Consider the following 144,179-nt stretch of genomic DNA (forward strand, 5'->3'; position numbering starts at 1 on the left):
AAATTAAGAGAATTATATTTCCTCTGCACATCTTAGTTACAGCATGCATTGAACATGCATGTAGAAGTTATCATATTAAGTTTACAGTGAAAATTGCAGTGGATTATATCCAGGAAAAGAATGTATACTGAGAGGAGGTGACTCCTCAAGCCATGAGCAACATCAATATTAATCTCTTTAAAAAGAGTGACCAGAATGAGACTAGAATAGGAGAGAGAGGATAGAGGTGATCCAAATTTAAAAATCCTCTTCAAGTTATGGTGGGAGAAAGTTTCAAAAAGAATTCCAAAAATGTTTAACTAACTTGTCCAAGGGTACATCAAGTTAATGCACTGAAATTATTAGTTTGACTTCATTTCTTGACTTTGCATCAAATTATGGCCATCCTTTAAAGGAGGGGACTGAGTACGATACTTGCAGTACTTAGGCAGGCTTCATAGGAAAGAATTCCCCAGTTTTCTTCTGGACGCACTGATCTACGTAAACGGAAAGAGAGCCCTGTAGAATGTTGTTTAGGAATCAGAGTCATTAACCTTCTTCACAAAAATGCCACCAAAACTGCAAATATAATTTATTTATTTTTTATTTTTAAATTTTTTTTAATTTCAGCATATGATGGGGGTACAAATTTAAGGTTGCATATATTGCCTTTGCTCCCCCACCTCGAGTCAGAACTTCAAGCATGTCCATCCCCCAGATGGTGCGCATCACATTGATTATGTATATATATACCCAGCCCCACCTACCTCCCCACCTGTCCTGCCTGAGTGTATTAATAAAATGTAGTATATATATATACCATCAAGTACTATTCAGCTATAAGAAACAACGGGAATATAGCACCTCTTGTATTTTCCTGGATAGAGCTGGAACCCATTCTACTAAGTGAAGTATCCCAAAAATAGAAACATAAGCACCACATGTACTCACCAGCAAATTGGTTTCACTGATCAACACCTAAGTGGACATATAGGAATAACACAATTTATTTTAAAAATCTGGATATATAGCATGCTTTTAAAAACCCAATCAATTTTATTTTTTATTTGCCAAAACTCAAAAAGGTTTTATGTATTAGTTTTGGGATCATATTTGCCATTATTCTCCTTTGCAAAACAAGTTTGGTTTTGTCAGTTTGTTGCTTCTGGGATATAATATTTTCAAATTGAATTCTTTGGATTAAATGCAAATGAATTAGAATATGCCTGGAGGTGGGAGAATGAAGACTTTTTTTTTCTTTTTTATTTCAGCATATTATGGGGGTTCAAATGTCAAGATTCTTTTTAAAATATGTGAAATTGCTGGAAGCTACTAGACCAACTAATATGTAATCATATATGGTTATGACTAAATCATTTTCACATTGCCAAAGAGTTGTATTGGAAGCCTGAGAACAGTAAAGCTACTATGGCAATCAGGAAAATGCTTTTTCTGATTTTATGAGAGATTGATCTGAAAATAATAAGTATAATAATAGAAAAAAGTAATTGCTATGTTTCAGACACTATTCTAAGCATTTTTCTTTCTTATTTACTTAATCTTGATGGCATCCCTATTAGGTGGATACTATTATCAGTATACTTGTATTAGAGTTGAAGAAACTGATGCACAGAGTACTTGAGTAATTTGCCAAAGACTTCCAAGTGGGTCTTAGAGGCTGAATTGTGCCCCCATAAAATTTATATATTGAAGCCCTATCCCCCAGTACCTCAGAATGTGACTGTGTTTGGCAGAAAGCCTTTAAAGACATCATTAACCTAAAATAAAGCCCTTTTTGTCTGTCACAAGTGACCTTATGAGAAGCGGAAATTTGAATACATAAAGAGACACCAAGGGTGGGTGGACGCAGGGGAAAGACCATGTGAGGAAACAGTGAGAACGTGGCCATCTGCAAAGCCAGGAGAGATCCTCAGGAGAAAGCAAACCAGCAGCACCTTGACTGTGGGCTTCTAACCCCCGGGACCGTGAGAAAATGAGTTTCTATCATTGAAATCAACCAGTCTGTGATATAGTTGACCCTTGAACAAGTGAATAACACAGGCGCGAGGGCCAGCCAACCCTCCTCCCGCCAGTGGAAAATACACTTTGACTCCCCCCAGATCTCAACTACGTATAGCCTAGCGACGACCGGGAAGCCTTACTGATAAGCAGTCAGTTGACACATACTTGTATGTCAGATGTGTTATTTACTGTATTCTTACAATCAAATGAGCTAGAGTAAAGAAAATGTTACTAAGAAAACCGTAAGGAAGAGAACATATGTTTATTCTCTATTAAGTGGAAGTAGATATTGTAAAGATCCTCATGTTTATTGTCTTGAGAAGGAATTTGTCTTGCTATCTTAGGGTGGCAGAGGCAAAAGAAAATCCACGTGTAAGTGAACCCGTGTTATTCAAAGGTCAGCTGTGTTTTGTTATGGAGCCCCAGCATAGAAATGTAGTGGGGAAGCCACGATTCAACCTAAGCAGTCTGACTTCAGAATCCTGTGATCTTTCCCAACAAGCTCTCACAGGTCAGAGAAAGGAGTCACTGTGTTTGTGCATGCACATTTGTGGGTAAGAAAAAGAACATATCATAATAGCAAAACATTACTCAGGATCTTCACAATTAGAAGGTAATGAGCCCAATTTGAATATTTTATAGCATTCAAGGCTGCCCTCAGCCTAGGATTTGACAGGGGAAAGCATTATAAGACACTCTTCTCTGCTGCAGAACTTCTCTGGCCATCCATGAGTGTGAAAAGGAAGAAACCCCAAACAGTAGTCATGAGTAATCCAGCCACCCTCAGAAAATCAAAACACAAATAGATGCAGCCCTCACAGTCTACACACAGGCCCTCACAGACTGTGCCCCAGATCAAAATGCTAAGGGGAAGGAAAATATTTCCCAGGGTGTTTTCAGAGATAAATATTTATTTGAAATGCATACAGTAATAAAATGATTGTATTTTTTTCTCTGATAGAAGTATGATCATTAAATCTCTTTGAAAGGGTTATAACTCAATGCATCACTATAGATACACCTTCTATTGAGGAAGCAGGTTGCAAAAACCTATACTGGGCACTTTAAGAGGTAGGAAAGTGCCATAAGAACTTGTCTATTTATTAGGAGGAGGTCAGATAACGAGAGGTTGCAAATAGCTAAAACAGAAATAGACTAAAGAGGCGTTAGTTAGCAGGAATTCAGGTCCTTTCATTTTGTCCTGAAAAATATTTCCAGGAACCGAAAATAATGTTGAAACTTCCAAAAGTCTCAACTGAAAGCCAAAAGTTCATAAAAATGGTTGGAACATTTCAGCTGTTACAGATTTTGCAACTATGCTGTCAGCTATCCAGGGATGTTCCTTCAATCATTCTGAGCAAAAAGTTGTAGGAGTGGGTACAAAAAGGAGCAAGTTTGTGAAAGAATTTAAGATTTTCCTCCTTACTTCTAAAATGAGCATTCATTCAACCACCCTAATGTAAAGAAATACTCTTATTTGAAAATATGAAGAATCTTCTCATTAATGCTTGCATTTGAAATTTTGACTTTGACTGGAGGTATACCCCTAAAAAAGGAGTTACTTCTAAAAGATTCTAATAAGAATCTGAAGAGATTCCTGACTATGAATTGAAGTGAGTATTGGAGTTATAAGTAAATAAAAAAAAAAAAAAGAGCTCAAATTTTTGCTCTCAGGGGTAGGACAGAAAGGTAAATAACATATACTAAGTGCCTACATTATGATAGAAGAGTTTTACCTTATGTCTAACTTAAGTAATTTTCATTTAAAGTAATTCATACCTACATACAAATTAGAATTTATAGTCTAGTTTAGGGATGACAAAAATAAAATGCAATGAGGACCGTATCAGATTCAATATTCACTAAAAATCAGATTGTCCATTTAAACCTACCTCAGCCTTGCAGAAGAAAACAAACAAATCCTGCCTTTTCAACTAATCTTTGCTTCCTGATATAACCAAACCAACATTTTTTTAAATAAATTCTTCAAATACACAATGAAAGGAAAAGTGAGATAGCAAAGAAAAATTGAAGACTTTTTTTCAATTTAATTGAAAGCTCCCTTGCCCTTTTTTATAAGGACACAAATCCCAGTTACTAGCCCCCCCCCAACGCCATGTGACCTAATCTCCCCACAAAATGTCTCATTTCTTAATACCATCACCTTGAGAGTTAGAATTAAACATATAAATTGTGGGGGGACACAAATATTCAGATCAGAGCAGATAGGTAAAGGAAATTATAAGAAAACCTAAAGAGAAGCATCTCTAGGAAAAGAAATAGGGGCAACTGTGAAAAGGCAGTGATGAACAACAAAGGGTAAGAAGGAACTGTGAGACAGGCATCCCAGTAGTGAGTGGACAGAAATCTAGAATACTTCAATGAAAATAATTAACACCTGGGATAAAATAAACTGACCTTCTTATTAAAGATATTAGGAGGAGAAATAAACACAAGGCAGCATATTTGGGGATAAAGACCTTCATTTAATTGATGAATGAGGAAGAAAATTTAGATAATGAACTTATATGGAAGCTGCAATGTTCAATATTTAGGCTTTTTATATTTTGTCATACATAAAATATTTGTGAAAAACATTTAAGAATATATATTTTAATCCAAATAAATTGATTTGGGTTATGTCATAATTTGTGTTTTACATTAAACATTTAACAAAATACTGAGATGTGAAGCATGAATTATGGTGGGTATTTTTGCTGTCTATAAGCATAAATAGTGTGGTGTTTCTGCAAATATTGTGGGTATGGAGCTTGTCAGAGTGATTGATGTGGCTTCACTTTCATTCAGTGATCTATTACTCTCTATGAGAAGTCAACTCAGTAGCCAGGCACAGTGGCTCATGCCTGCACTTTGAAAGACCAAGGCTGAAGGACCACTTGAGGCTGAGAATTTGAGACCAGCCTGGGTGAGATCCTGTCTCTACAAAAAATTTTTTAAAAATTCACAGCTGGGTATGATGGTATGAGGCTGTAGTCCTAGCTACTCGGGAGCCTGGGGCAGGAGGATTGCTTGAGCCTACGAGTTCAAGGCTGTGATGAACTATGATTGTGCCACCACACTCTAGCCTGGGTGACAGAGTGAGACCCTGTTGAAAGAAAGAAAAGAGAAAGGAAAGAAAGGAAAGAAAGGAAAGAAAGGAAAGAAAGGAAAGAAAGGAAAGAAAGGAAAGAAAGGAAAGGAAGGAAAGGAAGAAAGGAAGAAAGGAAGAAAGGAAGAAAGGAAGAAAGGAAGAAAGGAAGAAAGAAAGAAAGGAAGAAAGGAAGAAAGAAAGAAAGAAAGAAAGAAAGAAAGAAAGAAAGAAAGAAAGAAAGAAAGAAAGAAAGAAAGAAAGAAAGAAAGAAAGAAAGAATCAAGTGACACTAACTACAAGCAAATCCTACGGAATCTTTATTAACAATACATAATAACTCCAGCTTGAAAAGTGAACTACTATACAACTGGGACCTCATATCAGCGTCAAAACCCAAACTGTACCAGAGCTAGAGATGTAGATAAAACTGGTTTTCTGGATTATTATTGGGCATGCATGACTGCCAGCACCCAGCCTGCTGATGACCCAAAACCGGGGAGATTACCAAGCAAGGAATCTCGGAATGTACCAAGACTTAACACAGTCACAGGTACCCTCATTCAAGACCAGAAAACCATTGAATCTGCTTTCATCAACTATACTCAAAGTCCAGTACTTCTCTATTCAGGCTACCAACTGTAAACTTAGAATCTGTCCCATCTTTGACCAATCCTTGTCATACAACTACCTGAAATATCCAATAACACGTGAAGTGGTTTAGTGTAGTGGTCATGGGTTTATCCCCTGAATCCAAACCGTCTGCTTTTGAATCTCAATTCTTTCACTCATTAGCTATGTGTGAGCTTGAACATGTGACTTCACATCACTATACCTCCGTTTTTCTCTGAAAAACCAAGATAATAGCATCACATACCTCTTATGATTACTGTGAGAATTAGAAGAGTTAATGTATATAAAGCCCTCACAAGGGTGCTGATATAAGTAAGCAATCAATAAAAGAACATAAATATTGTTATCCACAGTTTCCTGTGTCCCTTGCTTCTAGGAATCAGTGAAGGGCTAATTAGTGGTATCAACATATTTATATAAATATTGATAGCTCTCACATTAATAACTACTCTGAATTTTGTTTTCATAGTCATGAAGCTTATTGTCACTTAACATACTTCTGTGATGCTCTTGGACAGCCATCAACATTACCAACTTACTCCCTACTCAACTTCCCCAGTGGAGAAAGTCAGACCCTACTTAGCCCCTAATGGTGTAAATTGTTTGATACAGAAGTAGATATGTACCCTGTCCCCCAAGGGTGTACATGAGGCCAATGGAATATTTTCTACTTGCAAACTTTTTTTTTTTAATTTTTTTCACATTTGGAATCCCATATTCCTTCAGCCTACATTTCTTATAGACACTTCTTTTTACTTTCAAAGTTGCAAGGGTTATACTAATTTCTCATTCTTGCTCTGAGAATTGAATTTATTATACCCTCTTGTTGGAAAGGGGCTTTGTCCTTAAATGAAAGCCAAACTTGAATACTACTCAGTCATGATAAGTGATGAAACTTAAGCCCACATAATTTTTATCTTTAAACATATTTTTACCATGACATCTTGAAAATATTATGCAATTACCTCCACAAGTATTTTTAAACTGTTTTTCCATTACAAATATAACCTTAAATTATTGCCATTATCATCATTCCAGGAACTCCTACTTTGTAAGTTGCTCTAAGATTTACTGTATTATATGTACTTAAAATTGTACAAAGGTTCTTGGATACAGAAAGGTTAAGAGTCTATTTGGGAAAATTTCACAAGCACAGAGAGATTATAGTCCCAGGCAAGATTTACCTACCATGTGGCTTATAAATGCAGCAGGTACTAAATGTTATTTATAGAGTAGAAAAGGCTTCAAAAGGTCTTCAAAGATACGTAACATTGAGACAAAGGAATTGAGTATGTCACAGCACCCTCAACAGGAGGTGTGGAGTGAGTGTGGAGTCAAGAAATGTGACGCATCTGAGAAACACTAGCAGGCAGGTTAGGCCTGTGAGCCTAACAGTGAGAACGTTTTACGTGAAATCATTTTTCTAACTAGTTAAAAACTACAAAGAGTTCATAGGGAAAGAAAAGAACCTCAAACATCAACAAAATCACAATATGAATGATGGCTGTTAGGTAAATATTCTTGTGGTAAACAAATATTTTTTTACGTCTTTTCTTCTTTCCTCTTCCTTTTTAATGGGGACCTAATGTTCCAAGAATCCATTTGACTTTGGCAAGCTATGTGAGACATGAAGCAAAAGTATCTTTAATTTGTTTATATGTAACAGAGAAATTTAAAATAAAAATAAATATACAAAACCCAGATGATTGTCACATGAAGAAACCCAAAATCAAGAAAAGTCTGAGTGATGTATGTAATTTGAAATGGATGCCTGTATCTGCAGAAGGCACCTGCCTCTACTATATGGGCAAGCTTTGTTGTGTTTCATAAAATGTTCAAGCTCTATGCTGCATTGGACAGTTTGTTCTTTTCTCCCTCTCTTCAAAGGTTAAAACAAGCAGGAGAGATTGGGTGATGATCATAACAGGAAGAATGTGGGCGTGGGAGGTGTGAGAAATCAGTGCCTGGGGCCTGAGCTGGTTCTTCTCTGAAATGATTGAAAATCACAATGTGGCTTGATGACCAAAAAGGACAACAAAGATTTTGAGTAGAATCTGCAATCTGGGCCCATGGGAACAGTGTTCTGCAACGATGAATCCAGACATCACTTATCCACATTTACCAAAACATCCAGCCATAAGAAGGACGTTCTCACCCCAACCCCCAGGCCCTACTTGTAGCTTGGATGTTGTATTGCCTGTTGCTAATGAACCGTTAGGACTGCCTCAAACACACCCTGACAGCTGCAGAGTTTTTGGTAACAGCCTTAATTCCACTTTCCCTTCCATCTGTCTACAGATGGTTTAAATTTGACCCCTTTGAAAAAAAAGTATCTTATCAAGAGGCAATTACTGTGCTTGTAGATTTCCCATAAAAATGACAGGATTGTGATTTGCAGAAGAGTCTGGTAATTGTGGATTATATTGAGAGTTTGGCACTCATTCTGGACTAGTAGGCTTTGACACTATTTAGGACTGGATTGCCGAGATTTTATTCAGGTTTATTCAAATTGACAATCATTATGACCTAGATAATAGTGGGAAATGTCAACTGTAAACACCAAAAAAAGTCAGTTCTTTCAAAACTATTAGCTCTGCTTTTATATTTCTTTTTCAAAATACCTTTCAGCTACAACAGGATGATACAAGAGAATGTTTCTGTTTATTATTTGCCTTCTAGTTTGCCTTTATTAATTATATAATTCTTCCTTCAGAACTTTCTTCTGAGAATTGCAAAGTAGTTAAAGATATTACTTCAATGTTCATTATATTTTAGAGATTATCTCAATATGAATACCAGGACCAAGCTAATTTAGGAAAAATGAAAATGATAGATTCTGAAAATATTTCAAAGGATTACAAGTCTTAGACTCTGTGGCTTTAAAGTTCACTGGTCCAAGTTCCTCCTTTGCTAGGTATAGAGAGGACTGACATGCCCCAGTCATTCATTTTGCTGGCCACTGAGCCAGAGGAAATGCCAGGTTTCCTGATGTCTAATTCAGTACTAGATATTTTTGACACCTAAGTCACACAAAAATCATTCTTCTTAAATAAGTGGATTTTTGTAATGATTTTATATCCCTCTAACTAAATAAAAATCTCTGAAATAGAAGTATTTTCATTTTTGACTTATCAAAGCAATACTTTAGAGCACTTGTTTTTTGCACTGCATTTTAGAGTGCACAAAGACAAGATACAGTCCTTTATCTCAAGAAGGATATCATTCTCTGGAAATATTATTTTGAATAATCAAGGCCCTCACTTGTAAAAAAATAATTACATTGTAAGGTTGTCCATGATGGAAGGTGAATGGCATAGTAGATATGTGAGAGAATAGGTCTTCTCCTTGGCTTTCAGCAGGTGCTCTGTAAATACATGCTGAGTAACACTGAGATGCATTCCCTTGGAGAGCAGCTTCTCTCTGGGGAGAACAGTGAGTTAAATCAACAATGTTACCTGCTAATTATTAGTGAGAAATCTATAGCTTAGGCTAAATTATGGATGTTCACTTATATAAATTTAAATGTAAAGTGAGAGTAGAAAGACATTTGGGTGTTAATGCATTTATTATAAAAGACTTTATGTTAAAAGGAAAGATTATATTAGTATGTGGGGGAAATATTCTTTCTTTAAATAATTTTCTAAATATTTTACACGTACTTTTCCAATCCATGATGGTTAATTCTACCTGTCAACTTGGCGAGGCCACAGTGCTCAGATATTTGGTCAAACAGTAGTCTAGATTCTATAGTGAGATATTTCTTTAGATGAGATTAACATTTAAATCAGTAGCCTTTGAGTAAAGCAGATTACTCTTACAATGTGATTGGACCTCATCCAATCAGATGAAGGCCTTAAGAGAAAAAAACTGACATCCCTTAAGGAAGAGGAAATTCTGTTCCCAGTATGCTTGCCGACTCTAGCTGCAACTCTTGCCTCGGTCTCCAGCTTGTCTGCTTACCCTGCAGATTTTGGACTTATCAACCTCTACAATCACATGAGCCAATTTCTGAAAATAATCTCTCTTTCTGTGAATGTGTGTGTATTTACATATGTAATATGTACTAATACCATATATACAGAAGATCCTCAAACAACATCCTTTTGTTCAACATCATTTCATTATAGCATTGATGAGAGAAAAAAAAAAAAAACTGACTTCCTCCAGGGCTACTGTGTGTGTGGAGTCTGCATGTTCTCCCATGTTTGTGTGGGTTTTCTCCAGGTACTCCAGTTTGTTTCCATATTCCAAAGCTGTACACATTAGGTTACTTGGTTTGTCCCAGTGTGAGTGTGTGTGTGTGTGTGTGTGTGTGTGTGTGTGTGTGTGTGTATGTGTGTGTGTGTGTGTGTGTGTGTGAGAGAGAGAGAGAGAGAGTATGCCCTGTCATGGGATGGCTTCCTGTCCAAGGTTTATTCCTGCCTTTAGCCCTTAGTTGCTAGGATAGGCTCTGCCCACCTGTGACCCTAAACTGAAATAATTGGGAAAATATATATATATTTTTTGAGACAGAGTGTCACTCTGTCACCAGGGATAGAGTGCTGTGGTGTCAGGTGTCAGCCTGGCTCAAAGCAACCTCAAAAGATTACAGGAGTGAACCATCATACCCGGCTGGTAAATAATTATCTTACTTAGATTTATTGATCTTTCATAAATGTATGTGTGGGTCACATTTATTTCGATCTGTAGTATTAGAAGTATTTTAGTCCTTATTTAGAAGTTTGATGACGTTTTTGTGACCAAAAAATATGCCATAGGAACTTAACCCTTGTTTGTATCAATTTGCCAATGGTAAAATTGGTTTCATTACATGTTGTTTCACTTACCATTGCACTTTCCAAGAACCTATTGATGACATAAAGTGAGAACTTACTGTATGTATATATACACATACACATCCTTTCTCTCTGTCTCTCTCTTTCTCTCTCTCTCTCTATATATATGATATTTGGTATTATAGTATATTTTATATATATGGTATTATATATGTATATGGTATTTGGCATTACGATATATTTTATGTATATGGTATTATGGGCTATTGCCTTAAAAATGTGAAATTATGTAAGGGAAAAAATAACAATTTAATTTATTTTCAAATCTTGTCCTGCCCATGATACAAGATGACAAGTTGGTATAAGAAAAAGTTGGTAGGGGAATCTGACCCAGAAAAAGAAATAATCAAAGTATGTTTGCCTAGAGGAGAAGTCTGAATTTTTTTTTAAATATCAAGTTATAATCAGAAAAAATTACATGGGCTAAATTAAAATTATGACACAGTATTAGAAAAAGGGTCTGCATAGCTAATTTGGTGTCAAGAAAATAAAGAGCAAAAGTGATTTTTGTACCCTTATACAGTTCATTCAAGGAGATTTTAATAAAAGTATTAAGATAATGAGAGCTTCTCTTATATGGTATAAAGTACATTCAGCTGCTTTAGGGTCTATGCTGAAATGACAACATTGACTTCAAAACAAGCCTGAAAGATAAGAGTAGCTTAAAATTGAATATACTTTCCTCTTTTATATATTCCGGGCTCTTATGTGATGAACCTATGTTTGAAACTTTTTTCTCTCTCGAGAACTTATCTCAAGGACCGCCACATAGCAGGAGTAGTGGTCACACCACACACTCTGCACATTCTGTGCACCAGTGGTAAGTACTGCGTCTTTGGTGCTGGAGCTATTTTGTTTAACTATTTCATTTAACTCATAACTATGACTTCATAGGGTCAGGTTCATTGACTACTGGGTCAATAAAACTTACATTTCTGAATGGTCTGAGCTCTTGGGGCCCTGCCTTTATTGATTATTTATTGTCTTCCATTAATCTTTACCATGAAATATGGAAGTAATAAGATGTAGCCCCCAAATCGACTAGATTCCATATGTATTTCTTCTTACCTTCATTAACAGCAATTATTTTCCCATTGGTTTTGTATCCTCCCTCCATCCCTAACGGTTTGGTGGTATAAGGAGCTCAAAATATCTAGATGTTAGCCTTCACTCTCGACTTAATGAAATAACTGTTGTATCCCCTGGTGAAACCATCTCTTCCTTAGGAACTAAGACATCTCACAAAGCAGTACCCAATTTTGCAGAAAGGTGAAACGTAAACTTGTAAAGTGGGCTGTTCATTGCAAGGGAGACACAAACACACACCATCACATCATGAGCAACACTCATGCTCATGATGTATATATAGAGTTTATTGGAGAAACATACATACATAGAGTTTATTTGTGAGAATTTTAAACTAGAGGGGTAGCACATAACCAGCTGTCTCCTAAGCTTTTTATTATATTTCACAGCCTAGGCACAATATAGATGGTCTGAATGCACCCTGGCCTTGCTCTCACCAGAGAAGCCCTGTCAAGACCAGAAGGCTGCAAGAGAGATTGAGAGCAACAGGAAATAAGCCCAGATTTCACACTTGCACTATATTATTTATAAGTTATCCTAAGAGGGGCTAGGAAACATCTAGTTAGTTTCACCAAGAAACAAGAAATATATTATGATATCTCTGAGGCCAGGTAGGATGCTCCAGAGGATGCATAAAAACATGCCTGGAAAACTTTGCATGCTAGGAGTGCAGACATCAGTCAAAGATCTTCTTGTCTCTCTGTAGGCCCTTAGACCAACTGAGCCAGCACTCTGTGGAGCTACCCAACAGCAGGGAGAAAATGAGCCTCCAGAGCTCTGTTGTATTTTCTTTGGCTTTCACTGGGTTTGTAAACATAATAGTGAGAAGAGCCACTCCCACTTTTCCTGACTCAGTTCCCAGAGCATTGTAGTCTGACTATGGAAAAAATAGAACCACATATTAGTCACTGTTTCAAAGCAAGTTCTGCATCCTGTGTAACAGAAAGTCCAATTTTAGAGGATGTTGTCTTCTAGGCAGTCCTCAGACTAAATCTTCAGCCATTCCACTATCCTACTACATCATCTGATACATAGACACAGATTCATTGTCATTCTTTAGGGTTTCTATTAATTTAGAAGCAATGTGGTATGGGATACCATGACTGAGAGTGAGGCACTCTAACTGCATGGATGGTAGCGCTCAAAGAAGCAAGGTGCATAGATAAGGCAAATCCACTTTTGAAGATGTATCTATTTCTATGAAAAAGAAAATTTGCTTACCAAGACTTGTTTCTCCTCCTGTGACGTATATTGTGCAAATTGCAGCAACTTGTCCTTCGCTTTAGAGACAATATCCCGATAAGCTCTTAGAAACCTCACTGATATAGCAGAAGCCTGAAATTTCTTTTGGTTTATCTCCAATTCACTACATACAAATGACTTCCTAATCATTTAGGCTATTCTTGCTACTCCTTCCTCAACATGTTCAATCAACATCAATGTCATGGATCAATGGCATAGTCTGTGGACCAGTGGAAAGGTCCTCATTGAGGTACTAAGGACTTTATTATGACTGAAAATAGGAAAGTTAAAACAGCCCTAAGTTATGACAGTGTCCATATCTTATTATTATACTTATACATAAAATTCTCTGATGTCCCTGACAAGGGAAAGTGAGGTGTTTCTCTTCATCCATGCAAAGTATTATTGCTGGGCGTGGTGGCTCACGCCTGTAATCCTAGCACTTTGGGAGGCCGAGGCGGGCGGATTGCTCAAGGTCAGGAGTTCGAAACCAGCCTGAGCGAGACCCCGTCTCTACCAAAAATAGAAATAAATTAATTGACCAACTAAAAATATATATACAAAAAATTAGCCGGGCATGGTGGCGCATGCCTGTAGTCCCAGCTACTCAGGAGGCTGAGGCAGTAGGATCGCTGAGCCCCGGAGATTGAGGTTGCTGTGAGCCAAGCTGACGCCACGGCACTCACTCTAGCCTGGGCAACAAAGTGAGACTCTAACTCAAAAAAAAAAAAGTATTATGGAGAAGAAAAAAAGTATTGTTTTTTTTTCCTAGCCAGATAAATAGTGTACTAAATTCTAAAGGCTATCTTTATCATATTCAGGATATATACCTGAAGTCATAGTTACAATTGAAGTCACCATCTGATTAGGTTTGAAGGAGTCCACATTCATTCTATATGGCCCCCTCTGCTTTTTTGCAGGTTATCTAGTTGTGGAGGTCCTAGGAATTGCCATTCCTGCATCCTTTAATCTTTTGAAGGGAAAATTGATATATATAGGTCTTCTAGGTTTGAGGTTTTGCTTCTGGTTTACTATTTAGGTAAAGAGGACACTTACAGGAGCTAACATTTGGCCCTTCTTATAATGGCCAATTCAGGAACTCTGTCAGTTTCCTAAGCTATTTTAACCAACTATTCAATCAGGGACAGAAAAAATAACCAAAGGAGAATCCTGGACCCAGTAGGCCCATTTTGAGAAAGACTTGGCTCAATACTTTGTTCATGACCCAACTTCCATAAGCCCCTGAGGACTCTACTGGCATTTCAGGTCCTCAGGGATGAATTTAAACTCAGAGCTAGTGTCTAGGATTTTCTCTTTCTCCAGTGCGGGGACATAGGCAAAATGGCCACATACCACTTCGAGCTATGCTTGGAGGAATACTAATAGACTGTACACATGACGATTTTGCAGGGCCTTCTTAAAGAGGGCCTGATCTCCCCTTCAATCAGGGAGTTCACGTTTATGGACCCACTTGGGTAAAGAGATTGGGTGAGAGGCCATGACTTCTGTGGCAGGTACTCAAATAAGACTTCTGCTCCCCATACCCAATGTATTTCTTGTAATATAAATCAAATAACATTTCATGCCTATTTATTTTGTTTCTAAGTCCCTGTAATCAATTATCCATGCCCCAGATCCCTAAAGGTTAAAGCATTCTGAATGGCAGTCCATCCCTATAGCAGGTTACGGTAATTGAGCCACCCTTGTCTCTGATGGTTAAGTGCCACCACTTGGCCTCTGTCACTCCGGGATCCCAGTTTCCATTAAAATCATTAGACTGCTTCACGGTGGCAACTCTAACCATCATCCCCAATCTACTGTTGACAGCCAGAACCAAGTTTTCAAGGATGCTGCCATTTCCTTCAGAAAGCATTTCTCAATGCCCCAGAGATGGGAGTGTTTTCCGTAACTTCCAGGCAACAGTGTCAGAGGGATAGAAAAAGCAAATTTTACATAATAATGTTAGTCTAACATGACCAAGTTTGTAAGTCTCTTGGATTCCTACTCTAAATAATTACAGGAAAGTTCTGGCATCCTGACCTCATTAAACATACCCCTTTGTGGAATCCATGCTTTAGTTAACAAAGCAAACTGCTAGAGCCATTTCCAGCTGATCAAGTTAATACATTAAAGCCTATATCCAACAGATACAGCCAATCTAACTTTATATTCCATTTGCTTAGTCTAACATGCTTAGGATCCATTCATGTATATGCTTCTTAAATTTCAAATTATAAATTGTGGGTCTGTAGGCAAGGGAGTAATATGTACCTGGATTATGAAAGAAGGCTAGTTTCCTCAGAAAGTAAAAGTGGGTTGTTTAATTTGGGAAATAAATTTTGAAATTCAATTATGGGACTCATTTCATTGTGGAAGTCCAGGGCATCCAGCTTTATCTGAGAACACTCACATCTTCCTGCCCACATCTAAGGGAATCATTGCTTTCTCAGTAATCCCCTAACATTAACAGAAGAAATTTGGCAATGTTATCTGAACAATTCACTCCAAAATTCTCCAAACTCTACCATAAGACTTCAGTCCTGATCTTCAGCCATGCTGTCCTGTGTCTATAATGTATAAAAAAAAAAAAATTATTGAAAGCTGTCATGAAGTTCTCTGGTTTTCTACCTGTATTTTGAGTTGAGCTAAAATCCTTGAGTTGACTTTTTTAATTTTTTGGAAGCTGTTTAGTGCATAGTGGCAGGGTGCAGCAGATTACTCAGTTTCTTAGAGCCTTAATAATACAGGTGATTGTGATACCACTGCATACCAAGGATTGCTAAAATTCCCCTTTCTGCCTGCAAGCGGGTCATGTCCACTTTCATGCTCTAACATGTGAACAAATCTATCCTCCCATACTTTCTTGAGGATTTGTTTCCTGGGATCACTCCTTATAGGCAAAATTGAATCTGCCACATTCCAACCAGGTAAATAGAAACCACTCTGAGTCCTTAAAATAGAAAATTTGATGCAAGAAATTGGTTACACAGTGATAGAGCTAAGGGGATAGTCAAGCAAACTAGCTATTAGCAACATTGGGAAGACACTAGGAGCAAAACCAAGAAGCTGTATCAAGAGATTTCATACACAAGGGTATGCAGCAGGAGATGGGAATGTGGCAGGAGCTGAGGCCTCAGAGGGAGCATAGTCACTGCAGGAGACACAGTTGCTGCCATAGCAGCTATCCAAAGCAGAGTGGGAGGGGAGAAATATCCTGGCTTCTTCTTGCCTCTTGATCTCACCTTCTAATCCCCTGCCAGTGACAGGGATCAGTCCTCCTCTGATGCTGTGTGGAATACTGGAAGGTCGGGTAAGGGATCAGTGCTGAGCAAACAGTACCTGGACCTGCAGGGGAAAAAAAAAAAGAGAAAAAGGAAAGAAGAAAGAAAGAAAGAAAGAAAGAAAGAAAGAAAGAAAGAAAGAAAGAAAGAAAGAAAGAAAGAAAGAAAGAAAGAAAGAAAGAAGAGAGAGAGAGGGAGGGAGAGGAGAGGAGAGGAGAGGAGAAGAGAGGAGAGGAGAGGAGAGGAGAGGGGAGGGGAGGGGAGGGGAGGGGAGGGGAGGGGAGGGGAGGGGAGAGAGAGAGAGAGAGAGAGAGAAAGAAAGAAAGAAAGAAAGAAAGAAAGAAAGGAAGGAAGGAAGGAAGGAAGGAAGGAAGGAAGGAAGGAAGGAAGGAAGGAAGGAAGGAAGGAAGGAAGGAAGGAAGGAAGGAAGGAAGGAAGGAAGGGGGAGGGAGGGAGGGAGGGAGGAAAACCAACTGTGGTTGCCTTTTCCAGAACAGAGTGGTTTACACAGAAATAAAAACTACTTTTTCCTCCACCTAAGAGTGGACTGTTCTGACCACACTGAGCAACCACCACTGTCCAGTAGGGAGAACATCAGCCTCTGTGTGATCAATCTATCTAAAATAAAGCAGTTAGGAGAGTGAAAATGGTCTCAGTATGTGTTAGGACATTTGCTGAGGAAGAAGTACTTGAGGAGAAATGGACATAATTATAATAAATGAAGGAAATCAAATATGACTAACATGGAAAAATTATTCATAAAAGAGAATGTGCAGAGATCCAAACACACGAAACAACCAAGCCAGCCCAAGGAGGTTGAGGGTGTTTATGGGGCACAGGGACTGTATCCGTTTAACATACTTTGTCTGGCATGCCATATGGCATCAGGAGCAGGTGGTAAATGCCTTCAGATTATCATGATAAATTGTCCTTCTTGATGAAAGTGTAAATGACTATAGGTAATAACATGAAATTTGGACACAAGGAAATTAAGTAGTTAGCAAATGAAGGAAAACGATATTGAAATTTACCCAATTATTAGTTTCACAGTAGAAGCTATAGAAGCGAAATTGGGTTGTTAAAATTAAACTGAACACATCACAAGGATCTCGTTTTTTTAAAAGGAGTCAGTGTTAAGTGAGTAGAGGGTGGGGCTGGATAACCTGTCACGTCTTTAATGATATATGTCTGTAACTTTGTCTACTGTGCTGCACATAATTAGTAATAGGAATGCTCTAAATGTGTTTTTTTTAATTCTACATTTCTATTTTCCACCACTGAGTAATTCAAACCAGCACATGGAACACATGGGATGAGCAAAAAGTCTAAATTATACACAGGTTTGAATATTGGCTCCTTGAAAGGTAAACTGTGTTAAAAGTACAAATTCCAGGATGTCAAATCCCTGGGGGAATCATGTCTCTTTTGCTTTTTTTTTTTTTTTCACTTCAGATTACATAAATACCAAAAGCATTTGTTGCAAAGAGATTGTTTGGAATTTTTCTTTGTTCCACTCTGCAAAACATTGTCATTATTGAATTTTTATAGCTAGAACTTCCATTAACATCTGAAGAAGTTGTCAAATAATCTTTTCCAATTAGATTATTCTTTCAAAACTATTTTAGTTCCAGAAAAACATTAATTCTGATGCCTAAATAGGGTATGGTTCTATATTTAAAGAAAATACACATACAATCACAGAACTTGTAGACCTAGAAGAAGCCTTGGAGATTGTCTAGTTTCATCATTCCTATTTTATAGATGAGAAAACACACCAAGGAAATTCAGTAATTTTTTCCAGTAGCACTAGGGTTGTTAGTGACAGAACTAGGTCAGGCATACATTTTTTCAGATAATCTAAGAAAGCATTCTTTCAGTAATGCTTCATTATTCAGTAAGACTTTATTACTTTAAATATGTGAGGTAGTTCTAGCTCCTGGTGACACATAGTTGCAAACACCGTATAGTTTTATTCTTAAGAAAAACATGACTTCTTTATCCAGGGGGTAACTCATTCCTCATTGTTGTCCATATCGGGCTATTTGTACATAAATTCTTCAGTTCAGAGTCATCTTACAAACTACTTTTTCTTGTTTGTCTATGTAAAATTCCTCCCAAAACTTTTTAGCTATCCTTCTGTCTCCTTCTCTCAACCTGAAATCTTTTCTAATCTTATCTATTCAATGTGCAACTCTTTTATAATCTTTGAATTTTCAGTTTAATGTGTTACAACAGATAGGAACCAGAAATTAAAACTGCAAAGCCACAACCAATGCCCTTCTAAATAGAACTTTTTTCTTTTTTTTTTTTTCCATCACAGAGGACATGTTTATGTGGCATGTGCACAGGGACATTTGCCATGAAGCTAATGAGGCTAAAGTTTCAGTGTCTCTTATCTGCAAAAGCCCTTTCTAGGGACTTAGGAAGGATCCTGGAGCTCCTGTCGACATATCCTTTTGTAAATTTTTCAAAATAAGCTGTTTTAACCATTCTTGTTTAAGAATACATCCCATTCACTCAAGATGTCCCTCCCTCACCTGTTCCCCTTGCAGAGTGGTAGAGATAAAGTTAAGGGAGATTAAGGGAGTCGGTACATACATATAGTTGAGATTTAGTGGACATATTTATGCCATTCTCAAACACTTCCATGTATAATTAAGTAATCACACCCTAGTGCATGAATGACACTGTAGAAAGACTAAATGAAGAGAAAAAAATGTTTTTTATATATTTTGTATTTCTATGCATATATACACATGCACACACACAAACACAAGTTGTTGGGGCAGGGAGATTTCTCCTGCTCTATTTTGATGGGATTTAGAGGAAGACTAAAGTGGGGCTTATAGTTTATAATTTGACTTCTGATGTAGGAATTGGATTAGATTTTCCAATTACCCATGATGATTATTTTTCTAATCAGGTCAACCTCAAATCTCATTATAATCTTAGAATGATTTGACCAGAAATTTAGTTCAGAGAGTATAACTAATTTGTGGTATGAGCAGTTTAGAAGCCAGGCTTTCAACTACTCAGAGTAGAATCTTTAGACTTTGCTTTATTTACATATTATACATGAATGTGAGCAAACAGCAAGCACTCTATATTATTGTTTAGTAGATTGATATGTAGCTTAATATAATGGAAAGGACATGAGCTTTGAAATTAGACAGTCTGAGCATTCAATCCCGATTCTGCTTTGGGCAAGTTATTTTAAAATCTCTGAAACTCAGTTTTCTCATCTCTAATGTGGGAATCAGGAAGCTCATCTTTGAAAATTGTGCTGAAGATTCAATGAGGTGACTTTTGTAAAGTTTCTGACTATAGATGCCTAATAAATTGGGGACAGTATTAATTGATACATGAAATCCTAAGCTTACTGGGAAGTCTAGTATTCAACAGACACATTATCCTACTAAATCTACATATCTACCCTATAATGTAGGTATTTCCATGTCTTTTTTATAAATGACGAAAAGTACTTTTTCCCACATCAAACAACTGGTAAGAGAGGTTAAAATTAAAATCAAATCTTGTTTTAACCACTTTCTGACAGAGAGGCTACAAATTGAGATAATTCCGTGTATTTAACTGATTTATTCCATCACCTTTAGTCCTGCCCCAACACATACTCAGGGTGTAAGAAATGAGAATACTTGACAAATATTACCTTCATTATTAAAAAAAAAAAAAACAGGAATAAACTGTAATTTTGAATGGTTTAGCAAACAATAGAACTCATCACATAAAGGGATTAGGGAGTTGACAGTTTGGGATGAAAAACAAGATGTCAACAGAAAATGTTATAATTCTTCCAACCCATTATTCACTATTTTAATGAAATTTGAGGTTGACCTGAGTAGAAAACTAACCACAATCCTTAGACCAGAAGACTATGTTGAATTAATTGATTCTGTATCTTCAGGTAGCAAATCATGTTCCACAATTCCAGTTTATCATAACTCTGGCTCATGAAAGCCACATTATTCTTTCTCACTCTTCCAAAGTACCCTACTGTCCCTTTTAGCCCAGTTGGCTAAGAGATTGTTAAAATCTGCTCACAGCAAATATATTCAGATGTGACAATGGGAAAAACATTGGAGGTAGTGTGGTGGTCTGAGATTTTTGTTTGGTTAAATCTGGGTTTGAATCCTGGCTCTGTCACTTGCAACTGAGTACCCAGGCTTAACTGATGATTTCCTCAATTACTAAAAAATAAGATTAATTAAAAGAGTAGCAAAAGCATTTAGTGATAATTAAAATATCATACTTTAGTGTTCATAACAACTCTAGGAGATAGTTACCTTTAATATCCTCATTTTACAGATGATCACACTGAGATTTAAAGAGGTTAAAGGAATTGTCTAAGAACATACATCTTTAAAGTAGCATCACTAAAACTTAACCCCCCCATTTTTTTATATTGCTAATAACTTCCCAAATAATGCTGTCTACATATTGCTATTTGTAAGAATTACTTGAGCTAAATTTACATAATGCTTGTGGAATATTGGAATATAGAGGACTTTAAAAAATATTAGTTTATTAATAGTATATGTATAGTGTCCTTGTATCTCTGTAGTATTTTGGGGTTTCCCAAAGCAGTTTAGATTTCTTATTTCATTTCATCTTCATCTGATAAAGAAACTGAAGAAATGCAGGAGTAAGTGATATCAACAAATATTAATACAAGTGGAAATGGTCCTATGACTCAGGCTTTCTTTCTTCATATTTGCCACCTTTCCTCGTTTAAACCTTCAACCTGTCAAAATCCTGGAAGAAGACTTTAATATGTAACTTCTCTTTGGCACCCCCACTGCCCTTTTTTTTTTTTTTGGCTCTGAGGAGAAAGACATATGCTTATTTTGATAAATGGATGAGTGCCTTGATGTTATAGACCCTGATAACACACGCGTAAAATGATCATTCTGTGATCTCTGGGATCATCGTAGCTGGAAGGCTTCTCACAACAGGACTTTTCCTCTTCTTGCAATGACAAGCCTTAATGGAATTTGGCCTGCAGAGTGTCTGGGCTGTGTGTTAGGATAGTATCAGATCAAGTCCAAGCAAGTTCCCTGAAGCTCAGCCTTTACAACATCGTGTAACTCAGAAAAATTCCTTCGAGGCACCACCCACCATTTCCAGTGGGAATCTACTGAAAGGATTCTCTTGGAAGCAGCATGGAAGTAGGGAGGGAGGTATTAAATTTGTGCTTTCGGAGGAGATTGTGGATGGGTGAGTGGGTGGAGACGATGGGGGTGGGGAGGAATTAAAAGCAAAGATGGAAAAAATAACAACCACTGCCACTAAAATATTCTGCTTAAGCACGAGGGAGTACACCCTACAGCTGTTAGCACTGTTCAGCATATTTTGCATATTTATATATACCAAGTATTTCCAAACAGCCTTGTGTTTGTTTTAAAATCCCACACGGAGATGTCTGGTAAAGCTGTCACTGTAGAAGGCTATTTTCCTGGTGAAGTTTGCAAAACTGTTTTCAAAATTCTGTATATACACCATAAGTGGAGCAGAAGAACCATTCTCATTAACCATTTCATAGAGAAATCTTAACTATTCCACCTATCCATCACACAGCACTCAGAACAAAGCACCCATGTTCTAAGACAAAAACAGCATTCCATTGATAGAGGCCAATTTTTCTTTTTAAAAAAATTTGGTTTTAAAAAAGTGAACAAGGAACATCACCCAGTAATCCTTGGGGAGTCCTGAAGCTACCAAAGTATGATTTTCATAATTGTTGTTGACTCCAATCCTCAACTTTCAGAGGTATTTTTCCAAGTTTATTGAGATATAATTGACAAATAAAAATTGTATACATTCAAGGTATACAACGTGATGATTTGATATATATATACACACATTGTGTAATGATTACCAAAATCAAATTAATGAATACATCCATCACCAGAGATGTTTTTGTAAGAAAAATGATAATATTGAGCAGATGTCTCATGTACCCAATTTTTTTTTGGGGGGGGGACATAAAACACCACAAAACCATACATAGCTTAGTTGAAAAAGTTTAGTGAAATTTCACAGGAGGCATGGGGTAGTTTAAAGCTATATTTTCCTTTTAGTAAGATCCACAAGAAAAGGATAGAGTGTCATGCTTAAAGGGGAACAGATTTTGTATTTTTTGGCAAGATATTAAATCCTCTGTTGCTATATTTGGCTCTCTGCAAATAGTCTCTTGTACAAGTGCAAAGCAAAGATCAATGCTGGTGTTCTTCATTCAGCCACAGCCAAACTTGGTATGGAAAGTAAAACAGTTGTTCTTGAGTGTTTTTTCTAACAAAGTCTTGCAGCTCATTTATTGATCAGCAGCATTCCAGAGCATGGATACCCACTTTTACACATTAAATCTATCAAAACATGTTTGCTTTTCCATAACAGTGTTTCCATTGCTTAACTGATAGCAGATGGAATGATTCAATCTGGACAGAAGTGTTAAAGTTTCACCACGTCAATGTGGTCATATTTAGCTATTTAGTCAAATGTGTATAGGCAGGTCAAATGAGATGCTTGGAGACTTAGGACATCACAGGGGATGGGCATATGTTCCCAAAAAAGGAAACAAAACAATTAAATAGTAGTTGGTTGTCCCCAGAGAAAACACACTTCAGCTAGGAAGAATCTGCACTAGATGACCTTCTCTCCACCCCCAGAGAGTGCTCATCTTACACAAATACCACATAACTCTCTGGATTCTGAGGCACCATAATAACTGCATGCAACATTTGAAATAGTGACTGGAATTTCCTTCATATGCAGTTATTTAAGTGAATGAAGATGAACCTCCACACAAATACCCATGGGAACATTATGTATTTCTATTAATATTTTCAGTGAAATATTAAATTCTCCCCTCCACGAGGCTGATATAAAAATGATTGAAGTCCAATGCTAATTATGGAATGTAGAATAATGGCTCCATGTCCTAATCTCTAAAACCTGTGAATATGTTATCTTACATGGAACAAAGGACTTTACAGATGTAATTAAGGTAAAGGACCTTGAGATGGAAAGAGTATCTTGGACTATACAGGTGGAGCCAATATAATCACAAGGGTCCTTAAAGATGTAAAGGAAAGGAAGAAAAGAAGGTCAGAGTGATACCACTTGAGAAGGTCTTGACCAGCAGTTGCTGGATTTGAAGATGGAAGGAGGCCATAAAACAGCAAGGAAACAGTTTCACTCTTGAAGCATCTAGAAGGAATGCAGCCTACATCTTGTAGCCCACCAAGACAAGACCTTTGCCAAATATTTGACCCACAAAATTAGAAGATAATAAATCTGTCTTCTTCTAAGCCATATGGTTGTGGTAATATTTTACAGCAGCCACAAAATACTCATACACTAGTGTATCATAAATACCGCAAACAATTAATGAGGTTTTGCCAATTATTTCACTTGTAGTGCTGAGGGTCTACTCATTTAAATAATGATTTCCATACTTTTGTCCTTTCACATTAAAGATTCACTTAATAAGAAAGTAAATTAAAATTATTTATATAATAATAAAATAATGTACATCTCTAATAGCATAAAGAGATACTGTTAGAAAAGTTCACATTTTAACCGTATACCATTCCCCCCCAAAAAAAAACACTAAGAAATTTTGTATTTTAAAAGAATTATATTATTATATTGAGGTCAAAATTTAGTACTTCAGAAAATGTTATAAAGGAAATTAATAGATAATGATCTGCTCTTTTCTAGAGAGTCCAAGTAGAGAAACTCTAGCTTCCTTCAAAATACCAGCTCTTGGAATACTCTTTTCAAGGGACCACTTTTTAAATGTCAATGAATTGTAGGAAACTTTCTGTTTGTTTGTTTTTTTGTTTTTTCATACTACTTATAGCAAGTTCACTATCAACAAACGTAAAAACAAAGCAATAAAATGTATCTTTCCCAAAGGGTCAACCTTAGAAGCATTATATTAAAAAATTCTCAAGATTCCTGAAGTTACATAATTAATATACCCCATTTTAGTTTCTCTTCCATTATAAACATTAATTTTATAATCCACTCCTTAGTGTAACATATAAGTTCCTTGGCTCTAGAAATTAACCACATAATTTAATAAACCTAAGATGTTGTAATTTCCAAAGATATGTACGAGTTGCTTAATTGAATAAGGAGGAAACAAAAAGAGCTTTAGTTAATTGTCAAGAAATGCAGACCGGAGGGAATCAAGATGGTGGACGAGAAAACACTGCCAGACAGAGTATCTTTGCAGAAAAGACAGATTCTAGCAGAAGTTAGAAGAAAGAATACGAGCCTACATTGGACGAGGGTTGGAAGGAGGAGTACCTGAGACCAGGGGAGACTCCACAGGAGGTGGTCGAGGAGGATAATGGAGCATCCCAGAGACCAGCGGGAAGGGTAGGTGGCTGAGCCGTTTCCCACCCCCCCCCCCCGCATCATGGACTGCTGGTGGACTCCCCACCGGGTGGAGAGACCATCCCAGTAACGGCCACTGCCAGTGAGCAGTAAGCCAGTAGTGGACGCAGCACCAGGCTCCCAACTCCCTCAGGGCACCTCTATGTGCACAGACCCAAGCCAAGCGGCAGGAACCATATTGCCTCATTCTCCCCTCTGTCGACCCTACCCTCGATGCCCAGAGAGACAATATAGCCACCAGCTGGAGGGACCTACATGGAATGGGACCTTCCCTTTTGGGGCCCTACAGCTGACAAAGGGGAACTCAGACTGTGAACTCTCTACCCGCCAGCTCTCCCAGGTGCTGCTGGCACGGTGATCCCAGTAGAACGGGGCAGACCCTGAGGCTGAGAGACATAGACTCAGCTTGGGCTCCCTATGGGTGAATTGGGACTCGCACTCCTCTCCCTGGTGGGGATATAGTTTGAACTCTGGGACCTAGAGGTCAGACCTGCAGACCACATCCCGTACACCCAGGTCTCACATTGCCCTGGGCACAGAAGGGATATACGTGAACAGCCTACTGAGGTGTGTGTGCCTTCAGGGGCAGATCAGCGTCCTAGAGGGCAACCCTCCCCCCAAAGGGAGGCCGTGCACCCAGCCCAGGTGGTGTTTCTGCACAGGGAACATCCCCGCCGGCATCACAGGCAGGGGAGGCCTGGAGGCGTGTGGTCTGGCCTGCTGGCAGAGGCCCAGAAGTAGCCTTGGAGTTGTGGACAGTGGAAAGAAGCGAGGCCCGATCCAGACTGTGGGTCTCAGACAGCCCCAGCCCCACACCCAGACTTTCTGGCTGAGCGGGGCCATTCCAGCGCTCCCTAACAGCTTTTCCTAGAAGCAGAGAACAGAACTTTTACCCCTGCTAACGGCATTGGTGGTGCCTGAGGGCAGGCTTACCCAACCCAGCTCCACCCAGACTCTCTCCTAGACCAGCCCTCACTGAGGGGGAGAAAAGGACACACCTGGAAGTCCCAGGGCAACACTGACCACCTGAGGCACTAGAGTGCCTCCATACAGAACAAGAGCTGATAACAAGACACAAAAACAACAGCATAGCCTGTTCTTCCAAGCAAGCGCAACCTACTGACAGGGAGGGCATTCTGCACAGCCTTTTCACTGCACCTACTGACTCATTATACAGGGAGTGGTATAATCTCACCTGCTGACACCACCTACCGGCTCAGAAACTAAACAAGACGTGTGAATACCCAAACAAAAACCTAAAGGAAAGAAACAACAACTGATTGACATGGGAAGAAATAAGTGAAGGAACTCCAGAAATATGAAGAACCAAATGGAAAACACACCCCCAAAGAGGAGCACCAGCCAACTAGAAATGGACACCAACCAAAATCAGGCAACCAAAATGACAGAAGACGATGTGGATCATAAGAAAACTCACCAACCTGCAAGAACAACTCAATAAAAAACACAAAGAAACCACAAAAAGCCTCTAGGACCTAGAACAAAAGTTCACTAAAGAAATAGACACAATGAAGAAAAGTTTAACCAAACTCCTAGAAATGAAGAATCAATTCAGGGAACTACAAAATACAGTGGAAAGTCTCAAGAACAGGGTAGATCAAACAGAAGAAAGAATCTCAGAGATTGAAGATAACACCCTCCAACTAAATAAAACCGTCACAGAGATAGAGCAGAGAAACAAGAGAAAAGAACAAAGCCTACAAGAGATGTGGGATTATGTGAAGAAACCTAATGATAGGGTCATAGGCTTACCAGAAGGGGAAGAAGACAACACTCACCGGTTGGACAAGCTATTTAAAGATATAATAGAGGAAAATTTCCCAGGCCTTGCTCAAAATCTCGATATACAAGTTCAAGAAGCTCAGAGGACCCCTGGGAGATTCAATGCAAACAGGAAGACGTCACAACATGCAGGCATCAGACTGACCAAAGTATCAACTAAAGAGGCCCTTCTAAGAGCTTTGTAAGAGGAAAGAAGCAAGTAGCATACCAGGGAAAGCCAATTCGAATAACATCAGACTTCTATAATGAGACTTCATAAGCAAGGAGAGACTGGGGCCCCATTCTCACTCTACTGAAACAAAACCACAATGAGATATCACTTAACTCCAGTGAGAATGGCCTTTATCAAAAAGTCTCCAAATAACAAATGTTGGCATGGATGTGGAGAGAGAGGAACACTCCTACACTGTTGGTGGGACTGCAAACTAGTTCAACCTCTGTGGAAAGCAATATGGAGATACCTTAAAGCGATACAAGTGAATCTACCATTTGATCCAGCAATTCCATTACTGGGCATCTACCCAAAAGATCCAATGACACTCTACAAAAAAGACACCTGCACTTGAATGTTTATAGCAGCACAATTCATAATTGCAATGCTGTGGAAATAGCCCAAGTGCCCATCAATCCAGAATGGATTAATAAAATGTGGTATATGTATACCATGGACTAAACAACGGTGATATAGCACATCTTATATTTTCCTGGTTTGAGCTGGAACCTATACTACTAAGTGAAGTATCCCAAGAATGGAAAAACAAGCACCACATATACTCACCAGCAAACTGGTATTAACTGAGCAGCACCTAAGTGGACACATAGGTACTATAGTAATAGTTTATTGGGTAGGGGGGAGGGGGGCGGGTATATACATACATAATGAGTGAGATGTGCACTATCTGGGGGATGGTCATGCTGGAAACTCAGACTTGTTGGGGGAGGGGGAAAGGTCATTTATTGAAACCTTAAAATCTGTACCCCCATAATATGCTGAAAAACAAACAAAAGAAAGAAATGCAGACCAAACCCAAATGCTACATTAAAATAAAAACATTCAGTTCACATTAAATTATTTATTGAACAAATTGAAGATAATGACATTTGTTTTTATTACAAAGCCTTCCATCATCTTATATCATCAACACATAGTTATGAGACCTGCATTTGAAAAGTGAATAGAAAGAAGAAAATGTCTCTTTCCAACCCCACAAAAAGAAAATGGAAAACATATAATCTTATAATTATCTTATAAAGCCAAAAGTTTTCTGAATTATATATATTTTGTTAATTAAAATGACAGCATAACCAAGATTAGTTAATTTCTTTTTCTGGAAATGTAAAATTAGGGTAGTATAATTGCTCATAGAACTAACAAATCTGGAATTTTCTTGCATTTCAATGTGGAAAGATAATATTTCTATTATTAGTTTGCAGTCTACCTAATCAAGTGACAAATCTAAAGTTCACCATCCTGTGTATTTTTTTCACAAAAGCATTTCACCTTACCTAGATTTATATGATGGAGACAAATTGAATCCATATTTTCCCTTTAAATATATGCACTTTAAAGTGATATAAAGAATTCACATGAAAATCTTTCCCTATATTTTATATCCTGGAAAACATGGAATAGTATTTTTAAATCAAATATAATATCCAAGATTTTACATATCCTAAGAAATTAAATCAAGTGTGTAAATAATCATTATTACCTTTTGCTCTAGTCACAGCATAGGAAAAATGTACATCTCTAACAGTATAAAGAGATATCATTAGAAAAGTTCACATCTTAAGCATATACCAAAAAAAAAAAAAAATACAATTAGGAATCTTGCATTTTAAAAGAATTATTCTTAAGTCAAAATTTAATAGTCCAGAAATTGTTAAAAAGTAAATTAATTGAAGCTGACTTGCCCTTTTCTAGAGGATGTCTTTTTTTACTTATACAATGGAATTGGTAAATTAAACTTAATTTATTAGAATTTCTTGGAACTTAAACAGGAGATTCAGATAAATTTATTAGATTAAATTAAGTTGACCACAATTTTAAGAGAATACCAGTTTGATCAATTATTTAAAGCTATAAAAATATTTTTCAAACCAAAAAAGAGCACAATGAGTAATAAAAAAAAATAAGAAAATTAAGATATTTTAACAGGAATGACTATCTCTATAGGTTGGAAAAGTGTATAGGATGAAATTCCCAGAGAGCACTAAAAGAAGAAAAAAAACCTACTGAAAAATTCTAAAAGACTGTTCTGTGACTAATCTCCTAGTTACCAAGGAAATTAACATTTTGAAGCTATTGAGAATGAGATTTTCGTGCAGATTTTCCACTCATATCCCACTCACCAGAGCCATCCACTTTTTTATAGTTTACATATTTGTCTTCAACATACATTTTTGGATGAAAATTTTAGCTAATTTTTCTAAACCATTTTAATAATATTTGCAATAGATTTAAAATGCTCTCTCAAATGTTTTCAGAGAATAAATTGTAATTTCTCTAACAGGCCTTACTTTTTCTGGAAGATGTTCTTTTATGCTGGAGAAAAGAAAAATAATGAGTTTTTAGGGTCCTGTACATTAAAGTTGGCAGGCTGATCTCATTTTGGATCTTACACAGTTTCTGCTGTCCTGTCCGTTTTGAAGGTGATCAATCACAGGAATTTGAACTGCCATCAATACCCTTTGTAACTGGAATGGTTCGTGTGAACTCTTTCCATCTTCAATAACTGACACAGTGTCAACATCTGCTTCCAATAAAGTTGTTTCTTTTTTTCTCAAGTAGAGTAAATCTGCTGACTGAGATCGATCGTAAAGGTTCTGTTTCCCCCCCTTTTCATGCAGAAGATTTTTTTCACCATATTTTGCAACTTTTCCTCCAAGACAAGTAAAAAAAAAAAGGATTGAATAACTTCAAAAGAAACATTCTTATTCCAGGTGACAAGGAAACCCAAAATATAACTGAAAAATGTAAACATTGGTGGATTAATGACACTATCCTCATAATTTTGGAGACCCTGGATAAATAAAATTTTGCAATGTGTAAGACAACTCAGAGTTGGACCTACACACCACTAAGAGGTTAATTTATTTTGTTTTAGAAATGGCACATTAAAAAGTCAGAGTGAATAAAGAAATTAACATTTTATCTCCCACACCTAGTAGGAGGAAAATATTCTCTTTGCAATAATTTCTTACAGAAAAGCAATCATATATCTACTTGGATGCTGCAGAAATGGATATGAAAAGTGAATAGAAGGAATGTTTGGGAGCTCAACTTAATGATCTACTTACTCAACTGATAGACATTTGTGGCGGCTGTTATTTATGGAACATCTAATATGAACCAGATAATTGATTATATATATGTAATCAATATATTTATAATTTTCCAACTTCAACAGCTGACTGGTTAAGGTATTATTCCACTTTACTCATGAGATAAATAAATGAAACCCAAAAATTACACATTAAGTGTTGCAGCTAAACCAGAATTTAGACAATGGCTTAATATCCAACCTTTTTTCAACTAATTCATTCTGCTTCTCTATTAATCCCCTAATCAAATCTCTAACATACTTACTTTCCTTTTTCTGTCACTTAATTCCACTGCCCCTATTGGCTTAATTCAGCAAATACTGCTTAACAAAGGATATTCAGTAAGGGATAGAATGCAGTTTCTTGAAATATAGTTTCTGATTACCACATTAAGTTACAAATACAACATTAAACCAGATCATAAACTCAAAAGCTAGATTCTGCCACATATTCTGCAAGTCTTAGAAGAGGAATGGGCAAATACTATTTGATTAAGAATAACAAGCTCCTCAAGGGCATTTTTATGCAGTGCCTGGAATTTTTTTTAAGTGTTATGAAATTAAAAAATTAATTTCTCAATTACTTGCAATCTACTAGTTCTTATTTTCTGAATTTTAGAGCAGTCTTGGCCATTTTTGCTTAACATAAACATATGTATAATCTTAAGAGGAAGAGAAAGAAGAAAAGTTAGAGGAGGAGATAAGAGAAGATGGTTAACCTTAGGAATACTCGCTTGTTTCTCAAAAGATAGAGGCTTTTTTCAAAATAACAGTGAAGGACCAAATAGCCTGTTTGGATCCTAACTTGTCAACATCATGTTATTCCTTAGCTTCTGAATGTTCAATGGTAGAAGCATAGTTTAGATTTAGAGGAAATGAGATGATTTTCTAGGGTCTACTTCACAGATCTTTAGAAAACTAAATGAAGTTTAACTCGTAAAATAGTCAAAGATAGAGTGGTTTTGAATAAAACTGGGGAGGCAGGTGGTAGCCCCCAATAAAACAGTTTGGAATCCTTTAAATACAACAATATCATTTTGATATGAGAAAACCAGATTTGGGGAGTGATAGCATTTTAGACTTTGAATTCAGAATACGATGCTAAATTACAACCTAGTCTATTTTATAACTTCTGGTAGTAATAGTAATGTGGGAATATGGTCATAGCAAGAGGATGCCAGACAATTACAGAGATGTGCTCATTCTCCTTTTGCTTATATTTTGCTATACTCTTTTGGTGTGGCACCTGTGCCAACAATACTTGTGTCATGTTTTCAAAGGGAGAGCTCATTTACAAATCTTTTCCATGTACATCAGAATGCAGGTTCCCAACCTTTCTTGGGTTCCCAGAGCCAAAAAAATGTTTTATCTATTAGCAGGAGGGTCACAGAGCAAAGCCTAAATTCAGGGTGAAGCCATCTAATTATCTGCTCTCTGTCTTCAATTTAATTCAGTGGAGAATAAAGAAAGGAACAAGAAGTAAATACTTTATTTCTCTTCTTAATTGGGAAAGCCCAATTGAATGACCTGAATGAGTTCGAGTATGAAACTGTTCTGAAATAAACCACAAAGGAAGTTAATAGGTTCCAAGGGAAGATGAGGCAAATAAATAAACCTCGGTGAGTCATTGTATAGGAACTGCTGAATACTTGTAGTTGAAAACTCAGGACTACACAAGGCAAAGCACATCTTATAGAATCATTAAACTCTGTGCTCCACATATTTGGGCAAATTACAAGTAAAACAATTGTTTCAAATCAAATTGAAGACAATTTAACCAGGCCAATCCCTAGAAATTTAAGTTTATATTATTAGTGAGTGGAAGATTCCTTAATTTCAGACCCCACATTAGTAAAAATGTGCACACTGTATTAAAGAGAGTCTAGTTAAGAAGCAAAATACAGAGTAATAAGAATACAAAGAAGTGTATAGATTTATAATTCACATGATGCACCAGGAAAGAAAATTCATGCATAAAATATAGCCAAGGGAAATATTTGAAAATTATCTGTGAAAACTCTGCTTAGCTAAGCATGTTGTGGTATTCATGTCTAAAATGTTCACAAACATAATATACACAATTAGAAATGGAAAGTGGCATTTCACTGAACATACTGTTTCATGTGGGTGGGGAGGAAAATGGGAGAATGTGAGAAACTCTTTATCTAAGAAAACTTCTATATTACATGAACATTTTACATGACTTATCTCTGGATGCAGTTGAAGGAAGTAATGGACCATGCCTTTAAAATCCTTAAATTATCAATAACTGCTATTTTCATAATCCTAATATTTTCCTAGCAGTGGCTTCATGATAATTCCAACTTCACTTTACTTAGATCCTGAGGGCCATGTCAAGTTGAATCCTCAAATTTTCAATTTTTAGCCCCATTTCAAAAATTATGGCATACATTTAAATCCAAATATAAATTTCATTTTGCCCTAAAAATTTTTCTTAAAAAGAGTTATAGTAGGTAAGACCAGATTTAAACCAAAAATAATAAAGACTTGCAAAATCCTATGGTTAGAATATTACATATAGAATATATTATTTTTCAGTTTATAATGATGGGTGACATTATCAGAAACAACCAGAACTTTATGTTGGGTCTAGTACCTTCCTCCAAACTCTCTCAAGGAAAAAAAATCCACTTACAATATGACTTTTTAAATTGCCATGAATGAATAATTAGAAACAAGAAAAATAAGTCACTGGCACTCATAGGTAGTGTGGTTAAATTTAACCACAGTAGTTGTATATAACCTCTGGTTTCATTAGTTACAGTTGGACAGATGAGGAAGAAAATTATTATATTCTAGGCAAACTCTCCATCTGACTGAAAATTTATGCAAATTTCTTCTTAGTCAATTTCCACCTTTTTGGGAAAAATCAAAGTAATAAAATAGCCTTTGTTTAGTGTGGCCATTAAAAAACTTTTCAAGCTATACATATAACACAAAATTAATTGAGCTACCATGGAGTTAAATCTTTACTGAGATTCAATGTGAAAACAATACTGCATTGGTTTGGCTGTGGTATGTATCTACTTTTGTATAAAGAAGAAAATATCAAACACTTGAGGTAACCTAGAAAGCACAGACAGACCATATCACAGACATCTTAAAGGTAAGCATTTTAAACATTTTTGCCAGTGCTTCTCTGAGAGCAAGTTCTTTAAACAGAACTCAACAATTTTTACAATATTAAAAAAAATACATCCCTCAAATATAACCCATCAATGCTAAACCAAACATTCTGTATTTCTATAAAAATAGATGCACATAGAACTACAAAACTGTCTTCCTGAAGGAAAGAGCATTTTAATCTGTAGTTCATCTTTTCCTGACAAGGTGGTTGGTTTAAAAAACAATCAAAATGAAACAGAAACCACGTATTGATAAAAGCAAGAAAACAGAATGAGTTGCACAGCTGGCAAAGGCTCAGATGAGAGAAAAACCAAACAAAAATGCTTTTCTTCAATGTCCAGAATGCACTTTGCTTTCTCAAGAAAAGGCTCAAAACCAAAGTTTACTGCCTGACACTTCCTCATCTCCTTCCATATCTGTCATGTCCCATGTCCCATTGCAGAGTGGAAAATCCTGACAGCATCTTTTCCCAGTGGGCCCTTGGACTCATGTGGCAACCTGATTCGCTAATACTGGGCATGTCAGTACCATGGTGATTCCTTGCTCTTGTCTTGATGCTGTAGACCTAGAAAAGATTACAAAGGGTAAAATAAAAAATATTAGTAACTTTAGCACTCAAAAATGAGCATAACCTGCAATGCATTGGATAGAAACCAAAAAGACAGACAAACAGACAACTGTAAGGTCTGACCTGAGGACAACCTGGTCTCTAGGCAAATTCTTTACTGGAACTCACAATTTTCAAAAAGCCAACCAACATAGTATGTGACAAAAATGCTAGCTAAACTAGAACAGGACTATTTATGCAATATAAATTCTTTGCTTTGGTTTTTATTTTCTTGGAGTATTAGTGACTGATAAATAAAATACAATAAAATAAAGGAAACTTTTTATTTTCAAAAGGAGCTGACATTGGGGAAAAAATACATAACCAATCTTTGGTGCATTTAAGCAGTGTTGCAATTAATACTTTCCGCAACAATCAAAATGACTCTTCTAGACTTAAGTGATGAATAAATTCTGTTATTTTGAAATGTATTCCACAGTGGGATTGCTCTAAATTGTGGTGAACAATTAGACATGGTTAAAATGGAGTCTACTATTGTCAGTAAAATAAATATAGTTTGTTTATAGCTAATAACACAAACCTATATTCTATTTATTAATTTACTTATTTTTATTTCATCTTCCTCCAGAAAGTGCTTAATGTGGCTTAAAAAAATCTATATTACCTAGCAAAAAATTAAAATTTAGAAGAAAGTTTAAAAAATAATGGCAAAAGGAAATTATGTGAACATAGATTAATTCTAACTCAAAGTTAACATCAAATTAAAAGTAAAATTATGACCGGGCGTGGTGGCTCATGCATGTAATCCTAGCACTCTGAGAGGCCAAGGTGGGAGGATCATTTGAGCCCAAGAGTTTGAGGTTGCTGTGAGCTAGGCTGATGCCACAGCACTCTAGCCTGGGCAACAGAGTGAGAATCTGTCTCAAAAAAGAAAAAGAAAAAAAAAGAAAAAAAGTAAAATCAGGAAGAAGTTTATCAAAGAGAAACCATAAAAATGGTTCTCAAACAGTTAATTGACTAATTTCTGATATGGACAATTCATATGGCACCTTTAGTTTATATCCAGTTGGTTTTGTTTTGCTTTTCTATCCATTTTTATTGAGGTATAATTGACAAATTTATTTTTACTTAAGGTGTGTAACAAGATGCTTTAATGTACTTATATATTATGAAATGATTGCCACAATCTAGTTAGTTAACACATCCATCATTTCCTTCAGTTCCCTTTATTTTTGTGCCTGTTGTATAATTGTTTGGATGAGTAAAAATGCAGAATAAATAAGTTAAGTTGCTCTTAAGTGGTTCAGAACCATATACCAAAAGGTACAGCGAAGCCTTTTAAACCAGCGGGTAGAAATGCAGCATGATTGCTATTGTGTGGGCGCAAGGATCGCAGGCTGTCTTCTTGACCCTTGATCTAAACTGTTGTAAGTTTGGGCTGGATGTCACAAACTGAATACTTAAATGAGCCAGTATGGTTTAAATTTTTATTGTTACTAAAAGAACATTTCCTGTCCCTCAACTTGGCAAAGAATTTTATACAATAATGGGTGTCAGTACAAAATCAGACACAATTAGTTGTTGAATGGAAACGTTAAGACAACCTACAAAGCAAATTACATAAAGGGAGAGAAAACAAACAGGACATATAGAAGAACCTCATAAAATTACAAGTAACAAGCTGTGTACTATACAGCATTTGTGTACTGGGATAAGGCAACACTTCCTAAATGCCAAAAGATTGGTTACATCTTTGTTTTTCTCAAGTGTACTGATATAAAGACTTGATACACAGTCAATATTTTTTTCTTTCCCATTTCAAAATAAGAGGCGAAGGCAGATGAAAGAGGAGAAAGAGGTGGAGGAAAAAGAAATAAAAGGATCTGGGGTATATCAACTCACTTTAAGTCCACTTAATTCATTTTCAAATGACTTTCTGGTTAGAATAATTTGCAACCTGACCTAGTCTCTATTGGGTAACTCTTATAATTTAAACCACCTTTACTGACAATCTGCTGACTATATAAATATTTTTTTCATTATTAAAACATCTCATCTTCTGTATGACTCAGTATTTCCACACTTGAAGACTGCATCAATCTACAGAATGTCAGCACTGCAAGTCATGAATACTGTTGTAATCATCGAGTGGTCTGAGTATTTCTTTTTTCCTTTGAACTAATGGCAGTTTCTAGTTTGCATTGCAAAGACATATGACTCCTTCAAAATCACATGAGCCTTTTTCTATGGACAAGTATTATGTTACTTGAGATAGCCCCAAATTTTCCAACCAGAATAACAGAAGTCATTATTTCTTCAATTTTTGTTGTGTCTATGTCTTTGCATCACTGCAATGCAAACCTTAAAATGTCAATTCATCTATAGCCTAAAAATATGTGAAATATCTAATGGAACCTTGTGATTTAGCTTCTTATTGGTGGTAGGACAAAAATCAAACCTTTGCTTTAATTACCAGGCACTCACTTCTGTAAATCTCAAAATAGGCATACGTAAAGCACAAGAAAATGAGGAAGCATAAACAAAGAACCTTCCAATGAGTTGCAACAGAGAAGCAGGGCTATATATATATATATTTTTTTTTAGTTAAGACAATTGGTGAAGGTACATCAGGATACTTCAGAGTCAACCAGTACATTTAGTTTTCCCAGAGAAGGCAGATGGGGGCAAAATTGTTAACCTATGATCCTTATGTTGTCTACATGTATTTGGGATTTCCTGTGAATTTTGTGGCCAGAACAGAAGCCACTTTGCCACAAGTTTTGCTCCCATTCAGGCTTTTTTGGCTCCTCGCTTCCCCAACTCAAACTTATCTGAAATTAGTTGATAACACATCCTGAGATTTATCCACTGGCTGTCTGAAATCACTCATGGCTACTTTCTTTATATTAGTAATTTAATTTTGCTTTTATTGTTTAGTCTGTGAGATTTTCAGTAGGAAAAAATCATAAAGATGATGTTACCTAGTATTTTCTTAGGGCCTAAATAAATATACCAGGCACTGCGCTAAGTGCTTTACATAAGATGTCACATTTGATGTTCCCAACTATGCTACAGTCATATCCATTTTACAAATAAGCAAATTGACACCGAGAGAAGTGATGCAACTATTAAGTAGAGCTGAGATTTTAAAAAGGCAGTCTGATGTCAAAGTCAATGATCTTAACCACAACATATGTGCTCACCTTATATGGGATATATTGGCTGTGGTTTGTGGCACTGGCCTATATTTCCCCAATACTCCAAGTCAAAATTCTCTCACAAAGTCTATTCAAGAAAAAATCAATAGATTTTTTTTTATTTTCTTTTTTGCACTATTGAGAATACCCCAATTTAACAGAATTGATATCAAGATTAACAAAATAGCTCTTTTAGTGATTTTTTAAAAACTACACATATATCATGTTTTCCTAAGACGTAAATGATTGTGTAGCAGTTTGTTACACTTCAGATGAAGACTACTTCAATGGTATAATAAGGATATGTCATGATAACTGCTGTGTTTTCTATATGTATCTTTGATTTAACCACTCCACTCTTGACAGACTTGCACAGTGTGAACTTTTAAGACATAGAGTAGACATTTGATTCATAAAAAGGTTGTCAGAAATGGATCAGGGAACGAAGACATCAAACTGTTGGCTTCAGAGTTTGAGAGTCTAAGATTCAGTGAGAAGAAATGCCCAAAAGAAAATGAAATCCCATAGACCCCTTTCTTCACTTCAATTCCAACACTACTACCACCTGACCACAAAAAGAAAGGGAATAAAAAATTAGACCCAGGAAGAGAGCAAAGGAAGTATGAACGTAGAAAAGAAACTTGGGATAACCAGGGGCAAGTGAGAAGTCATAGTCAATGAAGAGGATCACAATATGATTTTCCTTTAAAATTTGAAGCATATGACAGTCTTAGTCCATTCTGGCTGATATATCAAAATACTATAAACTGGGTAGCTTATAAACAACAAAAATGTATGTATCACAGTTCTGGAGGCTAGGGAATCTAAGATAAATTTCCAGCAGATTTGTTGTCTGGGGAACATGTGCTATATGGTTCATAGAGGGCACCTTGTCATTGTGTCCTCCCATGGCAGAGGGAGCTAGGGACCTCTCTCAGGCATCTTTTATAACAACACTCATCCCATTCTTTAAGGCTCTGTCCCCATGACTTAATCCCCCTGCAAAGACCCCACTTGCTAATATCAGCATCTGAAAGGTTAGGTTTTCAACATAGGAATGAGGGGGTCCATAACAATTCAGATCACAGCTCTGACTACATATAACAATGCATCATGATTCAGTTTCTAGCTAAGATTTCAGAGAATCACCTCTTGCAAAAGGCTATGGAAATAAAGAACTAGAAATGGCAACAGGTTGTGTCTGAGCATGAAAGGCCTGGAAACTCCCCGACCTCCCTAGCTTCCCTCAACTCCTGGGTGTTTTGTCAAAAGATCTCAAAGTTCCCATGGGTCCCCCAAGAAAGGTGTAGAAGTTAACTCTGAGAAAATTCTGGTGGGCCTGTCCTATTTCCCACAGTTATGATGTGGATTTGCCACAGCAGAAGAGATGGCATAAGCCAACCTGCTCCTCATGTGAGCATCTTAGAGGGAGCACAAACACGAGAAAGCTAAACTTTAATAGGAGAAATTTAACAGGCCATTATTGGGGAGAACACTGTACAGAGAAAAAGAGTGGAGGAAGAAGGCATATTTTGAAGCAATGAGCCAGGATAAGAATGAAATGACAGAACCAACAAGCAGACAACTCATTAACTCACAATTCAATTTTTGCAGTGTGAATCTCTCTCTATGAATACAGAGGCACCCCTAAGGAGAGGCTGAAGGCAGAATCTGAAAAGAGGTTTCAACTCTAAATGGGATTTTCTTTTAAACTGAGAGCAATGAGGATATCCTTGGATTGAACTAAGATTAACCAGAATTGATGAGGTTAAGTTTTCTACCATTAGGCAGAAATAATAAATAAAAATTGGGCAACTGAAAAAGTTACACTCCTGCATAGCTGAGTTTTAGGGACTGTTTGATTGTCAGAGTCATATCCCACTAAGAAAACATGTCTCACCTCTAAAGAAGCATGATCATTTGACAATACCACTGACCACAGCTCAATGTGTAAGTAAGCTGAATATGCTTCCAGTTAATTTTATTGCTGAAGATAAAAGAGGTAACCATATAATGGGAAACATGCTGTTGATAAAAAGAGAGGGAAATAGGAACAGAAAGCATAGCAGTGTGGGAAAAATATTTATGACCTAAAAGTAAAGAGTGCACTTAAATGAATAAAAATAAACTTTTCATTTCATAGATACTAAGCGTCAAAAAAACAGTTGTATCACAGTGGTTGCTATTAGATCATAAGAAGCTAATAGCTTATTTCTATAATAAAAGAATGAATCCCCTGCTTCACTCATGTTCTAATAAAGATAAGTCATTCTTATTACAAAGTTAAATATACACTACACTGAGTCAGATGTTATAACAAAATATCCAACCTTTGCCAACAGCTTGACAGCTAATACTGACACATTGACAAATGATCAGAAACAAAAAGATACAAGAGACAGTCATATTATTTTCTATTACTCTATGAAATTACGATTGTTAATGATCATACAACTGCATTTGTTTGTCTAAGTCCTGTGGCAATCAGTTTAAATACTGGTTAAGAATTTCTAAATAAGATCTATGTGGGGATAGTAACTTAACCCTAACAGGAAAAAAATAAGAGTGGGAGCTATCCAATTTGGGAACTATGATTTCATTTCAGGAGAATATCAAGATAAAGCATACATAACCACCATGGAGAACTGCTTTTATTGTTTTTAAACATTTTTGAATCTTTCAACATCATAGAATTATTGCTTAAAAATCAAGCTAAATAGTATTTAAAAGTAAAAATTACACAAAATATCCTGTCATCAGACAACTTGCTGAGTATATTTAGCATCTATTTATATACTCACACCAGTACTGCTCATTTCACCATCAGTATTATCTTAGAAAACCATTCCATGTCAATATGTGTAGGTATCCTTTTAAAGGGCTGCACAATATTTGTCTGTATACTGTTACCAAATTCTCTATAGATGTACATCATCTGGATATGCACACACACAAATTGACTTTTTACTTGTGTGAATATTTTAGGAGTTAAAGATAAATTCCTGAAAATATGTCTGTATAACTGCTGAATCCAAGCATATGCACATTTACATATTTAATTGTGGTACCTAAATGCACTCAAGAATTTTGTATTAAAATTCATATTTTTCCACTAAAGATTATTATTATAGATGAAAAGGTATCTGATTGCTTCATTTTGCATTTCTGTCACTATTAGTGAAGCTGAACATTGTGGGATAAGACATTTCTTCCTCTGTGTTTTAACTTTGGCCGAATTCTTATGCTTTTTAAAAAATAATTTACTCATTGATTTCTAAGTGTTTCTTGTATATTCATCATGTTAGCAATTTTCTCCATGTATTACAAATCTTTTTGCCAGTTTGATGGCTTATTATGCTTCCATATTTAGTATGTAAATGTTGGACAATAATTCTTTTTTAAGTCATCACAAATAAGATGTATTTTTGTTAAACCAGACCAAAGATTACATTTATTATGATGCTTTAATTACAATATTCTCTTATGGTTACAATTCTTGCACACTAAAATTATTATAAAAGATACTAGCTACGGCAGCATAATAATTTTCTTGCAGAGGAAGATTTTTCTGTGTATAGAAATGTTTTCTCTAGGCACATTTAGAATTCACTTAAAATCTCGACCTAGGAGCACTGTCAGACACAATGAGGTTAAAAACTGCCTAAACTTGTCAAAATGTCTTTAAGCTCATGTTCAAAAAAGAAGTAGAAATGTAAAACCCACTGAACCTTATGTTACTAGAAGACCATAATTCATTGTTATTGTAAGAAATACAGCACCTGCACACCTGAGGCAAAAGTTGCAGGTGACAAGCAGTTCAGTGCCCAGGTGTTTCTTCTTGTTTGTGTTTTCCCAGGCCCAGACAGCAAGCTACTTAATTCTGTCTAGCCTCTCAGAACCTTTCTCCCTCCAAAACAACAAACTCTCCTGTGTACAGAATCTCTAGTCTTTGTCTTTAGTGACATCCACTTCCTCAGAATTGTGTACATTATAATGCCCAGCTAGAAGGTAAATTGGCAAGTGCTTCAAGCATAAGGATATGAAGTCACAAATATGAGCCAATCATAAACACTGACCTTATGAACAAATATAAAATATAAATTGCAGGCTGGGCGCTGTGGCTCACACCTGTAATCCTAGCTCTTGGGAGGCCGAGGCGGGCGGATTGCTCAAGGTCAGGAGTTCAAAACCAGCCTGAGCAAGAGCGAGACCCCGTCTCTACTATAAATAGAAAGAAATTAATTGGCCAACTGATATATATATAAAAAAAAATTAGCCGGGCATGGTGGCGCATGCCTGTAGTCCCAGCTACTCGGGAGGCTGAGGCAGAAGGATCACTCGAGCCCAGGAGTTTGAGGTTGCTGTGAGCTAGGCTGACGCCACGGCACTCACTCTAGCCTGGACAACAAAGCGAGACTCTGTCTCAAAAAAAAAAAAATATATATATATATATATATATAAATTGCAAAGCTTGGGGTTTTTTATCCTAGTGGCAATTTACCAGACTCAAAATTTGAATATCAATGTGATAGATAACCTCGTGGGTAATAGACCTGGAGATCACAGGTGCAATATGGAATTTAGACACTGCTTACCAATTCAGTGACCTCAATTTCCAAAGCAGATATAGTAAAAAAAAAAAAAAAAAAAAAAACTTCGAAGACAGAGACAAAGAATAAAGGAAGAAGGGAGTGAGGAAAAGCGAAATGGAATACTCTCTGTAATTTTTCTACAGACTTCTCCCAGAACTGGAGAGGAATAAGACCAAAAAAATGCTTGGATCACTTATTGTAACTGAAACCACAAGTTATAATACTCTCAAGAGATTCTAACTATCCAGACATCTGTTGGATAACAAATGCAGCCAAACATGCATCTTTAAAGAGGTTTCTAGGTTATACAGTGACAGCTTTACAATCCAGAAAATAGATGATTCCACCAGAGGAAGAGCTAATCTGGATTCATTGCTTATTCGCAGAAACCTAATTAAGGATACATCATCACCACAGGAAACATGGTACCTGGGAGCATGAGTTATTTAAAGACTTCCAAATTTTAAGATACTACTTCAGACTTCTCAAACACAAGTATGTTTTATATACCTATTTGGTTTAAGTAGTCGATCTCTCCATTAAAGCAAAATACATTTGAAAAACATTCAGTCAGAATGAAATATATTGTATCTATATCAATTCCTGCATTGAAATTAGAAACTTTTCATGTCCCTTCTATGGGATGGGAACACAAGCTTGCTCTCTGACATGTTCCAGAATAATCTGTCTAATCCAAGCAAACATAAATAGGGCTCCATGATTATGAAGATACTAAGCATCACCTGATACTGCTCAAGTAAAGCAGGCATGAAAATTCCATCAGAACACATGCTTGTGGTCAAAAAAATCATGAAGTTAAATACCTATTATAGCAGGCTGTATCCAAAAAAAGGGAAAAGAAAAGAAAAGAAAAGAAAAGAAAAGAAAAGAAAAGAAAAGAAAAGAAAAGGAAAGAAAGAAAGAAAGAAAGAAAGAAAGAAAGAAAGAAAGAAAGAAAGAAAGAAAGAAAGAAAGAAAGAAAGAAAGAAAAGAAAAACCTACATATTTTGCCACTCATCGGTCCTTTAACAAGATTTTCTGGTCATCTTTTTGCCAAGGAATTCAGAACATGTTGGCCTTTCAGTGTTTTGATTAGTTCTCCATTGAGAGTCACACCAGAATTACTCAGGAGTTTTTTCAACCTCTATGGCTTCCTTCCTCAATTAGTAAATCAGTGTCTTTTGGAAAGACATGCTATGGCATTGCCTAATCTTATTTGCAGTTTTTAAGAAAACATTTAAGAAAGCAAAAGATGCTATCCAATTTAGATAGCAATTTACATAGTAATCAAATTTTAAAACTCATTTACAAAATAATACTAAAATGAAAAATGGATCAGTTTTGATTCACAACTTTTAAAGATAAGCATGTATTGACATTTTGGTGAGTCTAATTCATAGTCTAACTTTCTTTTGCTGTACATAAAATTTCATTTTGATTTATATGAGTGACAAAGATGAATAATATTTGAACAGTACATAAGCATAATGGGATATGTTTTTTTTTAGTACCATCTCATTCCAAATGGCAAAGTATTCTGATAGAGAAAACTATGTTTAAAATTTTCTTGAAGATGTACATCCTGCTATCCCCTCACATCCTTATTTTTATTCTTTACCCCACCTCTCTCATTATCTGCCCAACTAATACAAAAGCACCCGGTTTTCACTGTATCACAAATACCAGCAAACATCACTCTCAGAAATTTAACTCCAACAAATATCACCATTAACCTTTAAGAACAGAAACGAATTAACTTAGACATAGACAAAAAGTGGCAGAGGCATTCAAAGCTTGCATCAATTTTTCATGATGCCTCATATCTCCAATGTGAATTTCTTTTTGTGTTTGCAATGCACCATATTTATTCAGAATCATGAGAGCTTTCATTCTGTATCATATCACCATCTAGAAAACACAAACACATGCATTAGATCATTGGGATCTCCCAGCGATGTCAAGGCAGCAAGTATTCTCTCCATTTTGCATCTTAAGGAAGAGAAGTAAATGAGAGGTTATGGGCTTGCTCAACATTACGCAGCCAATAAGTGGTGATATCCATTCACTTGTTAGCTATATAAGGTTGAGAATCTGTTTTTCAGTCCTGTTTTCCCCATACATATCTCTGGACACACATTTCTATATCTCTGCAAAGATTAAAGATCCCTACATTGACCATCATTTTTATGAGCCCCTAAGTGATTTGGGGAAAGGGAGTAAATTACTAATAAAATTAATGTCTCTTTCTTCTCTCTTTCTCCTTGTCTGCCTCTTTTTTTCTCTTTCCCTCTCTCTCTCAAGACACACACACAGATACGCACATGCATAAATATGTATATTGTTTATTCTTCTAAAGTCCTTTTCCCTCTCTTCACCTCAAACTCATATTAGTGACCCCAATAACTGCAGCTCCAGAAGAAAACACAATTAGACACACTAGTTTTCTTTGTTTTCATTGAATCATATGTGCCTGCAGAAACACATATAGAATTTTTGTCATCTTTTTGTTCTCAATAAGGGCATATGTGTGCTTTACTGCATCTTGATTTTTTCAATCAGCAATACTACATGGAACACAATTCACTCATGGAGCCCCCTCTTGATGACAGTCACTCAATTCTAGCTTTTTTCTTACTATGAACATTGTTAGCGTAAATATATTTGTATTTAACACATACATCCTTATAAGCTGTTGCTTGTATTGTATAGTATCTATGTAGAGTGGACTCACAGGTATAAGAATATTGGACCAAAGTTTATAAGTATTTGTAATGTTATTATATCTTTTATTTCTTTAAAAAGCTACAACTCTTTAATTTTCTTGGCATTTTCTCTTACCAAGATGTCGTCTACAAGGATTCAATTTACACATGCACAATTATTTGTATTATTATGCAAGCACATCCTAAAATATTCATCATTCTCTCAAAAGTCTCCTGCACATGCTCTATCAAGTGGGAGGCGAATTCACATGCTTTGGGTATTGTGACAATATGCCACCCTTCTATGGAGGAAGACCCCTAGAATATCATGGACATGATATCTACATGGCTCCTGGAAAGCAGAGGAAATTTCATGTGGTCTTGTAGAATGCAGCCATGGATATTTGAAACTGACAGCAGTGCTCTGGAATGAATTTCTTCACTCTGATTCATCATCCAGTTACTTTTCATGCAGATCTTGCTATCTGGCTAGGATCTCTTGGCATTTTGCATGTATCTCAAAGATGGTTTCCATTACCCTTCTGGTCACGAAATTGTCATTCTGTACACATGCCCTATACAACTAACACCATTCAAGAGTTTGTAAATATTTTAACATAACTTTGATAGTTTTTTCCTTAGTGGAAAATAGTCTCATGACATATGCCAAAGAAAAAGAAAACAGTTTTGTAGAAAGTGTGAAGCAATCAGTTGTTGATTAGTAGAATTTTTATTATTACCAAATCATAATAAACTCAATAACAACAAAATCATTTAGAGAAAATATTTCCATTAGTTCATAAACATTCTGCCTAGTATTTTTTTAATCTGTAACTTTTGCTTTGTGATTTTTTAACAAAATATTCTAATTGAGATATCCTAATTGAGATAATGTCTTAAAAGTAGTACCCCAAAATCTATAAATCAATCAATAAAATTCATTGAATAGCACTATTGCCACTGAAATATTGTATAATCCTAGGGCTGGCTTCTATATTAACATGTTAATCTCTCTATCTGCTGAGATCAAATATTTATAAGTAATCTTCTATACCTGTTATATTTTTAATACCATTAAAGAAAACTTCATAATCTCCTAATCATGTACATAAATTACTAATATTGTCAAGAAAGGCTTCAGTGAATCCCAAACTCCACAAACTTCCAAATTTAGATGGCTAGTGTATGTTCCATGAGAAGAGGTGAAGTGGAAAGGAGGTGAACTGCTTTTAGTTGAGCATCTACATTATATGTTACTTTGATGCCCTAGGATGAAAATGCCACAATGCTTTAATATTTTAAGATAAATCATACTATCATGTTAATTATCTTTGTGGCTCTTCAATGACTCCTCTCCAAATTTACTACATCTTTTTTCATTGTAAATCCTGGAATTGGAGCATTATGATATCAGGTAATTCATGGGTCTTGGGTTGGTAACTTTTGGTTTTCTTCAGTTCTTGTTTGTAAATGTAAATAGTCCGAAAGAGAAATTAATTCTAAGAGGTTATTGGATACTAAGCTCCTTAGCTTTAATACCATTAATATCCCAATGAAATTAACAAATTAGTAACATATTTAAAAGGGATCTTAAAATAGCTTTGCAAAGTTATTCAGAGAACTTTCATGCAATAAGTCTTTTCTGTTCAGATGAGTTAGCACCAGACTACCTACAAGAAAGCATGGGTCTTGGAATGTGAACCGGTTGGGGCAAATCTACAGGTCAGATGGAAAACCAAGTGGTAACTTGATATCCATCTCTCTTTCATGGAGAGAAACTGCCTCCACATGCTGCTCTAATATATTAGCTATTTTTCACTATGGTTTATTTTCTGTATTTAATAAAGCAAAGATTGTATGTTTCTACTGATGGATTTCACTATAAAGCATTGTTATCTTAACCATTAAGTAGTGTAATTAGCTCATTTCAAAGTGAATACTATATAAGAATTTTGAGCAATAATAATTACAACTTAAATACCATTAAAATACAGTTTTTGTCACTTGTGAACAAGGGTGCTGTCACAGAATATCCAGATTAGAAGATTCAGATTAAATCAGAATTTTTCATGTAAGCATAGCTTACTGGCCTTACACCATAAACAATTCAGAAAACCATTTAATGTGATTCTACTTGTATGTTACCAAACACAAGGTGGCCATGAAAAGAAAAGAATAGATAAAAAGATCTTTATATACTCTTAGCTTTCCCCATAGCACTCAGTGTTAACTATCTAATATCGAAATTTAAGCCATCAAAGAATTTTCCCAGGTTTCTTAGAGTAATTCTATTCACAGGTTAGAGAATCAGGCCTATTGCTATGAAAGCCTCTTCAGAAATAATATAGTTTATGCTTCAACATCTGAGAAAATACTGAAAACACAGCTCCTTATATTTATGAAAATTTTTGCAGCCTGCATTTTGCAATAATTTGTGGATCTAGTAGCTATTGTAATTTTGTTTTCTCTGTTTGGCAAAAACCAATGTTCCATTCTGTGATACACAATCTTGATTGAGCTTGATATTGGAAGATGTCTTGGTTAGTGAGAGACGAACCAGATAGTGTTCAATATCTGGCTATAATCATAGTTTGGGGCAGTTTCATACAATGATTCACTCATTGAATCCACTCATTGAATTAGGTGGCTACTTATGCAAATTTGTGACTAATAATCATAAGATGAATTTTTTGAGAAGCCAGAAGGTACATCAGCAGTATGTTTATTCCTTTTAAGCTCCAGATTTAATGGACCTGTGATATAGTACAGAATGTTGTTTTGTTTCATTTAATTTCAGGTTGCTAAATATATCTTAGCAAAAAGTGTATGTGTACCTCAATTCTAAGCTGTTTATGTATATTTTATATTTCATTATTGTGACATTCCTCAAAGCAAAAAAAAAAAAGAAATTTGTAACAAAATGTTAGCTAAAATAACATGAGGGATCCTAAGAAAAATAAATCTGTGGATCTACAGATGAAAACAATCTCATGCCATGAGCAGCTTGTGTTTATAAAGAAGGAGTCACACCACAAAGCATGACTCGTTTTACTTTTGGTAAATTTAAATACAGTGGATGAAGTGGAAATTATAAATAAAGGCAACTTTGTATTTCAGTAAAAATGCCTCATTAGCAAATCTTGAAAAATTGACTCAAACTGGCTAAAATGTGCAAGATTGTATGTCTTACATTACATAAATTATTGGCAATAACAGGAAATAAGAATGACATTTCAGTAAAATGCAATGTATGTTTATAACCACTGCAAGGTACCTACTAGATCAGAATTTACTTAATGCCTTAGTAAAAAGTCTGAGAATGATAAGGAATAGCATTTTCTTGCATTCACATGTGCATCTGATAATATGCTGTACACAATCACAAACACTTCCACATTTAATTCTTCTTCCTGACACACAAAGGGATCCAAGACAATAAGGTTGCTGAAGTTCGTCCTCTGTATCCTGTGACCCACCTTTCTTCATCTTACCATTCTAGGTATTATCTCTGATCCCACCTACCCTTCTTAACCTATACCTTTTCTCAGCAGCTTAATGCAAGGTAAGAGTTACTCATAAAAGTTGAAAACTATGGCTTTTATAGTAGGGAAAAAAGTAAGCTAAATAGCATTTCCCAAAGAGCATTCCATGAAAATTTAATAAATATGCTGTAAACAAAATGTGCCCATAAGAACATCAAAGTAGAAAAATCTCTTCGGAAACACAATGTAACATGTTTCTTTACTGAAGAATGTGTAAAAGCTTTTTAGATGCTATAGTGAATTGTGATCTCTAAGAGAGGTATATAGGCAATACTGACAAATTGATTAGACTATAGACCTTTTCTTTTTTTCATTCAGCCTGTATCATCATTATTATTTTTCTCATGGAAGCCATAGAACTCAGTTTTGAGACTGCTGAAGGAAAAGGAACAAGTCTATTTTGAGATTTGTGGTCATAGCCTCTTGATAAAGATGGGCACTTTACATGTGGAGGGCAGATACAGGTGACTTACAATCACAACACACCAATAAATCCAAGGTATTTGTATTTAATCCCTATTCAACAGTGAGAGTGAACCAGGCATGATAGAAAGTAGAGTCAGACAACGGTGAGGGGTGTAAGGAGCCCTGGGTGCAAAATCTGGGGAGGTATGCACTTGTACAGGCCTGGCAATGCGATGCCTTCCAGTTTTGTCATTCTCCTCATCACAGCTAGCCCTTCAGAAAAGACAGACCATTTCATTTCATTCTTATGGAAAAGTTTTGCCTACCAAACCTCAGAATTCTATTGTGATACGCTATAATTAATTTTAAAGTGCTAAAAATTTTTTAAATTTAAATTTAAAAAAATTTAAAAAGTAATTGAAGATACAATAAATGCTCTTTGAAATGTTCCAAAAATTCAAAAATATATAAAATTAAAATTTAGTTTATCTCTACCCTACATTTCTACTCCTAGATATACATCTAAGAGAAGGGAAATAAGTTCACACAAAAACTTGCATACAAGTGTTCATAGAAGTATTATTTATATTAGCCAAAAAAGTAGAAACAAACCACATAACCATCAAATAATGAACGGATAAACAAAATATGGTACTATGTATCCCATGGAATAGTATTCACCCCTAAAAAGTAATCAAGTTATGATATATGCTACAACATGGAAGAATTTTGAAAACATCATGCTAAATGAAAAAAGACACAAAAGGCCACATATAGCATGATTCTATTTATATGAAATGTCTAAAACAGGAAAATCTACAGAAGCAGAAAGGAGATTCATGGTAGCCAGGCATAGGGGTTAGCGGGAATTGGAAGTGACTCCTAAAAGTCCTAGGAACTCTTACTGAGGTGATGAAATGTTCCAAAATTAGATAGTGGAGATGGTTGCACGATACTGTGAATACACTAGAAAACTACTGACTTGTATTTGTTAAAATGGGGAAGTATGTGATACTGTGAACTATAGCTAAATAATAATTTTTTCAAAGTTAAAAAAAGTGAAAGTCTGTCCACATTCCCTTGTATAGCTAAAATTTGCAGAGTACATGTTTTGTGCCAGGTACATTTGTAACTAATTTTGTAACTGCATTAACTAATTTAATTCTTGAAACAATCCTATTAGGCATCTCTTACAGACAAGGAAGTTGAGGTACAATGAAGTTTAAATCCTTTGCCCAAAGTATGTTTTTCTTCTTTTCTTTCTTTTTTTTTTTTGTAAGTGTATAAGCCCACAGCTGGGTTTATACAGTCAGGCAGTCTGGCTGCAAAGCTCAGAAACTCACTAATTTATCAGGAGTAACTACCATTAAAAGTTAGGGGTATACACTTCCAGATTATTTTCATTGAGGGAGCACATGTGCCCACATGTTTGAATTTTTGTGGAGAAAATCAACATTTTACACAGATACTATTCTAGGGCTCAGCAACTATCCACAGGCCAAATCTGGTCAACCCCCTGTTTATGCATAGCCCATGAGCTAAGAATGGAAAAATGGATTTTCCATTTTTAAATGCTTGAAAAAGAAGAATACAAAAAAGAAGAGAAGCATTTCATGATTCATGGAAAGTATACAAAATTAAAATTTCAGCGTCCATCAATAAAGTTTTATTGGAACACAATCATCCTCATTTAAGTTTTGTCTATGGCTATTTCTGCACTACCAGAACAGACCTAGGTAGTGGTGACATGGAAAAATATAAAAGATTTCTATCTGTTTCTTCACCGAAAAATTAATCCCTGAATTATATATATTATTATACATGATACTATAAAACTTTCTTTTGTTGTTAAAGATTATATCATGTTCAATCTTCAAGATTTCAAGATTTTCTTAATTTCTTTAAATGACTACAAAATAAAAACGCATATAAAATTATTAAACCATTTGCAATGGACTGAACATTTATCCCCTGTCAAAATTCAGATATTGAACTCCTAACCCCAAGGTGATGGTATTAGGAAGTGGGGCTTTAGGAAGTAATTAGGTTATGAGAGCAGAGCCTTTATGAATAGAATTAGTGCCCTTATAAAAGAGACCCCTAGAGATCATTAGCCTCATTCACCATATGAGGTTGCAGTGAAAAAGATAACCATCTAGGAAGCAAGCCCTCACCAGACAGACACCAGAACTACCAATGCCTTGATCTTGGATTTCCTAGCCTCCAGAACTGTAAAATTTTGGTTGTTTATAAATCACCCAGTCTATGGTATTTCATTATAGGATCTTGAAAAGACTAAGGCATCATTTCTCTTCTGAAGAAAAGATCATGTCCTTTACCAAATTATTCTCGAAATAGCTGGGATAAGGTATTTACCTTCTAATGGATATGAAAATGACCTACATTTTAGCGGTCCAGGTACCTGAACCTTGAAGCATTTTATGACTGTCTCTTCCCTGGGTGGCTCAGTAGCCACCCAGCATTGATTCTGAGTCACTTAGTTAGATGCTGCATTAATGCTGAGGGACCCATCTCTCACTCTTTGTAACTGCCCTACCCCTTCCTCACTTAGGCTTATTATACAGCAACTTCTGTTCTTTTACAAATAGTTGGAAAAGTGGTCAAGTCACTACTACCCTTTTGTTTTCCCCTATAATGGACACTGTAGTGTGCAACCGGATCCACTCCTCTTCAAGACTGAGGCTGTTGGCACCTTCTGACTTTCAGTTGTTTCTCTCTTTGGGAATTGCCTTCAGCCGAGCAAAGCCACCTCGTCCAATGTTGCATCCCCTTCTCAGAGGCAGATTACAACCAATAATTGGTCACTGCAGGAATGTCAAAGGCCAACCCTCTTGACTCAGGGAAGGACAGTTGTGAAGGACCCACTCAAATTATTGTCTTTGTTGAACTTCATCAGTGAGACTACTCCTTCTGTCCAAATCTTTCATCCCACAAAAATATTGTTCGATTACATTACCGCCTCAATTGTCTACAAGCCATCTGAGACTTAGAGTCTGTTTCCAGGAGAAATTGACCTCCCACACCCATCTCTAACTCCTCCCAAAGGAAGAGAGATGCAGTATTTAATATTGTGTCTGAATTTAGGAGGAGAAAATTACCACATATGGCTCCATCCCTTCCAATCTTTTTTTTTTTTTGGAGGGGGGAGGGCAGGACCCATGCACAGAGTTACATGGTCCTCTTGCTACTACTTTTTGTAGTGTAAATACACAAGGGCCATGTCAGATTATATTTTTCAGAGGAAAATCTGAGCAATCATCAATATCTTTTAACACTAATGGTGCTCCAAACTGTGTGATAAGGGAAATGTCTCTCTAAAGTTCATATTTTCCCAGAGATTGGATCTCCCAGAATCTAAATTTAGCTCAAAGTACTAAGAAGTCCAATTATAGCATTAAGCCCAATCTAGGATCTCCAATTCCACCTGATCAATGAGTATGCTAATAATTTTATTCTTATCTTCTTGATGCTTTTGTTTTCTCACTTGGGTCAAAACTTGTAAGATAGGGATGAATTGTGATCATTGTCCTAAGTCCACACTGACAAAGAGTACATGTACAATGTACAATGTACTACGTACATTCAATAGGGAAACCTACATTCACTATTAACCATCTTAACAGTTTAATTTACCTACTCTTACCTAATTTACCTATTATTTACACAGAAAGGTGTTACCCCAGTAATCCCTTAGAGGGGAACAGGTCTTAGTTCAAACCTCAGCCTGGACACATAACAATGCAATTTAAGCAAGTTTGTTTACTGAGCCACAGTTTCCTTATTTTTAAATGAATCTAATAAGATTCATCTCAGATTTAGTTTAAGAATTAAAAGCAATTATGAATACGTGTGTATATATACACATACATACACATAGATATACAAAGTTACCTTGAGTAATGCTTTATATTTATATTGTGAAGAATAAATATTCATTCATAGTTCAGTAAGTTTCAAGAACTATCACATAATATATGTAAATAGGCCATCTCAAGATTTTTCACAGAGAACAAAAATCTTTTCTTGTCTACTTCTTAAAAAGAGGATGATGACTTTTCATCATGATGAGACTATTTTAAGCCAAAATTCTGAATGAGTCAGTGAATCAAGCTCACACCAAAGTTGACAAGTACAAAAGTAGGCAAAAATGACAGAACAACAAGCAATCACATCCACTTCCCCCTTTATTGACAGAATTCATAAATGGGCAACCACTCCTCTTGTCTACTAAGAGCAGTATTACTCTGGTTACACAGGTATCTCATGAAATAGAAAAGAACCTCCAGGGTTGCCCATGAAATCAACTCAAAAACAGGGACTCTAAGATCTGGCTTCAGGTATCAAACAACTCAAAGTTGCCTTTATTCTGCTAGTATCCAGCAAAGGAAGAAGGGGACTCTGTGCTGGCTAGGCCCATCAGACACTTTCTTCCTGGACAGGGAGAAACAAATCCTCTAATATTCTATCTAGGAAAACAGCTTCAGCCCAGAGTCTCAACAGGAAGCTGACATGGGTGGGGCAGGGCAATGATCAAGGTTGGAAAGCTCCATGGAGAATCGTTAAATAAGATAAGAATATCCCACTTATGTCAGGACAAATGCAACATGATGTTAACCACCTATTACTCTGGAGATTTTTCTGTTGTGAACCAGCACTGGATTAAAGATCCTCCACACTACAGAAAAACTAAAGAAGAAAAGAGTTTCTTTAAACTTCTAGAAAGAATGTTCCAGTATGTTACAAAGTGTTCTGGCGAAAGAACCTGGGATTGGAGGTGGAGGTGGGTGACTTTGGAATGTAGACTCTGGGGATGTAATCATTGATTTGTTTTGTCTTTTTAGCTTCTGATGCCTGTGATTTCATGAACTCAGAACTATTAATACTATTAATATGACTAGTCTGGTCCAAAATTAAGCTCAGACATTTAACAACATGACCTTCAGAACTAGTGAATTCCAGAGAGGAGATGAATGCTCTGTGAACAAATATTTTCCTTACTACTTTTTTCTAAATCTGTTCAATATAAATTTTATAGTCGTCTTTTAAGTCTTGTGTTATTTAAATCAGAGAGAGAGAGAGAAGAAGGAGGAGGAGGAGGAGGAAGAGAAAGAGGAGGACAATAAGGAGGAGAAGGAAAAGCAAGAGGAGAAGGAGCAGGAGGAAGGGAAAAGAAGTGAAGGCCAGAGAAGGAAGGAAAGGGAAAGAAAGAAAAGAAATGAAAATCCATTCTTTTAGAATATATTTCCTAATTCTTTTTCAAAAGGCTAGACAATAAACTATATTCCAGAAAGCATTTTGTTTTACCTTTCATAAATAAGGCTTAACAAAAAAGGAGAGACAAAAAATTTACTGAACCATACTATTTCTGAATTCTATTAATATTAGGCATTGCACATGGTATAGAGTACAGACATCGGAGATTTAGAGTATGTGTTCAATTCTCTCTAAACATAAGGTACAAGAGATTCCAGTTCAAAGGAGCAGATTACTAGCCTAAGAGATGGGAGAAAAGTTCTGAGACCTTTCTCATACTGGTTTCATGAGCTAGTCATACCAGTTTCTGCAGGAATGCAGGAATTACTGCAAAATGGTTAGGTTCTATAAACATATTTGCAAAGCCTAACTTTACAGATAAGAGAAAAATATTTCAGAAAATAAACCGCCATTTTAAAAACTAACTTTTTCTTCTTTTTATGGAAAGGAGGAAATCTACTAGCTCACCTGTATCAAACCCCACACTTGGCACTATGTCCACTGTTCCATGAAAGGCTCCGGCCCATGCTGAGGTAGCAGTGGTGACTGTAGTCGGGTCTGTCTTTGTGATGTCACACTGGGGAGCAGGAATCCTGGCCGTACACACTGATGGCATCAGCAGGGACCCATAGGACGGATCCAGGGCAGAACCAGCAGGAGGGTGGTGGTGGTGGTGGTGGTGGCGATGGTGCATGTGGGCATGGGGGTGGTGGTGTCGCATGTACACATCATGCATGTGGCTGTAGGATGGGCTCACCTGAGATGCCAACGGATAGCGCCAGGACTCCGATGAGGGAGGGGGAGGGGCAGGGCCAGTCTGATGCAGGCCATGTCCTGGCCAGGGGCTGGGGTCAGCTGCAGAAAAGGTGCCAGGGGGTGCAGTGACCTGAAAGTCAGGATGAACTCCCCCCAAACAGGGTGCAGGTGGGGGCTGGTAAGAGCTGGTCCAAAAGGAAGTTGGGAAACTACTCCGCTGGCTTGAGAGAGCTGAGCTGTCTGGGAAGACAGAAAAAAAAATGTACATAAGATTCAGTTCTAGGATAGACTTGCCTTTACTTGTCCGATAATACTTTGTAAGCAGACGCAATAGCATGCACTTTTAATCTCCTCACACAGGGGTGAATTGATACCAGGTTAGCCTGTGCGCTCTTACGCCAAGCCCATCAGCCGATGCATAGTGCGGAATGAGCGCCCCCCCTCCCCAACCCCCACTCCATTTGCTTTGCTTAGCTTATTCTGTTACAGTCTGCGCTGAGGTTTATAACTTTAGGATTGAAAAGCCTCATTTCCTCCTGGGTGTCTTGCAGCCATCAGGTCTAAGCGGAGATCATAGCTGCCCACTTCCCTGGTAAAGAAAGCTATGCCACAGATGAGGTTTATGCAGTTTAGAAATTGTAGTTTTTACCAAACTTCTTCTAAATGGAAATACAGTTTTCATTCAAACTAAACATTTTAATGCCAAAAGTAACAAATGGAAGTAAGATCACACTTAATTGTGCTCATTTTCCAACACTCATTTTCCATTAAGAAATTAATGGAAATTAGAATTAGTGAATTCTGATTTTTTTTTTTTTCCGTAGAGATCTGGAAGTGACCAGACTGAGAATAACAATGGTTAACATTTAATGCCAGTGATCAAATGCCCAACACTAGGCCAAGAGCTTTTCCTGGATGATCTCATAGGATTCTCTCTCCAGTCCTATGAGGTAGTTATTGTTATTAGCCCTAATTTGGAGATGAGGAAATCAAGGCAGAAGAGAAGCCTGAGACTCAGACTGGCAACACTGGGCTTTGATGCCAGGTAACCTGTCTACTGGCCCATGACTGACATACTTCATAATGTGCCACAAGAGGGCACAATTGCAACTATAACCTGAACTTCTAGACTTTGGTGAAGATTCTATGGTAATCATAGGTGGAGGAGATTCAAGTAGAGGCAGTGGGTTTGAGGAAGTGTTTGGGTGAGAGAAAAATATCAAAGAATGATATTTAGGGATAAATAAGGAAAAAAAGGGAGAATCATCCCCGAACTCTGCATCAATTCCAGTTCTCTACTCAGTAATCATAACTTATTTATAGATAACCTACTAGGTACCAAACAGAGGTGTCAGGGATGACCAGACAGACACCATTTTTCGTCACAATCTGCAGAAAGACCCAGAAGTAAATAGACCTGTGCAATGTGACAAAAGGTACTATCACAATAGGAAACATAGAGTGAGAGCACGGAACCAGCCTAAAATAGTGATAACTACATTGAAGCTGAAAGGTTGAGCAGGAGCTAGCCTTGTGAAGATGTGTAGAAGAGAGTTTTAGGAAAATAGACCAGCGTGTGAAAAAAGTCAACATATCTCTCTCTCTCTCTCTCTCTCTCTCTCTCTCTCTCTCTCTCACACACACACACACACACACACACACACACACACACACACCACCAGCAGCATCATTTGAGAGACAGAGTTCAGTAGGCAGAAGGTGGCAAAAAAAAAAAAAAAAAAAAAAAAAACAGGAAAGAAAGAAAAGAAAAGAAAAGAAAAGAAAAGAAAAGAAAAGAGAGAAAAGAAAATGAGGCTATAAAAATGAAAAGGGCCCAAGTAGATAGGTGTGGACTTGCTGGCCATGGTACTGACTGTATGTTCTATCCTGAGGAGGTCCCAAAGGGCTTTGAAGGGTTTAAAACTTGGAAGTGACATAGTCAGATCTGTGTGTAGAAAGCTCAATCCCTCTACCTGTATGTAGCCTGTTGCCTACAATGCTGTGTACTTGAACAAGCCCTGGCCTGGGAGACTGAGGTCAGTTTGGTTCAAGCTCTTATCCTATCTCATTTTATTACCCTGAATGGGCCCACTGATCTTTCTGGCTAACTTTCACCCCAAAAGGAGGCATTTTAATTCATTTGATTCAAATCATCTTCTGATTTAATACTTCTAGGATGGAATCTCTGAAGTGTCCTATGGATTGTTTCTATTGATATATAAAGATACGGTTGCTGCAGACATTAGTCATGCAGGTACGAGATAGTATTTTCATACTGTGTTCCACATAATAGGACCTTGCTAGATCTTTCCGTTGAATGAAGGATATCTTAAGAGGTACTCTGAATTAGAAGTATAAAAAGTCTGACATATTTATGTTCTCACTTCATAAATTTCCAGGACATAGTTTTCTGGCCTTGGGGAAAGCTTAAAGAACTTGAATTGACTACCACATATATCATCTGGATAACAAAATTAGGTAATCACTGAGGTGTTCAGATATTTTTTCTCTTTCCCTCTTTAAAGGCTGTGGCACTAGCATTGCCAGCTCTTCTATTCTCTCCCATTTAGTCCTGCCCCAGAGCTATCATCATTCACCCCATTCAGACTATAGACAAGCAGCTATTTACTGTCTCACAGTCAAGCCTTTCCCTCAAGATATCTCCATGGATCTCAAAAACTTTGAGGAAATCTAGGAAATGGTGTTCTTAAAGAGGCAAAAGATGGAAATGCACATTCTTCAATTCTTCACGCAGTCCCAGAAAACTTTTAATTGAATGACTTTGTTTTGTCACAATCACAATCTATCAAAGAAAAAAAGAACACTTTAAATCAAACCTACTGGCATTGGGGTAAATATTTTTTAGTTAACAATTGTCACTTTTTTACTTCAAATATGTTGCTCATGACAAGAAGGAAAACTGTATAAGTTGTGAGAAGAAAATTCAATTTGCCTTAGGTGAGGGCAGGCCACTTGTAGAATATTCCTGTCACACCCACAATGAAAGCCATCAATGAATGCTTAAAACTTGAAACCCACACAAGGAGTTTATAGAGGCTCCTTATATTACTCAGTTCAGCTTTGCCACCGTCAATCTGCTACTTTGCTTTCACAACTCCCATAGTTGGGACAAAACCCTTCATTCTGCTCTTGACTTCTATCTCCTGAAGGGGCCAGAATCATATCATGAAAATCGTTGAACTCCAACCCACAAGTATGTGCCAGAGAGAGAGTTCCACTTATTAAAATTCTCCATTAAAATGTCAAAATAGAGGGAGTACATAGCATCTCTCCTTTTATTTCTTCTCATTTTTATGTACATGGAACCAAACTTATTTTATTGAAGCTTATGCATTTTGGATATGCATGCACAAATGTGAATAATTAACAAATTCCATACCAAAAGTATTATTGGTTTATCTATAAATATTGTACTGTGATTAGTGAACACATCATTATTGAAAGTGGAAATCTATTTTTGAAAATGCATTCTATAAAGATTGAACAAAATTTTAAAATACTCCAGGGTAAAATAAAATTAGAAGCAACTTAATATGTTCTCAGTTGGTATGTCTCCTGAGATTAATATAAATTCTGCAGAGATCTATGCAGGCCTTTTTCAGAAAAACTGTTGCATTTCACAAGTAAGTGAAACAATATTGAATTCAACATATGTTTATGAAGAAGTTTATATTTCAGAATCACTATTTGGTATCTTGCTTGTTAAAAGAAAAAAAAAAAACTTGATACAAAGAAACAGATGATATACTTTGTCTCATGCCTGAGAATCAATGTGCTTATTTCATATGTATGTAAATTTTTTCATTACATGACTCTTTGCTTATGAGTACTTAATCACAGCCACATTTGTTGGATGAAAAAGCATATGAGAAACTGCATGAGCTATTTCTATGCAATATTACTTTTTAGATTAGTGGAGGCAATAGAGGACTGATGATATTAGCACTTCATGGTGAGTTTGGATTTAATATTACTTGGTATTTGGGTGATGTTAACCAATATTTGGATGATGTTAACACTGATAGGCTAAGGTGTATGAAAAGTCTAAATGTAATTTGGCTAAGTTTACATTTGGAATTAAAAATATTACATATATACATTTATTTCTAAACAACAAAGTGAAACATTGCCCAATACAATCCACTCAAAGCATACACAGTAATCTCACTATCTCATTTAGATCAGAAATATATCTTAGAGGCATGAAAGAGTTTAACATGGCACACCAAGTATTTCTTTCAATTTCATAGTAGCTAGGAGACTTTTTACATTGACCTTTAATGTCTCTAGAAAAACAAAACAGCAACAACCACAATGGCAAACAATTTTAAAAAGAGAAAATTCAAAACTTAATTAATACTGCCGGGCGCGGTGGCTCACGCCTGTAATCCTAGCACTCTGGGAGGCCGAGGCGGGCGGATTGCTCGAGGTTGGGAGTTCGAAACCATCCTGAGCGAGACCCCGTCTCTACTAAAAATAGAAAGAAATTAATTGACCAACTAAAAATATATACACAAAAAACTAGCCGGGCATGGTGGCACATGCCTGTAGTCCCAGCTACTTGGGAGGCTGAGGCAGGAGGATCGTTTGAGCCCAGGAGTTTGAGGTTGCTGTGAGCTAGGCTGACGCCACGGCACTCACTCTAGCCTGGGCAACAAAAGTGAGACTCTGTCTCAAAAAAAAAAAAAAAAAAAAAAAAAAAAAACTTAATTAATACTTAAACAGTTTATATTTAATTTTAAAAATAATGAAAAATGATCTTAAAAGGAAAAATGGGAGAAGGAATTATTGTAGAACCTTGATCTTAAGCTATCTTAAAAATCTCTAGAAAACACATTCTTTGAGTAAATATTGATTACAAACATCAATGTTAAAAGATAACACTTTTTCCTTTTTATTAACTTGAATAAAAAAAAATTTACTCAATTCTTAACCTTAAGTTTTCTTGCTGTAATTTAATTCCCATTCTCTTGTTGTTCTTCCCATGAAAATGAATTGTTGGGTGACAGGTTAAATGACGTGTTCCAATGTTTTCTGTAATTCAGTAATTATGCATTACCATCATGTCCAAAGATTGTCCTCTAGTTATCATACTTTCTTCTAGGGTTGCTCAAAATGGGCTTGTGACTGTGCACTGAGAGTTTCAAGGAGTGATATCAGATGCCAATGCTCCTTTCAGGCAGTGGGATAAGATAAGTCAGCCTCACTTTCTTTCCATGTGTTTGTCTTAAATTTTCCCAAAACTGATAACTTCAGTGCTTCTCGAGATTCTACTCAACTCTCTAACTCCTTCATTCCCAGTCTCAACCAGTTTATGAAACAGGCCCTTGTTTACCTGCTTCGGTTTTACTATTTTAAGTTTGGTACTGATCTTGAGAGCCCTTTCCTATGAAAAACAGTTGCCCCAAGCAGACTTTATGGAGATCAATGTACTAACAGATAATTTGCTTTTCAGTTACAAGAAAAAAGAAACAATCAGTAAGAAAGATTGCCATTCCACATGGTTTTAAGTCAATGATCTACTTTACTATGGCTTAACTATTCCCCTTTTCTACACACACCACACACAGACACACAGACACACAGACACACACACATTCTGTAAAGATCAATACATAGACATACCTGAAGCTGATGTTTTTATTTGTATGGGGATAAGGGAATAATCAGATTCATTTAGGTCTGCTTAACTTAAAGGCTCTATTCAATCCCTGTTAAAATCTCTAGCAGGATTAGACTGCTGAGATGTTTTACCAAAAAAGGACAAATTTTCCTTTCAATAATTGTTTTCCTAATAGCTGTACAACACCAAGAAAGAACTTTTTAAAAAAATCTTCATCAAGAATATATACACTCAAGGTATGATCATTATTCCATTATTAGCTGACACATACTATCCTCTATCTAAAGATTTGTTGTGGAAATATATTCTTCTATCAAACGTTGTAAATTCATTTGTAGCACTGTAGCACTTCTATAGCATTGTAATAACTTCATGATATAAACTAGAACTCCTACTTTAATACAACTGGTCAGTCAGTAGCTCCTCTATAAAGTATCATTACCATTGCCCTGAACATTATTAGTACTTACTATATCCAAAACATTCTGTTTCATACCAGAAATAAAAACTTCCAGAAAGCAATGTTTCTGAATAAAGAGTCCAGGTTTGTTTTCTATGTGCCAAATGAGGGGGAAAAGAGAAAACGCATCTGTCTTTCATTTAGCACCTTGAGTCAAGCTCTGTGCTAAGTTATGTACATTATCAAAAAATTCTTTACAATAACTCTAGGAGATGGGTATAAATAAACACACGTTACAGTTGAGGAGGCTGATCCCAGAGAAATTTAAGGTTATTAATCCAAGATCACAATGTACCTAGAAAGTAAGTAATAAGGCCAGGACTTGAATCCAAAGCAAACAGCCTCCATAAACTGCAATTTCCAATCCTGTGTAGCTTTGCCAATTAATACTAAATTCTCACTATATCTCTTCACTAGACATGTAAATCTTATTGTATTGTACCTCTTCTTTAAGATATTTTCTATATCTTTGATTACATTTGTGGCTTTCCTATGAATCCTATTGAAGTTGTGTATATATATTTGTCTAAAACTGACTAATTCACAACTACAGACAACTATGACAGAGCTCTGTTCACAAATGAAAAGTAAATAATACATTTGAAATCACAGAACTTTACAGAAGAAAAGATTTCAACAATTACTTAATTTAACCCCCTGATGTTAAAAATAGGAAAACTTTACCCAAAGGCTTCATACAACTAATTACCAAAAAATTCTCTATAAAAGACTTTTTTGTTTTCTAATTCTGGGTATATGGTATGAACTTGGTTCATTTAATTCAATCACTTAAACATTTAATTTATATTTATTTCGGATTTTCTACATAGAAATGCATTATTCTGAACATCATGGAAAATGATGTGTGATAAGTAGATATGAGATTTGTAGCCTTATTGGGAGAAGAAGAGATGAGAATTGAAGAGCATGCTGTATTCTCCTGAGATACATTGGTAAACTACCATAAAAAGTTCTAAAACATCTGTTCTCCACCTATTACTTTTCATTTCACTCCACTCACACAGCATTTTGGTTTCACATTGAACATTCTAAGCTCAATCCATCCTTAGGGCCTTTGCACTGGCCGTTCCCTCTGTGAAGAATTATTAATACTTTTCCTTAGATAGCCACATGATGAGGGTTCTTATTTCCCTCAGATCTCTGGTCAAAGGTAACTGTCTTAGAAAGGGCTTTTGTTATTAACTTAAGTAAAAAACACCTTGCATGTCATTTTTTGTTTGTTTGTTTATTCCTGTCTCTATCAGTAAAACTTCAGCTTCATGAGTATAGAACCTTGGGCTGTCACATTCACTGATACAATCCCAGTACGTAGAACATTGCCTAGCACATAGTAGGAGCTTATTAAATACTTCCTGTATAAATGAACAAATGAAACAGGAGACAGATTTAAAAACCAAATTTAAGATAATGTCATGAAAATTCTAACAATAATTACTAAAACATCACCATTATTCATCCTTTCTATACTAAAATGTGACATCTGTTTAATGGTCTTCTCTAAAATGTCATATAATTTAGAGGGAAAATGCTGAATTGTTGTAGGGTTTTTGCACATACATAATATCCCGCTTAAAATTATTCTAACTATGATACTATGATACTATAGATAAGCACTCTCATATCAAGATATAATTTGGGGCCCTAGTTCTTATTTTCCAGGTTAAATGACAACTAGGTTGTATATATCAATATGTGAAAAGAAGTTAACGTATTTATTACTTTTCTGAGACTGATTATCCTGATAAAATTTATTATTGACATATCAAATTAATTTTTAAAGCCATCTAATTGGCTTTTTTCTTTTTTCTTGTTTCTAATTTTCTTTTTTCTTCTCCATAAATTCTTAAATTTATTCACCATGTGCTAGCAAATGGGACACTAGTTGATTACATAAACATCTTAGGCTTCCAAGTCTCAGTTCCTGTAGGAAGTCCATAATATTTACTAATCAAATAAATAGTATTTTTGCTAATTCACTTATGCCAAGGCCTCGGACATTCGATTTGTATTCCACCTTTGCTTTTATGGTCACTGTTTAGTATTGTTCATATTTACTAAAAAGAAAAGGAAGGAATGAAAGAAGGGAAGGAGAGAAGAAGGGAAAGGAAGAAAAGCACTGTATCTACAGATCATACCCAGCAATCCAATATGGCCAGGAGGAACTCCTACAATGGAGCAGAATCATTCCTCCGCTCCTTAGAGTAAACGACTAGCCACGGTTCGTATGCCCCTACCACAAGTGGCCAGCTTTTCCTCACCATAGGAATCACCCAGGGCACTTGTTAAAGTGTGATTCCTTGTTCCTTCATCTGGAGATTTCGGTTCAATATATTTGAAGAGGGGAGGTGGAGCAAGATGGCGGACGAATAACACCGCCAGACAAAGTGTCTCTGCAGAAAAGACAGATTCTAGCAGAAATTAGAGGAAAGAAGCAAGAAGATGAGCATACAGTGGACAAGGGCCGGAAGGAGGGGTACCTGAGACCCCGGGAGACTCCACGGGAGGAGGCTGCGGAGGAGAACTGGAGGCTGAGACCACTGGAGCAGCCCAGAGACCAGCGGCAAGGGTAGGTGGATTTGCTGTTTCCCCTCCCCTGCATTTGGGATTGCTGGTGGGCTCCCCAGCGGGTGGAGAGACCTGCGGACACCAGCCCAGAGACCGCCGCCAGCAGCCAGCGGTAAGCCTGCAGCAGACGTGGCACCAGGTTCCCAACTTCCTCCGGGCAACTCCGTGTGCATAGACCCGAGCCGCGTGGCAGGCGCCATATTGCCTCCTCCTCCCCTCCGCCGACCCCACCCGCGGCTGCCCAGAGAGACAATACAGCCACCAGCCGGAGGCACGTCCAGGGAATGGGACCTTCCCGTTTGGGACCCTACACCTGACTCAGGGGAACTCAGACTGTGAGCTCCCTACCGCCCGCCCTCCCAGGTGCTGCTGGCACTGTGTTCCCAGGAGAACGGTGCCGACTCAGAGGCTGAGAGACATAGACCCAGCTTGGGCTCCCTGTGGGTGAATTGGGACCGGAAATCCTCTCCCTGGTGGGGATACAGTTTGAACTCTGGGACGCAGAGGTCAGACCTGCAGACCAGATCCCCTGCACCGAGGGCTAGCATTGCCCGGGGCAGAGAAGGGTTATACATGAACAGCCTACTGAGGTGTGTGTGCCTCCAGGGGCGGATCGGCGTCCTAGAGGGCAACCCTCCTCCCAGGAGGAGGCCGTGTGCGCAACCCAGGTGGCGTTCCTGTGCAGGGAACCTCCCCGCCGACATCACAGTCCCGGGAGGCCTGGTGGCTTGTGGTCTGGCCTGCTGGCAGAGGCCCAGGAGTAGCTGCGGACTTGGGGAGGGTGGAAAGAAGCAGGGCCCGCTCCAGACTGCGGGTCTCAGACAGCCCCACCCCCACACACAGACTTTCTGGCTGAGCGGGACCATTCCAGCCCCACCCTGACAGCTTTCCCTGGAAGCAGAGAACAGAACTTTGACCACTGCTAACGGCCTGAGGGCAGGCTTACCCAACCCAGCTCCGCCCAGAACAAGAGCTGATAACAGGACACAAAATCAACAGCATAGCCTGTTCCTCCAAGCAAACGCCACCTACTGACAGGGATGGCATCTTGCACAGCCTTTCCACGGCACCCACTGACTCAATATACAGGGAGTGGTCCAATCTCACCCACAGACACCACCTAACACCTCAGAAACTAAACAAGGTGTGTGAATACCCAAACAATAACTTAAGGAAAGAAACAACAACTGATCGACATGGGAAGAAATCAGCGGAAGAACTCAGGAAATATGAAGAACCAAACGGAAAACAAACCCTCAAAGAGGAGTACCAGCCCCCTAGAATCGGACACCGACCAAAATCAGGCAACCAATATGACAGAAGAGGAATTTTGCATGTGGATCATAAGAATACTCACCAAGCTGAAACAACAACTCAATAACCAACATAAAGAAACCAAAAAAAGCCTCCAGGATATGGAAAAAGAAATAGACACAATGAAGAAAAGTGTAACCGAATTCCTGGAAATGAAGAATCAATTCAAGGAACTACAAAATACAGTGGAAAGTATCAAGAACAGGGTAAATCAAACAGAAGAAAGAATCTCAGAGCTTGAAGATAACACCCTCCAATTAAATAAATCAGTCACAGAAATAGAGCAGAGAAACAAGAGAAAAGAGCAAAGCCTACAAGAGCTGTGGGATTATGTGAAGAAAGCTAATGTGAGGGTCATAGGCTTACCAGAAGGGGAAGAAGACAACACTCAAGGGTTGGACAAGCTGTTTGAAGATATAATAGACGAAAATTTCCCAGGCCTTGCTCAAAATCTTGATATACAAGTTCAAGAAGCTCAGAGGACCCCTGGGAGATTCAATGCAAACAGGAAGACATCACGACATGCAGTCATCAGACTAACCAAAGTGTCAACTAAAGAGGCCCTTCTAAGAGCTGTAAGACAAAAGAAGAAAGTAACATACAAGGGAAAGCCAATTCAAATAACATCAGAATTCTCTAATGAGACTTTACAAGCAAGGAGAGACTGGGGCCCCATTCTCACTCTACTGAAACAAAACAATGCCCAGCCTAGAACATTATTTCCGGCAAAACTAAGCTTCGTATATGAAGGAGAAATAAAAACATTCTCAGACAAGCAAAGGCTCAGAGAATTCACCAAGACAAGACCAGCCCTACAAGAAGTACTTAAAACAGTGTTACGCACGGAACATCATAATAATAACCCACGAATATAAAAACAACCAAAACCCAAATATATTAAAGGCCAGATATTACAATGGCTCAAGACAGAAATCATAGCAACAACATTCAACCCAACAGAATGATCAGTAATCTACCTTACCTATCAGTTCTCTCAATAAATGTGAATGGCTTAAACTCTCCACTCAAGAGACATAGGCTGGCTGAATGGATAAGAAAATACAGGCCAAGTATATGCTGTCTTCAGGAAACATATCTAACCTGCAAGGATGCATATAGACTAAAAATAAAAGGGTGGAGATCAATATTCCAAGCAAATAGAAACCAAAAGAAGGCTGGCGTGGCAGTTCTAATTTCAGACGATTTAGTTTTTAAACCAACAAAAGTAGTAACAGACAAAGAGGGTCATTATATAATGGTGAAGGGCACAGTCCAACAAGAAGAGATAACAATTTTAAATATATATGCACCCAAATTAGGTGCACCCAGATTCATAAAGCAAACCTTACTGGAGCTAAGCAAATGGATTAATAGCAACTCCATAATCGCCGGAGATTTCAACACCCCACTGACGGCACGAGACAGATCCTCCAAACAGAAAATTAATAAAGAAATAATGGACTTAAACAAAACTCTAGAAGAATTGGGTCTGACTGACATTTACAGAACATTCTACCCAAAATCCACTGAATATATGTTCTTCTCATCAGCTCATGGGACATTCTCTAAGATTGACCATATCCTAGGACACAAAGAAAATCTTAAGAAATTTAAAAAAATAGAAATCATACCATATACCTTCTCAGATCACAGTGGAATAAAAGTAGAAATCAACCCTAACAGAAACTCACATTTATACACAAAAACGTGGAAATTAAACAACTTCCTACTAAATGATTACTTCATAAATGAAGAAATCCAGATGGAAATAAAAAAATTCTATGAAGAAAACGACAATGGAGAGACAAGTTATCAACTCCTCTGGGACACAGCTAAAGCAATTCTGAGAGGAAAGTTTATCTCCATAAATGCCTATAACCAAAAGACAATAAGATCACAAATAGACAATCTAATGAAACGACTCAAAGAGCTAGAAAAAGAAGAACAGACCAACCCCAAACCCAGCAGAAGAAGTGAAATCAACAAGATCAAATCAGAACTAAACGAAATTGAAAACAGGGAAGTTATTCAGGAGATTCATAAAACAAAAAGTTGGTTCTTTGAAAAAATAAACAAAATTGACACACCATTGGCTAAGCTAATGAAAAGCAGAAAAGAGAAATCTCTAATAAGCTCCATCAGGAATAAAAAAGGAGATATCACAACTGATCCCAAGAGATACAAGATACAATTTACGAATACTACAAAAATCTTTATGCACACAAACTGGAAAATGTGGAGGAAATGGACAAATATCTAGAAACACACAGCCTCCCTAGGCTCAACCAGGAATAAATAGATTCCCTGAACAGACCAATCTCAACAGCTGAAATAGAAACAGCAATTAAAAGTCTCCCTAAAAAGAAAAGTCCCAGTCCAGATGGTTTCACACCAGAATTGTACCACACTTACAAAGAAGAACTAGTACCTATCTTGCAGAAACTATTCCACAACATTGAGAAGAACGGAAACCTCCCAACACCTTTTATGAAGCGAATATTACTCTGATACCAAAACCAGGAAAGGATGCAACAAAAAAAGAAAACTACAGACCAATATCCCTAATGAATATAGATGCAAAAATTTTCAACAAAATCTTAGCTAACTGAATCGAGACACTTATCAAAAAAATAATCCACCACGACCAAGTGGGCTTCATCCTAGGGATGCAGGGATGGTTCAACATACGTAAATCTATAAATGCAATTCACTACATAAACAGAAGCAAAACAAAGACCACATGATTCTTTCAATAGATGCAGAAAAAGCTTTTGACAAATTTCAACACCCTTTCATGATACGAACACTTAAGAAAATAGGCATAGAAGGGACATACCTAAAAATGATACAAGCCATATATGACAGACCCATAGCCAACATCATACTGAATGGGGAAAAATTGAAATCATTCCCACTTAGAACTGGAACCAGACAAGGCTGCCCACTATCTCCACTTCTGTTCAACATAGTGCTGGAAGTCTTGGCTACAGCAATCAGACAGGAAAATAGAATCAAAGGTATCCAAATAGGGGCAGAAGAGATCAAACTTTCACTGTTTGCTGATGATATGATATTGTATCTAGAAAACCCCACAGATTCAACCAAGAAACTCCTGGAACTGATCAATGAATTTAGTAAAGTCTCAGGATACAAAATCAATACACAGAAATCAGAGGCATTCATATACGCCAACAACAATCTAATTGAGAACCAAATCAAAGACTCAATTCCCTTCACAATAGCAACAAAGAAATTAAAGTACCTAGGAATATACTTAACCAAGGACGTAAAAGACCTCTACAGGGAGAACTATGAAACTCTGAGGAAGGAAATAGCAGAGGATGTAAACAGATGGAAATCCATACCATGCTCATGGATCAGCTGACTCACTATCATCAAAATGTCTATACTACCCAAACTGATCTACAGATTCAATGCAATACCTATTAAAATCCCAGCAGCATTCTTCCACAGATATAGAAAAAATAATTTTATGCTTCGTATGGAACCAAAGAAGACCCCGAATATCAAGAGCAATTCTAGGCAACAAAAACAAAATGGGAGGCATTAATATGCCAGATATCAAACTATACTACAAAGCTGTAGTAATTAAATCAATCTGGTATTGGCACAAAAATAGGAATATGGACCAGTGGAACAGATGTGAGAATCCTGATATAAAACCATCCTCATATAGCCATCTAATCTTTGACAAAGCAGACAAAAACATACGCTGGGGAAAAGAATCCCTTTTCAATAAATGGTGCTGGGAAAACTGGATAGCCACCTGTAGAAGGCTAAAACAGGACCCACACCTTTCACCTCTCACAAAAACCAACTCACGCTGGATAACAGACTTAAACCTAAGGTATGAAACTATTAGAACTCTAGAAGAAAATGTTGGAAACACTCTCCTAAACATCGGCCTGGGCAAAGAGGTTATGAAGAAGTCCCCAAAGGCAATCACAGCAGCAACAAAAATAAATAAATGGGACATGATCAAACTACAAAGCTTCTGCACAGCCAAAGAAATAGTCATGAAAGTAAACAGACAACCTACAGAATGGGAGAAAATTTTTGCATCCTATGCATCTGATAAGGGACTGATAACTAGAATATTCTTAGAACTCACGAAAATCAGGAAGAAAAAATCAAATAACCCCATTAAAAGTGGGCAAAGGACTTGAACAGAAACTTTTCTAAAGAAGACAGAAGAATGGCCAACAAACATATGAAGAAATGCTCAACATCTCTAATCATCAGGGAAATGCAAATCAAAACCACAATGAGATATCACTTAACCCCAGTGAGAATGGCCTTTATCAAAAAATCTCCAAACAATAAATGCTGGCGTGGTTGGTTGCGGAGAGAGAGGAACTCTCCTACACTGCTGGTGGGACTGCAAACTAGTTCAACCTTTGTGGAAAGCAATATGGAGATACCTTAAAGCGATACAAGTGAATCTACCATTTGATCCAGCAATCCCATTGCTCGGCATCTACCCAAATGATCCAGTGACGCTCTACAAAAAAGACACCTGCACTCGAATGTTTATAGCAGCACAATTCATAATTGCAAGGCTATGGAAATAGCCCAAGTGCCCATCAATCCAAGAATGGATTAATAAAATGTGGTATATGTATACCATGGAGTTTTATTCAGCTCTAAGAAACAATGGTGATATAGCACATCTTATATTTTCCTGGTTAGAGCTGGAACCCATACTACTAAGTGAAGTATCCCAAAAATGGAAAAATAAGCACCAGATATATTCTCCAGCAAACTGGTATTAACTGAGTGGCACCTAAGTGGACACATAGGTACTACAGTAATAGGGTATTGGGCAGGTGGGAGGGGGGAGGGGGGGCGGGTATATACATACATAATGAATGAGATGTGCACCATCTGGGGGATGGTCATGATGGAGACTCAGACTTTTGGGGGGAGGGGGGGAAATGGGCATTTATTGAAACCTTAAAATTTGTACCCCCATAATATTCCGAAAAAAAAAAAAATATATATATATATATATATATATATTTGAGGTAAGAGGGGCCTGCAAACTGTCTTTAATAGCACTAGATCAATGATTAACAAACTTAAGCCTGCATCTGAGTCACTACGAGGGCTAATTAAGACACAGATTACCCCACACTCAAGTTTCTGATATAGTAGGTCTGAAGTGGGGCTCCCAGATTAGCACTTTTACCAAGCTCCCATGTGATACTGATGTTCCTGGTCAGCAAAACCACACTTTGAGAACCATTTTACTAGATAATTCTTAGAACCAGGTGAGTTTGGAGGAAATAATTGCAACATATTTCTCTGAACCTATCATTGGAATGATGTATTTTTTCCTCTAACCTTGTAATTGCCATGATTAATACATCACTCAGTGATTTTCTGCAGCTAGAAATCAGATTCAAACATATCTGTGACCTCCATATAAAAGGAAATAAAGAAGAGACGGCCAATGTACTGCTTTTTCTTTACCGAGGTAAAAACACTAGTTTAAATGATGTAGATGCAGCTAACAATGCCTAGATTGTACACCACAAAGAGTTAATACTGCAACAAGTCATGATAAAGACTATCAAGAGAACACAGAAGGCTTCCAAAGTCTATATTCCTAGGTCAGACTAGGATCTCTGCTATGTCACCACGTAGCACTTATTGGAATGAGCAAGAGCTAATTTTTTAAAAGCTGATTTAGGCATGCCTATTATTTAGAGATCCAAATTGGGCCAGCAGGGCTTTAGGAATGGTGCTTCACAGCTCAATCTGGCCACTATAAACTCAAGCCGGTTGTATCACTACTTTCCAAGAGGAATTTAAGGGGTGTGACTGCATCCTTTCCAACCCTGCATTCCACATGTGACAAAACTGATCCAGCTGTTTGTCTGAAAGAAATTCCTTGCTGTCCTTAAAAATTAAAAGGCAAGTGGATATCCGTCCTCCAGGGGCAAGTCTCCAGCTGGAACCTGGTACAGGCAGTTGCGAAACAGAGACAGTGCCCTGGAGAGCATCTGCTTTTGAATTCTTACCTCGCCAGAGGGGGGTTAGCCCCATCTTGCTTTTTGAAATGGTAGATTCTGGATGGAGGGTGCTGACTTGGCCCAAAGCTCTTGAGAAGTGTTCATCCACTACTGACCCAATGTCTCCCTGGAAATAAGTGAAAAGGACACAGCGAGAGTTAAGGTACTCCATCTCGGCAGGCTGGTCTTTCTCCTCCTCCTCCTCCTCATCCTCCTCCTCCTCCTCCTCCTCTTGTTTGCTGGGAAGGGTGACTTCCAGAGAGTCCTGCATCTTGCTGTATACGGCTAACTTCTTCTGGGATGAAATAAACAAAACACAGTATCAAAGACAGTTTGTAAGAAAGCATTAACTAGTTAAGTTTTCACTTTAAGAAAAAAGAATCTAAATATTAACATATGTTTGCAAACTGAGTCGTCTTCATCTGTTTTACTCCCATCTTTTTCCTCCCAAAACCAGTTGCCTCCTTCCCACACACACACATAAAAAAGTCTGTGATTCCAAATTTGGCAACCAAACAGAAAACTTCATTATGAAATGGTATATTTCAAAGCAAGATTATTTTTAAATCAAGCTATACCAAAAGGAGAATGACTTTAAAAAATAGTGACAGATTGATTCCTTCTAGTTTCTCTTCTTATTTTTTGATTTATTTTTAAAGATTTAATGTACAGCAACATTATAGTTTAGAACAAAGAGGAACAGGGTAGGTGACTTAACTGGTGGTGGGTGGAGAAGACAAGAGGTTTTCATAAATAAACTAAAATAAAAACAGGAACGTAGCATCTTATAAAAGGATTTGGCAGATGTGCTGAACTCATTTCTCAAAAATCAAACTAAAATGACAAAATAAGTCTGTGTGAAGATCCATTTTGCATGGAACATATTTTTCAGATGTTCCATTTACCACCATTATCATAGAGGGAAAAAAACTTTTATTATGGCTTACTGAAAATAATACAAAATTCTTACAATATCTAACCTTTCAAACAAAAAATGATAAAACTTGATAATTTATTTACATTTTTAAAACATATGATCATAACTGTAATAATAATTAATATATATAATGTCAGGAACTCTTCTACAACTTTACATTTATTATCTCGCTTAATTTTTACAATTTAATAGAATGGTTATTATTACTATCAGTGTGTTAAAGACAAAAAAACTAAGGCACAGAAAAGTTAAGCAACTTGCCAAATGTCACAGAGCACAGCAGAATGTGAGCCAGGATGCATAATAAAAACATGCAGGTATAGATATGCATGTGTATGTATGTATTGGGGGAAGGCAGGGAAAGGTATGTAGGGTGGAAAAGAAATCTTCAAAATGTCATACTGTTTTCTGAGTAGTAATTTTGAAGTTAATTGTTATTTTCTTATTCCTAGCTTTGAATATTTCCAAATATTTGTCACTAAACACATATTACTTTTATTATCAACAACCTCAATGTGAATTACATATAAGAAGATGATGCTAAAGATAATGAAACACATTATTCTAGTGACCAAATGAACTTTCTGTATCATCTGTATATCTGTAAAACCTGATCCTTAGTCATACCATTTTTCTTATTTCTGAAAAAAAAATGCATGCTGGAAAATGAATGTGAGTAGAAATAAAGAAATCATTCCAGAATACTCAGTAGTTTTGCAAATGTTGGCAAAATACATAGCCCAGACTCTATGTTTCTAATGTAATTACTAGGTTCAAAATCTATAGCCTCAAATTAAAAATGTACTATTCAATAAATTGAACCCTTTCTTTAGCAATGAATATGTTGTTCTTGTACAAAGTGGTTCCTGAAATGTTCAGGAATATTATTATCACTTTAGGAATGTTATTTATTAATACATGTGTTGCTTTTCACTTAAAATTTTGGTCAATGTGGTTGCCACTTGCTGATGAATAGATATAATTCCCTGTGAGTGACTATGACTTCCTGATGTGAATAGATGATTGTAATGACTAGGTGGTTTTATTTTTTATAATTTACTTTTGCACAGATTTGAACATGTTTATATTTAACTTTAATAGTAAAAACACCATTGTATCATAGATTATATATAAAATGGGGGGATTGAGCTACATAGCCCCTAAGGTTAATCCTAGTTTTGAATTCTATTATAAAATTAAACAAATATTATGATTTGTTCGTCAAGTCACAGTGCTGTTTCTCTGTGTATATGCATATTTACCCAAAGAATATACTGTTTTAATCATATGCATCCATTTTCTGGCAAATATTCTGGCACATTAGAAAGAAGCACTGTGTTTATATGGAAAAGAAATTAAAACTGATCTATAGAGTAGCATCACTGTCCATAAGTGTTCATTATTATCTAGGAAACTGATTGTTTTTCCAATTAATGTCTAGTTCAGCAGCAGTTTGTAAGAGTTGGGTTTTGCATATAATTGTTTCATTTGTTTAATTTTAACATTTATTCTTTAAATAAAAGAGCCCTGCTGTGTTAGTTATTCAAATGAAAACAATGTTTTATCTCTAATTAAGCTATTAATTCTTAGATGAAATAAAATTAAAGTTATATATGCAAGATATTTAAAGGAGGAAAATCCTGATACAAATGTAAATGTAAAGTAGTATTATGATCAATAATAGTAATCATAAAATATCTTAATTTTTAAATAATAGAGTTGAATTTAAGTTATAGAGTTTCAATAAATTTAAGATTACACAATTCTAAATACTACACAATTTTGTGTTTTTCTCCTACCAATTGTTGAATAATTGTATACAAATAAATTAACCTAATAATTAGGTTAATTAAAAAATTAAGTTAAATATTAGGTAATTTTCAATATGCTATGGATGAAAAAGTAGGTAAAATCTGCCATTTTATGAAAATATCTATCAATAATATATTTAAAAAATTCTTGTCAATATCTGCATTAATTCTCTATATTCTTTATATTTCATTTGGATGTAATATATCTATATATGCAATATCTATGTTGACTCCTCTATTTAAATACAATTTGTTTGGAATGATTATAAAATGTATATTTTTTTCTTTCTTTCTTCCAGCACTTTGAGGCAGTTCTTTTATTAATTAAATAAATTTACATGGAGACTATCAAACAAATAAAACAGAAAGGGGAGCTTATGATATGCCTCCTAATAGGCAGGACATAAGAACATCTGCCACTCCCACTTGCACTTTTCTTCTAATAAAGTTAGGTTAATTTTCACAAATTATAGTGAAGTAATTTAAATATTTACATTTACAACACCATGAGCATCACAATCAACATCACTGGTAAAAGTAAGAATTCAAAGTATTCAATAGGCCTGATAATTACCTAAAGTGCCAAATTTGAATTTGCATACTTTTTTAAGTGTAAACCTGCAGAAAATAGAAATATAGAATTTAAACAATAATTGATTCATATACTGACATTCACACCATCCTAATTTTCTTCTTCATAGACTCTTGAGCCTCAACTACTTTCTGATGTCTGTGCTTTGATCACTGTAAATCAGTTCTTTGCTTTTTATAAAACTAAGTATTTTACTCATGTGTGCTTCTGCCATATACTGTATTCACTCGGTGGTTGCTCCTTGGAATGAAAGTTTCCTAGTGTTACATTCTTTCTTAAGAATAATATATTAAATTCAAAACATTAAGATTAAATATCAAATCATCGGAACCTAGATTTTATGAATCAAGCTCAAAATGTAATCTCATTCATATTTTTTCTCAAAATGCACAATCTCTTCCTAAAAATATCCAAATCTCTCAGAAATATTCATGTTTTTCTTACAAGACCCTGGAGAAATGTTGACAAAAATAAAGAAGTCATCGAAAAGGACTTCAAAGACTACAAGTTGATTGATTAATGCACATTTATGTCTCATCACCACTGCATAAGACAACTTTTACCCAGGTAAAATGATTCTGGAGTTAGGTGAGACAATGAACGGGTTAATTAGCCACAAAGTTAAAGCTAACTCACAAAGAGGTGAAAGCGTGTGGAGCAGAGTCTGCTCAGGCGGTGCAGACCATACTCAACCACCTCAAAGCCTGCCATTCCGCACAACAGCAACAAACTTTAGCAGGAATGTGCAGGGGAAAGGATTTGTCTGACAAGAGAAAGACTTCCATGTCAGGAGCCAAATACCACTAACTCCCCAAGGCTTAAGCCTACAAAACGCCAAATGATTACTGTGCATATGTGGAAACTTTTTTCCTAAGGAAACAAAACTATTTTAATGAATCATTCAAATCACTGGATCTTTAGAAACAGCTTTTTAAAAATTTCCACTGGCTATCTTCTTTAAATACAATGATTCTTTCATGTTCAAAAACATGATTGGAGCCTCTAAGAAGGAACCACTAGCCCAAGGTAAATGTTTGAAAATCATAGAGTCTATAAAAGCAGCACATTGCTCTTTGACCACATATTTTTAACTTACTTCGATAACAGAATTTTAAAAAAACATCTCAGAGAAACAAAGTTTTGATGTTTAGCCTAATGAAGGAGGATGGATCAGTTTATGAGAAGTTGGGTCAAATTAAGGAAGATATGTCACAGACCTTTTCTATATCTTATTTCATATAACTGTACTCTAACATGCAAATATTTTGTCAGGATAAGTATTCCAATTAACATATGCAAAAACTAATTTACTTGGCCAGCATCACCTAATTAATAAGTGGCAGAGATAGGATTAGAACCTATTTCTCTCTGTCTACAAAGCATGTGCCAAGAAAACAGACTATAAAAAATGAGTGTCTGTATGATATCTTAACTGAATAAACAAGCCCATAGTCAGCATGGCAACATACACTAAGATAGCCTAAAGTTATTCATAACATTAAAAAATTAGAAATATAAAGATAAATCAGTGGTATGGATATCAAGTAATGCTATGCTTTCAAAAATATATGTAATTCAAGATTAAACTGAACTTCTATTCCTAAAAATATATATTGTCTCTTTGGCGAATCAGATACATAATACAACTGCTTATAATTTTTCTGGAAAGCATGTTTTGGAAATGTGAGCAGAGCCAAATTGTGAGATATAGTCACACATTAAGATTTTTTTAAAAAAATTTTCTTAATAGTAGATCTCCCTACAAACCAAAAATAATATCACTTAACACAATGAACTACATTGGCCGATTGTGGCCATTATCAAATATCAAACCTACCACTTCCAAGGATGAAAAATTTTTAGCTTTGATGATGTTCAAAAAAATGCGCCACAGGCTTAGAGGCAATTGCGAATTTGCATTCTCAAAATGTTTTAAGCAATGATCACATCATGAGTCTATGTCTTCTCTTTCAAACCAACTATTAAATAGTTTGAATGAAACAACAGTTTCCAATGTATAAATTTCCAGTTTGTTTGTATAACCCTCTTACTTGATTTAGGATATGATATCATCCTTTTAGAAATTTATCTATTATTCATTCATTCACCTAATTTTCAATTCATTCCCACTTTGTGTCAGGAATTGTGCAAAGACTTGCAACCACAAAGATGAAAGTCATAGCCTGCTCTTGAAATCAAACTTCTCATAGTTAGTTGGAAGAGTATGGTAAATGCAATGGTAAATAAAGAGAGCCTCATGATTTATCCATATGGCTAATTGTGTTATTTTCCTAAGTAGCCAATATTCTAAAATTTTAAAATAAGAAAACGAAGAAGGTAACATTAGGTAAATTACTGATAGTTTTCTTATTTCTAAAAAAGCCCAGATAGAAAGGGTACACAATAGAAAGAGAACTGAAATGAGAAAAAGGATTTGACCAAAACTAGTTCCATGTGTCTGAGAAAGTCACAGAACCTTTTGGCTGTTAGCTTCCTCTTCTGAAAATAAGGAATTTTGACTTGATTATCTCAGAGCTCTCGTCCAAGTTTGTATCCTAATAAGCAACATGCTGGAGCTCTATAAAAACTCACACTTAATTTTGTTTCTTATGTTGGCCACTTCTTCTGATATTGCAGGATTCTAGCCAAAAAAACCTCTACAGACCACTGAAGACTAATTCATTTCCAGACATGGGTCATCTAGCCCAATTCCTAGTAATTAGTTATGGTGCTTCCTTTATCTATCTTCATATTAACAAGAAAGGATACATCCTTAGAGTGCCACTACTTTATCCTCCAAGAACAAGTGTCTGGGCATACTAAAACGATATAGTTTTAAGGGGAAAAGTCACCTGTTGCGTTTAGGTCATTCTTTTTGTTGTCTACTAAAGAAGGAGACATGTGAAAAATGTTTCAGTTACCCCAGTTCTGGCCACACTTGTAAATTACTGTCATAAATCTGGTATCCACTTAAATATCAGTAAATATGGCATTCGTGAGTTGTTCTAGCAGCAGCTGTTTGGATCCAATGATTCAACACACTCTTAGGGTCTTCCTAAATGAGTAGTCAAAGCAGAAAACCAGCTCCTTAAAGAGGTGTGTTTTGAGAGCCTCAGAGTAGAGCCTTGCCCCAAATTTTTGCCTTAGTGTGTCTGCCACAGAGTAAAATTCAACTATTAGGAAGTCTTTGTTTCGTGAATGAAAATTTATTTTGGCGGGTAATAACTTAAATCATTATCTATTACTGGATGTATTCGTTTGGGGATTTCTTTTACTAAGCTGGAAAAAGAGCCTAAGTGAATGAGATGCAAGTTAAGCACTCAGATTTTAGAATAATAGTCACCTAACTCACAAATCTGCTTTAAGATCTGCCCTAGGCATCATGGGCAGATAGAGCATAGAGCAGTTTTATTCTCATTGAAAATTCCCTTTGCATAGACAGATACAAGACCACACACACACACACACACACACACACACACACACACACACCGCCCAACACGGTCAGCTTAGCCCCTCTTCTGTAGTAGTCTGCACAGGAGAACACTGTTCTCCCCTCTGAACACCCTCATTTCCCATCTTATGTGTTATGTCTGTGCCATCTCCAACTTTGTAAAAGGTAAGATATTTACTAAGTGCTAGGCAAAGTAGGACTTCCTTGCATTTAGCCAAAATACCCTTCACTTACATTTCTAGAGTGTCACCTTGTCCTGGCATTTGATTTCTTGGTGAACACATCCTATGTGTATGATTTTTATGGATCTCAGTCCTGCCCTTACCATCATTATTGTATTCTCCATTCTGGTTGACTGCCAGAGACAACAGTTAAGTTATTTTAATGATTAATTTTTTCTTTGGCTTTGAATTTTCTGGCTGGAAAGGTATTGGGAGCATGAAGCTGTGGGGCACTTTAAGCTTCTAAGTCTCTGCAGTCAAGTTAATTTGTGTATTGTAGAATTATAGAGGCTGTTCTTTCTCAAAGAAGTCCTGTATGAGTTCTTATAAATCCACTTAAGTCCTTACAAACAGTTTTAAGAAAAGTAGATCCTCTGCCTTAAACAAGTTGACTGTGAATTGAAACTATTTAGGTTATAATTGTATTCTTTCCTCTCGATGAATCTAAACTTATGTTTAGGCATTGCAATGATATATGAGGCACTTAAAACTGACTGTTAATACCACTTCCTATATTTTATTTTAGAAGAGTAAATGTTCATTTGCTAAGTGGATATTCTGCCTCATCAACAAAAGATGCAACATGGATAGCATAAGTCATTAGCATAATACTAATGCTTGCGAAAAGCCTTTGGAATGCCTAACTTAAAAAAAATATGCTACCAAGGACTTGGAAAGCATCTCAAACTCCAAGGCCAAAGAATCTACTGCATATTAATCTTCTTTATCAAAAAAGTTGATTGGGGACCTGAAGACAAAAATAAACCTATTATGCCAGGGCAAAAAAATAAGCAAACAAACAAACAAAAAACTTGTGAAACTGCATGGCATGGTGAAAAGATGCTATACTGGGAGAGGGAGATCTGGGAGTCCTAATTTTTTCACCTGCCAGCTTTGAAATTTTTAGCCAGGCATTTCAGTCTTATGAATATCCATTTTTTCATTTGTAAAAGGAAGGGTTTAAGTCATGCTTTTCCAGGATTTGTCTCTGAGAAGCAGAATTTCAGAGCAAGTCCAGAAAGAGTCTGAAAAAACACCTTACAAAATTTATAACTGGAGTTTTGCCTTTCAAGGCCACCTAATTCTTTTAAATGAAAGCATTCATGCAGATTCACTCAAATATTATTCTTGAAAAGGAGAGAGTAAATATACTCTGCCAAAGTGTGACTGTTAAAACCCCCAGGTACAATTTAGAAAACTAGTGATTGTTTTCTGTCTCATTTATAAACGTGAAGTTTTGCTTTAAGTATCTTCCTAATGGGGAGGAGGGTGATTTAGACACAGACTGTCTTCATTTAAGATGAGAAGTTCACTGAGTATGAAGGAAATCTATGATTTTATGTTATTACCTTCAATTTTTCCTGACACATATTTCGAAATTTTCTGATGGTTCTGACCTACCGTCACTGCTAGAATACAAGCAAGTGCATTCCTTTCTACACACGTTCTGCAGTGTCATCAGCTTTCAAAGCATGTGTCCAGAGACTGAGTCAAGAGTTCTCCTGAGGAGATGTTAAGGACTGCTATATTAAAGCTACAGAGAGATGGTGGGCACAGGGAACAGGTTGCTCAGCATCCTTCAGTAATTCATGGCTCTACAGAACACACATAAAATTTATGTATAGCCATGCAATTTCTAGGAATCGATGTCAGGGGCCATAAATTTTACTCTTCAGATATATTTACAGATTACATTGACTCATTTTGCCTACTGTATGCCTAAGGAACACATTGCAATGCAGCCTGATGTATCTGTAGTTAACAATGTTTTTAAGACATTCACCTGTTGTCCACCTACAACATATACATATGTTCAATAAAAACCTAAACTTAAAATTTCAAATGTACATATGTGCTTTTAGGGGAAAAGTGAGAGTACACATGTCTGAAGAATGAAGTTCTGTTATCTCAAAAATAATTTTCAAAGTTATATCATCATATATTAGAGGGAAAACATGTTTAAAATCCATCATAATGAACCATACACTAACTTATAAAGTCTTCAGAGCTAAACAGATTTGAGGGGAAAATCAATTACATCTTATAATAAAGATACATTACTACAATTGAATATAGAAGTAATACAAAACTTAATGCTCTCTTTTCTAGCATTTTATAAATTACTCTTGAACTTTCTTGATAACTCTCTTACTTTTTTTGCTCCTTTTCTTTTCTTCCCCCCCTCAACAAATTACTTTTTCAAATGCACTGGTAGCTGTGCCCTTATTTTTGTCTCCCAGGCAAGTTACTACTAGGGGTCACTTCCCATGTACGGAGAAAACAATCTTCGTGGATAATAATGATAAAACTTTATGGAATGCAAAAACAACCAAAATATGTATTCTCGGATGACAGCATTAGGGCCAAATCAATATTAGTCCCACTTCACCCACGCACCGCATAGTCTAAAAATGCTGTCAGCCTGATAAGAATTTCCTGATTTACTCTTTTTTCCAATAGAAAATGTAGGTCATCAAAATAAACTCCTGACAGTAAAAGAACAGTAGTTACACTGTCAAGTCTCTTTTTATTTTGCTGGCTGGTTATGGTCAAATAGTTTTGTTACTTGACAGAAAAAGAAATCTTAAGCCATTTTAGTAAAAGCAACATGAAAATTTCCAAGCATACCTCTCAACTAAATTCTATGATCAAGTAAGCCTAATATCTACTTAAACGGTGTCTACAAAATTCCAAAATATTATAGATGTTGATCATTGTACAACTCATCAACATAGACAAATCAGGTTTAGAAAAAAAGAAAAAGGACATTCTTCAGTGTTTTGATGGATTTAGCAAAAGAATGGAATTTGGGGACTGAATATTAAGGCTGTTGCAAAAGTTAGATAAAATATTTAGAGCAATTTCTTACGGAAAACTAACTTTTATGATTGGTAATTTGTAATTTTTTTGATACTGAATTTTATTTTCTAGTTCAAAACAGGTCTTACAATACTAACTCCCACCGTAGATTCATATTTCAATGGAATTAATTTGACAGCTCTAAAATATAAAATTTTATTTGAAACTTCTATACTAGTTTCTAATTTTTTAAGAGGGAAAGTATCTTTCCAAATATTTAGTAATGCTGAGTCTGTTGCTTGTCCACATTCCAACTGATAACTGAAGGCCCCTAGTCTCAGAGATCAAGGAAAGAGTGCTTCATCTGGGGCTGAGTGTTTATAAAATGCAAAAACTAGGGTCTCTTTCCGTCACTTGCCTGATTTTACCTTCACCGTTTTCTCCATTGCTTATATATATATAGTTTATATTTAAAGCTAAAGAAAAACAAACAGCATAATCAAAATGTTTTCATCTGTCACCCTTGACCACAAATTGCAAAATGCTTCCCCATTCCCCTCCGGAAAAGCCATTTTGCTTTGAAATGCTAAAGTTGCAGAATATTTAAAAAAAAAAAAAAAAAAGATAGCAAGAAAGTGAGGCTAATTTCACTTTGCCCTGACTGGTCCCACTTAAGCTGGTACTGTTTAGCAGATGAATCTGGGGCATGTACCCTCCAGAATCAGCTGAATTTCACAGTCCCTAAATGCTAAACAGAAAGTTATGATTTCTTTCCAAAGAGTAGCAGTATAATTCTAGCAAAGAGACAGAAGTAGAGGAAATATAGAAATTAAAAGGCCAGATTAATTGAAGGACCTAATCCTTACAGCCACAACAAAACATGGTTCTCAAAAAACTGAAAAATAAATAAATCAACAAATTCTATGGATAATAATTTTCTAACCACATCTAGTCGCATTTTTTCAGCTTTGCCAGATCAACTCACCCTAATTCCCATAATCTGAGGAAGTCCCTATACTGTATGGCCCCTTGCCACATACATACATTTTTTTTTTTTTTATGTAGCGCTTGCTAAACCTTGGCACACTCTTTGTTGTGTCCAGAGAGTAATGTCCAAAGGCACCTGGTTCCAAATTCCCCGGAACTCTGTCTACCCTGCTTTCTAAAGTAACTATATCATTGCCCCAGTTCTCGGCCCCTTTTTAAGGGATATTTTCAGTTACTCTTGGCACCACTGAGACCCAGCACCCAGAGATCCAAAGTTACCTCTAAGCTCGGGGACGTGCTGTCAACAGACTGAACACTTACTACAACAAGCTCTGTGCTTGCTGGGATTGGAAAATGAATGAATAACATTGCAATCCATCTCTGTCCTGTAAGCCACAGTCTTAGGGAGAAAGACTCTATGGAGAAGTTGAAGCAACGTCTAACAGACGTTACACTAGACCATTGTTTCACCATAAGTCTCAGATCACTTCATAAACTCACTGTCCAGGTAGCCTCCGTACCTCGGTGACACACTTCATTCTCCTAATCAAGAAAAGCCTGAAACACTCTACTTTTCCAAAGGAAACAAAATCGTATGTTTAAAGAAGTTTACTCACATAGTCCTAAGACAGATGCCCTTGGTGAGCTTCAGAGAACTGAGTCCTAAGAGCTAGGGTGGCTATGAGGAGCTGTCTCTGAGCTCGGGTGACAACAGCTCAATGAAGCCCCCAGCCAGGTAATGCCTCGCCCACCAGTGCACCCCGCTGTTCTTCCCTTCCCAAAGCCTCTCCTCCTCCTCCTCCTCTCTTCGCATGGCTTTTTGCTCACGGGCGCTCCCGCAGGTCCCAGAGCATCCTCCGCGCAACCGGTCGCCAGAGCCTCAGACCGATACTCTCTCGGTGCCCCTCGCCCCCGCCCCCGGCAGGCTGCCCAGTCGGTGACTCACCTGCTGGCCAGGTTGGGGCGCCGGATGGTAGCAGGCTGTGGGGCAGGTTGCAGCTGCCACAGGGTTGGGCAGATACTGGGACGCTCCATACGGCTGCGGGTGATACATCACCGCCGCACAACTCATGGCAGCCGGGGCAGCGGCGGCCCCCGAGCTGCCGCCGCCTCTCTACGCGCTGGCGAGAGCGGCCCCGCCGCCGCCGCCGCAGCTGCCGCCTCTGTTGCTGCTCCAGCTGCTACTGCGGCGAAGGCGGGTCCTCGGCGGCCGCGGGCTCCGCGCGGGGCGCGGGCTCGGGAGGGGTTGGCAATCAGCGGGGGCCCATGCGCGGGCACCTTCATCTTCAGCCCCTCCGGGTGCCCCCTTGCCCGCGCTTATGTAGCGGCTCAAGGACGCAGCCGCCTGCTGCGCGGCTGGGGCATGACAGTGCCCGGCTCCGGCAAGGGCAGCGGCGCCCACGACAGCGCCAGTCACAGCCGCAGCCGGGCCGGGGTCAGGCAGCCACGGAGAGCCGGGCCTCTGGTTTGCATATACACAATGCACGCCCGGGGCTCGTCCTATCACCAGCGCTCCCGGCTGGGCGAGGACCGGGAGGTGGGGGCAGAGGGAGGGGAGCGCTGGGGAGGAGCAGGAGCACTTCGCCTCCCCAGGCTCCGAGGCCGAGATTTTGCAAAGTTCCTCCAACTCAGTCCGCCGCGGGCGGGTCACCCAGCAGGGGGACCCCGGGGAGGGCCGGCTGCGGATTGGAGAGAAGTTTGCAGCCCTCTCCGCCTCCCAGCATGGGATGGTGGTGGGAGGGGAATGGTATGCAAAAGCTCCGCGCCCTCAGAGCTCAGCTGGTTCTCACCCAGTTTCTGTCACCTGGCCGCCAGGGCGAGGGCTTGCCAACACCAAGGAGCTTTTATAGGGAACACCAGCCCAGAGGCTAGGGACAAATGAAGGCCAGGCATACAAAGAGGTAAAGCAGAGCAGACGCAAAGTACACAGGAATTAGCTCCCACATTGAAAATAACCATAAGTGAAAGTTAACATTGCAAGTGCGCACATGCCAAGAATGCAACACAAGTAATATCCGCTTTAAGTTTATACCTTTACGGTATGACATTCTTGTGAAACGTCCACCTTTTCTGGCTTTTACAGCCTGATTTCCATAGAGCAATAGAAAATAATTGATCAAATCCATTAAACTACTATTTAAATGTTCATTTATTTGCAAGTGGCTTATAAGATTCTCCAAAATAAAAAAGAAATCTGTAGGAATATAATCGAACTCCAATATAATCAGTAGAAATGAATTATACTCACTTAATAAATGAGCGAACTATAGCTCTGACCTTTAACACACACACACACACACGCACACACACACACACACACACACACATATCCTCATATAAAGGTATCCTCTTTTATGACTCAGAACAATCTCTTACTTTCACAGTCTGTCCTTTCTTGGAGATGTCAGTCAGTTTGGATGTCAAATGTACTGATGTTGTCATGGACTGAATTGTCTCTCCCTGAAAGTTCATATACTGAAGCCCTAACCCCCAAAGTGACTATATTGGGAAACAGGGTATTTAAGGAAGCAATTAGGATTAAATGAGTCATAATAGTGAGACCTTATTCTGAAATGGCTGATGTCCTTACAAGAACACAACATACCAGAGATATCTCTCTCTCTTTCTCTGCAAGGGCACAGAGCAAATGCCATCTAATAAGCAAGTGAAAAGGCAGCGGTCTACAAGCCAGGAAGAGAGGTCTCACCTAAAATCAACACTGACCACACCTGGATTTTGGAATTCTAGACTCCAGAACTGTGAAAAAAAAAGTCTGTTTTTTAGGCCACCCAGTTTGTGGTATTTTGTTGTGGCAGCCCTAGCAGACTAATACAGACGTACAGTTCTAATATTGTTAATGTTTACATAATTGTGTATGTGTGTATGCATAATTACACAATGCACACGTGCATACAAGTACACTCACACACTCAAACATACAAACAATAATCATTGGATAAGAACTGAATATTAAAAACATATTTATTAAGGGCTTGCACAGTTTGGACTTTAAATTGTGTTCTTTGTAGTGAGCTAATATTCCTATCAATAAGATATATAAGAATTTACCTTAAATGTTTCATTGCCTTTCCAAGTTGACATCTCCTGGTCAGATCCCTTTCCTGTGTTCCAGACTCATCTATTCAGCTTCTCTCTAGAAGATCCCAACGTTTACATTTCTACTGACTCTTTCCCCTCATCTCCTTATCTCTGTTGCTATAATCCTTAGTTCACTCAGCATCTCTAACCCAGACTCCTGCAAGAGGTTCCTATCGGATTTCCAGGCCCCGTGTTGAGCTTTCTCCACAATTTATATTCCTACTCTTCAATAATCCAGCCACTGAAGATTCGACAGATGATGCATCCCTCTTTTAAAAAATTTCGCAGTAGCTCCCCACAGTCTATAGTCTCAACTTTATAACTTTCAAACTGTAGCCAATGTGTATGACATTATCTCCTGAAACTGTTCAACAGCCATCTGAATTGAAATCTTCCTTTCTAGGAAGGAGCTATAGTATCTCCTACCATCATGTCATTTTACAAGTGTGCAGAACATCTGCACCAACACATCCCCTCTCTTTCTTCACTTGCTAGCTTATTCTTGTTCTTCAAGTAATTGTCTTGTAAAACATCCAGTAGAGACCAGCTTTAATGCCTCTATTCTTGGCAACTCCAGAACTCTATCAGTATTGCTGTCATCATAATAATATTCAGCTACTTGATTTGAAATTCCTTATTTGTGCATCTCCCCAACATGACCATGGCTGCTTGAGAGCAGGGACTGTGACTTTTATCTCTGAATTTCAATCATATTATGCCTAGCTTAACAAACATTCATTGAATAAATAAAGTATAATAAGGGAAGAAAAAAACTATTTGAAGAGCTTACAAACTCACAGGGTTGAAATTAGTCAAGGTTAGAACATGGGACATGTTACAAACTCTGTTTCAAGCCTTCTGTTGTATGTTAGAATGAGAAGGTCCTTGTTATGTGAAAAATAAATTAGGACCTAGAGTGTAAAGTGACTGAATGAGGCCACAGAGTTAGTTGTGAGGACAGATCTTTCTCAGAATCAAACCTCCTGTTCAAACACTTAACTCCTCCAAATGTTTTCAAATAACTTAAGATATCTGTAGTTAATTATTTTTGTATGATTATGACTTCAATATCTGTCTCCTCTACTAGACTATTGCAGAGGTCATTTATAGCTCATTCATCCTCATATCTAACATTTAGAAGATATTTAGTATACATTTTTCAAATGAGAAAATAAAGCCAGAACTAGATTCAACATGACCAAACCCTCAACTACTACATTTTTCATGTGCCCCATATAGCTTCTAGTGTTGTCAATACTTATTATAAGACAAAGATTAGTTCTTAGATACTAATAAGTCAAACTAAAAGTTTGAAGATGTTTAGCAAAATCTTCCTACAATGCAACATGCTTTTATGAATGCCTCTTTTTATTTCTATATTTTACTGATGGAAGAAAATGCTGGCCAGAAGTAGAACATAGAAGAATGGGTAGAATAGGAAAAGAAAATAGCTTATCAAAGGCTACAGTCTTAGTGGGGTCATTAATTAAAATAAGGATAATTCCTACAAACGTAAGCTAAGTTGGAGTTCTAGTGGGAAAGCAGATATACCTGACTTCTCTCAGGTAGATAGTTAGGGTTTTAGAATGGAAAAACAATCAAAAGGATCATCAGTTTAAAACATCCTATTTCAAAGATAAGCAAACATGGTCTGATTAAAGTCTCCTAGAGAACTGGTGGCAGAACTAAAACCAAAGTTCTATGTCTCTTAGTCTTGGTTCAGTTCTTTCCTTCATCCTAAAATAATGACATATAAACAAACACATATTTGTATTTACATGCATACACACATTACACATACAAGCATAAGTATACATGTTCATACATATTTACTTATGCATATACATGCACATGTGCAAAAGAAGTTTTTGATCAGATCATCCTTTGATCAACTTGGAGATGCAGAAAAGAAGTCATGGTAGGGTGGATGTAGGCTAGTTGCATTTATCGAGAATGATTCACTCAGATCAGAAAATGTGATCTGACCACTGGTGTACTCACTATCATCTCTACTATGTGCAGGTGTCACAATTACTTGGAAAACATAGCAATGGTATAGGATTTGATTATATGCACTTCTGAGCTAAAATTTTTCAGAATTTACCCTTTTATCTTTTCTTCTTCTTTCACACTACTCTACCTTTCAACTGGTTCAGTTCTGATGTGGAACCTGATCCTAAATGACCTTAAACGCTACTAACTCCAGAATCATGGGTTCACAGTCACTATACTTTTGGGCCCCATTCACCAGATTTCCCAGAATATTCCCAAATTTTCCAACTGGTATGTAGTGAGGTGGACCCCCAAAACTAGTTTTATCTGGAGGAGTATCTTGAAATGGATTTTCCCAATATATTTGCAATAAAATAGGAAACCAAAGGGGAGAGCTCATTTTTGAATGCTGACAGTTAGGCCTGCATTTAATTTGGGGTCTCAGTGTAAGAGAACATCTGGTTCCTATATTACATGTATAGGGACATCTAAACCTATGTATGCAAATCCCTTCAGCCACCACAGAGCTGACACTTGACCAGGCCTTTAGCCTAAACTGAGACCAATGATAATGCAGACTGCTCTAGGAATCATGGCTCTAAAGAGACGGGCCTGTACCATCTGTGCAGGATATTTGCAGGTCTTGAGTATAGAAATACGGTTGTTCTAAGCAGAAAAGTGCCCCCCCCCAAAGATGGCCACAGTCTAATCCCTGGAACCTATGAATATATTATCTTAACTTAGAAAAAGGGAGTTAAGATTACAGATGGAATTAAGGCTTCCAATCAGTGGATTTTAAGATAGGAAGATAATCTTGGTTGGGGGGAGGGGACGGCAATACAATCACAAGGGTTCTCATAGTGAGGCAGACAAGAGATAGAGGAGTCAGTTTCATAATGACACAAAATAAGAAAAAATACTCCACGGACTACTACTGACTTTGAAGATGGAAAATTGTGAGCCAAGAAATGCAGGCTGCCTCTGGAAGCTGAAAAAGGCAAGAACATGGACTCCTCAGAAGGAATACAGCCCTGCTGACAGCGGTGAAACCCACTGTGGACTTCTGACCTCCAGAACCATAAGATAAATTTGCATTGTTTCAAGCCACTAGGTTTGTGATAATTGGTTATAGTAACAATGGGAAACTAATATAATAGTTTAATGGAGCAGAGGAAGAGAAGGCTTTTGCTGAGCAAGTCTCCTTTCCCCTACAGTTTCCTCTGAGGAGAGGCACCATAGGAAGAAGGACCATGAGAGGTCTTCTAAAGCTCAGGACCAGGGAGAAACTGGTTGCCTGGACCTAAGAGTGCTTCCATTGGTGCCAATGGGATAGAAGTAAAACCTGTAGGTCAAAACTCACAGGTACAGAAGTAAGATCACTTTATTGCGTTGTTCTTCAGGATCATTTGCATTAAACAGTCCCTCCTCAATGTGTCGTAACTTTACTATGTTTCTCTAACCTGCTTATCCATGTCCTCTTGCAACTATTGCATCCTATCTTCTCCACCATGCTCAAATCCCTTAATTCACATTTCTCCACTTTTCCGTTTCCCTTCAACCCCATCACCCTATCAAAACGTATTAAGGTCATCAGTAACGGACATGTTGCCAAATTGAAAGTTCATTACTTAAACCTCATTTTAATTGATGCGGTTTACTCCTCCAGATAAAATTAGTTTGGGGGGGAGGGTTCAACTCACTAAAGTCCAGCTGGAAAGTTTGGGAATATTCTAGGAAATCTGGTGTGTGGGGCCCAAAATTATGGTGAATTAACCCTGCCTTAAAAGTTTCTCTTCACTTGATATACTTCCATGATATCTTCCTGTTTTAATCTATCTCTATACACTTTGGCTATTCTTTCTCAGTTTCCTTTGTTAACACATCCTCTACCTAAACTTTAAATATTGAATGTCTTAGTACTTGCTTCTGGGCCCTTTTCTGATCCTTAGACAGTGCTTCTTGCAGAGATTTTATTTGTACTATGATTCAAAGTGGTAGTTTTTCTGATGATTTTACAACAAGTGGTAAAGTGGTCCTTTCTCTTATTAATTCTTCTCATAATGTTGTTAGATTAGAATGGATGGTGCTAGCTACAAGTGGAAGATCTTATCTAAAGACTCTGAGACTGGGGTTCCATCTGTAACAATTAATGATGAGGTTACTTTTACTCTTCATAGTTTGTTTTATTTAATGAAAAGTGAGACTTTAAATATTTTTGGTTATTCAGCAGAGACACATAGCAAATGACAGCCAGTACCTGCTTCACAGTTTCTCACTCACATGGAGCCCAGCCAGAATTTCCCACAACACTCTCTTAATATCTCTATTTACCACTAGAGCATATTCCTGAAATAGTCAGCACACTCTCTTGAGTGGGGGATTTCATTCTTTCATAATTTTATAATAAAATTTTTTCATAATTTTAGCTAGAGTTACAGGATTTCTTAGCCTACAGACATAATATATATATATATATATATACACATAATAAAATGCATGTTTTATATGTACATACATATTATTCCCAGAGATATTCTCTATATATTTATATGCAATATATTATATATTCTCTATATATTTATGTATAATATATTATGCATATATTATATATAAACTATATTATATACTAGTATATTTATATTTAATAATAGAGGACTCCAAGTTTGGAAATATTGAGGTGAGCTGAAAAGATGTCAAGATGCTCCAAATCGCGCAACCAGAAGGATATGGTTTATATTTATCTCTCATTTTCAATACATTAGTTTTATAATTTGATTTAAATATTCTAAAATAATAAAGAAAAATAAAAAGAAAAAATATTTTAGAATGAATGAAGCCAAAGGCCCAGCTTGCTGTCGTTCAGAAGCAAGCAAGCAGAGAGGAAAAGCTGCCCCACACTGATTCTAGCAATCACTAGGAGCAAAGTGGGACTATGGGCTGCAATCACACTTTGCAAAGAGGTGTCAGCTGAGAACATTGAGAGAAAAATCACAATTCTTATAAGCGATTTATGTTAATAAGCACAAAAAAGTCTTTGTATTTGAGGAAACCTTTTTTTTTTGAGCCACCTTGAAGACCAATAACTTATGAAAAAAATGTACTCCTCTGTTGTTGCTATTTTCAGATTTTCTTTCATGTTTTGCATTTGATCCAAAAATGAGATGTGCATACATCTTCAAATCCTAAAAGTAACTTAGTTGCATCTCAGCTGCCTACTTCATTTTCATTGTATTAATAGGTCGCTGGAGAGGATGTTTTAACATTATTGTCCCAGAGGAGTTAGATTCCTAGAATATATTCAAAACCTCACCTATTTCTAAGGCCCATTATAAGTAGCACCTCCTTTAGGAAGTAAATCTCAACATTTAAAAATTGACTTACTTTACATCATTGTAATTTGTATTGCCTATACCTTATATTAATATTTGGAGACTTGATTGCATGCAATTATTAATATTGCTCTTTATTTGGCTCTGATGATTTTAATTATCATAATTGTCTCCTTAATGAAAAGATAAGTTCCATGAAGAAAATGCCAAGTTAGATACTTCTTTGGTGACTCACGCACCACAGAAGGTAGGTACAGAACATAAACCTGCTGAACTTAATTTGAATTTAACAACTCTTTCTGTGATATTTGAATGTTGTGGGCTATTTAATCTATAAATGTTCTTGCTTTGGTCTCTTTAAATATAAAATAAGAAGAACACAGATGCTAAGGGTTTTTAATGTGAACTTTACATGAGAAATATACCTTACATTATTTTTTAGATTAATTGCCTAATTAACTTATTTGTTAAGTATATTATATATCTTCAAATAGATGTCTTTTTTGTTATCTGCAAAATAATATCAAAATGTTGAATGTGATGGGTAATACTTTTGAAATTTTTTTTTCATTTTCTAAGGATTTTAACGACAGCAGTTTCTATAATTTAGTATAATTGTAGTATAATTGAAAAACGTAAAATCTATTAAGATTTCAGAAGATATATATCATCTGAAGTAACTATAAATGATAGCAGCTGATCCTTCATATGTTAGTATCTTGAGGGCTTGAAAAATCAAGTGCATCCAGGCAGTAGAGCAAGGGGCAGACTTTCTGAAACTAACCATAACAAAAATGTATTCAGGAAAAGGGAATAAAGTAATAGTAATAATAGTGAAAATAATAATAGTTAATCTCTAGAGTGCTTGCAATATTCTAGGCAAGTCTTAAGTACTTTACACACATTAATTTGTGTAATCCTCACAACAGCTTCATTATGTGAGAACAATAATTGTCTTATACAGATTAGGAAATTGAGGCACCAAGTGATTAAGTCATTTGCTCAACATTATCCACTGAGACAATGTTTTTCCACAGTCCTCTTAACCAGTATGTGTACTTTGTCTTAAAGGTAGGGGGCAGGGGGTTAGGGAAAGTTGGTGTGTGATTTTGGCAGTTCTAGATCATTTTACTCATTCTCTTATAAGAAACAAGCCACAATCTCTTGTCTGTAACTTCTTCATAGCAGCTGAAGAGACAATGTCATCTCTAAAGTCTAAGATGATGTTTTATTCTCTAGGTGGCAATGGTCTTCACTAGAAGGACAGAACCAAGGGTGATAATAACCTGCCGCCTACATACAGCACCTTCTCGAAATCTCAAGGAGACAGGGATAGAGAAACCAAACAAACTAACTAAAATAAAATAGAACTTCTACTGCCTTAATATTTGCCGAGTTTTCTTACTTGTAGTATCCAAATATAAATTTTGTTCTTTCTTAAAAGTGAATAACTGAAATAATGTCATGTCTGCTGCCAATTTTGTGATATTAAATCTCATAAATTCTCAAAGACTGAACTGCTTGTTTATATTTTTTCTGGAAGCACACCATGTTCTGTAAGGATAATAACAAATATTAAAAAAATAAAGTAATTTCAGAGCATTTGATAATCAGGTCATGACATCATCAACTTCAGATATGCTGAGAATATGAGATGCTTGATGTGAACAGATGGTAGATATAAAGAAATGTGGGATCTATTCTTGCACAGTGTGAGATATGATATTGAATATTAATTGTTATATCAAGCTCAGGAAATGTGTTAAAAGTAGTCATTAACCAGAGCGTTTCTACTTGAAATGTAGTCTATAGTCTAGCAGGATTGTAGTCATCTAGGTTAGACGTGGATAATCTCCGGCCCCAGCCCAAACCTGCTAAATTTAAACCTGGATTTTGATAAGATACTCCAGTTCATTCATCTGCAGATCAAAATTGGAGATTCACTGAACAAGAGTGTCCCTGTACACCGAATATCAAAATGTAATATCACATCACTTTACATTTCCTTTTAGCCTAATTTTTAGATCATAGCCATATGATAAAAATAGACTAATGGCGATATAATATACTTATGGTAATTTCAATATTACAGACCCTTTCCAGGAACTTATCGCATGTCATAACCTCATATCTTTATTCTGCCTCTGAGAAATTCAGATATGTACCTGTTTTTCATGGTCAACTGTTACTGAGAGGGAAACAATCACAGGGCCAAATACATGGTGGTGGTAATTTAAACCTTGATTTTCTAAATCCAAATTCAGTACCTTTTCTATCCATGAGCAAATCATCTGTAGTTGTCAGAACATTTTCAAGCTGTGTTGTGGAAATGCTAAAGAGTTGACAGCCTATTTTCCTAAGATACAATTTGTCCCCTATTACAGCATCCAGTCTTCCTGAAAGCAGGAAAGTTAATTTTAGTCAAGCATAAATGAAGTCATTAGTTTCAGGATTTTCTCAACATTTTCTGGGTAAACTTAATGATGTGAGGTTAAGCTAGACATTTCAGATTTTTCCCTTCTCCTCCCACCTGAAATGGCATTAGGCTGTTTGGTGGAGTGGGGGGAAAGCTGTGGTTGCTTCAGGTTCTTAGTCCTGACATCCCACGTTGCCATCTCTACACTTTTCCTGTTCTGTGGTGACATTCTTGGGAGGCTGTTGTCTTTCAGCATGCCAGAAAGAGGAGAAAGGCACAGGCATTCTATCTTTTAGAATCCCATTTATGACAGATTTCTACTGCTCCTTCTTTCTTTTCAAACACCAACACCAAGGGTGAAGGTAGGAGAGGAATGGACAGGACAGGAGTGTCACCTCTCACATATGAAACTCTCCAATTTCCTGTCCAACTCTTCCCTATTTCTTCTAGCCCAGAGAGTTCTTATCTCTTCAAAGGCAAGAAAAACTTGATCTTCAGGTATTCTTGTGTGACTATTTTTCTAAAGCTTAAAAGTCAGGAATTTGCTAGTTTTGTCCTCGAGTTTCCATAGTTGCTACTCCCTCCTGAGACAACACCTGGTCCGATGGCCTAAATGGAGGCGAGGTGGCAAGGTAAAATCGAATGAAATATAGCAAACCTCAGTTAATATTTAAAAATATTGTTCTTCCTGGTGTCCTTAAATTCTCATGACATACTAGAGGCATTGGATTCTCTAGAGTTTAAATCATGGGAAATTAAGATCACTCTAATCTGTTTATCTCATGATATCTGAGGTACTAAATTTAGTTCTTAGTACCACTCCTTAAATGTCATTGACAACCTAAGGGATGCTCACAAGGAAAAGAATCAAAATGGTAAGGTGTCTGGGAATAATTTCATATGAGGCCTGATTATGCAAATTATGATTATTTAGCCTACAAAAAATAGAGACTAAGGAAAATAAATATTTTAACATATGATATTATGTGGAAAAGCGAATAAACTTTTGTTGTTGCTGTTGTTGCTTGCTTGCTCCAAGGCCAGAAGGAGAATCAGTGGATTGAGTTTAAGAAATTAAGCTTTAGTTCAAATTAAGTATGCCAAAGATAACATTGCCACTTTCATTTTACTCCTGGATAGAGCAACATTATAGAAGAGCCCCGATTCCTGAAATATGATTTGAAAGAAAAAGTCACTAGGAAAGCAAGACTTCTGAAACATATAAAATGATGATATAAGGGAGAAAAAAATTGTTATTGTGTAATGACATTTACTAATATTTTGTGATTTGTATGTTATCACAGCATATCTTCTCCTTCCTTGAATAATACAGTAAGGAAGAATTTCCTAAGACAGATGTTTAGCAATGGACTAGAATTTTCATGCAGAACTATTTGTCCTATTATGGAAATTGCCAAGCAGTAAAGAAGATACATTTACTTAATAAATGTATTCGTAAATTTGTTTTTATACTTATTAAGAATACATATATATTTTTTCATTGAGTACATACCTTCTACCAGTTATTCTAGTATGCAATGAAGTAAAACTTGTTGGCAAGACAATGTGGGCTCTCCACATTGCCTGGTAGTTTTGATTAGGCAATTCTTATGTGTGTTTCTCATTCTAAGATTTTTAGGGCTAATTAAATAAACTAATAGAATATTAATACTCCTATATCCTACTGTAAAATGAAGTTCCTTTAACATTTAGCCATCCTCACTTTTTTCTACATACATGAGAGCATATGTATGCATATATACACATTTTTTTCTTTATACTAAGTGTTATACTTCTGATAATTCACTTAATGATTGTCAAGAATTGTAAAGAATATGACATTTTTATCCTATTTTCAAGCTAACAAAGTAGGTTGCCTTAGTTTCATGAATGCTAGCAGAAGGAAAAAACCTCCTGGATCAGAAACAAAGGACAGTGTGTTACTTATAGCAATGGCAATAGCCAAAATATCAGCATTTACACTGGTTGTCTGAGTCCCAATTCCTACAGGGGGATGTGATGAAGGCCAGGTGCCACTGGCACATGCAAAGAATTGCATTATAGGGGAGAAATTTTAAGTTTAGAAAATCTCATTCTTTCAGAGTGGACTGTAAGAAAGTTTGCTCAAACATTGTCCCAGAGAAAGACATGAATTTTATATGTATATGTTTGTGTGAGTATACACATTATATGTGTATATATATAAAAATGGAAGCAAACCTGTTCTCTGCTCTGGAGAAGACACAGTCTATCTTCTAAGTTCTTTTCTATACTAACCTGAAACATATCTGAAAAGATAGAACAAAAGACTGTCAGTGTTTCTGCTCACAAGACATGCAGAAATACAAGAGATGCATAGAGAATTGTCTTGCAATAATTATACCTACTAGATTTCAAGTTACCATAAACCAGATCTCATCTTTTTAATCATCATAACTTCAATTCTTTGTACAGTGCTTAGTACACAGTAAAAGGAGCTAACACTTATTGAGGTTTTATCATATACAAGGACTTTCCAAACACTACATGCATTAACTCAATTCTAAGATAATTACAAATATTACCTGCATTTCATATACAAAGAAACTAAAGCCAAAAGAATCTGGAAACTCATCCAAGACCATACATTTAACAAGTATTGGAACCCAAGTACATATTTCTTGGAGAAGTGAATTGAATGAATAGGTGGAGGAATAATCATGAAACAAAAAAGACTGCATTCGTGACTACAAGCATCAAGCTACGAACAAGCTGCAATTATGAGTCTGAACACAATGCAGTTCTCTGCCCAGACCTCACATAGTACTAAAAACAGACTAAAAGCAGAGGCTATTGCATATTGTTATATTATTTGTTGATTTCTGTAACTGCAATCTGCTCAGGGAATCTACAAGGATGTCTGTGCTGTAACATGCCTAATTGAAGCTTTACTGTCTAGATTTAATTTGCCTGACTTGGCCAAACTTCATGGTAAAAGACTAATTCTATGAGAAAAATATGAGAATTTATTTCATACTTATTGTTCTTAGCAGTATGTGCACTGGCAGAACATTAAAAACGAGTAGAATTGCTCTGTTTTATTAGCTGTGGAATAAATGTACAATGGAAAAACTAGCTCATGACTAAAACAGAAAAAAGTCATTTCTCTGTGCTATCTAGCTGTCCCTGGATATGGACAGGACTATAGCTACACAAAGTACACACTGCCCTATGCCTTCATTTTTGTTTTTTAAAACATATAATCTGTTTATTTCTAAGCTCCCTCTTCATAGAATGATCTCTTTTGTCCAGGTTGTAAATATAAAGTGATATGCACTTGGGTAGAAGGAGACTGCAAAATATATATTATTGCATATTAACAGGATATATATGGAGAGAAAAGTGGGAGAAGGGAGGGGAAAATTCAGAAAGTCAGCAAATTAAAAAGATACATAATTCCACATCCCAATATAGAATCATTATTGCATCAATTTGTATATTTTCTTCCAATATTTACTTTAAATGATTCACCAACAAATTCATACAACACATACTTATTTTAGCACCTACTATGCACTATATGCTATGAAAGGTGCTGAGAATATAGCAGTGTACAAAATGAAACATAAAAATATGCCTATCTAGAGATGGCTTTTTAAGATAATATATATATATATATACTTTTGAATCCTGCATTTTATACTTGTTATAATTATTTTCTCAGATTACTCTTTGGCTTTTATAACCATAATTTTTAAGGACTGAATAATCTTAACTAAATAGCCAATGACTTAAACTACTTTTCTATGTTATCATATCTGTTGTTTTCAATTTCCTTTTCTTCCTTTTATCCTTTCTTTCTTCCTGTCTTTCATTCTTTCTTTTTTATTTTTAAAAATAATTTTAGCAAATAGCCCGATAATGAACATCCTGACAGATTGATTTTTCACCTATTTTACACAAGTGTTTTTTCAGCTCACATTTCCTCCAGACATGTACGTGCCACCTTTGGACACTCTTCTGCTACTTTTTTGGGCAAGAGTCACATTACAGAGTCTAAATGTTAACACATTGAATTTTCTGCCAGCAGAATAGTCATTGAACAATTTCAGAATTGCCAGAGAATGATTCTCCTGGGATCTCCTTCATCCATTAGCTAATAGTTGAAATTTCAAGGTTATAGTTCCATCCTTGTTCTCCTTTAAAATGCACATACCACTGAAATATTAATATCTTGCATTGTTATAATTATCTATGCTTTTATAAGAACAAAGAAGAAAAGAGCAGTTTTGATAGGGCATAAGAAGCAACCAGTGGAGCCCATTATACCCTATGCATAAAGTTCAGACAAGTTCATTTCTATATAGGTATGTATAAGTGTTATTTCTTGCTTCATTATTGCCATGAAATAGTTGGTATGGGATTATACGACATAAGAGAATTCTATCCAAGTGCAAGCATGTGTGTAATTGGCTGGGTAAAGGGAACAGGTGTGAATATCATTAGTGCAACATTTTAGCTGTCTGGAGTCAATAAATAGGAGTGGTTTTTATATGTTGTCAGGCTATTACAATGATTAAGGGTTAGGCAAAGCTGAAGATGGGGTAGGCTCATAGATTGTTAGCACTATAAGATCTTCTAGTACATTTATTTGATTTTCAAATGAAGAAGCTGATGACTAAAGAAACTGAGAGACTTGACCAAGTCATAAAAATTTCATGATATTTCCATTCTAGTATTCTTTCAGTTATAGTTTACTGACTCCATGCCATGGCAAGCATTTGGACATTTTATAGTAGTCTTTGAAAAACTACATTCTTTTATCTTTCTGAAGGGAAGAGGATAATTGAGAGCAATGACCTGCTCACATTATTCCAGTCTTCTTGGGGAATGTATTGGCTCACTCCATCCTAGGATCTGAATGTTTGTGTCCCTCCAAAATTCATACATTGAAATTTAATCACAAATGTGACAGGAGGCAAGACCTTTGGGAGGTAATTAGGAGGACAGTGGAGCCTTCATAAATGTATCAGTGTCCTTATAAAAGGGGCCCCAGAGATCTACTAGCCCCTTCCACCACGTGAGGACACAGCTAGACAGTGCCATCTATAAACCAGTGAGCACATCCTCACCAGACACTACTTTTGCCGGCACCTTGATCTTGGAATTTCCAGCCTCCAGAAGTGTGAGAAATACATTTCTGTTGTTATCACTAACACTCAGATAATGATATTTTGTTATAGCAACCAGAATTAATTAAGACACTTTATGAGATTGATTCTCCACAAATTCCCAGGATATATACATGCCAATGGAATATGAATCACTTATCACTGGGAAGAAATGCAAGCCTGCATTTGGGGGCAGAATGGGATATATCAAACAGGACTGGATGAACTTAAATATATTCCATCACTTACTTTTTAAAGTTGATATATTCATGCTATCAATTTTTCTGAAAGGATTGATGAATACCTGGATACAAGTAGATTTTTGATGACTTTAAATACCTTTACTAACTTCTCTGGTTCTCAGGGTTTGTGATTTAGGAAGTAAAAATAAGAAACAAAATGCTAGGATACCTGTGTAATACACTTGCTATTAGGTATGAAGTTGTTGACAATGCTTCTTATTAGAGTTGCCTAAGGAGTGTTTAATGGTTAGACAGTGTCTTAATCCATTTGTGCTGCTGTAACAAAATACCTGAGACTGGGTAATTTACAAAAAACAGAAATTTATTTCTCATATTTCTGGAGGCTGGAAAGTCCAAGATCAAGGTGCCAGCAGGTTAAGTGCTGCTGGATGGGGCTGCTGTCTGCTCCCAAGATGGCAATTTATTGCTGCATCCTTCTGTGAGAAGGTTCTTTCATAAGGGCCTTACTCTCATTTGTCAGGAAAGAACCCTCATGACCTAACCACCTCTAAAGGCCTCACCTCTTAATAGTACATGTTGTAGCTTAAGTTTTAGCATGAATTTTGTAGGGGACAAGCATTCAAATGATAGCAGACAGAAGAGTCACAATACTGCACAGACAGAGAATCTATTTTAGATTGAGATTTCAAACAGGACCATAATCTTCTCACCCTAAAGACCTTACTGCACAAGATTAGAGAATCAAAATGGGAAAGTCAGCACATAAAATGTATCCCCTCTGGCAGTCCACAGTTCTTACCAATGAGGAGATGCAGAGTTGTTATGTTACTCTGCTATCTTGGTGTTCACAAGAAGAGACTAATTGTAATTGGCAATTGTTATATAAAAAGATCTAGAATATATAAACTCTTTGTAGAAAACTCTTTGTATAAAAAGATCTAGAATAAATCAGACCACATGATTGTGTCCAATACATAGTAGTATGAGTGTCTAATGCATGATAGTCCTTGATAAATTCAACCTCCTTCCCCTTCCCAGAAGACGCCTAAAGAAGCAATCAACACGATTTGTTTTCATTTTGCTATATTTTATTTTAAAGTACTTAGTTAAAAATTAATCTGGATATTTATATTAACTTACCAGTTCTTCCACTGAATTACTTAAATCATGAAAGACTCTATTATGGACAGAAGCAAAGATTTGAACTATTTTTTTCCATACTGTTTGCTAATGTTTATGTTTATTGTTTACTGACTGGATCATTAGTAGAAATAAATAAGTAATCTTTTCCCTTTTTTTCTGCACTCACTATGTTATCTTGAAAGAGAGAGATTATAGTTAATTCTTTTTTCTCCACTCATCTTTCTGAACAATTATTTGTTCTTGAATAATGCATGCCAGTTGAATTTTCATATGTTCATATAATATAAACTGCCAGAACAGTTTTGTGAAATTATTGAATTAAAATATTATGCCCATTAAAGTGTAGCATTCCTTCTTACTCACTATTTCTTAGGGAATGAGAATGACTCAAAAGCATTTTACAATTATTTACTGAAGTCCACTTTTGTAAAACTCATAAGCCATAAAATCCATAATAGGCATCACATGCTAAAGATTATTTCTTTAAAAAAAAGATAAAAATTAAGTTTCTTATCAGAAGCTATATCTAGATTCATATATTACTGCCCCCCACAAACTATATATAAATGAATACTTTACTTTGTCTTTATTCATTTGATCACATATATTTAAATATCTGTTAGATTTTTTTCACTTCTTTTTATTGATATATAATAATAGTACATATTGTGGGGGTACATGTGATATTTTGGTACCTGTATACAATGTGTAAGCATCAAATCAGGGTAATAGGAATATCCATTCCCTCAAATAATTTATCTTTTCTTTGTGTTAGGAACATTACAATGCTTCTCTTCTAGCTATTTTGAAATATATAATAAATTATTAACTATAATCTTCCCACTGTACTATTGTACACAAGAATGCATTAATATTACTTCTTTCTAACTATATTTTTGGACCCGTTAACCAACTTCTCTTTATTCCTCCTCCTCCTTCTCTACCCTTTTCAACCTCTGGCAACCACTATTCTACTTTCTACTTTCATGAGATCTACTCTTTCAGCTCCCATGTGTGAACGAAAACATGTGACACTCATCTTTCTGTGCCTAATTTTACTTACCGTAATGACCTCCACTTCCATCCATGTTGTTGCAAATGACAAGATTTCATTCTTTTTTAAGGCTGAATAATATTCTATTGTGTATATATACCACATATTCTTCATTCATACTTTGATGGGCATTTAGGTTAATTCCATATCTTGGCAATTGTGAATAGTCTTGCAATAAATCTGAAAGTGCAGATACTCCTTTGATATACTGATTTCCTTTCTTTTGATTACATACCCAGAAATGGAATTACTGGATTATATAATAGTCCTATTTTTAGTTTTTGGGAAACTCCATACTATTTTTGAAAATTGGCTATACCAATTTATATTAATATATTCTACCAACAGTATTAAGAACATTCTCCTTTTTTCCAGTCCCATCAACATCTGTTTGGTTTTTTTTTTTTCTTTTTTGTCTTTTTGTTAGCAGTCATTTTAACTGGAGTGAGATGTAATCTCATTGGTTTCAATTTGCATTTCCCTGATAATTAGTGATTTTGAACATTTTTTTTTCATATATCTGTTGGACATATGTAGATATTCCTTTGGAAAATATCCATTCAGGTCTTTTGCCTCTTTTTAATCAGATTATTTACTTTTGTGCTATTGAGTGGTTTGAGTTCTTTATATATTCTGGTTATTAATCTCTTATTAGATAAATAGTTTGCAAATGTTTTCTCCCATTCTGTAGGTTGTCCTTCACTTTGTTGATTATTTCCTTTGCTGTATAGAAGCTTTCAGTTTGATGTAATCCCATTTGTCTATGTTTGCCTTTATTCCTTGAGCTTTCAGTGTCTTACACAAAAATATCTTTGCCCAAACCAATATCCTGGAGCATTTCCCCAAAGTTTTCTTCTAGTAATTTCATAGTATATGGTCTTACATTTAAGTCTTTTGTCCATTTTGAGTTAATTTTGTAAATGTTGAAAAACAGGGATCTTTCTGTATATGGATATACAGTTTTCCCAGACCCATTTATTGAAGAAACTGTTTTTTCCACAATATATTTTCTTGGTGCCTTTGTGAAAAATGAGTTGGCTATAAACGTGCAGATTTATTTCTGGGTTCTCCATTACCATGCTTTTTTGGTTATTATAGCTTTGTAGTATAATTTGAAGTTAGATATTGTGATGCTTCCAGGTTTATTTTTGCTCAGGATTACTTTAGTCATTCCGGGTCTTTTGTGGTTTCATACAAATTTTAGTATTGATTTTTCTATTTCTGTGAAGAATGTCATTGGTATTTTGAGAGGGATTACATTGAACCTATAGATTTTTTTTTAGTAGTATATACATTTTAATACTACTAACTCCTCCAATCCATGAGCATGGGATATCTTTTCATTTTTTGTGTGTCTTCTTCAATTTCTTTCATCAGTGTTTTATATTAATAGTTTTCCTTGTGAAGACCTTTCATTTCTTTGGTTAAAATTATTCCTAGACTTTTTTTGTAGCCTTTGTAAATGGGATTGCTTTCTTGACTTATTTTTCAGATTAATCATTCTTTGCAAACTGATTTTTGTATGTTGATTTTGCCTTTACCAAACTTGTTTATCAGTTGTAAGAATTTTTTGGTGGGGTGCTTTTAGGTTTTTAAAAATATAATATAATGGTCTGCAAACAAGGATAATTTGAATCCTTTCTTTCCAATTTGGATTCCTTTTATTTCTTTCTCTTGTCTAATTGCTCTTGCTTGGACTTTCAGAACTATGTTGAATAAAAGTGGTGAAAGTAGGCATCCTTGTCTTAGTGTAGATCTTAGTGGAAAGGCTTTAAATTTTTTCCTGTTCTGTACATTAGCTGTGGGTCTGCCATATGGCGCTTATCATTTTAGGTGTTTTTCTTCCATGTTCAATTTATTGACTTTTTTTTTATAATGATGGGATGTTGAATTTTATAAGATACTTTTTCATCATCTATTGAAATAAATACATGGATTTTATCCTTGATTCTGCTGATGTTGATGTGCTGTATCTTATTTATTAATTTGCATATGTTGAACCATGTTTTTACCCCTGGCATGAGTCCCACTTGATCTTAGTGAATGATATTTTTAAAGTGTAGTTGAATTTGGGTTGCTAGTATTTTGAGGTTTTTTGCATCTAGGTTTATCACGAATATTGGCCTATAGTTTTCTTTTTTGTTGTGTCCTCATTTGGTTTTGGTATTGGGGTAATGCTGACCTCATAAAATGAGTTTGGAAGTATCCCAGACTCTTCAATTTTTTGGAACAGTTTAATAATTTGGGTTGAATTGCTATCAGTTCTTTATATGTTTGGTGGAATTTAACAGTGAAACTGTCAGGATCTGAACTTTTTTTTTTTTTCATGGGATACTTTTGATTTTTGCTTCAGTCTTATTACTCATCATTGATCTGTTCAGGTTTTCTCTTTCTTCCTGGTTCAATCTTGGTAGGTTGTATGTGTTCAGGAATTTATCCATTTCTTATAGATTTTCTAATTTTTTGGTATATATTTTTTCTGGTTTTTAAAATGTGTATTAAATAATTTAATTATGAACTAATTATTTATGAAAGTAAATATTACTTCCTAATTTTAAACTCATACATTTGAAGTATAATTTGCATACAGTAAATTTGTCCTTTTAAGAGTACAGGTTTATGAATTTTTACAAAAATATACAGTTGTGCAACCACCATCACATTTAAGATATAGAATATTTTCATCATAAAAAAAAAAAAGAATATTTTCATCATCCTCCAAATTTCCTTGTTCCCACTTATAGTCAACCTCTTCCCCACCACTAGTCCCTGCCAACCACTGGTCTATTTTCTCTTTTTGTAATTTTGTTCTTTAAAGAATAGCATACAAATGGAATAATAAATTATGTTAATGATTAAGTCTGGTTTTGTTTACTTGTCATAATGCCTTTGATTCATCCATGTTGCTACATGTATCATTAATAGTTTGCTGCTGAATAGTTTTATTGCTGAATATTATTCCATTATATGAATGTATCACAATGTGTTTTTCCATTCGCTAGGTGATGATACACATTTGGGTTGTTTTCATTCTTGATGATCCTGATTAAAGCTGCTATAAATATTAGCACATTAACACATATCTATCATACCTTCTCTCTACCTTACTTAAATTATTTCACTGAGCACTTAGGAAAAATGCTAAAATCTTGAAGAACCAAGATAAGCTAGACCCTCCATACCTTTTCATCTTCCTTTCATATCACCTGTGTCCTCCCCTCTGGTGCATTCTAGCCTCAGAGATCCGCTTTTAGTTCCATATAACACCATGCTCCTCCCTACCACAGGATCTTTGTGCTTACTATTCTCTCTGCCTAGCATGTGATTCTTTTATTTTGTTTTCCTAGTTAACTTCTTCTTATCCTTTAGATCTCACTCTATTATTACTTCCTCAGAGAAATCTTCTCTGATCTCCCTGAGCATGTCCAAATGTTTTTTATATGGCTTGATAGCACCATTTACCTATTCTTCAGTACATTTATCACTGTTGTAATTTTATATTTATTTATGTGATTATTATATCAGTTACCTGTTTGAACTTCAGCATTGTAGACCCACCCAACCCATGAGACAGTATTTGGCATATTGTAGACCCTCAATAAATATTTGTTGAATGTTGCTCAAAAACCTGAAGGCCATGATGTCTGCACTAGTCTCTCTGTATCCTTGTTTGGTCATGCATTATCGTACTGATTGGTAGTGTTGTATTGATTTTTAATTTAGATCTTTATTGCTCTGTATTTTTCTATTTGCATCATCAATATATCAACAAACATGGCCACATAGTATGTCTTTTGCCATTAGTTGAATAAATGTATGCTATCTGGTTATTCTGGAATAGGAATATTCTTTGATTGAAGGTTATTGGATACAGCAAAATTTGTATGTTTAAATGTATCAGTATTGGGCTATTTAAAAAAATTCAGTCTATAGTATCATTTACATATTCAACCAAAACTATTCAAACAAAAACTGTTGGATGTCTACCATGCCCAGCACTATGATTAGGGCTGCCAGATATAATTTCAGCCATGAATTATTTTTAAGTATATGCTTTCAGGCATAGAACAAGGTCCTCAAACTATGGCCCGCAGGCCACATGCAGCCTCCCGAGGACCTTTATCTGGCCCACCGGGTGTTTTTGCCACCGCTGCCTGTCCTTCTTAGCAGCTGACTCATCCTGGGCCCACAGTGAGCATGTGTGGAGTGTGCACCACACTCTCCAACGGCCCTCCAACAGTCTGAGGGACAATGAACTGGCCCCTTGCTCAAAAAGTTTGAGGACTCCTTGCATAGAGCATACATATACTAAAATTTGTGACTGGTTTATCTGAAATTCAAGTTTAAGTGGGAATCCTTTATTTTTATTGTGCAAATCTGGCAACCCTAACAATATTACTCACTGAAATAACAATGGTTGCTCTTCATTAACTACTGACTGTGAATCGCACCTGGAACCAAGTGCGTTTATTGACTATTTTATTTTATCCTTAAAATCAACGAAGAGGTTCTATGAAAATTTACTGTGGATACATGGGGAGACTGAGGCATATATTAATGAACTTAGAATCACACAACTATTAAGCGGCAATTCTAACTTATTTCTTGAGGCATAAAATAATGTAGAGCCTGTACTCTTAACCACTATAAAATACCCCTTATCAAATACTACCTAACCTATTGAGCATACCCTAGGCAACTATAGAATCAACAGAGAGCCTTTGTCATCAAGTGCTTTGAATATCCTTGAACTGTAGTAATCTAGAGATCCAAATGTAAAACCTCGCATAAGATTTGCAAAACTGCAAATATGTTTATGACATTCCCTAGGGGATTTCAGGGTTTAGCTACTATAAGGACTCTGAATTGACATGAAAATATTAGAGTACAGTTATCTGTGTAAGTTACAACGTTGGGTCTGATTGTCCATGAGTCAACTGTTTAATAACTTTCTGTGACATTAAAAACAATCTAGGTACAGTTTTCATGTCCTTAAATCAATGTAATGGACATCTCTTGACAAAAAAAAATCCCAAGATCAAGTATTTTTGAGGTTTTATGAAGATTTGCAGTATATTTGTCATTTTTTTCAATGGTAACTTTCAATATTAACAGACCACCCAATACTTTCCATGTACCCATGGAAATACTATGTGAATGGGTTATGACTTTTAACTTCTTGTTTAAATATTAGTTCTAATTTTCCTCTCTTTAAATTGAATTATTAGATGATTTAAAATAATTCCTGAGTTCCATGCAAAAGGCAGCTTGGTCACAGTAATGGATTAAGTAATTCTTGTGCAGAGTTTAAATAACTTCAAAGATGGTAAAGAAGAAATTTTAAGGTATATCATATGTCAAGAATGTTGGGCCTTCAACGTGTTGTGCATTCAATCATCCCTTTACAATCTTTATTCAAAGAAAATGTGATGACTCAGGTTTCATGCAAAGTAGACCCTTAGACCCTCGTCACTATATAAATTTCTTCAGGCAGTGGGTCTTAGATACAGGTTTAAAATGGCTATACCACACACTGAGTCAATCCATCTTCTTTCCTTAGTTCGTTTAACTTAGCTCTCTCACATTTTCTTACTAGGTCCATATCACTTCCCTGTGATCTTGTCACTCAACACACCCAGGGATGGGTTGCCACGTTCTCTGATGTGGTGACAATAGCACAAAGTCAACAGTGCAGGCTCTTGTGTCAACAGACCTGAGTTCAAATAGTAGCTCTATTTATTATTTGTGTAACCTAAAGCTGATTATTTAAGCATTCTCTCTCTCAATTTATTCACTTATTTGTTTCACCAATTTCTTATCCTTATTATGAATATTAAATGGATAATGCATGGTGAGTATAGGCAGAGAGTAAACAGTGAAAATATTAACTAATTATCATCATTATTATTTCATGTCAGAAAAATGTGAAGAATATGCCTTTGTAAACACGAAAGGGAAAAATGCCTTAGTTTTTACTTTCCTGTTGGACTACACTGTAATCTCCTCTGTCAATTTTCCTATTAATAAGCTAGCTCTAATGTAGGTATGTTTTTTAGCTTTCAAAATGTACGAGGAAAGCTATTAAATTTCATAGCGTAAGTGAAAAACACAGAGCAGCACATATTGCTGACCCTTTCCACATCTACCCATTCCTTATGCTTTATGACTCTTTAACCACTAGACTAAATTATCAAAAGTACACTCTTCCAGAATAAAATGTTTCCTAGATTTAGAAGAAAGAAGCAGAGCAAATATTTCTTATTCAGTTAAAAGCATTATCATGGGTTTTTGCAAAGTATATAAACCTCAGTGCTCTCCAATTATGAATATATTAATGCTCTTTCTTCCACATTAAATGTCACCCTACCACACTTTCCATATTTTTGGAAAGATTTTCAATGCATCAACACCTCAATAAAAATTCCACCAGGTCGGGGATATAATTACCCTCATCAAAACAGTCTTAATCTCTCTCTTTGTCTCTGTCTCTCTCTGTCTCTCCCCAACTCCCCTCCTGCTCTCTCCTGCATTCTCCCTGTTTTTAGAGCTTATTGTCTTTAACACCCACTCTCTTGGTTACACAAAAATCTAATCTTTTCTTCCTAGTAGTATTGTGGGTGCAAGCATTATTTTTCCTCATGTTTAATCATCTATTCACACTCTACTCCATGGAGATTTGTAAAAGTTCATATTTACCCACTCATTAGATAGAGTTTCCTACGCCTGCATCTTAAAGAAAAGCAAACACTGTCAGTGGTTTTAGTAGCAGATATTTTGCCACAAAATGAACTTTGGAAATCTTTATGTTTTGTAAAACTGATTATAGATACACAAGTTGCTGCTTATGGTGATTGCAATGCCATCTCCACGTTGAATCAGTCTTTATTATATATGTTATTCTTATAAATATAAGTGTCTGAAATAATTCTTTTTGGAAAAATTAATAAATAATCTTTGAGGGTGACACAGTTACTGTTAGGTTATATCCCTTTTATTAAAATAAATATTCACAAGGACCTTCTGCTAAAACTCTGTGCTGAACATTTTTTCAAATAGGAAAGCTAATGTATGTGGTAATTATCCAATTCTTGGTTTTATTCCTTCAATAAATATTTGTTAAGAGACTATTATGTTTCCTACTTCTGGTAAATCACTAATGATAGAATGTCGAGCAAGAAACTATATCCAAGTCACAATATTTATGTAACTGTATTTTAAAGGAAAGACCCATATCAATTAAATAATATTTTCATTTCTTTAACTCTTCAAAGAAGTCTTAGTTGGTTCTATGAGGGAGTGTCTAATGGACTGGGTGCAGAATGGAGGTAAATCAGGGAAATCTGAGGAGCCCGAATTCTCACTTCAAATGAAATTAAAACTACCAGATAATCACATGTCCTAAATTCTTTATAAATAAACATGGGTTTCTCATGTGTGTTTAATTAATCTATTATACAGATAATTATGGACAATTGGAATGATTAATATTATACCTGGATTAACTCCAAATGCTCCTTGAAGAAAATGTTATATTCTAAAATGTGCTATTTTCATCAATTTGGGAATAGGTTATAACTTTTTTAAAAGAATCATAGCTTCAAAACTTTACTGTTACTCAATGAGAAGGTATGTTTTGATATAGTGATGCCAGGTTAAGTTTCTTTCACTGTGACTATTCCAGGATTGTACCTCACAGAGAATGAAGTTACAATTATGACCAGAAGATTATTTATATCTGCAAATCAAATACGTGATAGAAAAGGAATCTCACTCATAAATTAACAAAATTTATTAAGCTCCTCCTTTGGGTTAGGTTCAAGGCTCTAGGTTTGTGGAAATAGTAATTATGTTTCTCTGAGGGAAATCAGAAAGGCTTTCCCCAAAGGAAAAATATTTTAGCTGAGATTTATATACGAGTAGGTACTCATCAGTTTGAGAGGAGGAGAAGGAACACCCTGGAGGTATAGAACACTGTGAACAAACACATGGAGGTTTGAAAGAGCATTGTACATTCAGAGGAAGGTGAAAATTAGATGAATTGTTGGGAAGTAATCATGGCGTTTTGTATGTCATATTAAAGAGTGTAGATTTTATTGCGTTTTTATTGTTGAATCAATAGTAATTTCTAAGTGGCAGAGTGACAAGATCAGATTTGCCTTTTAGGAAGTTCTCTCTGCTATGAGTGTGAATTGTGACCTGAGGACTGGGCAAACCACTGTGAAATAGGCACACTGTTTCTGCCTAATCTGCCTCAGGGAAGACCTCACTCCACACAATCCATAATCTGGGATTCTCACATCTGCCATGCAGTTATTCCTAATGTGAAATCACAGGCAAGTTTAACACCATGCACACTATAGTATACGATAGTGAGTTTATGTTTAAGACCAATAAAACATAGTTGAACATAACACCAATTTGACTATTAAACATTAATGTCGTGGGTGAACAGCTTCTGACCAAAGAGGCAGGAAGCCATGGCACATAAATTGTGACCCTCATAAGCAGTATGAATTTGATCTTAGATTCAAACAATGACATCAGAGCTTCAGATTTTATATAGTTCCTTAAACATCAAACAAAAACTAGGTTGTTTAGACCTACTTATCCTACTTTTCTTATCCTCCATAGATAACTTCTATTTTTATATATTTTTTTCATTCTGTGGTCACCAACGTTAGTTTCCTCACCAGGGCAGCTGGTGGGATCTACAGTTGCTGGGCAACCTGTTTGCTGTGGGTTTCCAAGCAACCTGCTTTGCATGTGGTCAGAATTAAAGTTTGTTGTAGTTCAGGGTGTTTTGGCTGTTGCAGAGACATTTCTTTTAGGTTTTGTTTCGTTGTATTGTTTTTGAAAAGTTTCAATCCATTCTTGTGAGCAGCTTATTATGAAATGTATAAAATTGCCTACCATAAGGCAACTTTAAGGTCTGAAAGAAAATAAAGACACGATCAGTACTTTTCTGAATATTGAACTCCATGAAGAGTCAGATTCACTGATACTTTACTTTGAACCAGTTTTTTTATTTTTCTGAAATTAACATTTTTCTGAATACTTATTCCCTCCGTTTGTCAAGATAATCAGTGATACCCTCCCAGCATAAGGTTGGGTGAAATACGAGGTGAAATGAAGAGAGCAGCCTTTAAATGTATTACTATATTCATTAACCTAGCTGAGTTCAAGCACTGCTGAAGAAAATCAAGCCCTACTTCTCTTGTGTCATTAAGTGAGGACTGCAGTTGGGAGAAGGAAACCTCAAGAGTACCTATTAAGTGCATGCATGGTTTTCCTCTTGCTCTGGAATGCAGTAGAGCCTGCAAAGCCTGAAGCATAATCTCAGGGGTGTCCATTCCCACTCTGCTAAATCCTGTTTGGGGACTGTGAACCTGGACCTATCCTTGTTGACCTTCTGAATCACTGATTAATATTTCAGGCTGTGAAATACCAGAAAATCTAGTCACAGAAGACGGATTCAGCCCCACCTCTCTTGTCTGAAACACATATACATCATCCAAGAACATAACCCCTGAAATAGCCTTCTTCCTTGGGAAGAACTGGGTCTTTATCTTACTATATTTGATAGTAACATGGAGTTTTGAAATAACGTTAGATTGGAAGTCAGAATACCCCCCTCTCTACCTGTAAATCAGAGAATGCATTCAAACTCCTAGTATTTCCCTCATGTTAGGGTCCTTCTTACTTTCTAGCATACAGGACCCTCATTTATATGATACAATCCATCCATATTAAGCCAGCATGTCTCAATTAAAATATGCTGCTATTTCATACTTCTCTTCTGATTCTTTTCTGCACATCTAAAGGTTATTTTTCTTTCCTGTTCTTTTTCTGACTTTCATTTTTCCTCCAAGATGTTATTCTAAAGTCACCTCTTCTGTGAAAATTGCTTTAATAACTACATATAGATGCTACTGCTTCCTTTTTCTATTTCACCTTGTTTTCATTAATAACATGTCTATACTCTCCACACCTCTTGAGTCTCCTCTTTTAATTTCAAAATCCTAACCCACAGCTGGCACATAGAAGCTATTTAACAAAAAGCTTTAGAATGAATAAAAGAAACTCTTAGTTATGCCCACTATTTTTAATTAATTGTTATAAACAATCGCAAGTTAGGGTGTAAGATTTTGAGTATACTCTTTCCTTTTGCTGGGAATGTTTCCACATCTGTAAAATGGGCATGAAAGAGATGATCTCAAAGATTCTTCCTATGGTAGCCATGAGAGTTGGTCATAAATACGCTGGTTCTCTACCTGGCAGGCCCATGTTAGTCTAAAATATGGCATGATCATGTGACTAAATTAGAAGTGACATATGCCCCTTGTCAATGTAAGACACTGCAATGTGCACTCCTTTTCTTCTTTCTTCCCTCCTTCGTGGTGACTGAAAGAAGGGCTTGGGATGGAACAGTGCATCATGATGACCTATTTTGGAAAAGTAGCATGAGTGGAAAACCTTTGTCATTTACCAGATTTGGGGTTGTTTTTTATCACAGTATATCAGAGCCTTCCTTAAGTTCAACACTTACATTTTATGACTCTATTTTATTTAAGAGAAGATACACTTCTATTACAAGCCTTATGTCAAGCCATGAAAGTATAGTTTCCAAAACCTGATTACATTAATATATACTATATAAGAGTTATTTTAAAACTATCAACAATATTTGAAGCACGAATATGCTTCTATTTAATGTCAGTAAGCAATTACAATAAAATAAAAAGACTTTAAAATGAGTTTTGCATAAGCCATAAAGAGAAACAGGACATAATGGAGAATATTTTCCTCTTCTGTATTCAATTTATATCCAGAAAGATGGTTTAGTTTCTATATTTTGGAAAACAGTGTTGCACATGGACTCAATTTTACTAAAAATGCAATGTTTGTGAATAGTATTTTCCAAGTCATTCCTCTTTCCATGAAATATGGCTAATTTTTCCTTTTTTGACTATAATACATTTTTTATAATTTCATGAGTTACATGGTAATGTTTTTAAATATTAGAGAAATTTAAAAAATATATTTCCTCTAACTTTAAAACTATTACCAAAAAGTTGTTCCAATATCAAGAAGTCCAAATAAAATTTTTTTAAATTTAGGCATCCATATGTTTCTAATTTTAAAGGCCAATCATTGAATAGAATGAACAATTAAAAGATTGCTTTTTTCCTAATTTATTCAGAAATTTTTATAAAGCTAAATTGATTTTTAATTTATTTCACATTTTATTTGATAATAAATTCATTTTTACTGCAGGGGATCCTTTTTTGGCTCATTAATGAATCAGATCCTTATTTGCCATTAATTGTAAAACTTTTATATACCCAATAATGAAATTGCTATTAGGTTTTGACTGTCAATACTCACTCAAGACATTTCAGATCCCCACATTTCTTCAGGCTGACCAGTGATAAAATACTCCTATTTTTATTCTAAAATCTGAATCACACTGATTCTTCACATAATGAGATTTAAGGAGCCTAAGACCATAAGGATAACAGCCTTGTTATCTGGCAAAGCTGAGTTCAAACTCCCGAGCTTCAGCCGACCAGTAGGGTATCCTTAAAGAATTACCATCTGGAAATTTGAGGTTCCATGTTTACAAATGTGGGTACTGATAATTATCTACCTCATACATTTATTAGGAGAGATCAATGGGATATGGCATTTGATTTCAGAACTACAAGTTCCATAGAGGTGTTTTGCTTGGCTCCTTCTTTGGTTCCAGTACTCCCCATGTCTTACACAGAGGATGCCTTGTATAATGTTTGTCAAGTCAATGAATGAATAAATATTTAATAAATGAAATGGGTCAATGATGGATCAATGATTGAATAAAGAACTTTTCATAATATATGGCATATTGGATAAGTTCTACAAATGCTATTTATAATTTTGACTATTTCATGGTACACTATCTATTTTTACCCTTAAACTCTCCCAAGGATTTATAGTTTGACATTTTTAGGAAAATATTTTGATCACTTGTTACAATTTTGATAAATCAAACTACTATGGCCTTAGATCCTGGACTAATGTAAGGAAAATGCTTATATAGCTTTCATGAAAAGCTACTCATTCTTTTCACACTATTCTATATCAACCCACAAAGATTGTAATCATCTTTACTTTCAGAATTTAGGTTACTTAAGATGCATCTATTTAATTATTTTTTATTAAAATGTAAATATTGATTATAACATAGTCTATATAGGATGTTTTGGGCTTGGGAGGATTTTCGTAAAGCCAAAGGTTTCTGGATTTGTTTTGCATCTCAAAGAGTTACCTTTGCTCTGTTATCCTCATTTAGTATGACCCAGGAGGGAATTTCATAGTTCTGTTCATTACTTTTTTGGCTCATCACATAACTTTTTAAAGAATAGCAATTATTTTTTGTTCCACAAAGCCCAGCATACAGAAGATTTCAACTCCACAAGGAGTGTGATATTTAGTGTTTAAGTCTTTATGATCCACAAGTGAAATAACTAACACTGTGAAGCAAAACACAAGTGTGGCTATATACTGCTTTTTCCCTAGTGTGAACTTGTCACTCTTTGGTTTCTAGAAAGATGCTTTTAAGAGAAGAGTGTGTGAGAGAGAAAGAGACAGAGAAAAAGAGAGAGTGTGTGTGTTATTTTTAAAAATTGGCTCACATGAAGGAAAGAAAAGAAGAGAAAAGAAATCTGGCTATTATGTGTCTAGAAACACCTTACACATAATATGTTATAATCAATATTTACATTTTCATAAAAAACAATTAAATAGATACATCTTAAGTAACTTAAATTCTGAAAATAAAGATGCTTACAATCTTTGTGTATTGACATAGAATAGTGTGAAAAGAATGAGTAGCTTTTCATGAAAGCTATATAAAGATTTTTCTTACCTTAGTTCAGGATCTAAGGCCATAATAGTTTGATTTATCAAAATTATAAGAAATGATCAAAATATGTTCATAATTTACTAAAACTATGCTGAAAAATCTTGAAGGAAATGGTAAAGGAACCAGATAACATATGCATTTGTTGTCACCACACATATAATTTCAAATAATCCACATTTGTATGCTATTATTTTTATGATTTTATGCTATTCCAGGAGTTTTTGATAGTGTGTGACAGTACCTAAATATCTTTGTGTCATCATTAAACAGAGAAAACTTTAGTTTCCTTTGAAAATAGAGCTAAGTTCCAGCTGTATGCAACAACTAATTGGGCTAGTACTATAAAAGGACTTTTACAAGTGATGTAAAGAAACACTTTTCTGTAAATAAACTAGCAAAAATTACAGCAACATACTGGCGAATTATAGGTAAGAAGAATGAAAGATATCAGTTTGTTCTAGTTCAGAATTTCTTTAGGGAAAAGTATGTAAATTGTTTTAACAGATCCATACTTCTAAATTATTACACCATTTATTGTTCTTTTTTACTTGACCCAAAAGCAGCAAAGTAGCTCTTCAAGATGAGGGTGGTGTCTGGAGCCTGGCTTTCTGAATCAGAAGAGAAGAGAATTAATATTATTTGCAGCATGTTTACAAAATCATCTTCTCAGAGGCCCTAGCAAAACATATTAATGTAATAATGACTTTGATTTTTATAACAAATGAAAGGAACTCTTTGTTAATGGGCCACCATTCTATTGCCACTGCTGCTAAAATACCTGGTACATAGTCAATGCTTAATGAATATTTGAAGAATGAATGACTATAACTGAAAAGACATACATTCTCTGGCTAATTGATTAGGATTTCATGATTTGTTTATGTTTATTCATTTTTCCCATCAAACAGTTTGCGAACAACTATATACCACACCAATTTCAACCTTCCTATTTTGATTATACAGAATCTGATGCCCAGAGATTTGGGTGGCAGCTACTTATTCTCAGAGCGGTAGGCCTCCTCAGGGGCTAGGGGCTGTTCTTCCAGGGAAATTGGTCTACATGTAGAATTATAAAAAACTAAGGCCTAGACAAAATGCTGGTGAAGAAATTTGCTTCAGATTACAACTTAACTAGTTTAAAAATTGTTAAAATCCAGTTCTCTTGGTGCTCAAGTCTCATTCTTTCTTTTAGTGACAGTAGTGTCCCAGTTGTGCAATAAGAAATTCTGCTAAAAGAATCTCACAACTCCTTCCTGCTCTTCCTCCCACTTAGACCACAAATTCAGAATCAATCTGAGGCTTCTTTCTGCTCTAAGCAACATATTTTCCAATAGCTCCCTGTGCTTCTTCCCTAACTAGCCTCCCCCCAAGTCTTTTTTCATACCACATTTTCAATGCCAGTTCTTTTTCCAGCTAGCAACTCAGTCAACAAGCACTTAATGAGAATCTGGTCACGTGCACTAATTTGCAATGTTCACAATCTTTCCTGCTCACACATCTGAATTTGGAAGTTTATCAAAAGGCCAGGAATCCCAAAGCCACCCTTTTGGCTAAAACAAACATATGTGTTTCTAGCATTAGATTTTGTTTACTCCTGGAAGTAAAGGAAGAACTAAGAGAGTCATCTCTGTCGATCTTAGTAGTCAACAATTTGCTGTAGTCTCTAAATCCAGATTTCTTATGGTCCATGTAGTTTCTAGTACATTTTTCTTTTCAAAAGAAAGTAACTTAAAAGATGTTCTTTACCTGGATTTAACACATAACTCTAAATCTAAGCAGTTTGGGCAAAAAGAGAAAACATGTTTTGCCTATTTCCAAGCTTTTTTATATCAAATGGAAGTTTAGGAATTTGGCCTTCTTTTAGTTAAGCATTACCTGTTTTCCTCATGCATGTGGAAAACTGGCTTTACCATAGCACTTTCAAATTTAACATTTTATTTTTCCAAGTATTTAGCAAATGAGTATGTATAAGAATTGTGTAAATCCATTTTATAAAAGAATGTATAAATCCATTTTATAAAAAGAATAATTTTCTAAATATTTCAAAATAGATTAGTACATTCTAGGAAGGGGAGTTAAAAATAACATGGGATTGTACTAATTTGCCAAATTAATGGACATGAACAAGATACATTCATTTGCAAAAACTCCCTATTTTTTCTAAGAACACTAAGGGCAAAAAAGAAGAAAAGAGATTGTTTCCACTTGTTACTAGAGGGTATAGGTACTATGTACATAAGAAAAATCAAAATCCTATAGGCCGATATGTGGAAAGCTCAGGACTGACGATCATTCAAACAGAGTCATAACCCAGGACTTTATCCAACCAAAATAATGGTTCAAACATAGATTTATTTCACTCTATTTATGTGAAAAAGATCAAAATATCTAGCACTTGAATCTTCTGTAAATATCTCCAAGTAGAAGCATATTTAGTTTATTAAAATATCTGAGATTTACCAACTTCATTTAAATGTATAAGTTGAGGCTGTGTTTCATATGGAATGTAATAAGAATAAAAGGGAGTTATTAAAGCAAATGACAGCTAAGTGCTATCTATTATGAAACAAAAAACCACAGAATCCATGACCTTGGTTTCTGCCAGTAATTCTTCAACTACAAACTAAAACTTTACGCAACCTGAAAGAACTATGGGTGGTTCCTTGACTTAAGCACAGGGATTCTAGCATAGAATAAATAACTTCAAACCTTTACTTATTTGGTATCTTTCTACATATTTTGTGAGAACATGTTAACACCATAAGAACGGAAAATTTTAATTTTTACCCAGCTGTAGTGGGGATTTGTTACTTCAAATTCTTTGGAAAGCAAGACAGTATAAAATAAACCAAAGCATCTGCCAGGGTTCTGATATAATATTAATAAATACATGCAGGTAAATAGGTAAAGAAGTTGGTCTTCCACACTACTTGCCAACTAAACATTCCGGTGCTCCTTGGGTATGTAGGCAAGAGTATAGGTCTTGACAATCATGGGCTACTAGTTCTCATCATTAATGTTTCATGTGTTTAATGCAAACTCTTCCACAGGGAGAAAGAATGCTGTATAAGTGAGTAAGTGTCTTTATGTGTGTCTGGAGGTGGGGATGTTTGTGGGTAGGATGCTATTTTTTAGAGGAAATAATTGCAGAAAGAGTAGAAGGCTAATATGGAGGTCTCCTAAGGAGAAGATATCTCCACAATGTATACAAAAATCAAGAATAATATAGTAGAGCAGAAAACTGGTTCCCCCAAAGATGCCCATATCTCTGAAACCTGTGAATATCTGATCTGATATAGCAAAAGGGACTTTAGGAAAATAATTAAGTTTAAGGATCTTGACCTGGGGAGATTATTCTCAATTATCTAGTTGGATCCAGTTTAATCAAATAGCCTTATAGGAGGGATTCAGGAGGATCAGAGTCAGAGAAGGAGATGTGACGATGGAAGCAGAGCCAAGGAGAGATTGGAAGATGCTAAAGGCTTCAAAACAAGCAACTCAGGTTGCCTCTAGAAACTGAAAAAGGCAAGAAACAGATTATTCCCTAGAGTCTCCAGAAGACATGCAGACCTTGCGTTTAGCCCCATAAGACCCTTTAAAGACTTCTGACCTCCCAAACTGAGAGATAATAACTTTGTGTTGTTTTAAGCCACTAAGTTTGTGATATTTTGTCACAGCAGCAATAGGAAATTAATGCAAATAGGCATTACATCTTGAATGAACCTGGAGCTGGACTGCTTAGGTATGAATCCACATCTCTGTGTGACATTGATCAATTTGATTTTTCTGTCTCAGTTTCTTTCTCAGTAGAATGGGGATAATATTAATAATAGTAACTACTTCATAGGGTTGAGGCAAGGAATAAATTAATTAACACATGTAAAAACTTAAAATATGATCCTGGAGTGAAGAAATCACTGTATATGTATTTTTCCATGATTTTAAGAATTGGAGCCATTGGCATCTCTCACAGTTAATCATTAACTCCTATATAGCCCCTACATAACTGCCACCTGCTCAGTCAATACAAATGCCATCTTGGTCTATTGGCCAGGTGATTTCTGTCTACAGTGTGTGAAAATACATTGCCTCCTACTCTATTATTTTCCCATTTTGCTGGAATGGTTCATGACCTATTTTCTACCACAAAGCAGGACAAGAACATTCCAAATCAGTCTAAGGCAAGAGTCAAGAGAATTATGTTCAAGATTCCAAGTTTAAAACAACAGAGGACCAGTGCAATAAAAGACAGACAGGAACGAAATATAAATTCAGAGTTACAGATGATGTCAAATCTAAGCAGCCTTGAAGATATGGCTTAATCCAAATTGTTGCTTAATCCAAAGACGAAGAAGGAAGACAACAGAGAAGGAGGCAAGGCATGAGAACAATTGAAAATAATAAGTCTATATAAATTTACCAAAACCATGGTTATGGTTTTGAGATTATGGAATTTCCCTAATCTACTTTTAGTTCAGAAATCTCTCCAGAGATCCAAGCATCTCTTTCTAATAGTCACCTGGTCATTTCAACATATCTTCTCCCCACACACCTTATCTTGCTTGATTAATGTTACTAACATTCCAGTCAGAAACCTCTCCCTCATAGCTAATGTCTACTTGGCCAAGTCCCATCAACTCTACATGCCAAGTAAATCTCACTCTGCCTTCTACCTCCACTCCCACAATTTAAGCCCTAACAATTTCTCATCAGCTTCCTAAAGGGGCTATCTGCCTGCCTCTATTGTCAGCTTTCAAATAATCCTACACATAGGCCTGAATTCTCTTTATAAAATTCAGATTTGCTCATGACACTCCTTGCTTAAAATATTTGGATAAATCCTTTGTAGGACAAAACTAAAATTTCTTAGCAAGAAATGTAATGTTCCAGCCATATTTACTTTTCCCATTGTCATGGCTTTCTGTACACTAATTCTTAGGTGCCTACATTCTGTGAGTTATCTCGTGATCTTACCCAAACATACAGTTCTCTCTCATCCTTTCATACCTTTGCATGTACTCTTTCTTTTCCTAAATGCACCTTACCTATTATTCATATTCTTATTCTTCTCTCAAACTTTGCTTAAATGTTAACCACGTTGCAAATAACGTGAAGCCTTCCCTTACTGCAAGGTGTTTGCTACATGTGTGTTAATAGCTGGTACGAAGCTCAGTGTGCAAGAACTTGGTGTACAAGAAGCATGTTTTACTTTCTTTGACAGAAATTAACTTTATTTTGAGCTCTTGTATTGCCATTGTAGAAGGAAATTGTCCTAAGATAATTTAAGCTTCCTCCTCCATTTTCCCAGGATTGGTTTAAGTTCTGGGAGACTTAAATAATTCTGTGTGCTTAGAGGTAGAAAAGCACATGTTTGACTCTTCCATCCGTGCATTGTTCTATGTGGTCCTTAGTCATCCAACCACTCACCTAAGCACCGAAATTTCTACTCCTGTGACCCCTCGAAATGGATTGGTTATTTTCTATTAAAATGTTTTTTTCACAACATGTTAGGGCTGCAAAAATTGCAGCAATGATGTCTATGGCTTCTGGACCTAAAGATGAACTTCCTAGTATGCTACACAGAGACCTGAGGTGCGTGACCCTCCTGTCTATTTAATCCCCACGCTTCTCCCAACTTGTATGTTCTGATAGTCTTCTCTCTTCCCTCTAACCCTCTATTTGGAAGGGTTAGTAGGAGAGAAAATATTTTCTTTCATGTATTTTTATCTGTATCTCAAATTTTATGTGTTCTCTCTCAAGGTTGTAAGTATCTGAAAAACAAAGGCACAATGAAATTCAAGCTTTTTTTTTTTTATAAAAAATGGTTTTTGTTTTGATTTTTGTTGCAGCTATTGTGGCCATTGTGTTTCATAATTTTATGACAATTCCATCCTGGAAGTAATGAACATAGCAAAATCTATCTGTTGGAGTGGAAAGGAAGGGGAGAGATAAATCTAGGTGGTAAAGAGAAAAGGGAACATACTAATATATTATCCTCTCCCACACCATAATTGATAGATGAGACAGATGGCAGAGTCCAAAACTACTAATTTTTTACCAAGGCTGCTGTTAGACAAATTGCAAAGTGGAAGAAGTTAGTCTTTGGATCTTATCTTTTCCATTATCTCATCAACATTTCCTCTCTCATCATTTTAGTTCACCTGTTTCCTCCTGAATCCACCAAAATATGTTTTAGGTAAAGGTTTACATAGAATTTACTTCCTATTACATGTAAAAATTTTAATAATAGTAAATTCATAACAGTTGATTCTCGCATGTTAATCTCATACAAAGTACAGAAGTTCTAGTCGTATGCTAACATGGAACATGGACAGGGAGTATTTTAAGGCAAGCGTATATTCTGATTTTGAAGAAAAGAAATTAAATCAATTTTTTTTTTTGTCTATGATTCTTCAAGGGGCCAGATCAAAATGCTAGCTAAGAAAACAGAAGTCATGAGACTACACCAATCACAAATTTTGTTGTTTGCTTGTAGGCAATCAGAAACATAATTGTTTGTAATTCTTTCTTTGACTAACTTGTTACTCAGTTGTACCAGGGGTCGCTCTGGGTTCAGTTACTCATTATAATTTGCAAGAATAATTTTGTAGGTCTTCTCTAATAGCCAAGCATGGGCTGCCAGGTTGATTTACATGGTTTCAGAAGATAAAAATCTTTTTTAAAAGTATTACCATATGAATGTTTATGCATAAACATTCTTTTTTATGCTCTCCTGGTACAATAAAACATTTTAAGTACAAAAAACATCAATTTTTAACTACATAGAGAAATATTAATGTGCTTAGGGGTAGGGATTGAAAATTATCAACTTTCAGACAAATCGCATGCCTAAAAATGTGATTGTAAGTAATGTCTAACCTTAGGATAAAATTTTACTTTCATATAAAGAAACTTCCCTTTCTCATATATATTTCTAGTTCTTTATTAAAGTTACTAAAAATCAAAAGTTTTTGAAATGAATAAAACCTATATATAACATACTCCAATGAAACACTTAGGTATTTGAAAGTTTTCAGTTGTTATTCCCAAATTTAGAGGCCAAGGGCAACTTTTTGGTCTGTGCATAGTAAGGCCAAGAACAAAACCTTGAAATAGACCCAAATGATTTGAGGGTTTAAATATCTGTTTTTCCAGCTGTGCATTCTAGAAGGGCCTACAGATATCTAACAAGTTTACATTTTAAAGATTACACTGGAAGTGAAAACAATTGTTTTTCATGACAGAAAACTACTTTTGGTAAATATAGACATAAATGAAACCAGAAGATGCAGTTCAGAGTTTAGCTGAAAAGGAAATTTTATCTACTTACAATTTTTTTTTTTCTTTTTGGTCATCTGATTTCAACTTGAATGGCTTCAAATTCTATTTGCCTCTTTGTGCTTCATGATTCTTTTCTCTTAATCCAGAATTCAGGTAACTGTGTCTATTGAAAATTTTCTGAATGTTAAATTGACTCAAGTGTTTTTGGCATTAAATGTTCCCTTCCCCGATCCACCAGGGGTCCACTGAAAGCTATTCCGTTCAAAATAAGGAAAGAGAACCTGGCTCTCATACAGCTTCCACAATTAAACTTGTTCTCCTTTAACAGAGGACTTCAAATTACTTACTAAAAAAAATTATGAGTAGGTTCGATTTCATTCAGAAAGCTAGTTATCTGAAATGAAAACAGGTTGACTTATCCTGATAGTTTTCTTTTATTATTTGGCACTGCTCCGTGGACAGAGAGATTACGTTTGCAACACAGAGTGATGCAAAGTTATCAAAGTATATGTAAACTTCCAGAGTTCGTACTAAGTTTAATTTTCAAAACTGTGAATATCCATTACCTAGAAGACACTAGGAACTCATATAGGTAAGTAAACATTGAATTTAAATTTTTATGAGTTGATATTAATACTTTCAAAACAATCTTAGAGTTTTCTGGATGTGTGCTTGGTTTTATAAGATAGTTAATATTAGATTATAAAATTGGCTAGTCAAATTTTTATTTCAGGAAGCAGTTAAATAATATTTCATTGACAGTTTAAATTATGTATGTATCTATATATTTTTATATGCATACACAAAGATAGAGCAGCATTCTGTTATTGTGTGATACAATATTTTGTCCACTAGGTGGGTCTCACTTTCATATTTTTCAAAATAAGACATCTATTTTTCTGTATTCATTGCCCTCACAGAGCTACCTGTTGAAATTAAAAACAATACCTTACCCCAATACTCTTCAAAAGTGCTAAAAAAGTACCAAACAAAAAAGAAATGCTGGGTAACTGTTACAACTGTTATTAACTGGAAGAGACTAAAGAGAAATAATAACTAAATATACTATGAGAGCCAGAATCCAACCCTGAAACAAAAAAAACTAGTGGGATAACTGGTGAAATCTGGGTAATGTGTATAGTTTAGGTGATAGTAAATATCAGTACTAATTTCCTGTTTTGATAATCGTACTACAGTTACCTAAGACAGTGGAAGCAGGGTGAGGGATCTGCAGAAACTCTACTACTTTGCTGGCTTTCTGTAAGTCTATAAATATTTAAAAACAGGCGGGGTGCGGGCTCACGCCTGTAATCCTAGCACTCTGGGAGGCTGAGGCAGGTGGATTGCTCGAGGTCAGGAGTTCGAAACCAGTCCCAGCAAGAGCGAGAACCCTGTCTCTACTATAAATAGAAAAAAATTAATTGGCCAACTAATATATATAGAAAAAAATTAGCTGGGCATGATGGCACATGCCTGTAGTCCCAGCTACTCGGGAGGCCAAGGCAGCAGGATTGCTTGAGCTCAGGAGTTTGAGGTTGCTGTGAGCTAGGCTGACGCCATGGCACTCACTCTAGCCTGGGCAATAAAGCGAGACTCTGTGTCAAAAAGAAAAAATATATATATACATATTTAATTATATATTAAATATATATAATATATAACATATAATTACATATATATTTTTTAAAACAAAAATTTTAAAAATCAAGGTAACTGAGTTGAAGTAAATGACAAGTTAGAAAAAAATAATGCTCAGGAGACTGTGGTTAGTGAAGACTGTGGTTAGTGAAAAGTTAGAGATAAGATTGAATAAATAAAATGCTAGAAAATATTTTCTTTCTTGGAAAAGATATTTTCCCATGTATTTTTTAAAAATTTTAACCTTTCACTTCTTTTATTTCAGCATATTATGGGGGTACAAATTTTAAGGTTTCAAATAATGCCTTTGCCCCCCCTCCCCCTTCAAATCAGAGCTTCAAGCATGACCATCCCCAAGATGGTGCATATCTCACTCATTATGTATGTATATACCCATCCGCTCCTCCCCCTCCCACTTGCCCAATACCCGATAAATGTAATTCCTATATGTCCACTTGGATGCTGATCGGTTAATACCAATTTGCTGGTGAGTATATGTGGTGCTATTTTTCCATTCTTGGGATACTTCACCTAGTAGTGTGGGTTCCAGCTCTATCCAGGAAAATACAAGATGTGGTATATCACCATTGTTTCTTAGAGCTGAATAGTACTCCATGGTATACATATACCACATTTTATTAATCCACTCATGTATTGATGGGCACTTGGGTTGTTTCCACAGCTTTCCAATTGTGAATTATGCTGCTATAAACATTCGAATGCAGGTGTCTTTATTGTAGATCGTCCTTTGTTCTTTTGGGTAGATGCCCAGTAGTGGGATTGCTGGAGCAAATGCTGGATCTACTTGTATCACTTTAAGGTATCTCCATATTGCTGAAAATATTTATTTTTTTAATCTTGTAGAAGATATTTTTAATTAATATAAGATTGAGTCCTACTAAGGCACAAAGATCACAACTGTCGATTGGACTCACCAATAACAAAAGTATCAATGGAGAAAACTAAAGTAATATGGGTATGGTCCGCACAGTCCTTTCATCATATAATTTTTTTCTTTTCTTTTTTTTTATTTAGAATTATTGCTCAGTCACTTAATATATATATCTAAGTTTTTTTTGTTTTTTTTTTAGAAAATACACATGGACAGTATGTTTTTATAAGTGGCTAAATCGATTAACAATTATCACGTCCCAGTATTTTCTCCTCAAATTTCTGAGCTTATCCTGATTTTTCTTCCTTTTGAGTTACATTTTTATGATTTATAAGTATATTCTTTTAGGGTTCTTTGTCACGGGGATTTTAAAAAATGTTACTAGTATATATCTAAGTGTGGGTCTTTTATTATTATCATTATTGCTGCTGTTATTACTTGGTACCTAATATTAATAATGATCACATTTAATATTTAGTTACATATTACACTTTTATTCAGTGCAAGGAAGTTTCATGTTGGTTGCTTATGTTTAATTTGTCCTGGTTTATTGTTTGGACATAATTATTTATATGTTGGGTCAATGTTACATGTTCTTCATATCTATTAACACAAGATCATTCCTCCCTCCCTTCCTTCCTTCCTTCACTCTCTTCCTTCCTCCTTCCCTTCTCTGTCTCTCTTTCTCTCTCTCCCCTTTTTCTTTCTCCCTGTCCCTCCCCTAGCCATAGCTGTTACCCTCTCCATCTAGTCTCTCCCTCTCTCTTATTTCACAGCATTTTTCCTCCTGAATTCCATGTAGGTTAATTTTTTTATACTCTATTATTGATTCGTATTGTTTACATTCTGCCTTTTACTGCATTAGATGCATATTTAAATTAGGCTATTGAACTTTGACTACCACATTATTTTTTCAATTTTGCTTTTATACATCATAATTGTTTGTACCTAAATAAGATCATACTGCTTTCCAAGGTTGCCAGAGTTTTATTTCCTATCTTGTTTTACACTTCATCAACAATTTCTAAATTTTTTTGAAGATTGCAATTCCCTCTATGAACCATAACTGGGAGTAAAAATAGACACATCAAAGGGAATTTCAATAAACTGCAAAGCTCTCAGAAGTTAACAAAGATGGACAGAAGTCTTCAAACTCCCCCTGAGAATGAGTAAGAGTATGAAAATATTTTGGAACAAAAGAGAGCAATCTGTTCAGTGTCTTGAGTGTGGTGATTGATACACAAATGCACACAAGTAATAAAGTGATAAAATTTGTATAGAGCTTATACATATACACACAAATATGCACACATGTTCAAATGCGTATAAGTAAAATTGGGTAAGTGTGCAGAAGATTGTTAGATAGTATCACTGTCAATATCTTGGTTGCCATACTATAGTTTTACAAAATATTATCATGAGATCTCTCATATTATTTCTTACAACTGCATGTGAATCTGTAACTATCCCAATTAAGAAAAAATGTGAAGGCAAAATAAATATAATCTCCAATTAAAAAAGAAAGAGACAGAAACAGAGAGAGTATAAAATATTTGCCATTCTATTAAAGGAAAAGGAAATAAATTTATTTTGTGCAGCTCTTAAATAATCAGCAACCTTCTATAAAGGGTCAGACAGTAAATATTTTAGGCCATATTTTCTCTTTAAACTACTCATCTCTGCCATCATAGCATGACAGTAGCCATAGCCAATGCATAAATAATGACCATAGCCATATTCCAATCAAACTTTATTTATAGACAAGAAAAAGTGAATTTTACATAATTGTTATATACAATGAAGTACTATACTTTGGGTTTTTTTTCCACCCATTTAAAATATAAAATCCATTCTTGGTTTGCAAGTTATACAAAAATAGGAAACATGGCAGAATGTGGCACTGGGGCTATAGTTTGCTGATGCTCAACTATAAAGAGATAGCTTTTGACTGAAAACAATGAAGATGTTTACAGAAATCCAACTGAAGCTAGATGATCTCTCTGTTAACATAGTAGGGTTAATATAGTAGGGTTTGTTAACATAGGAGGGTTTTTGCAAATGGATGAGAAACTAAAATTTGGTGTCTGAAGATGACTTCCAATTCCAAGGTCTCTTTGGTCTCCTTTTGTCCTGAAATACAGGAATTTAAGGGATAAAATAAAATTGTGTTAGTTATTTTGAAAATATTTTTTCATTTGCCTCAAAATATTGACTATTTTTTTAGTATCTTAAAGAAATCTATATTCTTATATTTTCTGAACCTGAAAGCTACCATCCAAATCAAAATTCTTTTTTACATTCTAGTTTATATCTAAATTGCAGGTAATACCTTCACTAAGTTTGCTTGAATTTTGTAGTAGAAGCCACAGTTTAGCAAAGATCCTGACATTCATTAAGTAGTCAGTACAGTCTTTATTCTTTTCATTACCGTTGTTATTAATAATATTTCCCAATTTTGTGTAAACGTAAGAAGTCTGGCCATGCCACAGAGAATAAAAACCAGAAACCCAGAAGACTCCCATGTAAATTGAGTCAATTCAGATATCAGTATATAGAGGCAAACTCAAACTTTGGAAAGGTTTTTTTGCTCCTTATTTTCACATAACTGAAATTCAGTAGTGACAACTTCATCTTCAGTGCTTTGGGCCCTGTATCAAGGCAACACCTTTGGGAGAGCCACTATATTAAACTTTATGAGTTGGTTCTGATTCTGATTTTGTGGGATCTGAAGGTCTCATTACAAAAAACAATACACTATTTTTAATAATTAAAATACTAAATAGGAATTGTGTTCATGAGAACATTTTTGGAAAGGCACCATCTTTTGCTGAAAATGATCAGAACTTTAGTACCTAGGAAAGTGTGGATCCTTAGGCCAGCAGTCTTGTGTTCTCTGAGGCAGTTCTGGTTTTCCTTCTCTTGTCATTAAGTGCACACATCGAAGCATGTAATTATGGCAGCATGCTGAGAATTGAACTGCTGCTACATGAGCATATGTCTTTTCCTAAATGCCCCCTGAGCAATAGCTGATCAATGACCATATCTTTGCAGTTCATGCCAATGTGTTTAACTTAGATCAATCAGATGTAACTGAATCTTTCAAGTCTTAGCTGAATATTAGAATTTTATCCTTGTAGATAGGAAGAGTCTTATCTATATTTTGGTTAACAGAATTTCATCAGATTCATAAAAGTTGCATAAAATTTGGGGTTCAACCTTGCCCAGACCTCATGCATTTGAATCTGTGGATATCTACATCATCAAAAGCAAGTCTGTCATTTATTAGTGATTTTTAAATGGAATATAACTACAGTTTTGAGACAAGATTCAAGTCACTTTTCAAAATTAGAAAAGGACAAAATGTATGATTAACTCCTAAAATTATAGCAGATTCAAGAAGCTAAAATATGCATCAGTTTCATTATGCTAATTATTAGATAATTTCTTCAGCCAGCGAAAAGAGGTGGCATTATAGCTACTTGGCCAGAAATTGTGCATAGCTGACAATGTTGGTGAAGCAATAGCTGCTTCCATTGTTGGTGTAATCATTAACTGCTTTTAGAATGACTCAGCTAAAACAGCTATGCACTATCTGATATGTCTAATATTCCATAGCATATAGCAAATAGGAACTCATCCATTTTATCTATTACAGTATAGAATTCATAGGAACCACTGGCTTAAGAAATCTGAGGGCTATACATTCCTGATATCTGTAAATCCATAAATCCATCAGGAATTTCCTAGAGATAAAATAAACTATCTCACAAATCTACTTACAATATTTTAGTATGTAAATATTGTTTCGATTTACAATTCCCTTTTTAAGGGAACTCTATAATAGAGTTTTGGCCTTACATGTTCTCACAATTAATGGACACTAAACATACAATTACAACCATATTAGTGTTTGTAAAATATTTTTATGATTAAAAAAATAGTCAGGTACTTGAAAAGTTTAGCAGTTACTATAAATCTGCAAAGGTAGAGTTCATAATATGGTAATCATACTACCTTCCTCCAGACTCTATTTCACATGGGCTCCTGCAATTCTGGGCTACAGAACTGGACTTCAGAAGTGCAGTGATGGGACTTAAATTTTTCTCCAAATTATGTATTCTTCTAATTCTATAAATGTAGAATCATTCTCTTTTACCTTTGCTAGTAGAATTATTTTTCTCCAAAGTAACTTATGATTCAAATCTTTGCCAACAAAAAGCAATGAGTCCTTAAAGTACCTGTGTGTATTCACCCTAAATCTAACTGCATAATATTGCTCCTTTTAAACTGAAAAATCCCTCAGTGACAGCTAGCTCATTTTAATGTTCTTTGATTAAAAACAATTGTGATTTATAGAGCGGAGGTAATAGCTTCATTTAAGATCCTACTGTTATTAACAACACAGCATGAGCGCTCTCAAGACAACAGCTTTTTAACAGAGAATGTTATGGGGCAACTAACACGTTTCAATAGCTACAGCCCATCATCGTTTAAAGTGCCCAAAGAAAGAATGTTGCTCTAATGTGCAGGCTGAACATATACATATCTGAATAGATTTTATGAAATCTATGAATTTTTGAAATTCCATGCATTTTGTCAATTTAGACTTTTTTTGAAAATCACATTGTACACATTTTTGTTACAGCACTATTTGGATGTGTCATATGACATTAGCGTATTACAAATGAGAAATTCATTCATTCTGGGTTTTATTAGAAAATTTCCTATCCCTCACATATATATATTAACACTTATAATTTCAAAAAATAGTTTTACATAATCCTTTATTTGCTGATTAATCCTAAAACCTTAACATTTAAAAAAAAGAATATCTTCCTTCACTCCCTACTATTGAAATTCAATGACACTGAAAGGTAAATGACATTAGGGGGGAAAGTAAGTGTCCTTTACATTATTAAAACATTAGATATGTGGCAAATAATTAAAATTTTTGTATTCCAGAAGGTAAAACAAATGATTCTATCTTGTTGCATATCTATACAAACATTCATTTAGGAAATATTTGAAGTCAAGTGTATAATGCTGTATTGAAACACCATGGAGAGCTATTTTTGAAAATTTATTTTTTAGGCCCACATCAATGAGCCATCAAAATTATTATGAGTAATATTCTCACCAAATGGATAGTCAGAGCTTACCTCTAAGGCTTGTCTAGAGGGGAGGAATAAATATTTGAATATAAAAGCTGAATGGATCCTCTGGAGCTATTTAGTAGAAATTTCTTATTCTTTTGATGAGGAAAATTCATACCAGAGAAGTGATTTATCCAAGGTCACCCCAGGGTCATGGAAGATCTGGGCTGACTTTATGCTCCTTACATTACCTCATGCTGCTTCTGCTCCTCTGCTACTTTCCCTCCTCCTTAACACAGGTCTAAATAAAGATCTAAAAGTGTCCAGGCAATAGTTACAGCTAGCCTAACCCCATCATAACTTTCTCTTTTCCCAATCACTCTCCATTTTTTCAGTCAGAGTCAAACAAAATTTTGGTAGTGTCTCACTCCTTTTTACAAAGCTGTTTTGTTTATTACATGCAGAAGTGGTAAAGCCTGAATTGGCAGTGGTCAAGGAGGGATCCTGCATAAATGGTTGGCTTCTTGACCCCTCTGAATCAATTGAAAAGACTAGATAAAACACCTCCAGGGGTGCTTCAAATAGAATAGGATACCAGGCCCTTGAGAAGGGCAGGCCATACAAGGATGATGCTTTAAGGCTGCTTACCTTTGCCCCAGGATTCTAGGGTTTCCAGAAGGAAACATGGTAGGGGAAAAGAGAAAGAAAAGATTGAGATGGCTTCCCTGAGCCCAGGAAGGAATGTGTTAGACTTATTCTAAATGCAAAGCTGTAAATCAGCCTTCTCAACACCAACGCTGTTTGAATTGATATTCACTGAAAGTGGCTCAAGAGTTTCAGATATATTGCAACCACAAGGTTGCTAAGCATCCCTCTAATGTACACAGAGGGAGACTAAAGACTTTTCAAGCCAAGACTATTCAAATAGAAGGATCTCAAATGATCCTGAAAGCAACGTGACCTGAATGCTTCCAGACCCTAATAGGAATGGGTTCTGCCACTGTTGCTTTAAAAATGAAAATGTTATACAACAGCCTTTCCAAATTCAAAAACAATTCCACTGAATTTCCCTCTAATTTGGTTCATCAATAAGTTTTATTTTGCATTTATAGGATGATTATACACATGAAATTAGATGATTGAAGATCAAGGGTCTTACATAAACTAGGGATTTGATAAATAGTAAGATATTACAAATTTAAGTGATGTTCTATTTTTTTCTTATACCAAAATATATTGCTCTATAATTCTTAAACTAAAATTGTATTTACTGTGTTATGTTCAGCGCCATACGATAAAGCAAACATTTCATTAGCAAGATGTAAATGCGGCAAAGGTATTTGGTTAAATATAGAAAAACACAACTTTTGTTTGTTTTTTAAAAAATATTTCATTCAATTACTGGACACCATGTTTGTGTGTCAGTATGTGTATATATTTAAAATGAAGGCATGGTTTAAGCTATTTCAATTTCAAAAGGGAAAAAAATCAAATATAAGGGTTATCACTTCTTATTTTAAAGCAAATACTAACCATGACCCCCAGATGTGCTGAGCTTTGATTAATTATTATACAAGACTCTAAAATGTCTAAAGAGATTGAGAAGACAGGGATTCCATCCAAACAGCTCTTAGAACTCACCAATACTTCTGTCATTCCACTGCAGCACTAGAAAATCACCAATTACCACGATGTTGCCACCTCTAACTTACCTTATTAGTGGTTCACTTTAAAAATAGCCTCCCACCAAGTTTCCGAGTAGTCGACTTGTCCTTCCTAGAAACTCTCTCTTACCTTGGCTTCAGCGACACAAAATTGTCATGGCTTTCCTCACTCTTTTTTTGGCCACTATTTCATAATTTTTCTCCTTCTCTTCTACTTGAAATTTGAAGTCTTTCCGCACTTATTTTTATAACCTCCTCTGTTCCTATATAAATTCTATGCCAGGTGAACCTGCAGCCTTCAGTGTCAGTTAACATGGAAAGATAATTCCCACTATCCCATCACCCGAGCATTCTCTTTGCATCCTACAACTGATGGAGAGGTAGCCTAGTAAAACTGAGCGAAAGAGACAAGAGACTTTATTAAACCCATAATGTATCAGGGTCATAAGAGTAAATCTTATGAGTAAAATTTCACTTACTCTCCAGACTGAAGACGTTTAAAAACCTAAATGTCCTGTTTTTAGAGCAGATGGTAAGATTGTAACATGTTACAGAAACAAAACAAAATAGTATTTTTATGTCTTTGAGGACCACTAACAACTAGACCCTAGAGAAGAGACCAGAGGTTTAGAAAAACCAGGTAGAATGTGAGTGGAAGGGAAACAATGGAGGGAGACTGTGTATGTTTGTGAACAGCTAATGGAAAGACTGAGGGGTTTTTTTGTTGTTTTGTTTAAATTTGCTGCTTTTTCGAGTAATTGACTCTACGTTTGTACTGTTCCAGATGCTGACAAGTTATTAAATGCATCAATGCTTAGGACTCCTGGTTTTCATCTCCAGCCTAGATTTCTAGATTTTCCTTTGAGTTTTGGATATTTACACAAAGCTATTACTCAATTTATCCATGTAATTTCCTACTAAGTATTTATGAAAGAGAACTTGTGTAGTTCCTTTTGTTCTTCTTTCATTGATGTTCTTTATCTCATTGCCATTCACGAAGAAACCTGAAAGTTATCCTTAACCACTCAATATTCCTCATCATCGATATCAACCTCATACATTCTCCACCATCTCTGCTATTGCTGTCCTAGTGGAAGCCACCTAGTTCTCTTGCCTGGAAGATTGGCATTACCCATAGTTTGTTTATTTTTATTTTATTTTTTATTAGAGTTAGACATGCATACATGAATTCTATATAGATTAATAAGTCAAATAGTTTTACAGAAGTTTTGCTCAAAGATTGCCACCACCACCACCACCCCCATGGTATGTTGACGTTCTTCTGCTCATTTCCTGGCTCCAAGTTAGCCATTTTCAATTTTATTGGCTAATCCTGTTGGTATCTACCTCTATTGCTCCACAACATAAATATATTTTATATATCATTTCTTCTTGATTCAGAATGGGGCATAAATTTCTTGCACATTTTGTATTCCCTGGAGTTTCTAATTGTCTAGATTATTTTTTTAAACTTGTTGACATTTCTATTTATCACACTCTTTTCCAGTTGTCTAAATGTACATTTTAGTTGTTTGATGTATCAGTTTCTGTTTCTTGGGGAATCTCTCCCATAACCTACTGACTTGTTCTGGACTGGCTGACTTCTCTGCCTGGTTTGCTTCGCCATTCTCAGCCCTCCTGAGCATCACTTTCACCTTTCTCCTATATTTCCTATTTTCTGCATCCATGGCTTTCTATTTATAAACTATTTCATGGCTCATTCCCTGGTTTTAGTAGAGTATCTCCTGAAGAAACCTCTTGAGGAATTGTGACTAGGAGGTGTGCTTTTGTACCTTGCATGTCTTAATATTTTTTGTTCTTCCCTAGCAATTTATTGACAGGGTCTGACTATAACATTCTAGTTTGAAAGTAATGGCTTTTTAGGATTGTAGGGCATGGTGACATTGTCTTCCAAGCTTCCAGGGTTGCTATTGAGAAACTCTATATCTATTTTGATTCCAGATTATTTATTTATATACTTTTTAATTTTTGTTTCTTTGTTTATTTAGTTTTTATTTTCTATTTCTCTCTGGCTATTTTTGTTTTCTATTTTGCTTTAGATGTTTATTGGTTTTTAATTTTGTCTCTCTGAAATTTCATAATGGGGTGCTTTGAGGGCATGTGGTGGGCTTTTACAATGTGTAAATTTATTTTTCTATCTTTGACAATTCCCTTAAATTCTTCTGTTAATGATTTCCTTCCTCCATTTTTCTTGTTCTATCTGGAATATTTATTATCTGGATATTGGCCCTTGTGGGCTGATCTTCCAATTTCTTATGTTATCTATTATTTTCATGTTTTTGTTCTATTGTTCTATTATTATCTGGAATATATTCCCACTTTGTATTTTTGTTCTACTATCTGTAATATATACCCTACTTTAACTTCCAAGCCTACTAAGTTTTTCATTTCTGCTACGCTTTTATTTTAACAAGGACTTTTTTGGTTTTTAAAGTCTGAATATTCATGCTATTCTTTAATAGATCGTCTTCATATTTTGTGTTTATGTGTCTTTTTATCTCTCACATTCTTATCCTAGTTATTATTGTTTTATTATTTCTATATAGTTTTGTTTTCTCCAAATTGATTTTTAAATTTCTTAGCTTATTTTGGTCTCTCTTTTATAAGTAAGAGGTTTTCCTCAGATATTTGAGAATTTCTGGTTGACTGGTTATAGCGGGATATGAAAACTAACTGGTAAGACTGAGAGTGTCAGTGAGACTTTGTCAATGTGGATTCAGTGGATAAATCTGTATCATACTTTTGAGAACTCCCCCAGGCACTATTTTCAGGTCTTTCCTCTGTATCTTATCAAATTGCCCAAAGGCACTTTTTTTCCATGCTCTGTGTTTAGCTAGAAGTAGCCTAGCAGAACTGTCAAAGTGAAGTTGAGATTTTCAACAGCCAGTGTGTTTTTGTTAGTTTTACTATTTTCTTTTTTGTACAGACTTCTAACACCTTCATCCTATCCTTGCAACTGTACATGATATCTCCCTGTACAGAGATTTTTGTGTTTACTTCTCCGGAACATGAAAACTTCAATCATTCTGTTCTTATGAGAGGGGAAATGGTATTCTAATTGTATATAATTTACAACCCATTCACCTTTATTCAGTGTCTCCTTCTGTAGCCCTACTTCCCTGGGACCCCGGGAAACTCAGTAACACGTAACTAATCAATTTCTACCTATCTTAACTGCTGGTTTAGGATTCAGCTTTCTCTTTTTGCATAGTTTTCACTTATTCATCTGCTTCTTAGCTTTTAAGATTTTGGTGCTTATTATCTCCTCTCCTGTTTTCCAAGATTTTATGAGTTTATAACTAAAATAATAATTTACTATCATATGGTCATACTATCATTTTTACTCAGAGTTCCCTAACTGATTTCTTTATTTTCACTTTACAGCCAAAATTATTTTATAAAATACAAAGTAGACTAGTCTTTGCTTAAAAGTCTTGAATCACCTACTAATTTCCTAAGCATTAAAGCATAATAATAACATAGTCTTACAAGACATTGTGAGACCTAGTACTTGCCTTCTTCTCTAATATTAGTTCACTTTCCTCATCTATGGTTTCCAGAATGAAAAAATAAAAATACAAAAATTACTTGAGACATACCTATATTTAAAAAGTTAACTATGTATTTGAAATTCAAATTTTATTGAAAGTCCTGTATTTTCTCTGCAACCCTGTATATAGCAGCCTTCTTTAGGTCATTGAACAGCTGGGGCTTTTTTCAGTATCCAGTCCTCAAGTCTGATGTTTGACGTACCAAGAATGCTCTACTCTCTGCCTCCTCCAACTTTCCCCCATGCCTGCCCAACTCAAGTTTCAAGTGTCATCCTAAATGTTAAGTTCTTAGACAAGACTTCCCTGATCTCCCAAATCAGATTTTGTCTCCTTTTTTCCTTTTATTACCTACAAACCTTGAGTGGCCCTGGCATCTGATTCCATCCGATTCCTTAAATATATTGCACGCAAACAATAAGCTTTATATCCACATATGAATTTCCTCATTCTTGAAGTGAAGGTCAGAGAGAGAGAGAGAGAGAGAGAGAGAGAGAGAGAGAAGAGAACTGAGTACCATTTTAAATGAACCTGAAAACCAGCCTATAGAAAAATGATGACCATAGCAGTTTGTCACGTCTTATCCCAAATTTAATATACAACATATATCACATCCTACTGTATAAACCTACATATCACATCCTACTGTATAAACCTACATTATAAAGTTTTTATCAATATGGAAAAGATCACTTCTCCATATTATTAAATAAATTCTCATGGTAATCATAGCCTGCATCATTCTATCTGACCATCAATACATTGGCCTACAATAATGGCTAATATTGACTATTTAGTAAGCACTGTTGTAAAAGCATTAGATTGATATCTAGATAAATTAGAGATATAAATAAATTGATTTTTAGTTATAAATTTATTTAAACATCACATTAACTCATAAAGAGAAGTTTAACAAAAAGGAAACTGAGATGCAGAGAGGGTAAGCAATTTTTCCAAAATTGCAGCATGAATAAATAGCAGATTCTCAATTCAAACCAAACTCAAATACTCTTGATCCAAAGCTATATTGCAGAATATTCATCATGACTCTATACTGCCACAATCTTCCCCTTCGTTATTCTTCTGTCTAGCATCTCTCACAATCCCATTTCTCCTTTTATCAGTCAGGCCAATTGAATAGCAATTTTTATGATTTACTTTTTCATCTGCTCTCCCCCATCACACAAAAAACCCTCAACAAAAACCTTGCCCCTTTGTTCCAAGCCTATTCCCATAAAATAACAATTATTCTACCATTTCTTTGGATATCATCTTAGTCCTGAAACAAACATTGACTGACTGAAAAATTGAATACAATAATAATTGACTCAATACATCCTTTCCCTTAACATTATTTTTCATTTCATATTCATAATAGAATGTGAGAATAACTCTGCTTCCCAATGATTTAATTAATATTTTTTCATCCAGGTAGTGAGGCTAAGATCATGTGATGCATTAATCTTGTCAGTCTCTATATATTTTTTCCTATTTCTATATAATAATCATAATGGGAAATTATTAAGCCAGGGTTGAAAGATAATTTTAGAGGGTTTCAATATGAATTCACTAGATATTTACACAGACTGCTCAACTTTTCAAAAGAGAGAAAGGGTACTTAAGAGAAAAAAGCTATTTTAAAGTGAGGGTATATGTTGTAGAACACTATGTCAAAGATAATGAGTCTGGTTCTAATTTCATTTTTATTTCTAACTCATGTGAATTTAGGGAAAATTATTTACTTTGTCCATCTTAAATGAGAATGTTAAGTTTTAGCATAGAAACTCAGTTTTATGCTAAAATTCTATTATTCCCATATTATTACCAAGCAGAAGTGGCAAATTGATAGAGATGATCTCTATTTCAGATTTGACAATTAATGTCAGATGATTTTGACTCCCTCTGAAAAAGCAAAAAATAACAAGATATTTATTCAAATGCTATTATAAAATTGACATAGTTCAGAAAGGAGTTTAGGTTAAAAGCAAACTAAATTTCCCTCCCATCCAGGCCCAAACCTCCACCATCCATCTGTGATGGCTTGCTTAATTCTTACTCATTTATTTCATAAACTCCATAGATAAGTACATATTCTTTAAGAAATAACATCTATGTGTAGGCCAATGTCTGAGAGGGTTTTCCCAACCTTTTCTCCTAACATTCTTAAGGTTTCATTCCTTAGGTTTAAATCTGTTATCCATCTTGAGTGGATTTTTGTGAGAGGTGAGAGGTAGGGATCCTGATTCATTCTTCTGCATGTAGCTACTCAGTTTTCCCAGCACCATTTATTGAAGAGAGTTTCTTTTCCCCATTGTATATTTTTGTCTGCTTTATCAAAGATTAGGTTACCATATGCAGGTGGTTTAATCTCTGGAATCTCAGTCCTATTCCAAATGTCGATGGTTCTGTTCTTGTGCCAGTACCAGGCTGGATTGAGCTTAAGCCCATTATCCAAAGTGAGGTGACACAAGATCGGAATAATGGGCTCCACATATACTCGCCATCAAATTGGTACTGACGGATTAACACTATGGTGCTCAAAGGGTGGTGGTGTTCACCAGAGATTCGGGGGTTAGAAGGGTAGTCCCACATCTGAGGGATGTGGTGAACATTGTGGAGGGGAAGGGCATACCTCTAACCCTTGGTAGGGAGAGGCAAAGATGTAAAATGTAACCAAAATGTTAAGAAAAAAAAATTTATCGGGGGTGGGGCAGGTGAGAGCTGGGAGGGGGGGTGGGTATATACATACACAGTGAATGTGATATGCACTGTCTGGGGAATGGACACGCTTGAAGCTCTGACTCGAGGGGGGAGGGGAGACAAGGGCAATGTATGTAACCTTAACGTTTGTACCCCCATAATATGCTGAAATAAAAAAAAGAAAAGGGAAAAAAATAAATTTACAGAAGATAAAAAAAAAGAAATAACTTCTACTCTTCCTAAAGAATATGGATGGGCGAAGCTCTTCTAACTTCCTCATCCCTCCTATTACTTCTGAAATTGATTTTAACGTGCTGTTGACAAGATTATTCTTGGCCACCAACCAGCCATGCTTGCAAGTGTCACAATTCTCTCAAGTCAATCATTCTCAACTTTGAATATTGGAGTCACTTGGGGATCTTTACAATTACTGATGCCTGCCTGGGTCCCGGCCCCAGAGATTCTAATTTATAGGTCTGGCATGGGGCCTGGACATTGAGATTGTTAAAAGCTCTCCAGGTGATTCTAACAAGCATCTAATGTTGGGAATTTCTCTGAGTTCTGAAAATGTGTGAAGGAATTCAGGCTCTGGCTCACTTAAAAGTGCTGTGTTTACCTTTCTGTATCAGTCTCTGCATAACTCCTGGTATATTCTGAGTTAAAAGATAGAGTGCACACTATTCATTTACAGCTGTAAGGAAATATCGCTGTTTCAAAAGACAGAAAAATATTGTAGACTTTGCTATATTTAGGGTACCATATAATTCCTCTTAGGTAGAAAAAAAGGCCCTTTTCTTTAAAAACAAAAAGAATTTTTTTTTTCATTATAAAAAGCAAGACATAGGCTAGAGTTTGAACAAGAAAACATAGATAAACATAATTAACTTCTTTGCACAATAAAGTTCATATTTGTTATTGTTGATGTAGAGAGATTATTTTAATATATAACAATTTTAGTTTTGAATGGTTGCTCCAGAGGCAGGAAGTTTTTTTGTGTTTGTGTATTGTCTTGCAGTTTGTTTTTGTTGTTGTTGCATTATTGCAGGGTTGTTTTTTTTTTTTTCCTTTTTTTGCAGTTTTGCTCAGGGTGGGGAACAGTGGTGGAGGGTGGGGAAGGGATGATATAGCCAGAGACAGAAGAACTAGAAGAAAAGACTGCAAAGACAGAGTGGGTCCCATGAACACGAATGCAGGTTAAGCCCAAAGGAACAATATGGGTATTATTTTAAAATTTCCTGAGACAGTGTGTAATTAATAAATTTAGAAAGAGCCATTCCCAAGACCATTATCCTAACTGAAGTGTCTAAAGAATGGAAAAACAAACACCACATGTACTCGCTATTAAACTGAAAATAACTGATGAGCACATGTGCACAGAGGGAAGTAAAACTCAGTAGAAGTCAAGCAGGGGAAGGGGCTGGAGGGGTTGGGGGAAAACCTACCTAATATGTACAATTAAGTGAACACTATCTGAGTGACAGGAACACTTTTAACCCTGACTCAAGCATTACAAAAGTGATCCATGTAACCAAAACCATTTGTACTCCTGTAATACTTTGAAGTATAAAAAAAGAAAAAAAGAAAGAGCAGTTTCCTATTCGATGCTATAATTCCCAAATCTTTAATACAAATTTATCAACTATTCACTACTTAGTAATGGCTGTCTAGTCCCCTTGGTTTAGAGAACCAAATCTATATTTACAATTTGAGGTGAAACAGACCAGAAATGCTAGAGAAATATGGAGGGGTGGTGAAGAGATGGCTGGAATGATCAGGGAGAAGCCAGAAAAAGGCAAGAAACTGGGCAGAAGAGCCCACAGGTGGTAACAACCAAGATATGTAAGCACAATCCTCAGGAATTCTCAGAAATATTTAGGAAGAATATTAATTTCATACAGTCTAAAATGTAATTAGAGCACAAAATATTTCATCAAGAAATTAAAGAAAAATTTGGCCCCATTGAAAGCCAGAGGGCACAACAAGTTTACACAGTGGTATACTCATGGAGCAGACAGACCTTCTAGTATAGAACTGTTATGTATCTCTTCTTCATCAGTCCCATCACCCCTTTTAGGGTGAGTACAGTGCATCATAAGTTTCAGAAAAGATGCTTGGAGCTTTCATCCTGCAATGGAGTAGAGGAGCTTAGCATGTACCCTTTACTGAAGAGCTAAGACCTTGAGGGAACTCCTGATTTCTTGATCACAGTCATGACCTATTTGTGCCCTGTGAAAAGTCCTGTGGAGTTGCAAGGCATTTTTATCTAGAATTATAGCTGCTTCTTGTTGCTTTTGTAAGTGAAATGGAAACCCTATCAAAAAAATAAAACAAGCTATAAATTGTTCAATATTGGGACAATTATAGGATGCTAAATAGTTTACGAGTCTGTAAACAAAGTATGCTTTATTGAATTACTGGTAGCTTGTATTTAGATATTTTTCTTCCTTCAAAGGCCATAAAATAAGGTATGCTTAAATTCTTAGTGATGATCAGTTTTACTAGACTCATGGGATATTCTTGGTGATAGATCAGCATTTCTTTCTTTTTTCTTATTTAAAGAAACAAGGATGCTATTTTTATAGAAATATTATTGTAATTTTCATTCCAGTGGTTCCAAAAATACATTAAATATAAAACAAAAAATAAATAAAATATAAAAAATCTGTAGTCAGTTGCCTTTGTACGAACCATCTTAGGTGTTTATTAAAAATGCAGATGCTAGGAACCAAACCACAACAGACAGGCATGAAGAGCAGAAGTCCATTTTTTGGGAAAAGCATAGAAGAATCAGGTTTGAGAAACACTGGACTATATGATAGACCCCTCAAATGATCTACAGTTCTGAAGTTTAAATATCTGTGGCTGCCAAGAGCAATGCATATATTCTGCTTGTGTTGTCTGAAAATGTTCCTTGCTTATTTTATAGGTTTAAAATTTCTCTTTTCTCCTTCACTATTCCATCTTTGTATCTCATTTACAGAATTTTTCTTTCTCACTTGTTCTTCTTAGGTTTCTTAGTTGATTACCTACATGATATTTTGTTTCCTGTGAAGAAAGATAGTAATTGCAGATGGAGACACAGAAAAGGCAAACATCAATAAAAAATGCACTAAAATTCAAATGTTTATTTATGCAGAGAAGACTATTCCAAAGTACCCTGCAAAGTTCTATGTTATATTATATATTACCTATCTGTCTATAGGTAGAGAGACTCTATTGCTATTCTGTATTTAGTTTCTAGAACATGACACATATTGGTTGCTTAATAAATATTTGTTGAATTAATTAATTAATGAATAATCAATACTAGAGAAGTTGCATAGCATACAAGCCAACAAAAAAGCATCTGGAGTCAGCCAAACATATCTGTTCAAGAGACATACTAGTAAGTCATTGGGTTTATGTTTCCTTAGCCCAATATACACTTCAGATGTATTACCAGAATTTTACAGAATCACAAACAAGAACAAAATTGAAGGAGATAACTTAAAGAAGACAGTATAGCACATATACTAATTTTGAAGGCATCACATTATTCTTAAAGTCATGAAGGATGTTAAATGTTAAGAAAATATGTCATTGGATGACTTATAACACATACCATTATAACTTGGTATACTCTTTTATATACCTAAATAGATTTCTAAAAAACTTTTAAAAATCAAATTTGTTATTCAATAATGGTTTGTCATTTTATTCATCTTTTCTTATTATGATCAGCTTCTCCCTATTGATATTAGAGTGAAGGCAATTTTATATTTGAGCTATTACCTTTATTGATTCATTAAAAATTAATAATCTATAAAACTGGAGTTCATTTTTATTATTATTTTTCATTGCTTTAGAATATAATGCTTTTATGGGGGAATAATTACAACTGAAGAAGAAGAAGGGGATGGTTATATAATTAATGAGAATCTATTACTGAACTAGGATAATAAACAAAATAAATTTCAAAAACTTTATTGACTTTCTTCTCCTTACTTTGTAAATAAAGATAAACTGTTATCAAACAGGACAGAAATGCTCTTACTTAAAAGCAATGTGGGAAAAGTCTGGGTTCTGGAATTAAAAAGAGTTAATTTAAACCAATTCCCTAACATTTACTAACTTAATGTGGTGTAGATGAGTTATAAGTTCTGGAATGTTCCTTTTAAATTGAATTATAAATGATGAACAGGAGCCAGATAGAAGAATATCTGAGGAAAGATCATTTCAAGCTGAAGGAACAGCAAGTCAAAAGCAAAGAGAGAATAAGCTTAGTGAGTTTGAGGAACATCAGGAAGTATTTCCTGGTGAGTGAGAAAGGAAGTGGGTGTGGCAGAAAATAGTAGCTTTCAAGGGTAGAGGCTCAGGCAAAAGTAAAATGTACGTGCCTTCCTAGGCATGGTAAGGGTTTGGATTTTATTCCAACTGTAATGAAAGGTATTCAGAGAATATCAAATAAGGATAAAAGGTGGGGTTCTGGCTTATATCTTTAAAATATTACTTTGCCTGCTTTGGAGATGAATTATGGGAGGTCACAGGAAAGTTCTACTAAGAAGCTAGAACAGGAGTACAAGACTGAGTGGTAGTGATTGGACTTGAACAGCCATGGAAAGGGTGTGTGCTGGTTCTTACCTTTTGGTGTGTTATTCCCCCTTCCTATTGTCACCTCCCCTGTACTGTGGTGCTGCATATTGAGAACCATATCCCCAATCCCATACCAGTAAGCTTGTGCTTTAGATTCTGCCTATTATAGGCAATCACACAAGATTCAGAAGAAGGGAAAGAGAATTTATTCTTTCTTCAGCAGTGCTGTTGGCAGCTTGGATTCCTGGAGTGGTGGCAGTGGTTTCATGCAGCTTCTTAAAGTCCAAAGTCCCTTGGGTGTGTTCTACTTCTCTGGTGCAGTTTCAGTATTGAATTCTTATAGTTTTATAATTTCTGAGTGATGTCCTCAATTCTTACATTGACTCCTCTACCTTTCCAAAACTATTGCAAGCAATTCATCTTGTATTATTAAATCTTTCTGTTTAAAATATACAAATTTCTGTTTCCTTGACTAAGGAAACAGTCCTCTGACTGATATAGTATTTTCCTTGGTGTAGTTGTAGTTTGAAGGAATAGTCCCTCAAAAATGGGAATCTGGGAATGGTTTTCTATCCTGGATGGATTTGAACAAAGTGACGACTTCATGTCCTAGAGAAAATGTGATGTTGGCTATACATGGCATTTAGACAAAGTAGCCAGTAGGGCATGAATTAATGACTGCAAGTGCTCTACAGTGGACTCTGTCTACATTGGAAAATGACATAAAGAAAATTACGAGTTCAGAATTTTAAATTCTTCTTGTCAATTTATGAACAGATAACTGGAGTATTTCAATGACTTCCCTAAAATAAGCTCTTATCTCTTATTTACAAGAGCTAGGATGGCCAATATGGCAAAAACGAGATTCAAAATTTAACTCCATGGGTTTGGAAAATTACAATGTAAATTGAATTCAGAATATTAATAAAACCTTAATTTAAAAATTTTTGCATTGGAAAGAAGGGAATAAGACACGGAAAGTTCAATGAAGGACATTACAGCTGATTGAATGAATCTGTTAAACTTGAACCTCTAAGTCCCACAATGTTTCCTAAAGGAAGCAGCCTCTTCTTCCTTGAGTGAGGGGACAAATCCTTTATCTCATCTGAAGCAGCTATCTTCCAAAGAGTAGCCACTCTCTTCAAGATCATCCACTCATCACCTGTCATTATCTTAGAACCATATTAGAATGTGGCTGAGGATCAAACATACACACTATGCCCATAAGGAAACACATTGAACACAACCTGAGTCATCAAAATGGAAGTTCTCAGCCTTTCACTTAGATCCTATACCTCAACCAGTCCACATCCCTGAAGCCTCTTGAATGAAGAAACCTGAGAATCTGCCAAAAGTATTTATTGTGAGTCACCTTCCCCAAAGGAACCTAAAGACATTTGCCAGGGTCACTCTGCAATGAGAAGAAGGAAATAATCAAGCTTATTAAGCTTTGGAAAGATTATTGGACACTGAATCTGAGCTGATACTATTTCCTAGGGGCTGAAGGTGCTGCATGCCTCTATAAACGGAGTCAAAAAAAGGACTTCCAGAATTGATGTGATAAAGATTTAGCTCAAATCCATTAGAGCTGAACCCAGTTGATCTGACAATCTTTCTTCCAAGTCATATAAAGGTAGCATTAATAGGTGGTTTCCCCAGAGATATGGTACTACATTTGTCTTCATTATTTTGACAGGAATAAACAATTCCAGGTCCTTATACTTGGTTCTATCTATCATAATAGTTCTACTTTTTTTTGAACTGGGGTAATAATCTGAAATTATTGAATGAAACATCCTTATATGCTTGCCTCTTTAGTCTGTGAGAAGATAGTTAGGTCATGAAAAATAATAACAGACTACTTTAAACTTAAGTAGGTAGTGACACTAATTGCAGCTGATGTTCCAGGTGTATTCTCTTTGCAAGAGCAAATTAACATACCCATTCTCATTAAATATGCAGATTTTGGCCTGGCAACTGCCCTCACCCACATTGTAAATATTAAAGCACTTCGGTAGCAGTAAAACTTCATTCTTTTACTTCAGGACTGTGTCAAGTTTCTAATTATCTTTCACACTAATGTTCAGGGCACTTGATCATTGCACCATCCCACAGGGTATTATGCTGGCCCAAACATTCATGATCTCATCCTAGTCAGACCTGCTGAGCAGGAAGCATAAATTATACCAAATATGTTGATGAGACATACTCACGTATGAGGAAATAGGTACAACTCATAAAAATTCAAAGATTTGTCACATTCATAAGTCCCTAGGAATCCAGTAGAATTGTGGAATGCCCAGATATCCCCTCCAAAGTGAAAGTTGCTTTCCCTTGCATCTCTATGACACAGACAGTGACACAATGTTTAGTCACCTTTGGATTTTGAAGGCAATGTGCACTTCATAGAATATGTTGGTCTGAATCACTCAACAGGCATTTTTTTAATATTAACCACAATAATGTCCCTACATAGATGTCTGTGTCCTAGGGAAGCTGTGACTATGTTGCATTACTTGGCAAAGGGAACTAACTATACAAACACACTTAAGTTAAGGACCTTGAGTTGGGGAGATTAGCCTGGATTATCCAGGTGGCCCCAATCTAATCACATGGGTTCTTAAAAGCAGAAAATCTTTCCTGCTGCTGTAAAAGAAGGAGAGGTGACTGTGAAAGAATAGTCAAAGAGAGGCAGCATACCTTAATGTGAAAATAGAAAAACTAGGAAGGTCACGAGGTATGGGATATGGGCAGCGCATAGCAGCTGAAAAAGCAAGGTAATGGGTTCTTGACTAGAACCTCCAGAAAGGAGGTTACTCCCTGAGAAAAGTAACATTTATCGGGTGTCGGGGGTGGAGCGTGGGGGGGGGAGGAGGGGATGGGTATATACAACCACAACGAGTAAGATGTGCAATGTTTGGGGGATGGACATGCTTGAAGCTCTTACTCGAGGGGGGAGGGGGGCATGGGCAATATAAGCAACCTTAACACTTGTACCCACATAATATGCTAACAACAACAACAACAAAAAACCCTTGGTTTTAGCCTGGTCAGACTAATCCTGAATTTCTGACTTACAGATCTACAAGATAAAAATTCTTCTTATTTTAGACCACTAAATTTGTAGTAATCTGTTACACAGCAGTAGAAAACTAATACAGGACCAGAGCAAGAAAAGGTTCTAAAGCCAGGTCTGGGACAGTGCAAGCTGCTTTCCTTGCTTGGGCCTTAAGACCAAGCAGTACAAAAAGTGCTCCAAATGTCTATTGCAGGGAGGAATGCTTATGGGTCCCCTGGGAATCCTCATAGGAGAATCATGATGCAGCCTCCTAGAGCTCTTGATTGCAGCTATAGCTCCATACACAAAAAACGTATTCACATTTTGAAATTCAGCTCTGGAGCATGTTCCTGGGCTATGGCAGAGACCAAATACCTGACCTGGAATGTCAAGTGCATCTGTAACCTGATCTGTCATTTATGAATTCATCGTTATCTGATCCACGAAATCATAAAGTTGGGTGTGCACAGCAGCACTCCAGCCTCATTCTGCAGTTCATGACGAAAAAACACTACCCACAGTGACAAAATTATTAATCTACAGGCTCAGCAATATTGTATTTCCCTTAACAAGTCTTATCTGAGTACTGCCTTCCTGTCTTTCCAACCTACCAACTACAGAGGTCAAAGATAAATTCCTAATATGGGTCTATTCCCTAATGGACTGCCCAGCCACCTGGGGACAGGGTGATTACAATGGAATTCTTACACTATGGAAACAGCAAATTTTTTTCTTCACCATAACATTCACTTTTTCTAGATATGTATATACTTGCCTTGTCCACAGTGCTTCTTCTAGCACCGCCATCTCCTGCCTTATTCATGTCTATGGTAACCCTTCTTTCTAAGGACCTCATCTTTCTGCAAAATAAGTCAGGTAAGTGCCCTTCCCAATTCTACCATGTATCCCATTATCCAGAAATAGTTACCTTTTACAATGTCAGAAGACTTGTTAAAGAATCATTTATGGGCCCAGTTGGGAGAACATTTGTACCTTGGAGTGCTGTCCTACAATATACAGAATAAGTTTGGAACATTATTTTGATCCTATAAACAATGAATGGACCTGTTCCTTCCAAAGCCATAATAAAATGATCTGGAAAGCAAGGAGAAGGAGTGGAAGATGGTAAAGGTGGCTTCTATCATAATGCTTCTAACAAATTAGAGGCATAATGCCTCTAACAAATCTCACAAATAATTTTTCCTTGTTCCCAGAATTTTGGATGCTGATATCTTAATGCAAGTAATTACCAAGAAAGGAATACTTTTACCAGAAAATATAACAATATTTTAAATGAAATGAAATAAAATTGGCACTTTTTTGTGAGTATGCTTCATCTTCTCAGCTCTGTACCTTCTTTCTGCCTTTTTGTTCATTTATCAGTATGCATTACTCATCATATATATGCATGTACATATGTAATTAATAGTGCAATGTGTGTGTAATGATTAATATGATACAAAACAATGGTAACAAATGCCACATTAGGAAGAGATGGAATTTTAACCCAAGTATGTGTGATTCCAAGTTCATGATGTTTCCACTGCATCAACTTCTTCCCAGATGTTTATTGAGGGCTTACTATATGCCAAAGACTTCATATATTACACTTCATTTATTCTTCACAACAACCCTCCAAAGGTATCAATCAAGATATTCAAAAATCTGGCATGTAGTCAAGACATA

At 35.9% G+C, this 144,179-nt stretch overlaps 1 protein-coding gene and 1 pseudogene across 4 annotated transcripts; both read right to left on the minus strand.

Annotated features, from left to right (window-relative positions):
• Nucleotides 1-21,769: 21,769 nt before the first annotated feature.
• LOC142872928 (uncharacterized) lies at nucleotides 21,770-33,286 on the minus strand (annotated as a pseudogene).
• On the minus strand, nucleotides 33,016-81,819 carry VGLL3 (vestigial like family member 3). 4 transcript variants are annotated; one of them, XM_076000924.1, is made up of 4 exons: nucleotides 81,686-81,819; nucleotides 69,948-70,233; nucleotides 53,612-54,139; nucleotides 33,016-33,428 (listed from the first exon to the last, which is right to left on the minus strand). In XM_076000924.1, the coding sequence occupies exons 1-4, from the start codon at nucleotides 81,809-81,811 to the stop codon at nucleotides 33,385-33,387; spliced, it is 984 nt and encodes a 327-aa protein (XP_075857039.1). In that variant the 5' UTR covers nucleotides 81,812-81,819; the 3' UTR covers nucleotides 33,016-33,384. The 4 variants fall into 4 exon arrangements, with proteins under 4 accessions (XP_075857039.1, XP_075857050.1, XP_075857040.1 ...); XM_076000935.1 differs by having other exon boundaries at nucleotides 69,948-70,065; nucleotides 81,686-81,812; XM_076000925.1 differs by having other exon boundaries at nucleotides 69,948-70,230; nucleotides 81,686-81,812.
• Between the last annotated feature and the right edge of the window lie 62,360 nt (nucleotides 81,820-144,179).

Source organism: Microcebus murinus, chromosome 1 (genome assembly GCF_040939455.1).
Source record: "Microcebus murinus isolate Inina chromosome 1, M.murinus_Inina_mat1.0, whole genome shotgun sequence".
Taxonomy (NCBI): Eukaryota; Metazoa; Chordata; class Mammalia; order Primates; family Cheirogaleidae; genus Microcebus; species Microcebus murinus.

Excerpts from the sequence above, each read along its gene's own strand:
- VGLL3 (XM_076000924.1), bottom strand. The coding sequence starts at position 81,811 with ATGAGTTGTGCGGCGGTGATGTATCACCCGCAGCCGTATGGAGCGTCC. Across the intron at positions 70,234-81,685 it reads CGCCCCAACCTGGCCAGCAG|AAGAAGTTAGCCGTATACAG; the intron begins GTGAGTCACCGA and ends ATTTCATCCCAG. Across the intron at positions 54,140-69,947 it reads GCTAACCCCCCTCTGGCGAG|ACAGCTCAGCTCTCTCAAGC; the intron begins GTAAGAATTCAA and ends CTGTCTTCCCAG.